At 48.3% G+C, this 123,572-nt stretch overlaps 6 protein-coding genes across 16 annotated transcripts; 1 reads left to right on the top strand and 5 right to left on the bottom strand.

The window, feature by feature from the left end:
• Positions 1–1,347: 1,347 nt before the first annotated feature.
• LOC101172396 (retinal-specific ATP-binding cassette transporter) lies at positions 1,348–39,331 on the bottom strand. 5 transcript variants are annotated; one of them, XM_023964846.1, is made up of 50 exons: positions 37,942–39,331; positions 34,222–34,369; positions 34,063–34,156; positions 33,817–33,958; positions 33,592–33,731; positions 33,228–33,355; positions 32,957–33,154; positions 30,962–31,051; positions 28,200–28,437; positions 24,322–24,461; positions 24,114–24,230; positions 22,882–23,079; positions 21,340–21,545; positions 19,689–19,865; positions 19,021–19,243; positions 18,027–18,248; positions 17,685–17,889; positions 17,515–17,607; positions 17,021–17,212; positions 13,643–13,820; positions 13,411–13,542; positions 10,395–10,534; positions 10,183–10,320; positions 9,893–10,074; positions 9,664–9,769; positions 9,101–9,306; positions 8,714–8,768; positions 8,508–8,567; positions 8,088–8,248; positions 7,821–7,945; positions 7,569–7,667; positions 7,190–7,471; positions 7,084–7,116; positions 6,908–7,013; positions 6,766–6,840; positions 6,526–6,695; positions 6,263–6,440; positions 6,060–6,175; positions 5,776–5,923; positions 5,193–5,316; positions 4,970–5,099; positions 4,766–4,883; positions 4,497–4,559; positions 4,280–4,386; positions 2,683–2,824; positions 2,473–2,607; positions 2,285–2,388; positions 2,125–2,217; positions 1,797–2,046; positions 1,348–1,725 (listed from the first exon to the last, which is right to left on the bottom strand). In XM_023964846.1, the coding sequence occupies exons 2-50, from the start codon at positions 34,285–34,287 to the stop codon at positions 1,615–1,617; spliced, it is 6,936 nt and encodes a 2,311-aa protein (XP_023820614.1). In that variant the 5' UTR covers positions 34,288–34,369; positions 37,942–39,331; the 3' UTR covers positions 1,348–1,614. The 5 variants fall into 5 exon arrangements, with proteins under 5 accessions (XP_023820614.1, XP_023820616.1, XP_023820613.1 ...); XM_023964848.1 differs by having other exon boundaries at positions 9,664–9,766; positions 34,222–34,390; XM_023964845.1 differs by having other exon boundaries at positions 34,222–34,390.
• A 1-nt stretch (position 39,332) lies between these two features.
• Positions 39,333–70,420, bottom strand: LOC101172644 (rho GTPase-activating protein 29). 3 transcript variants are annotated; one of them, XM_023964851.1, is made up of 22 exons: positions 70,164–70,420; positions 68,101–68,449; positions 54,459–54,602; positions 52,683–52,779; positions 52,506–52,578; positions 52,375–52,429; positions 52,046–52,195; positions 51,874–51,938; positions 51,687–51,797; positions 51,535–51,615; positions 51,017–51,184; positions 50,816–50,953; positions 50,043–50,224; positions 49,262–49,416; positions 49,044–49,190; positions 48,713–48,811; positions 47,847–48,004; positions 47,583–47,771; positions 47,377–47,514; positions 47,068–47,297; positions 40,696–40,987; positions 39,333–40,394 (listed from the first exon to the last, which is right to left on the bottom strand). In XM_023964851.1, exons 2-22 carry the CDS (start codon positions 68,360–68,362, stop codon positions 39,453–39,455), a joined length of 3,876 nt encoding a protein of 1,291 aa, XP_023820619.1. In that variant the 5' UTR covers positions 68,363–68,449; positions 70,164–70,420; the 3' UTR covers positions 39,333–39,452. The 3 variants fall into 3 exon arrangements, with proteins under 3 accessions (XP_023820619.1, XP_023820620.1, XP_023820621.1); XM_023964852.1 differs by lacking the exon at positions 68,101–68,449 and having other exon boundaries at positions 70,164–70,418; XM_023964853.1 differs by lacking the exons at positions 54,459–54,602; positions 68,101–68,449; positions 70,164–70,420 and adding an exon at positions 53,263–53,719.
• Positions 70,421–72,099: 1,679 nt separating this feature from the next.
• On the bottom strand, positions 72,100–89,827 carry LOC101171650 (activin receptor type-2B). 2 transcript variants are annotated; one of them, XM_023965018.1, is made up of 11 exons: positions 89,367–89,827; positions 83,762–83,969; positions 80,386–80,501; positions 79,889–80,040; positions 79,653–79,796; positions 79,407–79,550; positions 79,125–79,273; positions 77,061–77,175; positions 76,672–76,810; positions 74,878–75,008; positions 72,100–74,747 (listed from the first exon to the last, which is right to left on the bottom strand). In XM_023965018.1, exons 1-11 carry the CDS (start codon positions 89,416–89,418, stop codon positions 74,553–74,555), a joined length of 1,545 nt encoding a protein of 514 aa, XP_023820786.1. In that variant the 5' UTR covers positions 89,419–89,827; the 3' UTR covers positions 72,100–74,552. The 2 variants fall into 2 exon arrangements, with proteins under 2 accessions (XP_023820786.1, XP_011471683.2); XM_011473381.3 differs by lacking the exon at positions 89,367–89,827 and adding an exon at positions 87,640–88,276.
• Positions 89,828–93,727: 3,900 nt separating this feature from the next.
• On the bottom strand, positions 93,728–96,879 carry LOC101161605 (gamma-crystallin N-A). Its single transcript, XM_004085059.4, has 4 exons — positions 96,559–96,879; positions 96,236–96,484; positions 94,347–94,492; positions 93,728–93,915 (listed from the first exon to the last, which is right to left on the bottom strand). Exons 1-4 carry the CDS (start codon positions 96,577–96,579, stop codon positions 93,780–93,782), a joined length of 552 nt encoding a protein of 183 aa, XP_004085107.1. The 5' UTR covers positions 96,580–96,879; the 3' UTR covers positions 93,728–93,779.
• Positions 96,880–97,519: 640 nt separating this feature from the next.
• On the top strand, positions 97,520–98,307 carry LOC101162419 (CD59B glycoprotein). 3 transcript variants are annotated; one of them, XM_004085063.3, is made up of 4 exons: positions 97,520–97,655; positions 97,796–97,863; positions 97,932–98,054; positions 98,125–98,307. In XM_004085063.3, the coding sequence occupies exons 2-4, from the start codon at positions 97,815–97,817 to the stop codon at positions 98,229–98,231; spliced, it is 279 nt and encodes a 92-aa protein (XP_004085111.1). In that variant the 5' UTR covers positions 97,520–97,655; positions 97,796–97,814; the 3' UTR covers positions 98,232–98,307. The 3 variants fall into 3 exon arrangements, with proteins under 3 accessions (XP_004085111.1, XP_020556120.1, XP_011491747.1); XM_020700461.2 differs by having other exon boundaries at positions 97,581–97,664; XM_011493445.3 differs by having other exon boundaries at positions 97,585–97,714.
• LOC101161855 (Ras homolog, mTORC1 binding) lies at positions 98,308–114,907 on the bottom strand. Of its 2 annotated transcripts, XM_004085060.4 has the most exons (8): positions 114,624–114,905; positions 114,341–114,412; positions 107,042–107,109; positions 106,867–106,949; positions 106,737–106,793; positions 106,613–106,660; positions 106,372–106,453; positions 98,308–98,786 (listed from the first exon to the last, which is right to left on the bottom strand). In XM_004085060.4, exons 1-8 carry the CDS (start codon positions 114,673–114,675, stop codon positions 98,694–98,696), a joined length of 555 nt encoding a protein of 184 aa, XP_004085108.1. In that variant the 5' UTR covers positions 114,676–114,905; the 3' UTR covers positions 98,308–98,693. The 2 variants fall into 2 exon arrangements, with proteins under 2 accessions (XP_004085108.1, XP_004085109.1); XM_004085061.4 differs by lacking the exon at positions 114,341–114,412 and having other exon boundaries at positions 114,624–114,907.
• Between the last annotated feature and the right edge of the window lie 8,665 nt (positions 114,908–123,572).

Below are 123,572 nucleotides of genomic sequence, written 5' to 3' on the forward strand. Positions count from 1 at the left end.
TGTCTGCATCACAGGAACATGTGAGACATGAACTGGAAATGTTTCATGAGTGCTTATGAAGGATTTAGTTTAATAGTTCATTTCAAAAGACAAAGATTAATGACTGATGCCATCTTTTCAGCAGCTAAACAATTCGTTATAATGGAATGGTGCCGTTTTTATGTTTGTCTGTTTGCCCGCCTGTCTACATTCATCTTGATTGGACGTTGACCTTTTTCATCGCTCTGTCCTACACGCCTGACGACTTTTGCTCTGCAGAGACACGGTTGTTTTTGGAAATGACCTCACCTGTCTGAGGGACTTTTTTCTCTTCTTTGTTCTTTTTTCCAGGTGCTGGGAGAGCCGTTTTTGTCTGTTTCATTTATGGGCTATAGTTGGCCAAACAGCGTTCACGTTTAGGATAAGTTGGCGGTTGGATGAAGAGGAAAAATCGGATACGGAGAGTTGGGTCCAACATTGTTTTTTAAGAGACTTTTGGTGGGACAGTTGAGTTTTTAGAAGCTCATACGGGCTGGATGTTTTTGTTCATACGTGGGCTGTGACCAATGTTCTGTTAACGACTAGACTTTAGTGCTGAGTTTTTGAATGTGTTTCCTTGACTGTTTAGATGTGTCTTTGTGTAATGATGACTGGTCATTAAAGGTGTTTCTAAAACTCCTCTCTTTTCTCTGTCTGGGTTTCCTTTCTGTCCTGGTTTTCTGCTAAGGGCTGAATCTTTGAGTCCGGGATGTCTTACTGTGAACAGGCAGCAGCTGCTGAACTGCACAGCACCAGCAGTGACGCCAGCGGGCCACTAGATGGCACTAGAGTCAGAGGAAGGATTTCTGGAGTCGCTTCCCTCCTGCCTCTGAGGAAAACATGGAAGCTTTGTCAGGTAAGAACTCCTCACCAGGAGCTCTGCAGACACAAGGAGGAGCTGGAATATTTTAAATAAAGTTTTCATTGAAACATTTGGACTTCTACACATCAGACTGACCTAATCCATCTATTTTCTTACTCCACTTTATCCTTTCAGGGTCACGGGACGACCAGAGCCTAGCCGGCATGGCTGAAGGCAGGTACACTCTGGACAGGACCAGCGTGTCACACAATCGCACACTCCTACACACATGCACGGTCGGGACAATCTAGAAACCAATCCACCTATGAGGCCTGTTCTTGGACTGCGGGAGGAAGCCAGAGCGCCCGGAGAAAACCCTCAGTCACATGCATGTGGAGAACATGCAAACTGCACACAGACGGAACCCAGCTGGGATTTGAACCAGGGTCTGACCACTGCCCCACCGGAAACTATAGTCACTTTTCCTCTGTGAGGGAAAACGTCACCCTAAGACGAGACAAAACGTATGAAACGCAGCGTAAAACCTTTATTATGCATCAAGTAAATAACAGGAGCAAAAGCAGGAGTAAACATCTGACAGTCTGTCAGAACGGATCAAACTTATCAATAATCATGTAAATCAGTCAAACTGAGTTTCACTTTGACAAAAAATGTGCCTAAGAGTTTTTTCATTCATTCTTCATACATGATGTGGAAATGTAAGCGTCCGTGTGAGCAGAAACATGGAGTTAGGACCGATCCAGCTGCTGTAAAGACCGTAGCTGCTACAACCTTCATCTTTTCCTCTTTGCTGGGGAGATCTTGGTGTCTTTCCTGGCGTTCACCGTTCGTCTGAGGGCATCTTCATCCTCTGCCGTCTGCTGCTTGGCAAAGTTCACAAACACCTGGAGAGCAGACCACAATGTGAGAGACGGTCCCCAGCCCCCCCCCCCAGGCTGTGTTCGGCGGGGGCTACCTGGTCCAGGGTTGTCTGGGACACGGAGTAGTCCTCGATGCTGAGCCTGTCCTTGTTGACCACCACCAGCTGGAAGATCCGGGCCAGCGAGGACGAGGCGATCTGGTACTGCAGCGTGTTGTAGTGCTTCTCCCTCTGGACGCAGCCGGGGAAGGAGGTCTCCATGAAGGTCTCCACGGGCTCCAGCTCGGGGGGCCACCCTGCTTTGGCTGCCTTGATCTTCATGGTAACTACGTAGCCGTCCCCATACCTGCCCCCCACAGACGGACAGAGGGGCGTCAGACGCTTGTGCCGTTTGGAGGAAGCTCACTGCTGGACCAACACTCACTTGTACTTCAGATGCTGGATGGTTCCCAGACACTTGAAGGTCCCGTTGACCATGATGGCGAGCCGGGTGCACAGAGCTTCACACTCTTCCATGCTGGGGGGGCAGCACACGTTACTTTGAGAGAAAAGAGGGAATGTGTTTGTCTGGAGCGTGTGCAGACCTGTGTGACGTCAGCACCACGGCCCGTCCGTCCTGAATGACGCTCATGATGGCGTTCCACAGAAAGCGGCGGGAGTGGGGGTCCATCCCGGTGGTGGGTTCATCCTGAACACACAGAAAGACACCCGTCTGCAGCTGTGGACCCGTCACTGATCCGGTTCGGGAGCTCCTCCCCCTCTGCGGACTCACCAGCAGCACCAGAGCGGGACAGCCGATCATGGCGATGGCGGTGGAGAGCTTGCGCCTGTAGCCTCCGCTGTACGTTCCTGCACAGCGGCTGGCGTACTCTGTCAGGCCCAGCTTTCTGATGCCCCACTCTGCCACCTGCCGCACCAACACAGGACGGAGAACATTGAGGTTTGGTCAAAAGGCAGAGGGAAGCTCCAGAGCTGCACTCACCCTGGGGATCTCCGACTCTGGGACCCCCCGGAGCCGAGCATAAAGGTAGAGATGCTCCATCCCCGTCAGCAGCTCATCAATGGCGTCAAACTGAGGGCAGTAGCCCATGTTCTGGTGAACGTCCAGCATCTGTGTGAGGATGCTGCAGAAGCAAACGGTTTCCAGCCGTCATCTTCAAAATGAAACTAATCTTGAAGTAAATGTCTTAAAAACCTCGTTTGAAGCTTTTCTGAGCAGAATTGGAGCATTCGCTTCCATTGTGACCAGAAAGTTCTTCTATTGGTTTATTACAATAATAATGGATTGGATTTATCGGCACTTTTCCGGACGTTCAAGGCGCTTTCAATGTGTTCACATTGGGGGGCGTGGCCAACAGTCGGCCCCTCTGACCGTCACCGGGACATTCGTACACTAGTGGGGCCACACTGGAGGCAGGGAGGGGGAAGCGTCTCGCTCACGGACAACAACGGTTGGCTGGGGGGAGCGGGGATCGAACTGACAGTACGGGCCCTGGAGGCCCCTGAGCTCCTCTGATCAGGCCTCTTCCTAAAGTCTGAACCAAAATGCACGGCGGGGCCTGTCACCTGACCTGTGGCATGACCTCCCAGAATGCCTCAGGGCCGCAGACTGCTCCTGTTTTTAAGGGAGGTTCTGAAAAGATCTTTTTATTTTGGCTTTTAGCAGAAGTGTAGGATTTGTTTTTTTAACCAATTTTACTTGTTTGTACTATTTTATGATTATGTATCTTTGTGTCATGGTTTTGAGTTTGTTGTCTTGTTTTTCGTCTTAGTTCTTGTTCTGTCTTGTTTTCTGTTTCCTGTTTTATTTTGAAAGGTCCTGTCTTGTCTTGTTTCTTGAGTTTTACTTCCTTTGGTCCCCATCTGCCCTGATCGTGTCCACCTGTGTCTTGTCTGCCCTGTCTGTATTTAAGTCTTGTCTTTGCCTTCCTCCTGTGCTGGTTCATTACCTCTGTTATGGTGTTCATGTCCTGTCTCTTGCCTCGTCCACGTTTCAGGCCTCGCCAAGTAAGTTTTTGTTTTTGTTCTGTGAACCTGCTCTGCAGCGCTTTTTGTTTGTTTTCTTGTATTAAACCCACTAGTCCCTGATCCTCGTGCCTCCGCCTCTGCTTCTGGGTCCAATCGGCTCTCGAGCCACCCGCCATACATGACACTTTGTCTTTCCATGAAAGCGATTATTGTTTGATTTTATTATTTCTATCTTCTTCTACTTTATCTGTATTTCACTGGTTTTTGAAGTTTTCCCTCCACGCACTGACCAGCTGTTCTGGTGGGACGGGGTCGTCGCGGTGGGACACTGGCCGCTCGCTTTGATCAGGCGGTATCCCACGGCAACGACCTCTGTGATGAAGACGAGGTCGGTTTACCAAAATGTCCCCTCCTCACGTCAGCATCAAGCTAGATTTTTTTATTTCTGTTTTGAGTTTTCTTCATGTCAGTTCATGGGGGGGGGGGGGGGGGGGGGGGGGTTAATGATTGGATTTGTGGTCAAACTGTAAATCCCTTTTTGTTGCTGCAGCATGAAACGTGCTTTCATGCTGGAACGGACTTGGTCATGTGATCAAAGTGGGCGTGTCTACCTGTAGCCGGCCACAGAGGCGTCTCCAGAGGAAACGTCTGTGTCTCCCGTCAGCATCTTGAAGGTCGTCGTCTTTCCGGCTCCGTTGACTCCCAGAAGACCGAAACACTGACAGGACAAATGCAGGGATGACACTCATGACTGAAGTCCCCCCCCACCGAACCCGACTGAACACTCCACAGAAACGGAGCGTCCATTCTGACATGGGGGTGTCCTACCTCCCCTGCAGGAACCCCCACACAGATGCGGTCCACCGCTGGCCTCTTCCTGCCCACATACGTCTGTGCATGCAAACAGGACGAGAAGATGGAGAGATGTTACAGGAGCCGTGGAAGCTTTTCTCCTCCGACGGTTTGAGCAGATGAAGATTATTTAGTGGTTTTCTGTTCCATCTGCTGGATTCAGGAAAACCACCCGTCCTCCAGCCTCAAACCGGACCTAAGATGGAGACGTGGTGGGGAGGGAGGAGTTACGCAGCAGTCGTCACCTTGGAGAGGTCTCTGATCTGGAGGATGTCCATCTTGCCGCCTCCATCATAAATCCTCTTCCTCTCGGCCGCCACATCCTCATCCTCCTGAATGGGACACTGCTGATGATCTGACAACCTGAACAGACAAACATTTGCTTCTTAAACAGAGCCTTCTATCCAAAGGCTAGACATAAATGTGTTTTCCTGGTCTCCAACCCGCACCAGTGGTCAAAGAAGAACCTGTACTGGATCAGAAGATTCAGGAGGAAGTACACAAAGCCCTCAACTGCCATGAAAGTTAGGTTCTTCCCCAAAAAGTCCCACCGGAAAGGGTCCAACGAGAACTCCTCTCCTGAAACGACACGAGGAGCCATTTGAAGGGTTTGCCTTAAATCTGGTCCAGAAGCACAGGTTGAAGGAGTGAACTGAAGCATGCAGGACTCACCGAAGCGGGCATAAACGTCGGTAACAGCCTGATTCATGGCCATATCTATCAAGCCTCGGCCCAGACAGAAGTGAGGAAACACCAGGAGGCATTTCTTCAGCCACTCATTGAACATCAGCAAAGACTGCAGGCAGAAAACCGGATGTTTGATCAATCACATCTATGCAGTCTCATTCTGGATGTTCAAGCCTGAGACAACATTGTCCTGATGTTTAACTCCTGTTTGTCCTACAGTCAAGCTGTGGAAGCGCTGAGGTTCTGAAGCGTAACGGTTCAGTGAAGCATCCGGAACCATGTGGAAGAATGTTGTGCAACAGACTGTGATGGCATCTGTGTATGTGAGCCATATGGATAAGAAAAAGAATGACCTCAGTCTCCAGGCCACAAGAAATCCCTAATCATTGTTCTCCCACCGCTGTGCTTTACCATCTGTGAGTGACCTTTGTGCTGACCTTTCACAGGTTCAGCATCCCTGTGCTGCAACAGAACTATTGCAGAACATCTGATCTCCAGAAAAGGATTGAAACGTTTTTATTTCCTTTCATTGGTTTTTTTTTTTTTTTTATCATTGACATGAATTTACCCGATTGTTCTCAAAAAGTTCCAGAATGAAGGTGATGGCGCTGCTGTTGATGCCGACAAAGAGGTTGATGCAGGACAGAGACACGTATGCTGTGCTTGGGATGCTGAAAATGTAGGACATGGGGTACATCATGGGGGTCACTGACCACCTGGAGACGGCACAAAAGACAAATTCAGATCCGTCGTCAATACACCAGAGGGACTAAACCGTCAACGGCCTTTCTCTGATCTATGAATGCTGTGCTATCCGCTGGGTGCAGCTGAAGTATCCTTTGAAGGCCGTACCCGTACAGAAGAAGCAGAGCCGCCAGAGCAGGCAGGTTCTTCTGGGACGTGTAACACTTTTTGTCAAACGCCATGAAGATGCCGACCACCATGGCGGTGCTCACAGTGTAATTCATCTGCCAGAAGCAGAGTTCAGACTTAACCATCAGCAAGAACCGCATGTTTCTAAGAATCCTCAATCTCTTCAAATCATTCAGACTCACCATGTCCCAGAAGAAGTTGGCCACCCAGTAAACCAGAGGGCTGACGCCACTGACAAACTGCAGGTGCTTGGCTTTGGTCACTCGCTCCTGGATGAGGTAGAGGACAAAGCTGGCAGGGATGAAGGACATGGCGAAAATAACACAGATGGCCACCACAGCATCCACAGAAGTGGTCAACCTGGACAGGGAATGAATGGAGAAGTCCTCAAAACGGATTTTCCTCCTGAAGGGTCAGAACAAGATCAGACGGATGAAAGACGTACACCGTGACCTCGGAGAGCTGCTCCTTGGTGAGGTTCAGAGGATGGTTGATGGCGGTGATGCCAAACTCCTCGGATCTGTGGGCGGGAGGAAGGAAAGCCCGCAGGATGGCGTTGTTGGCCACGTTCATGTAGGCCACCATGGCGTGCCAGCCTTTGTTGTTGTACCAGACCTGAGGGGGCAAACGTCCAGGAATCTGACGCTTCTCACCAGCAGCTTTCAGAACAACCTGTGGAACTCACCTTGATATTGAACTCACTCTCCATGAATCGTAAGAAAGTCCCAACATCCCTCAGGGTTAGGACGCAGAAGTGACCCTGAGGAAGAAAGGCTGGTTAGAAGCTTCCAGTCCAGCGTGGGCTTTGCAGAGGACCTGCCAGCTACCCCGGTGATGTTGAGGATTTTCCCCAGCTGGTAGAAAACACTCCGGATGTCTTTGGGGTCCACGTCCAGGACGGGGAGCTGTCCTCCTACTGAGAGACCTCCGTATCTGATGAAAGGGGACATGAGAGGTGAGAATGCGACTCCAGAGAAGAATTGGTGAACATGCAGCATCTCACCGTTGCTCGTTCACCCAGTATTTGCTCTTCAGGCTGGGAAGGAAAACTCTGGTTTTTACCACAGACAGACAGACGTTCAGCTGTGAACTCGGAGCGACTCCCTTACCTGGTTCTGATCAGGCTGGGGTAGGTCTTGAGCAGGTAGTCGGAGATGTTCCGGTCTGTCAGGTCCAGAAGGGTGTCTCCTGTGGCCTCCAGTCGTTGGCGGGGTGGGGGCCCCCCAGCACCAGCAGGACAGATGGGCATCATGGTCAGCTTCTTGCTGGAGCTGCACTGGCAGGAGGGTGAGGGGTTCCTGGGGGACCACTCCTGACTGTGGAAGATCTTCATGACCTCAGGTGGAACAATAGGCTCCTCCCACTCCGATATGCTGTTATTGCAGGTCATCCTGGAGGAAGACGAGTAAATAAAGAGCCCTTGAAATGATTCCCCTCTGGATGAGAATCTGTTCGTTGAGGAACTTTGCTGCTGGTTCTGATACTTGCCCCAGAGGCTCCCCCTGCATGCACCGTGTCCCAAAACCGGGCCAGGCCAACAGCCGTTCTATGAAATGCTTCATTTTGGGGTCAAATGGTCGCTCATTGCTGAAAATAGTGGGGGAAAAGTAAAAGTCTGTGGATAATGAGAGGAACTGCTGATATACAGCTGAGGATCTGTCCCTACTTCCAGCAAATATCCCCACTAAACTTCAAAGTGATGATGTGTCAGGTGGGCGTGGTTCAAAGAGGCCCCCTAACCTGAAGAAGGTCATCTGCTGTCCGTACATCCACGGGCTCAGAGTCAGACTGGGATACTCTCCAAACGGAGGAACAATCAAGGTGAAGATCAGAGAGACGAGGACAAAGGTGGCAGGAAGAACGATCTGGAATCACATCAACACATTGATCTCCTGAGCAAACGGAAGACGATTGATCTGAAGCCAGCTTCCACCGTCCCTCAGTGCCATGGGATGACGTTAGTAACAAGTGCTCCATGTTTATTGGACGGCCCATCAGACCCAGTACCTGTGCCAGGAAGTCCTTCTGGCTTCTGGCGGCGTGGTGGAACCTCTTCACCAGCAGAGCGTAGAACTGCGTCAGAACCAGGGAGGCTCCCTTCACCTGCCTGGAGCCTCTTCCCTCGCTGCTGTCGGACGCAGGCGGGCTGCCGTTCACGCCGTTTTGATCTTCACAGGGAAACATCAGTCAGTGGACCAAACTCTGAGGTTCAGCAGCGAGCAGAGAGAACTGGATCTGCAGCTCAGATTCCACACAGCACCACCAAGGCCTGTCTGGGTCAGTGCAAGTGTCAGATGTATGCAAACCGCTCCAAGTCCACCGTTTGTACCAAAGTTAGAGCTCAGAAATGTTTCTGTAGAACCCAACAGGCGTCACATGACTGAGACTTGGAGCAGAACTGAGACGGAAATGACCTGTGACTCTGACCTTCTTCTGCTCCTGCAGCCACTCTGCTGCCGGCGTTCCTCCCCTGTAACATCCACTGTTCTACAGAGGAAACACACTGCAGGATCAGAACCACCAGAACCACAGGCTGCAGCTGCTCTAATGGCCTAGGGGGAGGGAGGGGGCACAGAAAAACAATCTACAGCACAAAGGAATAAAAAAAGCTGAATATCAGGGACGGTCTATACCTGCAGTGGTGGCTTTGCTGGCTGCTTCTCCATCTGCTGTGACCTTCAGGAATATCTGGAAGACAAGAGGATTTCCCCTCAAACCATCCTTTTCTTTGTCTTTCAGCTGCTTCCTTTATTTAGTCCCCTCCATCAAACCCTCTCCTCTGTATCCTCCTGACTCACACCAACCAGCCTCCCCTGCCCTCCTCCTCTAGACCTCCTTCCTGGTAGCTGATTTATAAACACATTCTGATTTTTACAGAAAACTATTAACCATGTGACAAAGTTCCGTCGTGTCCTTCATCCTGACGGTCTAAAGTCTTCCATCTTCACATCTTTAAGCCTTTCCACAGAAAATAATGGTCTCAGAAAAACCTAATTCTGTGAAGCGTAAGCTATCCAAACCTCCTCTAGTGACGTGTCGGAGACTCCGAAGCTGCTCAGGCCCATGTCAGCGAGCGTATCCTCCAGCTCCCTGAAGAGGCTGGCGTAGGCCCGATGCTTGAAGCCTTTGTTGGGAAGCAGATAGGTCAGCTCCTGTCCGATGCTCTCAATGAGCTTGGCTTCTGGGACATGGTGGTGGATCAGGCTGCTGATGCTCTCCACATCGCCTAGGAGGACGACAGCAGGAGCTCTAACCTCATTCACTTTGACTCAAACATAACAAAATGGTTTCAGCACTTAAAAAAAGGCAGAACATCTGCTTCAAACTGCCAAAAACATTCACTTGGAATACATCGTGAAAAGCCTGTAAAACTTTAGGATGGACAAAGCTGGCAGGGATGGTAAAAGGTGATTTTTCTTTCCTTTAACAATTTCTCAGTGATGTCAAATCCTAGAGGATTGTGGGATTTCCCGTAGTTTCACTTGATAAACAGAAAGAACTGCCAGCTGTAATCGTTTAAAAATGAAGCGGAAACAGGAGGGAGATGGAGAAAGCATCCTGGAGGAGACCCCCACCCACTCACCCTCCAGGACCCTGTCCAGCATGTGGGGCTGATGCTGGGACTGGTCTTTGTATCTGGTGCAGATGGAGCATGCGCAGGAGCAGTCAGAGGCGCAGTCGCATTCCTTCTGAAAACCACACAGATAACAGCTTAAACACACTCAACATCAGCCTCATCGATCCTCTGGGGGTCAGGGGGGGCTTTGGGTTCAGATCAAGCATCATCATTCCCTCCAAAAGCAGAGCCTCACCTCCAGCTTCCTCATGTCTTTTATGCGGCGAACCAGAGTGAGATAGAAACCCACGCCAAAGCAGTTTTTGAGGAAAAGCGGGGAGCCGCAGCAGTACAGCTGCCCCTTGGAGATGATGGCGATGCGGTCGCTCAGCAGGTCGGCCTCGTCCATGTGATGGGTGGACAGAAGGACGGTGCGGCCTGGACAAACGCCACGGTTATGAAGTGTCACAGCAGGAACTTGTTTTCCGTTCATCACAGCCTCATTCAAATGTCTGAGAGTTTTTCAGTGAGGCTGCAGCCCCGTACCAGCTCTGTACTTCAGCAGGAGGTCCCAAATGGATCTTCTGGAGTACGGGTCCACTCCAGATGTTGGCTCGTCCAGAATGACCACCTTTGACCCTCCAACAAAGGCCATGGCCACTGACAGCTTCCTCTGCATTCCGCCTGCAGAGGGAAATGAAACTTCCATTTCACAGGATGGAAACCACACTGAGCTCCTCCGTCAGACCTCCACCAACCTGAGAGGTTCTGAGCCTCCTCGTCTCTCTTGTTAGGCAGCCCGAGATCCACCAGCATGTCCTCCACCTCCAGCTTGGCTTCCTCCTCCGTCCGTCCTTTCAGCAGCGAATAAAAGAGGATGTGCTCCTCAACTGTGAGACTGAAGCACAAAGGAGCAGCAGGAGTGAAAAGCCTTGTTCTCCACAGGCCGACCATGTGCTGCTGGACATTGGTGACTACAAACCCCGCCCACCTCCCCAGTCATACATGTCTCCGCCCTGAACCAGCTTAAAGACTTCTGTGCTCAAAGCCACTCCTTCAACCGACCGCTCACCCATCAGACTCACCTCCACCTTCACACTGCGCTGATCCAGAACCTACGCAGCTGCTGGACCCCAGAGCACTCAGGACGGGTTCTTCCAGTACCTACTGAGCGGACTGGAGTCTTCACAGACACTTTAAGCACGTGTCTTGTCCAGGCAGCCGTGCCAACAGGCTTTGAATCCAACGTCACTGAGCCTGAGCTCCACATGCCTGAATGACTGTCATCCTGTAGGATTCCCTAACGACATCATGAAGAGCTTTGAGCGCTTGGTATGAAGGTAAAAATGCTCCAAAAAGCACGCACTTGGAGATTTGCTGTGAGAACTTGCACACCAAAAATCTGCATCTGTGTGTGAAAATCTTCTGCTGTGAACTGACAAATTTCCATTTGCATGTGTTCATTTAGAGTTCCAACTTCAAATCTGGGATTCCAACTGCTCACATGTGCTTCTGCGTGAAGCTGCTGGGCCAAATGGTGCGCTACAACTGCGCTCTGAATTCTGACACATTCCTTGCGAGAAACATTTGTCAAAACTGATCTGTGTCCGAAAATGGAACTGGGGGGGGAGAGAGGGTAAGAGGAGGCGGAGTCAGCAAATCAGAGTGCAGGACTCGGAGAACTCGGTAAAGTTAGAAAGGTCTTCACAGATTCGGACTTCCTGCTTCAATAACTCTTCTGATAAACGTTCAAATGTGACAGCAAGTCTCTCAATAATTTTGTATTAACACAGAGAGTGAACTAAAAATGCATTTCTAAAGAAAAAAACTCTGTTTTTTCCTACATTTTAATGAGAAATGATCTCTTCATGCTTTGAATCCAGACATGCAGCTAGACGGCTGCCAACGGACCGTCAGCAGGAAGATCATCTTTGTTGTAGCTGCACAACAGGGCCTGGGCTATTGAGCAGCTTTATTATAAATCATATGGATTAACTTCTTTTGAAATGCAACCTCCGTCTGACCGGCCAGGCCACATGAATCCGACCCGTACGTCATCGATACGCTACAAACGTCATCATTCTGCGTTGAAGTAGGCGGGAACGAGAACGTAAACATCAACCATGGCGGACGATGCTGCTGAGACAGTGGAAGGGAATCGAGGTCACCGATTGGATTCATGTTTGGGGTGACAGCTCTATTCAGGCCAAACTCCAGGGCTCTTATCCCAACCGGGCAATTTTTCAAAACATTTCCAGCTAAATGGCCGAGCGTGGTGTTGAAGCTTCCCAGCGATTACTTTTTTTTTCTCCCATTCCGACCGTGGTCAGAAGCCCGGGGACCCAAGGCGGATCCTCCTCCAGGGTTCACTTCCCCGTTCAGACCCTCAGATTCTTCAGAGCGGGTTAATAAAGTGTCAAAAGCATTTATTCTGGGGGAAACCTTCTTTTATCACCATTCTCCTTCCTCCGTAACACACAACATGAATGCACGCCCCCACTGCCCCCCCGCATTCTCTATCTCGCTGCACGCGCTCTCTCCCGTCTCTTACACACACACACACACACACACACACGCACACGGCTCCAGCACATCCACATCCCCATTCCACAACAGTGGGTCCAGACGATCCTGACTCCAATGCCTTCTTCAAATGAGAAGATTGTTATTGTTCTGCTCCTTTGTGAAAATAGATGTATTAATGCAAAAAGAGCTCAGCTGTTGACAACACTGTTGTTGACATCCATTGCTAACGTTAGCTACTTCCACAAACAAGTGACGTCGTTCACCGTTCAGAACTCTTGTGCGCATGCGGGTCACTTCTGGGTCATTTCACGGTCACAGATCACAAAAGTTTGGATTTAATTAGAAATGTGAACGGCCTTGCAAAAAAATCGGACTTTTTCAAAAAATCGGAATTGAGCATTAAGCCCTGCAGTGTGACCAATAACAATTAGCTGTTAATAGGCTGCTAGACGTTAGAAGGTGGGGAAAGTATGGTCCACTGGGGTTCTGTCCTCTATTCTTGATCACTTAGTTATCATTCTGTTCTCCATGCCTCTGGCTGGTGCAGTGGGATTCATGTGTTGTCCCTCGTTCCCACTCAGGATTATGTGTCATGGTGGAGCTGTGGTGCCATGGTAGATGTAGAGCCCCCTCCTCTACCATATCTGCATGCCTGGATCCAACTCCATCATTAGGTTTGCAGATGATACCACCAGTCTCATGACCAGTCTCATCAGCAACAACAATGACACCTCCAAGGAGGAGGTCCAGCATCTGGCCACTTGGTGCACAGACAATAACCTGCTCTTCAACACCAACAGGTCAAATGAGCTCACTGTGGATTTTAGGAATGAGACAAGAGGCCCACATGACCTCATCCAGGTTAGCGGGGTGGCCGTTAAGCCTGTGTCATCATACAAGTTCCTGGGTAGAGCCTGTCCCGTCTTAGAGGGCTCACCAGCCCCTTTTCTTCTTAAGAAGACTGAAAATATGTTACAGGGACTTCCACCCACTGATGACATTCAAGGTAACGCTGTCTGTATTCTTTAGGACTCCTCTGACCCCGCCCACAGACTGCTGTCTACCTTCTAACAGATGCTTCCAGTTTCTCAGAACAAGAACCAAATGAGGAACCTTTTCTTGTCTTGTACAAAGATTGGTCATGACAACAAAGTCGACTCTAATCTCATTTCATTTGAATTTGATGTTTGGATGAACATCTGTAACTAGACTGAGGATGTTTTCCCGTGTCGATGTGAGGTGACTTACTGACTGAAGAGGATGTTGTACTGAGGACACATTCCCAGAGAGGTCCGGATGACGTCCATGTCTGTTCTGATGTCTCTGCCGTTGATGAAGGCGGTTCCAGAGGTGGGGGGATACAGCCCGGTCAGGATCGACCTTTTAGACAAAAGTAAACACGGTGGTTGGTTCCGTTTCATTGAAGAACCTTTAAAGGTCCTCAGGAACTATAACCGCCCCCACCCCACCCCCCAGTTACATTGTTGTGGTCTTTCCTGCTCCGTTGTGCCCTAAGAAGGATGTGATCTGCCCCTCATAGAAGTTGATGCTCAGGCAGTTGACGGCTGGACGTGCACTTCCAGCAAACACCTTCACCAGGTCATCAATCTGCACACCCAAAACCAGGCCGGGGGGGTCAGGCTCAAAAAACAGTTGACCTGCAGTTAAAGAAAAAAAATCTAAATTACATCTAAAGTTTTGTGTTAGCACACAGCAGACAACCAATGACAAAGCAACGTCCAGTTTGACCAGCACCCCCCGACCCCCATCTTTGGTTTCTTCTAAACATCCTGATGCCTTCAGGTGTGGTCAGTGTCTGACAGGTGGTTTACAGTCAGACCTGATGTCTCTCTGTCATACCCGTTTGTTCAGCCTGAAATCACCAAAACCAAGAAAAAAAAGTTCTCTTCATTAACAAATTCACTTAGTGGCAGAGAATTCTGAAGCTCTTCAGTGCTTCATGACTCAGAAACCCAGAGCCTAAACCTGCAGTGGAGTCGTCTTCCTAAAGTTTGATTTCATTGGATCCGATCCTCTGACCTAAAGTGGATCCAAACTTCCAGCAGTGAGACTCAGACAGAAATTCCTGCTACTGAACAGTTTTCCAGATTCTCGGATTTCTTCCAGATCTTCAGGTGGAAATGAAATCTGTGTCCAAACAAACTAGTCTTCTTCTTTCTTTAGCAGTCCGTTGATGTCGACGATGACGCGGGGAGGAGCTTGTGCCTATGGCGTATGTGGGAGGACGTCCCAATTGCTGTCTTGAATGTCCTGTCGCAGGTGTCACACCTGTAGGTCCCTTCAGCGGGTGGAGGTGCTGGTTCTAGTCTACGCTGCCTTCTTTTTGACGATAGCTGAACATTTCGTTCCCTGATAGCAGCAGCAGCGCCGGTCACCACCCTCCTCCATGTCACACGGTCTTCAGCTTTTCCCTTCCAGTTGTCATATTCATTTATGTTCTTCAGGTGTCTCTTGAATACGTCTTTAAAGCGTTGTCACGGCGCTCCAACTTTTCTTGATCCTTCTTTCAATTCTCCAACGAAAACAGCTTTTGGTAGTCTGGTGTCTTCCATGCGTGTAACATGCCCCGCCCACCTTAGTTGACATGTGGTGAGCATTTCTTCAACACTCAGCATTTCTGCCCTATTCAGTACCTCAAGGTTTGACACATTATCTTTCCATGAGATGTTCATTAGTTGTCGGAGATGTCTCTGCTGTACTTTATCAAGACTCTTAATGTGGCGTTTGTAGATGGTCCAAGTTTCAGAGCTGTAGAAGTGTTGGCATTATGATTGCTCTGTAGACTTTCATCTTGGTTTTCAGGTGGATTCCTCTCTGGTCCCACAGACGACTTCTCAATTTTCCGAAGGCTGATGCTACAGATTGAATTCTTTTTGATATTTCTGTGTCTATACTTCCACTATTGGAGATAGTACTTCCCAGGTAAGAGAACTTGTCTACTTCAGCCAGTGGAGTACCATTCAGGAGCACTGTTCGTGGGTTCAGTAGAGCACTCGGCTCCCCTCATGGCTCTGGTGCTACGAAAATGGTCATCATCATCATCACACTTCCTTGTAATGATGTAATCCAGTAGAGTTGGGTGCTTGGATCTTGGATGATTCCAGGAGTGGTACCATTTGTCTGGTAAGTTAAAGAATGTATTTGTGATAGCCAGTTCGTGTTCAGAACACTTTGTCAGGAGCATTTTGCCATTTGAATTCATTTTCCCTCTTCCAAATTTTCCCAACGTTTGATGCCATGCTTCATGTTCCTTTCCTACTCTTGCATTAAAGTCTCCTAATAGTATGAGCTTGTCTGCAGCAGGAGTCTTAGAGAGCAAGATGTCTAATGAGCGATAAAAGAGCTCTTTAGCTTCATCGTTGTTGGTCATTGTTGGTGCATAAGCTGAAATCAGTGTGAGATATCTTCTTTGACCAATATGAATTCTTAATGAAATCAAACGGTCGTTCTTTCCAGTTGGTAGTGACTCAAGATCTTTTACAAGTCAATTTGAAATTGCAAAGCCAACCCCTGCTTCTCTTTTTTACCTGATGGTTTGCCAGACCAGTAGAACGTATGAAACTTTTCTCTGAGTTGGCCCTGATTAGAGAAGCGAGTTTCTTGTAATGCTACTATGTCAATCTTGTGGCGTTCCAGTTCACGTGAAATGAGAGCTGTTCTTCTTTCAGGTCAATCATGGTTGTCTAGTAGGGGTCCTGACATTCCATGATGCCAGCACAAGATTAGTGGTTTTTCTACCGCTGTAGTGGATTCCCGCTGACGGCGGTTTGCCAGCCAGGATTGTATGAACGAGCAATTTTTAGTCCACCTTTTCTAGGACCTTCCCTGGACTAGGGCAGGCAGTGCATCCCTAAAAGGGCTGCCTTGTCATTGGAGCAGCTACCTTGCAATGCTGTCGTTCATCAGCAAAAGCACGGCCATCACACTCCAACCGCCTGTGTGCAGAGATCATGCTGCGGCTTCCAGTTCATCAGACCTGCCGGTGTGCCTTCACTCCATGGCCACAGGGCTTTTCCACTCCTCTCCTAGCTTGGGCACAGCTGGGCACAGCTTTCCCAGTACTGCTAGTACCCTCTCTATTGGTAGCAAAAGTACAGAGGCAAGGACGAACCAAGACAGTCTGCACACATGCAGCCAACTGCATCCGATGGCTGAAGCAGGTTCTGCAACACCCTTGGTAGCCGCGTCGGCACTGCGGTGCTGGCTCATCCGCCGTCTAGCCGTTGGGATTCGCATCCTCTTCCGCCATTGTACACCGTTTGCCAGACTTTTGTTTCAGCTGTAACCCTAGGTAGGGGGGCAAGAGGGTGCTATCACTTGCCCAAAGTTAACCCTCAGACTAGTGGAGGGAAGGAGGTGTCTTACTTCTCCATTCTAGACTGGCTCCAAGCAAGATCCAGCCACTGCCCAGAACAAACAAGTCACCAAGAATGAATGTCAAATCCATTCACATGTCAGTTTTCTAAAGTTCACCACGGTTGTTTTTCCATCCAAAGAATCCAAAGGGAACATTCTTAGAACATTCTAGACACTGGATGGTCACATGTCACTTCTATTCATAAAAGTTTAGAAAACATTCTGCTATTAAAATCCTACTTTTTTTTTACTGTTTTTGTTCATCTGGTTTATTGTTTTATGTCAGAGTGAAACAGGATACACTGAAAGACCATAATGTTTGAATCATAAAGTTCATTTTTAGGAAGATTATACCAAAGTGATTTGGAGTTTTATTTATTTTTCTTTCAGAAAGAAAACTCCAGTTTCTGAAGTTAGACTCGTGTTTTCCTTATTTGTCCAGCAGGTGTCCCTGCAGCGTTTCCTGTTTTGGCGTCCTGACCTTCCTGTCCGGCGTCCTGAGCCGCCGCCTCCTCCTGCTGCTGCTGCTTGAGGACCTCCTTCTCCCTCTGCAGGCGCTCTCTCCTGCTTTGGTGTTTGCAGGTCTTCCTGCTGGCTGAGCCGTTGCAGGTCTCCGGAGTGTCTCTGCTCTCCACCTCCTTCTTCTGGTCGTCCAGCTCAGGCTCCTCTGGACCTTCATGACGGCAGAGGATCAACAGGAGACGGTTGGTGATGTTTGGGACATCATTCAGCATTCACTTTCAAAAACTGGATCATGTAGCTTACATTGGTATGACTAGCGTCCAGGAAAAGCAAATCTCTGAGTAATTTAAGGTTGGTCCCCCGATTTTGTTATCTGGGTGGTGAAAGTTGGTTTTGGTATAGAGTCACAGGGTTGACTCTTTACCACCAGGTCACCAATGTGGCGTAAAAGCCAAGTGATGCTCCGCTGTTCACAGGGTTAAGTGAACCCCCGCCGTCCTGTTCTACACTCACCTGCATGGGATGCTTGCATGGTTGTCGGTGCGGGACCCGTCCAGTAGGACGGCAGCAGAGGGAAGTAGAAAGGCCGGCTGATGCCATACTGTCCTGTAGAAGACAAAAACACGCGTCCCAGCTCAGAGTCCCAAACTCATTGAAATCACCATTTCTGCACGAGGACAAACCTGGGAAGACATTGTCCAGGTACCAGGCTAAGACAGCATAGAGGATGGCATCCAACGTCATCATGAAGATGGATGTGAAGAAGGAGTAGGTGTCTTTTTCCAAAGGACTCGTCTGGATGTTGTTCCACTGGAGACCCAGTCCCTGCTCCTCGTACCGGGACAGATACTCAGTACCAAAGCCAAAGGCCACCGGAGACAGCAAGCTCTGGATTATAAACGATAGTATGGGGGTTTGGTTAAAACACAAACCGCCGGTCCACAGTCCACGGTTTAGCTTTACTGTTTGAGCTTCATGTTTGGCCTGCAAATTCAGGCATTCAGAAGAGTGTGACGACAACGCACCGCGGCCAGTTTCATGTTTTTGGTGATCCGGTCCTGCCAGGCGAAGCAGAGGACGTGAGGCAGATAGAGGGTGAAGTAGATGATTCCACTGCAGGCGGCTGCCAGGTTGGCTTTGTTGAAGAAAACGCTCATTAAGAAGCATTGCATGATGGTTGCCACAGTGAACGTCAGCAAGAAGAAAAAGACCAGGACCGGGTCGCTGTAGTTCAGAACCTTCCCACCCTGTTGAAACAGAAAAGAGTGAAGACTTGGTTCCTTGAAGTATTTCCAAAAAGACCTAGTTCCCAGTTTCCCATGAAGGTTTGTAGAACATCCACAGGTCAACTACTAGACCGCTCCATGGGACCAAAGTGGGTGTTGGGATTTGTGCAAGAGCACCACAGTGATGTAATAAGGACGAAGTAAACACTGACGGGTATTTGACCCACCTGGTGGTACTAGGACTTGAACCAGCAACTCATTTTACCAACTATCCTGTTACACCCCTGTCTAGGGGTTTGTAAATGGGTGTAACATAAAGGTAAAAAGGAAAATTAAATTCACCAATGTCTCATAAACTCTCACGGGACCCAGACTGAAATTAAGCTGGAAATTTATTTACAATGAAAAACTCAAAGCTATACAAAAAAAAACAACCAAACCCAGATTACAAGGACCAAAGCCTCTAACAATGTGTGTCAAAATTGCTCTGCTGCTGGTTTTAAAGCTGCCGCTGGAAGTCCTCAGCCAATCAGGTGCTCCGGACACTGTGGCGTCCAATCTGCACACAACTATGGGAGTGAAAGAAAAAGGAAAGGCAGAACCTCCCACTGCAGCAGAAAACCAAAGAAAACAGGTACAGAAAAACTCCTAATATACAAATAAAACAGTATTACGGCCACAGCCGTAACAATCCCCCCACCACAGCCCACCATATTTAACCAAAAACACTGATGGCTGCCAGGAGACGAGTCTTCTCAGTCTCATCCACAGGGGGGCGCCATGTGACCCTCACCATGATGATGGTGGTGAGCAGTGCGGTGCTGACGGTCATCATGATAAAGCTGTCGATGAACCAGGTGTACCACATGACTCCGCTGTCCACCCCCATGGCCTTCAGGGTCTCCCGGAGGCGCAGCTCCTTCTCCAGAACGATGCTCTTCACGGTCATGGACACGGAGTAGATCCAGGCCAGAACCATGAACATGGGGAAGCAGCGGTTCAGCGTGATCATGAAGCTGCAGAGCAGGTCCCACACAGGAGGCGGAGGGTTAGCTTGATGTCAAACAGAACCAACTCAAACACAGACGGTTCCGTCTGGGTCTGCTTTCTGCCCAACAACAACTTCAGAATGAAGCACCAATCCCTACGTAGGACAGGGTCACAAGGTCATTGCTTTCTCTCTACTTCCTCCTCTTTTAGGTGACAAATCGGTTTATTGTTAGAGAACATTTTTAAATTGATTAATCCTGAATTTCAGGAACAAAGAGGCTGATGAGACCTGAACTTGGAAGACTCAAAGACCTCTTTCAATCCCTTTAACATCAGAACACCCCCAAAAATGTATTTTATGATGTGAGATCCTTCAGAAGAAAATCTCTCTTTCACTGAATTGAACTTTAACCGTTTGAACCCTTTTGTTCTGGATTTAGAAAAGACAAACTGGATTTTTCAGAAACTCACAGGTCATCCACGTAACACGGGTACGGCATCTGCTGGATGTAGACGCCGAGCGGCCAGTCGTTGCCCGTGTGGAGCTTGATGATCCCGTGTTCAATCATGTCCTGCAGGTAAGCGAACCCCCCCCATAAGTATCGCTGGTCCTCCACAGGGTCCGCTCTGGGCCCGGGATCCCAGTACCTGTGAGGAGACCATGGCAGGTGAAGGACAAAGGTGGCTGGCTCTTCTAGTGGAGGTAATGTGTTTGATGGGAATTTCAGCGAGTACAGCTTAGAGCCTTGGTCATTTGGACCCAAGCGGGGGGGGGCCCGTATGGGTTCTGTGGGTTTTTGGGTGGTGCGGTGTGTGGGGAGTCGTAGAGAGGAGCGGCTGCACCTTAAGGGACGCCATGAAAGTGGAACGTACCATTGTCGTGGGTGTGGTTAGTGCATGAAGTATTGGTAAGGATAATAGAAGTTCCACGCACTTATGACGTACAGGTGATGCTGTTGTACAGCGTCTGAACGCCACGCTTTAGTCGTTAAGGTGTGAGGACTGACTCCTTACTGACCACACAAATGCTGCACGCACGTGGTGTGCACGTGATCCGTAGGTCTCCATAGGACGCCATAGGACGTCCACACAAACTACACTCTGATTGGCTAATTTCCTCATTTCTCACAGTCAGGCAGCAGCGAGGAGCGTGCACGTTTCACGTGAACAGCTTCTACAGTCTGCAGGATTTGGGGGGTAAAAAGAAATAAAAAATCAGCACGACACGCCTGCGTCTCTCCTGCTGCCCTCTTACGTGTTGTATGCGTGTTCACTAGGACCTGTCGCTGCAGCAGAAGTGTAGAACAACAGCTTCACTGAGCGTCCGCCGCCGTGCTCAGCTTTGACCATTTTGCCCCCACAGACTGCCTGTATCGCCAGGAAGGACAGCCGGGACTCAGACAGGTTTTGCTTTGCTTTGTACAAAATGATTCCAATTCCAAAAGCTTTGTTCAATTTTGTAAAACATCCTGCAGACTAAATCTTTTAAGCCTCCTGGACTGCGTGAGCGGTAGTTCTCCTTAAGCGGATGAGCCTGAGTCAGAGCTCTCTTTATCATCTGATTATTCACTGGCTCAGAGGCAGGAGGCTCCCTTAAAGCCCGCTGGGGCAGAGCTGCTATGCAAGGCACTAACCTGTAACCCCAGGAACAGTGTGGGGGTGCATGTCTTGCCCAAGGGCAGGGAGGGTGGGAACCAAACCTGCCATCTTGTGGTCAGAGGTCTGACCGTTCCACCTCTGCACCACAGCTGGCCCATGTCTACATGTCAGCTTGGACAGAGAGGCGGAGCTCTGATCAAAGAGTAGCAGGTTCAGTTCCTGTCACCCCAACAGAAGTGGTCACGGTGGAAGGTTTGAGTGAAGACTGTCCTTCATCCAGGATGGTTCCAGAAGACGTGAAATGTCTTCAACTTATCCAGAAAATGCATTCTAAAACTGAGGAATGAGATAAATCTGGATGAATGACTTGATCAGAGCAGAACCAACATGGGAAAGGTCCACCAGGACTGGAAGAGCACCGAGGCCTGGTTTTGTCTTTGTGTACTTTGAAATCAGAGGATGTCGTTTCAAACGTGTAGCTGTTGAAAACTGTCCAAAAAAAAGACTGAGGGAGCGTCCGCACCTGTCCTTGATCTTGTTGGTCCGCTCCACGGCGTCCACATCCATGCGGATCTTGTATCGGACATGTGGGGGAACGCTGGAGGTCCAGGGTAACATGTCCATGAAGACCACTCCAGCCCAAAACTTGTTCTCCTCCAGGAGGTGCAGAGCCTGATGGGTCATTTGGGACTCATCTGTGTAGGCCACAAACTTATCCAGACTGACACACTGAAAAAGAGAGAGGGGGGGGGGGGGGGTAAAAATGGAGAGCCAGTTTGTCCTGAAGATGGGACAGATACTCTTCAGCTTCCTCCTCTTCATCAGAAAAACATTTCAGCTCTGATCCTACGCTGGTGACCGCTGCATCTTTCTTAAACATTATTTTTCTGTAACCCTTCTGCTATCCTAGGAACTTTAACGTTGGGAATGGGTCATCTAGACCCACTAGACCAGGGGTGGGCAATTCCAGGCCTCGAGGGCCGGTGTGTCTGCATGATTTCCAGATACTCTTGCCCTACTCATGGCTGATTACCTGGTTCAGGTGTGTCCAGCCAATCAGAACATGCCAGAGCATGGTATGCTGGAAAACATGCAGGAATGCGGCCCTCAGTGCCCACCTCTGCACTAGACAGAGCTCTGAACCTTTTTTCTTCAATGATTTGTGATCTTCACTGGTGTCCATGGATTACATGAAATCTTTCCACCTTTATCCACCTTTGTCATGGTAGGGAGAACACCTCAATGGAAGGGGGGGTCATTGGATAGCACAAAGGTTAAAGCACTTAAAAACTCAGCGTGACCCTGATCAGATTTGTATTTGCTTGTTTTGTTCCGTTTTGGTGAGATAAAGTCATCTAAATAGCTCCAGAGAAGAGCAAATGTCTGGCGTTCATGGAAGTTCTGGGATTTCCTTTACCTTCTGCTGTCTGCCAGTGGCGGTTTTTCCGATGGACAATGTGAAAACAAACCCTCGCTGACAGACAGCAGTGTGGCACATTACCCATGGGTAAGAAAAAAAATAGCCATTTCCCCCCCTGCAGGTTTTCTAGACTCAAACCGCTCATTTCCTCACAATCTTACTGAATTTTGCGCTTTGGCGGCCCGACATACAAACTAGATCTTAATTATGAATTCAACAATAAAAGTTTTTTACATTTCTGTGATTACTAGAATGAAGTAAATGACAGATTTGTTCTTGTCTGTATGTGGGCGGGGCTGGAAAGGGGGCGTCAAACTGTCCAGGACCTCTGCTGTCTGCAGTAGATACACAACGGATTTGGGGCTGAACACAATAATCTCCTGTAGAAAAACCTCTGGGTCACTTCAAGCAGGAAAATGTTGAAAAGGTGAAAAAGTCACAGAAAAGCGTCATTTCTGCCATCAGAAAAATCAGCTGAAAACGGAGTTTGTCTCCGTTAAGAGTTCAAATCCCGGTGACCATGTGCAGCTCCTCCCTCCCCCCTTCAGGCTGACCCTAATCAGTTCCTTCATGTTACCGCGGGGGGGCAGGACCGGGATCTGGGTGGTGTTTGCTCTCAGGCCTGCAGATCAGAGCAGAACTCACCTCTCCGTATTGGTTGAACATGTTAATGACCTGATCGAGCAGGTGGAAGACGCTTCTCCAGGTGAACCTGGCCGCTCCAGACTCTCCGTCTTCCTCCACTCTGTGGTTCAGAAAGCCAAGAATGTCCTTGGTGCTGAAGTCAGTTTGTGCCAGACGCGTGTCCAAGAAGTGCCTCACTGTGGGGTTAGCCAGAGTGTCCTGCAGGAACCCAAGCAACAGACCAGTGAGGATCCTGGTTCTGGACCTTCTGGACCCAACAGCTGAAAAATGCAGCTCAACATCTGGTCTGGACTCTTGTCTTATCATCGTCATAATTCATAAGAAAGTTTGGGATTTTTCAGGAAAGTCCTTTCAGTCCGACCGCTCATGCAGGAGAGAATGATTTCTTTTAGTTTGGCATGAAGCTTCTCCACAGAAAACCTCCCTAACGGAGCTGACAGGTGGAAGCCGGGGAGGAGGGTGGGGGGGCAAACGCAGCGTAGAGAGGCGGAGAGCGCACACCTGATTCTTAAGCAGGACGTGGAACAGGTGAGTTGATTGGCCTGAACCGCCCAAGGGGAGGAGTCAACAGGTAAGCGCACTGCTGAGCTTCCTTCTGGGGTTTGTTATGAAGTCAAACTTCTTTTCTTTCTCTTCTTTGAAAGTAGATTTTATAATGACTTTGCATGTTTTGAATCTTTGCACTGTTATGTTTTGTGATTTTAATGCATTTTCCTGTTTTGAATCACTTCCTGTGCGACACCTGCCTTCCCTAAAACGTGCTCAGGAAGTGGCTCCAACAGCATCACAGTGTTTGTTGCGGCAAAGCCAAAAGCTCCAGCCTCTTCTGTGCACGAGCATGCACGAGCGTGCACGTGACCCCAGGGGCCTAAAGTCGGTTCTGGTATTGATTAGAACTGATGCTGTTCTTTCCGATGCAAACACGACGATTCTGGATTTTCTGGGTTGTAAAAGCGGATTTCAGTCAGACGTCTTTTTCACTCGTGTTAACTAAATCTGAACAGATCAAAAACATTTTTCTAATATCTGAATCCTTCTTTGTGTGCAGAGACTGGAGCAGGACTGTTCTGGAGAACCGGTTCTTTGGTGTTTGGATGGAACCTCTCCCATCTATGCTGACAGAACCGAGCCACTTCCACTGGAGTCACTGGTGGGTTCTGCAGGGGAACCCCCCCTGACTGCTTTTAGAAGAACCACAGAGTGGGGGAGGGGGGCGTGTCCATGACTCATACCCTGATCATGTTCATCTGGACGCTGTGGTTGAAGAAGTCCTGGAGCTGAGGAGCGAGCTCCTGCCAGGCTTTGGCCATGTTCTGGAGCCTCTCCAGCTGCTCAAAGGTTGTGTTGGCCTGAAAACACAAACACACACCATCACACCGTTTTAGAGGGGCCGCACCACACGTGCAGGACCCCCAGACCCCTCTGAGCAGCAGCACTTACACTCTTTATGATCTTGCGGGCGGCTGGAGCGTCTGGAGTGAAGAGGATCTTCCCCATCAGGAGGGGCTTGACGGCGCTCCACATGATTTTGGTGACGGGGTTGGACTCCAGCGTCTGCATGAGAGCGTTGCAGAACGGAGCTTTGGGAAGCAGAGAGCGGAAAGAGAAGGTCAGACATCATATTAAGATCATGTGCTCCAGCCTGATATCACCGTCCTTCTCTGCTGTCTGTCATTCAAATTCAAACTTTATCTATAAAGCACTTCTCATGGAAAGTAAGAAGTTCAACTTTGTGGGGAAGCCTCCGTGGGAATAACAGGAGCTTCAGCACTCTGTTTCAGTCTGACGAGACAAAAATTCACCAACAAGCCCCGATTTCAGCATTTTACGCCAACACTTGGCCCATTCTGGAATAGGGCAGCATCATCGGGTCGGGTCTGGGGCCGCTGGTCGAACTCAAGGCACAGAAACCGTTTTGACTGTAGCTTTGTCTTCAGATAACCAAAAATGTTAACATTTTTCAATGTCCCAACACTAGAAACACCTTATACGAGGAACATGATGACCGGAGAGACCGACTGCTCATGTCTGTGAAGCTGCTGTGGTCTCCATGCTCACGGCGAACCACCAACCTCTGTGTCATCGCTCCATTGGCTCGGGTTTGAACGGTTTCATTTGGCACATTTGGCTCATTTGTATTTCAGCAAATGCTCGGTTCTCTTCCTGTCATTACTGCTGACTTTTAAATCTGGTCTGGTTTCTCAAAGGTTGTTGAAAATCTGAAAATATGACATTTATTTGGTATATTTATATGAAGATTTTAGATTTTTGTGCACGAATCCGCCTATAAATGGGCTTTAGCCTGTTGGCAAAAGTGTGTGACTAAAATCTCAGATTAGGTTATTGATGAAAACGATTTGTTTGTGGGCAGCGGACATTTCAAAAGGCAAAGCTGTCATTTGAAGATGCAGATGATTGTTCCTGTTTCTTCTCTATGTGGTGTGGAAGTGGTTATCTGACGGTGGGCTAGGGGCATCTTCCTGATTTCGGTGCGTCTGCTTGTGTTGTGAGACAGATGTGAGCGTAGCTGAGGCGTAGCTGAGGCGTGGCTGAGGCGTGGCTGAGGCGGAGCTGAGGCGTAGCTGAGGCGTGGCTGAGGCGTAGCTGAGGCGTGGCTGAGGCGTAGCTGAGGCGTGGCTGAGGCGTAGCTGAGGCGTGGCTGAAGCGTAGCTGAGGCGTAGCTGAAGCGTGGCTGAGGCGGAGCTGAGGCGTGGCTGAGGCGTGTCTGAAGCGTAGCTGAGGCGTGGCTGAGGCGTAGCTGAGGCGTGGCTGAGGCGTAGCTGAGGCGTGGCTGAGGCGTGGCTGAGGCGTAGCTGAGGCGTGGCTGAAGCGTAGCTGAGGCGTGGCTGAAGCGTAGCTGAGGCGTGGCTGAAGCGTAGCTGAGGCGTGGCTGAGGCGGAGCTGAGGCGTAGCTGAGGCTTGGCTGAGGCGTAGCTGAGGCTTGGCTGAGGCGGAGCTGAGGCGGAGCTGAGGCGTGGCTGAGGCATAGCTGAGGCGTGGCTGAAGCGTAGCTGAGGCGTGGCTGAGGCGTAGCTGAGGCGTAGCTGAGGCGTGGCTGAAGCGTAGCTGAGGCGTAGCTGAGGCGTAGCTGAGGTGTGGCTGAAGCGTAGCTGAGGTGTGGCTGAAGCGTAGCTGAGGCGTAGCTGAGGCGTAGCTGAGGCGTAGTTGAGGCGTAGTTGAGGCGTGGCTGAGGCGTAGCTGAGGCGTGGCTGAGGCGTAGCTGAGGCTTGGCTGAGGCGTAGCTGAGGCGTGGCTGAGGCGTAGCTGAGGCGTGGCTGAAGCGTAGCTGAGCCGTGGCTGAGGCGTAGCTGAGGCGTGGCTGAGGCGTAGCTGAGGCGTGGCTGAGGCTTGGCTGAGGCGTGGCTGAGGCGTGGCTGAGGCGGAGCTGAGGTGTGGCTGAAGCGTAGCTGAGGTGTGGCTGAAGCGTAGCTGAGGTGTGGCTGAAGCGTAGCTGAGGTGTGGCTGAAGCGTAGCTGAGGCGTAGCTGAGGCGTAGCTGAGGCGTAGTTGAGGCGTAGTTGAGGCGTGGCTGAAGCGTAGCTGAGCCGTGGCTGAGGCGTAGCTGAGGCGTGGCTGAGGCGTAGCTGAGCCGTGGCTGAAGCGTAGCTGAGGCGTAGCTGAGGTGTGGCTGAAGCGTAGCTGAGGTGTGGCTGAAGCGTAGCTGAGCCGTGGCTGAAGCGTAGCTGAGGCGTAGCTGAGGTGTGGCTGAAGCGGAGCTGAGGCGTGGCTGAGGCGTAGCTGAGGCGTAGCTGAGGCGTGGCTGAGGCGTAGCTGAGGCGTGGCTGAGGCGTAGCTGAGGCTTGGCTGAGGCGTAGCTGAGGCGTGGCTGAGGCGTAGCTGAGGCGTGGCTGAAGCGTAGCTGAGCCGTGGCTGAGGCGTAGCTGAGGTGTGGCTGAGGCGGAGCTGAGGCGTGGCTGAGGCGTGGCTGAGGCGTAGCTGAGGCGTGGCTGAAGCGTAGCTGAGGCGTAGCTGAGGTGTGGCTGAAGCGTGGCTGAGGCGTAGCTGAGGTGTGGCTGAAGCGTAGCTGAGGCGTAGCTGAGGCGTAGCTGAGGTGTGGCTGAAGCGTAGCTGAGGCGTAGCTGAGGCGTAGCTGAGGTGTGGCTGAAGCGTAGCTGAGGTGTGGCTGAAGCGTAGCTGAGGCGTGGCTGAGGCGTAGCTGAGGTGTGGCTGAAGCGTAGCTGAGGCGTAGCTGAGGCGTAGCTGAGGTGTGGCTGAGGCGTAGCTGAGGTGTGGCTGAAGCGTAGCTGAGGCGTAGCTGAGGCGTAGCTGAGGTGTGGCTGAAGCGTAGCTGAGGCGTAGCTGAGGTGTGGCTGAAGCGTAGCTGAGGCGTAGCTGAGGCGTAGCTGAGGCGTGGCTGAGGCGTAGCTGAGGCGTGGCTGAAGCGTAGCTGAGGCGTAGCTGAGGCGTAGCTGAGGTGTGGCTGAAGCGTAGCTGAGGCGTAGCTGAGGCGTAGCTGAGGCGTAGCTGAGGTGTGGCTGAAGCGTAGCTGAGGCGTAGCTGAGGCGTAGCTGAGGTGTGGCTGAAGCGTAGCTGAGGCGTAGCTGAGGCTCTGGCAGTGGTCAGGCACTTTACTGGAGCGGAGGGGGACACGTTCATGGGTGAAATGTCAGGTCCTCTTCGGTTTGGGTGGATTCCATCTGGTTTCCAAAGATCTGGTCTACTTTGAAAGATTGCAAAAGTGTCAACCTGATTAAAGTTGCCGTCTCGTTTGAGTGACATGTTGCAGACTTTACTGTCTGAAGCGGGCAGTTGGAAGCGGATGATGTGCTGTTTATTTTGCTGCTTGATGCTGTGGATGAGGGTCCTTCTTGAGGGTCTCTGATTCCGGGAACTTGAGGACAATTATTGTGGGAAAGGAGGGGTTGTGGTGAGCGAGCTGGCGGGCAGAGGTGCTGATGTCACGGATGAGTGCGCCTTGGCGACAGGAAGTCGGTAAAGCAGACATGGAAGGTCCCACGGTCCCCTTTTCTGATTTCAGGCAAACGGGCTGTTTTGTGGACAAATCTTCCTTTTATTGTTCGTGCTTTTGATGACAGCTGTCATTCAGTGTAGAACGTAAACATGGAACAGAAAACCCCTAGAAATGTGTCAGAGACCAGAGGACATGAAAAGGCTGTACGCTTATCCAGCAGCTCCTCACAAAGCTGCAGAGCTGAAGGTGGACATGGTAGAAAATGCTGTGAAAAGAACCTCTCAGCTCCTCTCAGACAGAGGAACGATATTTTACAGACAGAGGAACACTGGCTCCAGACAGGATTTCCAGACATGGTTCCTCAAAGCAGCAGCACAAACAGAGGAAAAGTTCTGCCCATCACTTACTGGCTGTGTGGTCGTAGACGTAGTCCTGCTTCTTGCTGCCGTTCACCCCCAAAAACACCTTATAGTTGTTGTCTTCGTACCAGTTGAAGGACAGGACACTGGAGCCCCCCCCTTCTGGGTATCCGCAGAGAAGGCTGGACACGCTAGACATCAGCTGGGTGAAGGATGAAGGACCTCCCGCTTGAAAGAACGGAGAGACGGCCTTCAGGAAGTCCTGAGAGCTGTCCCGCTGCATGAGCTGCAAGAAGACAGGAAGACATTTTTATTCTGCTACCATCTGATCCAAAAAAAGTTCTCTCTCCTCAGACACAGGAGGAACGTCTGTCAGAAGAAAGTTCTCTCTCCTCAGGCACAGGAGGAACGTCTGTTGGAAGAACGTTTTCTCTCTTCAGAGACAGAGGAACTTCTGTTAAAAGAAAGTTCTCTCTCCTTAGAAACAGGTAGAACATCTGTTAGAGGAACGTTTCCTCTCCTTAGAGACAGGAGGAACGTCTGTTAGAAGAACATTCAGACAGGAGGAACGTCTGTTAGGAGAACCTTTTCTATCTTCAGAGATAGGAACAACGTCTGTTAGAAAAATGTTCTCTGTCTTTAGGGACAGGAGGAAAGTCTGTTGGAAGAACATTTCGTCTCTCCTTAGAAACAGGAGGAAAGTCTGGGAGAAGAAGGTTTTCTCTCCTTAGAGACAGGAGGAACGTCTGTCAGAAGAATGTTCTCTCTCCTTAGAAACAGGAGGAACGTCTGTTATAAGAACGTTCAGACAGGAGGAACGTCTGTCAGAAGAAGGTTCTCTCTCCTTAGAAACAGGAGGAACGTCTGTCAGAAGAAGGTTCTCTCTCCTTAGAAACAGGAGGAACGTCTGTTAGAACATTCTCTCTCCTTAAAGAACGGAAGAACGTCTGTTAGAGGAACGTTTTCTCTCCTTAGAGACAGGAGGAACGTCTGTTAGAAGAAGGTTCTCTCTCCTTAGAGACAGGAGGAACGTCTGTCAGAAGAAGGTTCTCTCTCCTTAGAAACAGGAGGAACGTCTGTCAGAAGAACATTCTCTCCCCTTAGAGACAGGAGGAACGTCTGTCAGAAGAACGTTCTCTCCCCTTAGAGACAGGAGGAACGTCTGTTAGAAGAACGTTCAGACAGGAGGAACGTCTGTCAGAAGAAGGTTCTCTCTCCTTAGAAACAGGAGGAACGTCTGTCAGAAGAAGGTTCTCTCTCCTTAGAAACAGGAGGAACGTCTGTTAGAACATTCTCTCTCCTTAAAGAACGGAAGAACGTCTGTTAGAGGAACGTTTTCTCTCCTTAGAGGCAGGAGGAACGTCTGTTAGAAGAAGGTTCTCTCTCCTTAGAGACAGGAGGAACGTCTGTCAGAAGAAGGTTCAGACAGGAAGAACGTCTGTTAGGATAACCTTTTTTATCTTCAGAGATAGGAACAACGTCTGTTAGAAAAATGTTCTCTGTCTTTAGGGACAGGAGGAAAGTCTGTTGGAAGAACATTTCGTCTCTCCTTAGAAACAGGAGGAACGTCTGTTAGAACATTCTCTCTCCTTAAAGAACGGAAAAACGTCTGTTAGAGGAACGTTTTCTCTCCTTAGAGACAGGAGGAACGTCTGTCAGAAGAGCGTTCTCTCTCCTTAGAGACAGGAGGAACGTCTGTCAGAAGAAGGTTCTCTCTCCTTAGAGACAGGAGGAACGTCTGTCAGAAGAATGTTCTCTCCCCTTAGAGACAGAATGTTTAACAAACGTTATGAAACTGCAGAAATCCTCATGAAGGTGAAATAAAAACGTCTGACAGCAGCAGAATGAGGGAAAACTCAAGACGTTATCCATCCCATAATGAATACCCCCTTATTATCCAGAACAGACACATGCTGCTGGTCTCCATGGTTACAGGAATAGAGATAAGTCCTCTGACCGTGAACCTGAACCCCCCCTTTGTTTATTTCTTTGACGCCTACCTGGAAGGGGAAGCGGGGAGACATTCTGTCACCACGGCGACACAAACGTCCCACCTAAAGGAAGAGTCACCAAAAAGGAATTTGCTACCCCCCCCCCCCCCCCCCCCGGACCTTCTCCAACTCATTGTTCCACCCGTCAGCGACCGCGCTGGAACAACCGAAGGCCACGTCTGAGGCTTTCTGCTCTTGACCTGGAAAATTCTGCAACGGAAACATCTTCAGCCGAACCAGCTGCACGTCTGACAACGTCACGGGTCCATCGCTGAGCTGCTGGCTACTTCATCACCATGGTTACACATTTCCCCACCAACCTGAGGGCTTTGCTCCTGAAACCTGGAAAGGCTGCACACGCAGCAGCTTCTTTGACATGATGAGCTTTTTTGAATGAACGCAGATGCAGCTGAGTGGCTCCTGTGATGGACATCTATTGCTTTTGCTTAGATAAACTCATTTTGTAGCTGAAGCTGAACGTTGTTCTATATTTCATAGCCACTTGGACTGGATGGGGGGCAGAAAGTTGAACATGGGTAGTTGATAGAAACTCTGTTATTCTCAGTCTGTAAGTGAAACCACATCAGTTTTTTGCATTTCCTCCACTTTTCCTGTGACTAAAGTCCACCATATTCTAGTTTTTAAGAATCCATGACGTCAGCGTCTGCATTGTTGTTCAGCGGTGCGTCTGCAATCGTGACTTGGAGCACGCTCAGTAACCTCAAACCGGCAGCAACAGAAAAAAACACTTCCTGCACAACTACAAACATAAAATCAGGTCCTGCAGGACTCAGACTGTAGAGCTGCAGGAGTTCTTACTATCTGGATCTTGTCGGATGCCGTGCTGAGGACTTGGCCCCAGAAGTGCAGATCAATCCCCTGAGATCCTCTATGCAGAACCTGAGGCATCTGTTGAGAAAGAAGCACAGAAAAGTCAAACTGAAAAACAGAAGAAATGTAAAAACCGGTTCCTCTGTTCTCTCTTCAGATGTTGGAACATCAGCTGGAACTGTTTTGAAACTGTGTTCTCAAATGCAGGAGGCAAAAAACCATGAGTGCCAAACAAAGGTAGAAATATCCTTCCTTCCTTCTTTTTGCATTCAATGAAAATGGTGGGGGGGGCAGGAAAATGTAGAGTCATGGGTAGAAAAATGCTGGAATTCCACCGTCTACACAAGATGTAGTCCATCTGTGTGCTTCTGCCTCCACTCTTATAGGTCATCCTATGTTTCTCAAGAAACGTATTCACCAGAGCCATTTCTATATTTGTTACTGAACCAACCTCCATCTGTCCTTCTACATTCCTCTCCTGGATACCAAACCTCCTCATCACCTCCTCATCACCTCCTCATCACCTCTGTTTCCTGCACCAACATATCGATTGAAATCTGCTCCAATGACAACTCTCTCTCTTCTAGAGATGTTCATCACCAATTCATCAACGTCCAACCAGAACGTCTCCTCCAGCTCACATCCTCCCTGTGGGGCAAACCACTAACGACATCAACCATCACACCTTCCATTTCTATCTTCAGACTCATCACTCTGACACTCTTCTACCCCCAACAACACTCCTAGCAGACTCCTCCTTTAAGGTAACTCCTCCTCCATTTGTCCTCTCATCTCCATCACAACAGAACAACTAGAACCCTGCTCCTGAGCTTCTAGCCTTGCTACCTTTCCACCTGGTCTCCACCTGGTCTCCACCTGGTCTCCACCTGGTCTCCACCTGGTCTCCACCTGGTCTCCACCTGGTCTCCACCTGGTCTCCTGGACACAGTACGTCTACCTTCCTCCTCTGCATCATGTCCACTGACTCTCTACCTTTTCCTGTCATAGTTCCAACATTCAAACTCTCAGTCCAACACTCGTGGCTTTCCTCTTCTCTCTCCTCCTACCAACACATCTTCCTCCTCTCCTCCTTCAACCAACAGCCGTCCAATTTCCACCGGCACCCTGTTGGTGAACACCACTGATGGCGTTCTTCATGGCTATAATTGATCCCTCTCAGCATAAAATAGTTTAAAATAATATTATTCAATCATCCTGAGAGACACAGTGAAAATAAAATCAGGACGTCTTTATATTCTGTCCACCACCTCACTCATTTCACATTAGAGACACCTCAGCATGCCCCCCCAATAGAACAACTTATGAGCTTACGAGTGTGTGTGTGGAGGGAGGGGGGCACGCTTAAGCCCATTAAAGAAACAGGCCAAGACGGATAAAGCCGTCTGATTTTCTGTGAGTCAGTCAGCTGATTCACCCGGCCTCAACCTGAGCTCAGCATGGCTGTGGTGGCGGAGCGGCCCCGCCCACTCAGACACCTGCCCGCAGGGCAGCAGAGTGGCCTTTAGGGTGGGTGTCCCTAAGCCCCGCCCACTCAGACACCTGCCCGCAGGGCAGCAGAGTGGCCTTTAGGGTGGGTGTCCCTAAGCCCCGCCCACTCAGACACTTGCCCTCAGGACACCAGAGTGGCCTTTAGGGTGGGTGTCCCTAAGCCCCGCCCACTCAGACACCTGCCCGCAGGGCAGCAGAGTGGCCTTTAGGGTGGGTGTCCCTAAGCCCCGCCCACTCAGACACTTGCCCTCAGGACACCAGAGTGGCCTTTAGGGTGGGTGTCCCTAAGCCCCGCCCACTCAGACACCTGCCCGCAGGGCAGCAGAGCGGCCTTTAGGGTGGGTGTTCAGCCAATCAGAAAATACAGGGGTGGAGTTTGTTTGAAAACATGCAGAAATATGGCCCTCTGTGCCCCCCTCCCTCAACCCCAGCCATGACAGGCAGCTGCAGAAATCCCTCTCAGGATCTACTAACCAGCTTGAAGATCTTGAAGAAGTCCAGGTTGGCGTAGAGGACGTCTTCTATCCTCTGCAGCCGCTGCTGGCTCAGGGCGCACATGGCGTTGCGGACTCCGTGGAGTCCCATTCGACTCGGGAAAATGATGAAGCGCTCCAGCAACGCCTGGCTGCACGCTATGTCCTTGAGCTGAAGGTCCGGGACCCCGAATGCAAACTGAGAAGCAGTAGAGAACACCAGCGTGGGTTTAGTACGTGACTCCAGAGAACCAAGGAGAACTCAGTCTGACCTGTTCCAGGCGCAGCTTTGCATTGAGCAGCTGGTAAAGCAGCGACTCTGGAAGACCCACATCTCTGAGGAGGTAAGCTGTGAGAAGCTCGTCGTCTTTCAGCATGTCTTCTATTCTCAGCCCACGGCCTGCAATGAAGATCAGACTCGGTCAGAACCAGAACCATCCTGGTCTGAGACGACCAGCAGACATAAATACCCTACCATAGAGGAGAGTTCAGTTTACAGAATAAAACCACGAACATTGTGAACCTGAGGCACCAGACAAGACTTCTGGTTGACCTCTGAGCTGCTCACAGACCCCTTAGTTCTACTATTGCTTTTAGGGTCCGGCTTTGACCACCAGGGGCCCCAAACTGCTTCACCTGCCAAAGCAGAAGGGTTTCTGCGTAAAACGTCCATGAAGTCTGAGAAAGACGTCAGCTCTCGCCACAGTCTGCCATAATTCTGGATGTCTGTCTGGTTTAGCAGAAGCTCCTGGATGTCCACGTAGAACCGTGCCAACCTAGATCAGGCCAAAAACAAAAGCACAACAATTCCAGAGCAGCAGGCTTAGATGTGTGACTTTGATGGACCGCAGTGACGCTCACACTGAGCTGTTGTAGTTGGACACCACGCCTGGAGACTCTCCCCCTGTTGGATGTCTGAAGCAGGGGTTGTTGACGTTGCAGAAGATACCCTGGATCCAGGGCAGGATCCCAGCTGAGGGCATGGCCTTGTTGGGGAAGTGACCTGTTCACACGGGGATCACAGCAGAGGGCAAAGCGGGACTCAGAGTGAGACGATCCGCTCATCTAATGAGCAAAGTCCTTCAGGTTGGACTGAACGCTGCTCACATTCATGCTGCTGGTACAGCGGATTGGCCTTCCTCAGCCACACCAGACCAACGAACAGCAGAACCGGCCAGAAAATCTCCACCAGGAAGCGTTTCTGAAGAAAGAGACAAACTCAGACCAGGAGCTCAGACAGAGATCCCGCTCTTCATCCACATTCACCTTCTGTCTTTTACGAAGAGTCCAGTTCTTCCAGAGGAGCAAGCGGATCTGAGAGCTGGTGTCCATCGCACTGCAGCTCAGGTTGAGCCTCCGAACAGGTCATCAGACGGTGGGGGGGCAGAAACCATCAGTCAGCCCACGGCGACGTCTGGTGGTTCAAAGGTCAGTCCTGCAAAAAGGTCATTTCTGAGATCCAAAAGGTCTGTTTCCTAAAATACCAAACAGCCTTCCTCAAAAATCCAGCAGACTGAGGCCCCTCCCCCCAACTAACATTTGAATATTTATATTTTCAGATGTTTGCCTTTCAGCTCGTCCCTCACTGACACCCCATCACCTCCGCCGCTGCACCCTCCACCTGTCAGTCTCCAAGGCAAGTTTATTTGTGTAGCACAATTTATACACAGTCATTCAAAGTGCTTCACTATGACGGAGTATTAGGGCCACCAGAAAAAAAAGTAAAATTTTAGGAGAAAAAACTCGTAAATTTAGGAGATTAAAGTGGAGTTTAGAGCAGCAGGTGAACGCCGCGCAGCAGCAGAGCAGACCAACTAAACTTAGTTCAACAGGTGAGTTAAATGTTTATTGAGAACATTCCAGATGTCTGGAAGCTCATTTGGTTGATTTACAACTTGTTAAAGTTTTATTTATTGATGGTTGGTTTGCAGGATCTCTGCAGCCCCATCATGAAGCCGTCCCTGCAGGCAGCTGTCCACTTCAATCCTTTCTTCCTCCACCAAAGATCTCTGTGTTTGTGTGATGCTTCCGTCTGAGGAGGAGCAGCACTTTTGCCTTTTTCAACGTTGTAATGCTAATATAACAGACTATTTTCATTCCTCTTTATTGTTTTGTGTTGAAACGGGACGTTTCATCTGCAGGAGGGGCGTATGGAACACTGTTTACTTCAGCATTGGTGTTGGGATGACAGGTTCATGAGGTAATGTGACAGATGAACTTCAGGTTACGTGAATGAAAAGGAGAATAAAGGCTGCAGCGGTTCTCTGCACCCAAACGTGTCTCTGAGCTCCTTATTTTACAGATGAAAGTCCGCTTTACCGACACCGAACCCCGAAAAGACGGCTCCACTGAAAATAATCTGATTTTGAGTCGCCAAAAAGCTCAGAATCTCTTTGTTTTAAACCTAAATAAAGCTTCACAAAAGGCTCCACATATTTCATCTTCAAGATAGGCTCCGATAAACAGAAAACTTTGGTGTTTTCTCCTTGTTAGTCTACGACTTTTTTTCTCCTAAATTTACGAGATTTTAAGTGGTAAATTTAGGAGATAAAATCTCGTAATTTTAGTTGTTTTTTTTGTTGGTGGCCCTAAAATTCTGTCGTACTTCACAGGAAATTGCATTAATATCACAATACATAACAATTCAAAACATATATAATCATAATAAAATTGACTTTAAATGAAGTAAAGAGAAAAGAACATGAACAGAGGTGAGGATGAGGACCCTTCAGGTATACAGACGGCCAAACAGGAATGTTCTGAGTCTGGATTTGAACGTTAAAACAGTAGAGGTCTGTCTCACAGCCTCAGAGAGACTGTTCCAGCGTTTAGCTGCCTAAGACTGAAACGCTGATTCCCCTTGTTCAGTCCACAAATGTTGTTGTTGTTCAGGACACAAATGTAGGAATAAGTAGCTCCTGGTCTGGCTTTGACTCTATGGTTTTGATGTTGGCAATGTTTTTTAGATGGTAAAATGCTGCTTTTATGTTACTGTTTAAGTTCAGGTCAGAGTCCACGATGACCCCCAGGTTTCTGACTTGATTTGAAGCTTTTAGAGACAGAGAGTGAAGGGAACTGCTGACACTTTTTCTTTGTTTCTGTGGACCAAAGACGGTGACTTCGGTCTTGTTTGAGTTTAGCTGGAGAAAGTTGTTCTGCATCCACGCACTGATCTGTTGGAGGCAGTGGCTGAGTGAATCCACTGGCCCATATTCACCTGTTGTCAGTGACACATAGATCTGAGTATCATCTGCATAGTTGTGATAAGATATGTTATTACTGCGTATTAACTGCCCTAGTGGCAGCATGTAGAGGTTGAACAGAAGGGGTCCCAGGATCGATCCCTGGGGCACACCACAAGTCAAGGCCATGTAGTCTGAGACACAACTCCCAATTTCAACAAAATATTTCCTGTCTTCTAGATAAGACTTGAGCCAACTTAGGGTAGATCCAGAGATGCCAACCCAGTCTTGGAGTCTGTGCAAAAGGATCCCATGATCAACAGTATCAAAGGCAGCGCTCAGGTCTAGCAGGATTAAGACAGAGACTTTTCCATCATCAGTGTTCAGGCGGATGTCATTGGTTACCTTGATAAGAGCAGTTTCTGTGCTATGATGGGGTCTAAAACCTGACTGGAAAACATCAAATGAATTTGTTTAATAAGAGAAAGTCAGTGAGCTGTTGGTAGACAACTTTTTAAGGACTTTTGGGTCTGTAATTGTTCAATACTGTGACATCAGGATTGCTCTTCTTCAGGAGAGGTTTACTGACTGCAGTTTTTAAGGCCTCAGGAAATGTTTCAGATTGAAGAGACATGTCTGAGTAATTGGTGCTGACTAAATGTTCAGTACAGACTTTAGAAATCTAGCAGGTAACACATCAAGGCGGCATGTAGACAAACTAAGACAGGTGATGGTCTCTTGTTCTCTCCACCCCCAAAGACACCAACTCCCCCACTTAAGACAGGAGTTCTCCACCCACCCAAAGGAGGCAAACCACCCTTTCAGAAGAGAACCATGACCTCCAACCTGGAGGAGCGACTTCTTCTTCCAGCCGCTGCACACCCAACTGCAGGCCGTGAACCTGAAGGTCCTTGAAGTTTGATGAAAGCAGCAGAACATCATCATCTACAAAAAGCAGAGATGGACTCCGATGGTCCCCAGACCGGACTCCTCAGGCTACTGGGTCCTGACATCCACCTCCAGAAAGTCAAGGAGAAACCTACTTGTACAAGCAGGTAGTCAGAGCAGCACCTGCTGATGTGCCTTTGAGCAACATCTTCACATCCCTCTGAGTCTCAGGTGCTTCAACATGATGACACATGACTCAGAGTCCGAACTGATTCAGAAAGAAAAGTTTTCAAAAGTGAATCAAATAATCTCTCCTTCATAAACCAGATTAATCTGTGGATTTATGACCCTGAAGTAAAGTCTGGAAACCAGCTGCTTTAGGAACATGGCGTGATCAGGTGAGGCCAGAAGGTTTTCGGGTCTCCGTCTGACCTCAGGTTCCAGTCCGTCTAGGATGAGAGCGTTTTCTCTGAGCAGCTGAAGCGGTCGGCCAGTCAGCTGACCGCTGGGTTTCCATTCAGACTCGTTTCCCATGAAGCCAATGTACGACCAGAGTGAGGAACAAGCGGGTTTCAGTCCAGGTCGCCTTCCTGAAGTCATCATGCTGAAAATCTTTACGGCAAAAAGCGACGGAGCAATGATGCTTTGAGCTTGACCTGCAGGAACTGAAGCTGCCATCGGACTTCAGTAAAGCTTCTCCCTAAAGACCAATGATGTCGAACCTGAAGGTTGTCTTCATTAAGACCAGAACACTTTGGTTTTCCTGCTCTGTCCACCTGATTCTCATGAAGACTTCTTCAGAGAGCAGAGTGAGAAGAGGACCAGGATCTCTGCTGGACACCAGGGAACATGCAGAACGTGTTCCACAGAGAACCGCTGGACACGGAGCTTCAGACAGAAGACTAACTGTACTCACCGCTTCAGTTCCTCTGCAGCTGCTCACCGATGTTTGAAGAAGCCGCCTCAGCCTGTGAAGCAATCATCTGACCACCCAGTCCAGCAACCGGCAGAACCCAGTCCACCGAGCAGCAGAACCCAGTCCACCGAGCAGCAGAACCCAGTCCACCGAGCAGCAGAACCCAGTCCAGCAACCGGCAGAACCCAGTCCACCGAGCAGCAGGGTGGAAAACAGCTGAAGCAGCTCTCTGCTGCAGGTCAGCAGGGCTCCTAATCTCATTGCTCTAATCTCTCAGCTCAGCGCGGACAGAAAAAAGGCAGTCGTCCATTTTGAAGCACCTGCTGAAGGGAGGAAGACTATGGAGCTTCATGACTGCAGCCGCTGAGGTTTGAAACCTTCATGAGAAGAAACGCCTCCTCTGGTCCTCTCAGGAGGAGACCAGAAGACAGACGTCAGCTTCAGATCAGAAAACCGTTTTTAAAACCGTCACGTCTGAGAGAAAGACTTTCATTGATTTGAAATCCTCAGACCAACGTGGGCAGAAGAGCCTGGGGTCCTGCGTTTAACCCCCCAGGACTGTTTCTGATCACAAACGTCCAGTTTCTCCGTCCGTCACAACCCAACAAGCTGCAGAGAAACTTCAAGAAGAAAGTCTTTTGGTTCGGAGGAAATTCTAGAAACGGTTTAGAGACTGCCCCCCCCCCCCACCACCACCAGCTGAAGGTCTCACTATACCCCCCCATCTTTGAAGGAGGTATGTGTTCTGCCAGACACGTGTCTTCAACACCTTCCAAGTCATTGAAACAAGTCAAAAGGTTTTTTTTATGTCTTTGGGTTGCACTGTGGTGCAACGGTTAGCACCTTCCCCTCACAACAAGAAGGTTCTGGTTCGAACCCCAGCTGTGCCGTTAGCATGAGTGGGTTTTGTACAGACACAGTCTGTCCCACAGTCCACAGACACGCGTCATAGGTTGATCAGTTTCTCTAAAGTGGGACTGTGTCCCTGTGATAGACTGGCGACCAGTCCAGGATGTAACCCACCTCCCCCCAACAGTACCCAGGTTAGACTCTGGGCTCCAACATGACAGGAAACAGCAGCTTTGTGAGAACCTGGATCCCTGAACGTGACAAAACATCCCCATAGACCCATCAGGAACCTTAGAGAAGACAGAATTACAAACGAAAAGCTTTTTCCAGACAGACGCTTCATGTTTATTTAGACTTTATCAGCAGAGACGTTCCTGCATAAAAGTCTGGCAGGAGGAAGATGATTGTCCAAAAATGACGTTTGTGTTCATGACAGCAGGTGCAGAGGAGCTGGCTCCTGACTCCTCCTCCTGACTCCTCCTCCTCCTCCTCCTCCTCCTCCTCCTCCTCCTGGCTCCTGACTCTTCCTCCTCCTCCTCCTCCTCCTCCTCCTCCTCCTGACTCCTCCTCCTCCTCCTCCTGGCTCCTCCTCCTCCTGCTGCAGGATCATCCTCTGGACCGAGAAGAACTAAACTTTCTCAAACGTCGCCGTAAAGCTTCTGTCAAACAAAATGAGATTCTCTGTGTTCAAGTTCCTGCAGGCGCCGGGGGCGGAGTCTTTGCTGGACGGGCTTACAATCACTGGGGCTGCTGGGGGCTGGAGGAGGGGGGGAGGCGCCGTCAGAGGAGACATGCGTGGGGAGGGGGGCCTGCTTGGGGCTCACTGGGGCAGTTGCTGAGGTCAATGGTAGAGAGGGTTCGGGGTGGGGGGGTGACGTGGGTGGGGCTACAGGGGCACCCCCATTTAAAAGAGTACTGGAAGGTAGGGGCTTGTAAAACGTCCCTGGGGGGGGCTGCAGAGTCCTGGGCGCCCTGAGAGTCAGCATCGGACTGGGAGAGTCCCTCTTTGCAACAGAAAACGGGACCACCGGGCTGGGGGGGGTCTCAGAGGCAGCAGCCCCACCCCTGCCGGCGGACAGCGCTGTCGTAATGGGCTGGGTTCCGGAGTGGGGCGGGGGCAGGTTGGCGATGATCATGGCGGTGCGTGGCGTGACGTCATAGTGCTTGTACTTCCTGTCCCACGTCTTGCGGGGCATGGTCTGCGTGTCGATGAACGGCGATATGTAGTAGCTGCTCACCCTGGAGGAGGTGCACGGCCGGACCCGCTCCGGCTCGGGCTCCTCCTGGATGCTCACGGGGGGGGCGTCCCGCTCGCAGCCCTCCCCCGTGACGTTTCTGTGGTTCCTCGCCAAGGGCATGCTGATTGGTCGAGACGCCTGCCAGCCGCGCTGCGGCCGAAGCTGAATCTTTTGCTGCACAGCGGTGGAGGGGGGGCCTTGGAACATCAAAGCTGACCTTTGCACGTCCCCCCCAGGAGAAGTGGGCCCTTCGTTGGACTGGCCCGAAACCTCCGTTTGGTCTTTTCCAGGCTCCACTTCCTGAACCTCGTCCAGAATGTGTGTGGAGGGGATGACGGAGGAGAACCTCTTAAAGACTTTGGGGTTCTGATGAGACACAACAACAAACAGGTTACCATGGCAACTCATTCCCACTCACGTACACCTGGGGGGGGCATCCCCAACCGAGAAACAAGGTCAGACGTTGAGTGACACATGATAATGATGATGCTGATGAAGACTGACTCTTCATCAGGGAGGGGTCAAAGGTGTCAGGTCTGACTAGAAAGCCCACTTTCTGAACAATAAAGACGACCCCCGCCCCATACACAACACCTGGCTGGTTGACTGCAACCCCCAGCCATGGATGTGAACACGACTCATGGGGGAGGACTTGGTCCATCCTCACCTCCTTTATGTCTGTCAGCGAGGTGGAGTGCTTGCTGAGCTGCCGGACCTTCTGCTGGGGGGTCAGCCTGGGGGAGTTCCGAGCCGTTTCAGACCCCTGCAGAGGCGGATTGTCAAAGACGAGGTGGAAATGTCGCACCAGCAGCTCCACCATCAGGACCTGGTAGGGGTAGTCCACCAGGGACGACAGGGACACCTCGGCGTCCGTCTGCTGGGGCTTCACCAGCGTGGGCCCAAAGATGATGCCCAGGTTACTGACGGTCATCTTGTTCTCCTCTGCATGTTCTGCCACCCTAAGAGGAAGGAGGACACACCGTGAGGAGAAAGGAGACGCTTTCTCTGATTGGCCCTTCTAAGACGACGCTATAGCCGCTATAAGACGCTATAAAGACTCTGCTATAACATTGTAGAGCTACGGAACTACGGCCCACGGGTCTGTTTTTATTGGCAAATTTTGAAAATATAATTGAATATGGCCTGCACATGGCGCTGTTGCACTTCTCAGTTTCAACACTAGATGGAGTCGGTCGCAGAAAGGTGTGTTGCGGAGTGGGCGTCTGCTGAGCGGCCTGCGTGCCACGAGAGAGAGGGGGGGGGAGGAGGTGGAGATGGGTGTGTGTGTTCGGAGGATGGAGCATTTTAAGAAATAGCATTCTGAACTGTGAAAAAGTATTTTCCTTTATGTAAAACAGAACTTGTTTTGTTTTTGGAATTTATTTTGTTCATAGCTGCACATTTTGTCACAGAGTGTAATTGTAAAATGAAGCTTTTTAAATTGTGTGCGTTTAATGTTAAAATTGTCCTCGTTGGTCACCCATAAGCCCCTTTTTTTTTGGTCTACTTTTCTGAGAAAACAGGACTTCGACTCTTAGAAACTACAAAATCCTGCACTCTGCCAGTCAACCACACTAACGGCTACGTATGTACAGATCTGCTGGCTTCAGCTGCTCAATAAAGCCGTTCTGAACTGCCTGGTTGGAATGAGGTTTCATTGTCTGAGTGAATGTTTCATTTTGACGTGAGCTTGTTTTATGTGGCTCAGATCAGCATCACTGCTCCCACCGACAGCAATGTTCTTCACATTATAGGTCAGAAACACAGTAATCATGTGTCAATATGTCACCTCTTGTGTGCGGCCCAGACCTTTGCTCATTTTTCTGTATTTGGCCCTCACCAAAAAAACTTTGGACACCCCTGCTGTAGAGGTCAAAAGGGGGGGCTTACGGCGCCTCCTCTAAAACAAGAGGAGCTTACGGCGCCTCCTCTAAAACAAGAGGAGCTTACGGCGTCTCCTCTGGTACAAGAGGAGCTTACGGCGCCTCCTCTGGTACAAGAGGAGCTTACGGCGCCTCCCCTAAAACAAGAGGAGCTTACGGCGCCTCCTCTAAAACAAGAGGAGCTTACGGCGCCTCCTCTAAAACAAGAGGAGCTTACGGCGCCTCCTCTAAAACAAGAGGAGCTTACGGCGCCTCCTCTGGTACAAGAGGAGCTTACGGCGCCTCCTCTAAAACAAGAGGAGCTTACGGCACCTCCCCCTAAAACAAGAGGAGCTTACGGCGCCTCCCCTAAAACAAGAGGAGCTTACGGCGTCTCCTCTGGTACAAGAAGAGCTTACGGCGTCTCCTCTGGTACAAAAGGAGCTTACGGCGCCTCCTCTAAAACAAGAGGAGCTTACGGCGCCTCCCCCTAAAACAAGAGGAGCTTACGGCGCCTCCCCTAAAACAAGAGGAGCTTACGGCGTCTCCTCTGGTAAAAGAAGAGCTCACGGCGTCTCCTTTGGTACAAGAGGAGCTTACGGCGCCTCCCCTAAAACAAGAGGAGCTTACGGCGCCTCCTCTAAAACAAGAGGAGCTTACGGCGCCTCCTCTGGTACAAGAGGAGCTTACGGCGCCTCCTCTAAAACAAGAGGAGCTTATGGCGTCTCCTTTGGTACAAGAGGAGCTTACGGCGCCTCCCCTAAAACAAGAGGAGCTTACGGCGCCTCCTCTAAAACAAGAGGAGCTTACGGCGCCTCCTCTAAAACAAGAGAAGCTTACGGCGCCTCCTCTGGTACAAGAGGAGCTTACGGCGCCTCCTCTAAAACAAGAGGAGCTTACGGCGCCTCCTCTAAAACAAGAGGAGCTTACGGCGCCTCCTCTGGTACAAGAGGAGCTTACGGCGCCTCCTCTAAAACAAGAGGAGCTTACGGCGCCTCCCCCTAAAACAAGAGGAGCTTACGGCGCCTCCCCTAAAACAAGAGGAGCTTACGGCGTCTCCTCTGGTACAAGAAGAGCTTACGGCGTCTCCTCTGGTACAAGAGGAGCTTACGGCGCCTCCCCCTAAAACAAGAGGAGCTTACGGCGCCTCCTCCAAAACAAGAGGAGCTTACGGCACCTCCTCTAAAACAAGAGGAGCTTACGGCGCCTCCTCTGAAACAATAGGAGCTTACGGCGCCTCCCCTAAAACAAGAAGAGCTTACGGCGCCTCCTCTAAAACCATAGGAGCTTACGGCGCCTCCTCTAAAACAAGAGGAGCTTACGGCGCCTCCTCTAAAACAAGAGGAGCTTACGGCGCCTCCCCCTAAAACAAGAGGAGCTTACGGCGCCTCCCCTAAAACAAGAGGAGCTTACGGCGTCTCCTCTGGTACAAGAAGAGCTTACGGCGTCTCCTCTGGTACAAGAGGAGCTTACGGCGCCTCCCCCTAAAACAAGAGGAGCTTACGGCGCCTCCTCCAAAACAAGAGGAGCTTACGGCGCCTCCTCTAAAACAAGAGGAGCTTACGGCGCCTCCCCCTAAAACAAGAGGAGCTTATGGCGCCTCCCCTAAAACAAGAGGAGCTTACGGCGTCTCCTCTGGTACAAGAAGAGCTTACGGCGTCTCCTCTGGTACAAGAGGAGCTTACGGCGCCTCTTCTAAAACAAGAGGAGCTTACGGCGCCTCCTCTAAAACAAAAGGAGTTTACGGCGCCTCCCCTAAAACAAGAGGAGCTTACGGCGCCTCCCCTAAAACAAGAGGAGCTTACTGCGCCTCCTCTAAAACAAGAGGAGCTTACGGCGCCTCCTCTAAAACAAGAGGAGCTTACTGCGCCTCCTCTAACACAAGAGGAGCTTACGGCGCCTCCTCTAAAACAAGAGGAGCTTACGGCGCCTCCTCTAAAACAAGAGGAGCTTACTGCGCCTCCTCTAAAACAAGAGGAGCTTACGGCGCCTCCCCTAAAACAAGAGGAGCTTACGACGCCTCCCCTAAAACAAGAGGAGCTTACGGCGCCTCCCCCTAAAACAAGAGGAGCTTACTGCGCCTCCTCTAAAACAAGAGGAGCTTACGGCGCCTCCCCCTAAAACAAGAGGAGCTTACAGCGCCTCCTCTAAAACAAGAGTAGCTTATGCCGCCTCCCCTAAAACAAGAGGAGCTTACGCCGCCTCCCCTAAAACAAGAGGAGCTTACGGCGCCTCCTCCCCTAAAACAAGAGGAGCTTACGGTGCCTCCCCCTAAAACAAGAGGAGCTTACTGCGCCTCCTCTAAAACAAGAGGAGCTTACGGCGCCTCCCCCTAAAACAAGAGGAGCTTACAGCGCCTCCCCTAAAACAAGAGTAGCTTATGCCGCCTCCCCTAAAACAAGAGGAGCTTACGCCGCCTCCCCTAAAACAAGAGGAGCTTACGGCGCCTCCTCCCCTAAAACAAGAGGAGCTTACGGCGCCTCCCCTAAAACAAGAGGAGCTTACGGCGCCTCCCCTAAAACAAGAGGAGCTTACGGCGCCACCCCTAAAACAAGAGGAGCTTACGGCGCCTCCCCTAAAACAAGAGGAGCTTACGGCGCCTCCCCTAAAACAAGAGGAGCTTACGGCGCCTCCCCTAAAACAAGAGGAGCTTACGACGCCTCCCCTAAAACAAGAGGAGCTTACGGCGCCTCCCCTAAAACAAGAGGAGCTTACGGCGCCTCCCCTAAAACAAGAGGAGCTTACGGCGCCTCCCCTAAAACAAGAGGAGCTTACGGCGCCTCCCCTAAAACAAGAGGAGCTTACGACGCCTCCCCTAAAACAAGAGGAGCTTACGGCGCCTCTAAAACAAGAGGAGCTTACGGCGCCTCCTCTAAAACAAGAGGAGCTTACGGCGCCTCCCTTAAAACAAGAGGAGCTTACTGCGCCTCCCCTAAAATAAGAGGAGCTTACGGCGCCTCCCTTAAAACAAGAGGAGCTTACTGCGCCTCCCCTAAAACAAGAGGAGCTTATGGCGTCTCCCTTAAAACAAGAGGAGCTTACGACGCCTCCCCTAAAACAAGAGGAGCTTACGGCGCCTCCTCAAAAACAAGAGGAGCTTACGGCGCCTCCCCTAAAACAAGAGGAGCTTACGGCGCCTCCCCTAAAACAAGAGGAGCTTACGGCACCTCCCCTAAAACAAGAGGAGCTTACGGCGTCTACTCTGGTACAAGAGGAGCTTATGTCGCCTCCTCTAAAACCATAGGAGCTTACGGCGCCTCCTCTAAAACAAGAGGAGCTTACGGCGCCTCCTCTAAAACAAGAGGAGCTTACGGCGCCTCCTCTAAAACAAGAGGAGCCTACGGCGCCTCCTCTAAAACAAGAGGAGCCTACGGCGCCTCCTCTAAAACAAGAGGAGCTCACAGTGCCTCCCCTAAAATAAGAGGAGCTTACGGCGCCTCCTTTAAAACAAGAGGAGCTTACGGCGCCTCCTCTAAAACAAGAGGAGCCTACGGCGCCTCCTCTAAAACAAGAGGAGCCTACGGCGCCTCCTCTAAAACAAGAGGAGCTCACAGTGCCTCCCCTAAAATAAGAGGAGCTTACGGCGCCTCCTTTAAAACAAGAGGAGCTTACGGCGCCTCCTCTAAAACAATAGGAGCTTACGACGCCTCCCCTAAAACAAGAGGAGCTCACGGCGCCTCCCCTAAAACAAGAGGTGCTTACGTCGCCTCCCCTAAAACAAGAGGAGCTTACGGCGCCTCCTCTAAAACAAGAGGAGCTTACGACGCCTCCTCTAAAACAAGAGGAGCTTACGGCGCCTCCTCTAAAACAATAGGAGCTTACGACGCCTCCCCTAAAACAAGAGGAGCTCACGGCGCCTCCCCTAAAACAAGAGGTGCTTACGTCGCCTCCCCTAAAACAAGAGGAGCTTACGGCGCCTCCTCTAAAACAAGAGGAGCTTACGGCGCCTCCTCTAAAACAAGAGGAGCTTACGACGCCTCCTCTAAAACAAGAGGAGCCGTGTGCAGCAAATCCTTTCCACTGACAAACGAAGTGCGTGCATGCTAGCTAATCCTTTCTGTTTCTACATGTGCACTTTTCAATAAAGGTTATTCAAATAAATGTGTTGAACAACAGTACCTGGCGCGACCGCTAGAGGTCTCCAAAAACAGGTTAGAAATAATCAGCCCATTAAGTAAGGGTTAATGGCCTTCGAAGTGTGCGTTTATTGCTTTTTAACGCACGCCGTGGAAGCCTTCACACTTCGAAGGCCATTAAACCGCTTATACCATAGTCACTTGCAAAAGCAATACATATTAACCAGGTTTTAGTGCTTAATTCTTGTTTTTTTTCGATTTGGATCGCTTTTCTCAGAAAAAGCAGACTATATGTTACCTGATGCGCCGCATCAGGTAACATATAGTCTGCGTCGCGCTGCACCACCGCTGCAGTCAAGTTTTGGCGATATATCTATGCTGATGATCACGATGTGTTGAATAAGGCATCAGATCAGAGAAAAGGTTCTCCTCTTACCGCTTGTTTTTGTCCAGATGATAAAGCTAAAGGTTGTTGTAAAGAAACCGGCGCAGTGATACAAAACATTTAAGCTAGCTGACCGGAACTTCTTTTTTCACCATGCGGTTATCAGGTTTTAATGCACACCCAGCAGCCAATCAGAATCGAGTATTCACCCGGACGATGGTATACCAGAAGATTTCAAACACATTCATGAAACACTATAACTTTGACTCATATCTGAACAGACTAACATGAGCTGAAAAAAAACTTTTTCCATAGGACTGATATGATATTCTACATTTGTACAACAGTCTTTGTATTTTATATTCTTTAAGCAACAATTATCAAAACCAAAGAAAAAAAGAACCAATATATTTAAATCTGTGTAAAGATACTATTTATAAAAATATTAGTTTCAAGTTTTCCAGTTGATATTAAATTTATAGAAGAAATAAAGATGTAAGTACTGACATCTGAGTAGGTTTGGTTGCTGTTGAATCTTGGTATCCAAGGACAACCAAAAATTGGTGAGGACAACCATGTATTACTTTTTTTTCCTTATTTGTAACGCTGGTTACAGGAGGAGCTTCTGCTGCCGCCCCCACGACCCCCATAACTTGGTGTAGAGAAGATGGCGGAGCTCCGAAGGAGGAAGCTGGGCTTCCTGTGGAAGGACTCACCTGTTCAGGTGAGCCGTCAGGAAACACAGCGTCCTGAAGTTAGAAACAGGAAGCTGGTTCAGCAGTTCCCTGACCCGGGAGAAGACTTTCTTCATGTGGGGGCCCGGCCCCTTCCCTGCATGCTGGCCCTTCTGGTTTCTGCCGCCCCCCTCCTTGGATGCTCTCTGGGACTCCTTGGCCAATCCGATGAAGTCGTTGTAGAACCGGTGGAGGATCAGCGGCTCCGGTAACTGATGGAGTCAAACATGGATAAACGCTCAAAGCAAAGCCCCGCCATCATCAGACCAATCAGATGCGGCGGGGGCTCACCTGTCGCAGGTAGAGCTTCAGGACATTGCTGATGTCATGCGGTGAGTGTTCAGACAACTCCACTAAATCCTTTCCGTTTTCAAACGCCTGACAGAGTTTCTCCACTCTGGACTTGGCGCCGTTCACGCGGTAAATGCCCTGTGATGGCAGAACAGCTGATCAGAACCACAGCGTGGGGGGGTCCATGAGCTTTCAGGTAGACCTACCTTGACGTTCAGAGCTCGGCTCTCAATCTCAGACGCACACTTCCTGATGATGAAGGGAATCCCGTCAGGACAGTTCTTAGCCGCCAGCGCAAAGTCCACCCCGAACAGCTGCAGCTTCCCCGGCAGCTTCCTGTGGCCGCACTGGATGGCGAGCGTTTCCAGACACTTCTTATGGCACGCCAGCGAGCACTGAGAGGAGAACGCAGACCCGCCCATCAGCAGAGAGACGCTTTGCTGAAGGGCATCCATGACGGACATCTTTACCTCTTCACACTCGGCCCCGTGAAAAACCACCAGTCCGTCACATTCCCTGCACTTGGAGGGGGCCCGGAGTTTACGGAGCCGGTGGGTCTGAGCCGCTTTGGACATCTGAGCGTTCCGGAACGGACCCGGAGAACTGCTGGTCACCAGCTCAGCCGGACCTGGATTCAGAGGAGACACCAGACCCAAAACTGAAACCAGTGCAGGAAGCCTCTGATGCGGTCCTGCTCTGTCCTCAAAGCCCCTCCCTGGCTGCCCCCCAGCATCAAAGGTTAAACCTCCCAACGGTTCCAGCTGCCAGAGGGGAAGAGATGCTAAGACAGAACCAAAGTCAGAAGTATCCGTTTCAAACTAGACTTTTAAAAGAGTCAAACATTTTATAAGAAACTTATGTTTGTGAGAAATTCATTTCTGTAAAAAACACATTTCTAAAAAAACTATAAACCCTAAATCATTTAGTTTAAAAGGAACCAGCAAGGAAAATGGGAAACAAACTACACTACACATAAAAAAAAGAATCGTGGGAACATTAATGCGAACGTCCATGAGAATGTTAGTGAAAAAATCCGTGACAGTTACCGGGAACGTTAGTGAAGAACGTTGGTGGAACGTCAGTGGGAATGGAACATGACGCTCTGCAGTCACACCTGAAGTCTGACTGAAATAAATGAGTCGACATCCCTAACCCCGGCCCCAATGGAGGCGGGGCCAAACGCTGATCTTTTCTAACGCTAACCCGTCACTGAACCACACCTGCAGTAAACGGACCAGTTCTGACGCGCGTTGGTTCTAGTTCTACCGGACATCCTCAGGACCGCGGCTAATCCGCTGAGAAGCCAACAGAGTCAAGAACAGCGGACAAACCTCACCGTTGTCTAAGGGAGACAGTGGCTCCCTGTCGTCCAGATCATCCGCTGAAGACATGGTCCCAGTGGACGGCGTCCTGGGCAGCCGCCGCCTTAAGTCACCTTCAAGAACAGAAACAGCTTCAATGGCAAACGTGGCAGAAGGCCATTCAGGTGCGGCCATGAGCCGGATGTCAGGTGGGATGACGGGCGTCTCCAGCATGAAGACACAAAGTCCTAAAAACTGGACTCCGCCTGTGGTCCTCGTGCCTGGTTCCGACCTCTGAAGGGTTTTTTATGGTTTCCGGTTCTTGTCTGCATCGTCTACATCAGGGTTAACGGAGCAGCTTCAAACCTGGGCTTGCAGTGGGAGAGTCGATGGACCTGGATTCGCTGCTGCCCCCTGCGCTCTCAGAGTCGCTGCACACGCCCCCCTGGCTGACCTGGCTACCGGAGGCCCAGGCTTTCCGTTGGGCCTGGTTCCTGGAGGCCGCAGAAACATCTAAACGTGGCAGAGGTCGTCAGATCCCGACCTGCCGTCAGAGTTCATGCCTCACTGGTGGGAGGACTAACCTGGTAAGTCAGTGCTGCTGCTGGACCTTTCTCCTCCCATCTTTACAGGCTGGGGATGAAGAAGATCCCCTTCATCGCACACGGTGGTGGACGTTTGGGACAGGTTCCCTTGGGAGGAATGACTGCTGCTCAGGAATCGTTTGTTGAACCCAAACCTGCAGAGAAAGACGCCGCGTTTCTGCTCCTGTGGTGGTAAACGCCAACTCTCTGCTTTTGGTTTCACTTCTTTTTTATTTTGGTCTGCTTTTCCTCGGATTATGAGTTATGAGTTTTCATTTATGAGTACAGCTACAAATTTAGTCCATTTGTGAAGAATGGACAGAGAAACCTACAGAAATGGAACATTTATCATTTCATTCATCATGAACTGAGAGAGAGAGAGAGAGAGAGAGTACTTTATTAATCCCGAACTGGGCATTCATCTACGTCCTGTTGTTCTACATCCCCTTCATCTACGCATTGTCCTTCTACTCTGAACCAGAGCATTTCCTAAACGAGGAATCTGAAAGCCAAACTCATGATCCTTCCTGCTGCTTCCAGCAACATTTCCTGAGGAAGGGCTGAAAATGTCCTCCTCCCAGATTCCTCCTCTCACGCCGAGTGTCTGCAGGGTCGGCGGCGAGTGACTGTAGAGGAGGGGCAGCTTAAAGCCGCTGTCACTGTAAAAACTGATATCCACTCAAAGGCCCCAGTTCCACTCACTATAAGACTCCTCCCCCTGCAGACGAGCAGTTTCGGTTTTTGCAGAAAGCCACCAGCTTCCTGCTGAGACTGGCGTTACCTTGAACCCTCGCAGGAGACTGAGTGAAGATGCTCTTTGGGCAGGTTCCTGGGGAGGTTCCTCACAAACTCAGCGTAGCATTCTCCAGGTTCGTACAGTTTGGCGTTCTCGTTCAGGGCCTGGTAGTGAGTGGGGGCCACCACCGTCTGAGCCTGCTGGATCTGAAGCCAGTTCACCGTCACCTGAGAAGAACCAGCAGAAGGTTTGGCAGAGGAACATCAGCATGAAAGCAGCAGACACATTGCACTGCATGCAAACATCCATCAGTCTGTCAGTGCAGTGCATGATGGGACGGCTGCAGAACACCAACAGCGTGGCTCTAACTCCTTCTACAGATTTTTTTTTGTCTCGGTTATTCCCTGAAGTTACGTTCTTTTCAGAACAGTTTTCTACTGAAGGCCTGATGACACAGGAGACAGAAACCCAAAGTTTCAGTGACCAAGTCCCTCGAGACCCCAGCAAAGGGTTTAGGGTCAGGACAGACCCGCTAAAGGTTATCAGGATAGTTTAGCAGTGGGGTCAGGACAGACCCCTGGACGGTCTGATTGGCTGCTGACAGAAGAAAGGCACTGATTGGTGGATGAGTAGGAGTTTAGAACTAGAGTTTGTGTGTGTTTGTGCTATGGCTGAGAAAAACACATTTTAGGAGACGCAGAACATGTGTGGATATCATGTTCCAGCAGCAGAACCCTTCTAGAATGTGTCTGTCTAGGAGGTCGAATGGGGGGGGTCATAGTTCTAAACAGTGTTGATGGCTTAGTGCTGCTTCTTACAGCTTTAAGGGTCAGGTCACACTGGAAGATTGTCTCCCGGAGCTGTGTAAGAACCGTCCTCTTGGCGTTGGCCAGGTCCATCCTCCTGACACCGGCGTCAGCCCGGCAGCTCTGGTACTGGTCCTGTGCCTCTTCAGCCTGCCCAGAGCAGAGGCTAAGAATCTTAGAGTCCAATAGGTTTCCTGGCGGTTGGCTTCTCACCTTCTGCAGCGCCTCCTCCTCCAGCCGTCTCCTCCTGTCCAGCTGCTTGTTGCCGGGGTTACCCTGCTCCTCCTGAGAGCGGCTGCTGGATGAGAGCACCTTCTTGTACTCCTCCTGCCTCTGCTCTGCCAGAGTCTGGGCTTTTCTCAGCGCCGCATTGGCCTCGTGCTGCAACGACCCAGGACCAGCAGAGGAACATCAGCAAGCATCTGCAGACGGAGCATCTGCAGACGGAGCATCTGCAGACGGAGCATCTGCAGACGGAGGATCTGCAGACGGAGCATCTGCAGACGGAGGATCTGCAGACGGAGCATCTGCAGACGGAGCATCTGCAGACGGAGGATCTGCAGACGGAGCATCTGCAGACGGAGGATCTGCAGACGGAGCATCTGCAGACGGAGCATCTGCAGACGGAGCATCTGCAAACGGAGCATCTGCAGACGGAGCATCTGCAGACGGAGCATCTGCAGACGGAGCATCTGCAGACTGACGGTCACCAGTCTGACGAGGACACCTACCATCTTCCTCTGCTCCCGCTGCCACTGCTCCTTCAACTCCTTCCTCAGCTTGTCCAGTTCATTCTTCCGAGCCAGAAGAGGCTGCAGAAGGACGGTTCTCATTTAGTCCAGAAGTCTTCAAACAGGAAAAGAAGGTCACACCTGAGAGCTACCTGGATGAACTTATTTGATTGGAGGGCGAGCGCAGTCTGTAAGAGCAGCGTGTTGTGTTCAATGTCCTTCTTAAAGGTGGAGATGTAGATGTCACTGAACGGCATGAAGTCCTGAAAGACACGCACAGATCTGAGTCGGTCATCAGAAGGAGGAAGTCCAGGTGAGTCACGGAGACCTCGGTGGTACCTGCTGGCTGGCCAGCGCCTTTGCTGACTCTGCAATTTTGCTGTAGTTTTTAGCGTATTCGATATCTGCAAGACAGGAAGAGTTCATAGAAAGAGGTCTGTCAACCTGACGTGTGCAGCAGGTACAAGGTGGGACATTAGCCCCTCCCCAACCCCCCACTCTTAGCCCTCACCCATGGACACCCGCTTCTCCATCCACACCAGGAGGTCCTTGATGTGCTTGGACCAGGCCTTGGCGTAGAGAAGGGCCGACTCCACCCCGACCTCGTTCCTCAGCAGCGTCAGGTCCACTTCCTCCTCTCTCGAGAGCTGCAGGTCTGGGCCTGGGGGGTCAGGACACAAATGTCAGGAAATGTCAGGCCCCCCCATAAACACCAACAGAGCGTGTTAGCCCCCATGAGAACAACATGGACCTGCTTTTCAACAGACCCAAGTGGGGGGTGGGGTAAGGGCGGGGCGGGTCAACTTCAGGAATCAAACAACAGACACGCTGAACACTCACCCCCCCCATCCCGTTTGTGGTGTCGGTCAGGATCAGCAGAGAGGTCGTCAAAGGACTGAAAGACATTTGAGGATGAGCAGACGGGAAACGGTCCATTTGTCTGGTTCTCCTCTGAGGAACCGGGCCCTTACCCTGCTTCTCCTGGTCTGGGGGCCCCCCAACCCTGAGGCCCTGTCCACATCTCCCATCAGGAAGTCAGAAACTCTGCGGCGCACAAAGTGAATGGGTCACAGTTTAAGTCAGGGGAGTGAAAAGCCCCCCTGCGTGCCGGTGGTTCAGCGTCCACAGAACTGAAGTTCTGGACTCACACATTTCCAAAGGTGAAGGCCAACGTGTCGATGGCAGCGTGGATCTCCCGGAACACGGCGCTTTGGTCCTCAAAGGTCACCTCAGAGAACTTCACGCCTGTGCGTGAGAAACCTCAGTCAGAATGACATTCAAACAAGCACAACACCCTGGTTCTGGTCCAAACGGCTTCACATCTGCTCTGGTTTCTCCAGACCATCAACAGAAACCTGAACGCTTCCTCAGAGGTCTGCAGTTCTGGATGAACTCACAACATTTAGGCTTGTGCACAAACACTCTCGTGCATGCAAATGCACACACACACACACATCAGAATGTATACACACACACACACATCAGAATGTGTACACACACACACACACACACACACGCACACACACAACGGACTCTTGAGGTTTTCCAGTTCTGCTGTCCGATCCGAAGTTTCTGACCAGCAAACGGTTTGTTGAGAAGAAGAAGCTGAAACTCCAACACCGAGTTCTGAAATCTGCTCGGCGTAGAACTTCCTGTCTACCCACAACAGGAAACTGCCGCACTGCACCAGCGTGAGAGCGCACAGACCGCCATGGCGCCGGCACGTACTTCTGTCCCTGATAGACGACCTGTAGAGAGGAGACCCTCCTGGAGCCTCGGGTTCTGCTGGCGGTGGAGAATCGGATCCCAGCGGCTGCAGGAGGGAAGCCTGGGTGGAGTGGAGGTGGGCTGCAGGCCTGAGTCTCAGTTCCTCAGGACATCCTGTAGCTCTCCAACAATGACTGCAGGGCCCCTCCTCCCCCCACACTGAAGGCTGGGGACGGGGCCCTCAGGTTCCTCCCCCATGAGCATCAGTGGGTCTGAACGGAACCTCCTGAAGACACTGTTCCATCCAGACAGGAAAAACCAGGAACCAGAGCCGACGAGCAAAGACGACAAACCAGTTCAGGGAGGAACGTCATTGGAGGAAGTCAAGGTGGGAGGGGCATCCGTGTTCCAGAGCAGAGGGACGAAGGGTTCTCCTGCAGACGTTCCCATGCGCAACATGTCTGCCCTTCAGGGTAGGGGGTGTGTCTCTAAAACTATCTGTTATGGGGGTGGGGGAGGGTGGGGGGCAGAGATTCCCTCCAAGTCTGGCAGACTTCCAGATGCCTGAAAACTAACCCCACACAGTCCTCCACCCCAGTCCCCCCCCCCTTTGGTCAGACATGATCCTAAAACAATAAATAAAATAGAGGATCTGCAGATGGACGGCGCCCCTCAGTGGACAGACCGGACATTACAGCAGGGATGCAGCAGCCGAGACCTTTCTAGTGACAACAATGAGAAATCGTTACTCCCCTCAGCTGCGCCTCCACCCTTCATCTGCGACCCCCCCTCCTCAGCTGCGTCTCCACCCCCCTTAGCTGCGACCCCCCCCCCCTTAGGAGCAGGGTTCCGTTGAAGCTGCTCGTCGATGAAGCTGGTACGATGGCTGCTTTCCCTGTGGTTCTCCATCGTGGTTCCATCTCTCCATTGTCTGAACTTTCATGCTTTTCCAAAGAAAGCAGGTTCAGACTGAACTGCAGGCATGCAGCCTTTGCTCGTCTGCATTTCAAAGGACACCTTCCGTTTTTATCACATTTCTGGCAGATGAGTCTGCAGCTCCAGATTATTTTGGCCTGAGTTCATCTGAAGAAGCCTGAAGCGTTTCTGCTTCCGAGCTGCTTCTGAAACTATTCAGCCCAGACGACCTTCCTTTAGGAGATTTCTGCTCCTGCACGGCAGACGAGGTCCCTGCTGCTCGGTTGGGTTTTCTAGCTTACCTTTGACTTTAGCCATGACGGTGCCGGCTGCTCCGAGAACGTCTACGGAGTTTAGGGTCCGATGTTTGCCAATGACGGCCTTTAGAGCTCGGAAGAGTTCAGCCAAACGTTCCTGAACAAGCTCCTGTAGATCCTTCATGTTCTCTGAAACAAGAGATTCAGTCAGATTATGTCATGAAACATCTGTTAACTACAAATGTACCCCTGCCCGACCAATCCCAGATGTGCTGAGAGACTTCCAGACAGAAACATCGGGACCAACAATGGAGCGAATCTCCAGCTGTTCTCCGCCTTTGATTTTTAGGTTTTAAGTTCAAAGCAGACCCAGAATTTTAGAGACAACTCCAAACGTGGCAGCAGGAAAACACAGTGAGGTCACCTGCTTTCTGCAGGTAATGACAAGCTGTGTGATGGAGGAGGTGTGAACCGGTGGAGGAGCGTCTGCTCCAGTCACAGCGTTAACATGTGATTTTGTTATGACTAAAGTGCCTAATCTTTGAGCCATCATTCGACAGTTTCTGTTATCAGAGAATGAAAAACTAAGGTCAGCAGCTGAACATAGAGAGATAAATGCAAGAAAACCAAAGTAGCAGCGTCCATCTACATCAATGCAGGAGCGTCTGCTGTCTGCGTCCATCTGCATCAATGCAGCAGCGTCTGCGTCCATCTGCATCAACGCAGGCGTGTCTGCGTTCATCTGCATCAATGCAGGAGCATCTGCGTTCATCTGCATCAATGCAGGAGCATCTGCGTTCATCTGCATCAATGCAGGAGCATCTGCGTTCCTCTGCATCAATGCAGGAGCATCTGCGTACATCTGCATCAATGCAGGAGCGTCTGCGTCCATCTGCATCAATGCAGGAGCGTCTGCGTCCATCTGCATCAAAGCAGGCGTGTCTGCGTTCATCTGCATCAATGCAGGAGCGTCTGGGTTCCTCTGCATCAATGCAGGCGTGTCTGCGTCCATCTGCATCAATGCAGGAGCATCTGCGTTCATCTGCATCAATGCAGGAGCGTCTGCGTCCATCTGCATCAATGCAGGAGCATCTGCGTACATCAGCATCAATGCAGGAGCGTCTGCGTCCATCTGCATCAATGCAGGAGCGTCTGCGTCCATCTGCATCAACGCAGGCGTGTCTGCGTCCATCTGCATCAATGCAGGAGCGTCTGCATCCATATGCATTAACGCAGGAGTGTCTGTGTCCATCTGCATCAATGCAGGCGTGTCTGCGTCCATCTGCATCAATGCAGGAGCGTCTGCATCCATCCGCATCAATGCAGGAGCGTCTGCGTCCATCTGCATCAATGCAGGAGCATCTGCTTCCATCTGCATCAACACAGGCATGTCTGCGTCCATCTGCATCAATGCAGGAGCGTCTGCATCCATCTGCATCAACGCAGGAGCGTCTGCTTCCATCTGCATCAACGCAGGCGTGTCTGCGTTCATCTGCATCAATGCAGGAGCATCTGCTTCCATCTGCATCAACACAGGCATGTCTGCGTCCATCTGCATCAATGCAGGAGCGTCTGCATCCATCTGCATCAACGCAGGAGTGTCTGCCTTCATCTGCATCAATGCAGGAGCGTCTGCTTCCATCTGCATCAACGCAGGAGCGTCTGCGTCCATCTGCATCAATGCAGGAGCATCTGCGTCCATCTGCATCAATGCAGGAGCATCTGCTTCCATCTGCATCAACGCAGGCATGTCTGCGTTCATCTGCATCAATGCAGGAGCATCTGCTTCCAGCCACAGACATGCTTTGGAACCAGCCTCAGACATCGGTATTTGTTTTACTAAACATTTGTGTTTTTTATGAAGATAAAGAAACTTCATGACTAACAGGCCTGGTTTCTAACGATGTTTGTTTGAAGAGGTTTGTGCTGTTGTTGTGCCTCCCATTAGCCTGCTGAAGCCTGCAGAGCTACAAGAGAGTGTTTGTTCTGAAGGAATTCAGAGCATGCAGGGGTTGGGGGGGGGGCAGTTCCAGTCTGTGCAGATTAAATGCTGATCTGACAAAGCTGTTCTCTGCAGAGAAACACATAGAAAACATGAAAAACATCCTGGATTTTCAAGATAAATACACTAAACCATCAAGAACCCCCCCCCCCCACACACACACACACACTTTAATGTTAAATTGTGTGACTTAAATGTAGGGGTGTGGCTTGAATGAAGTGTGTAATTGTGTTCAATCGCAAGCTTTTTCACCTGTTCTCTTAGAAGAAATGACTTCTTGTCTTTAAGGGAGCTAGAACTGCAGTTTATTTAACTAATGGAAGTGTTAGAAGTACTGGTCCAAATATGCTGGTCTGACTAGATCTACTACAGAATATGGACAAAATATAATAAAATATTTAGACTACATGACATTTCGCTTGAAAAGTAGATTAAAGACGAGCATCTAGAATCCAAAACGTTCCTGTAAATTCCAAAGCTTCAAGTCTGCCACCTTCAGATGTCTTAACATGACACTTTATATTACAATATTATAATAATCATCATAAGCTATAATGTTTAAGCAGGGACATGAAAACAGGGATGTTCCTGATAGTTCTTCAGGTTGAACTCATTTGGTTTCTTGGTTTTATTCACTTTTATCTTTGGAATCTGACAAACGCTGAAACCTTCCTGCTTTAAAGTTTTGTTTAGTAATACGGTCAACTGAGCTGATGCAGTTTGATCATGTTGTTCCCAAACGTCTGCACTTTAGACAGATCTGATAGAAGAGATCATAAAGAGTCCTTCAATTCCAGCAGGTGGTCTTATTTGGGTCAAGTAATTGATTTTAAAAACTGTTTGTGTTTTTTTAATTCAAAGAAGAGATTTAAGTGAAAAGACCACAAAACCAAAGCCTTTGATTCTATTACTGTCTTCAAGACGCAACAGCACTTTATGCAGGCATAGATCCATCCCTGAACGCACCGTTGTAGCTCTACATTACAGATCTACATTACAGCTCTATATTGCAGCGCTGCATTACAGCTCTCTACATTGCAGATCTACATTAAAGTTCCCTACATTGCAGCTCTACATTGCAGCTCTACATTACAGATCTACATTGCAGATCTACAGATCTACATTACAGCTCTACATTGCAGATCTACATTGCAGCTTCCTGCTTGAACGGCTGCAGTTGTGCTGTCCCACCTATGTCAGGCTAGCTTTTGGAGTGTCGCTGGCTGCTCCAGACACCAGAAAGCTTCAGTCCTGTCTGGGGCTGTGCTCTAGATCAGTGTTTTTCAACCTTTTTTGAGCCACGGCACACTTTAACCTCGACAAAAATCCCGCGGCACACCAGCATCCAAAAAATAAAAAACGGAGAAACTCTATAGTCTGTATTGATCTGCAGTCCCTCCATGATCTCATGTGCATTTTTGTGATAATTGTGGCAGAAAAAGCTGGAAGCTGCAGCTGTTTTATTCTAAAAGATGGAATAAAAGTTAAGTTAGAAAATTTAAAAACTGTTATTGTGTTCGTTGTGGTTTCAAGACGTCAAAGGAAGACTCATTTTACGCTGAGACGCTGTCACTTTAACCCAATGCATCATGGGAGATGTAGTGATGGCAGACAGACTCTCTTCTCTGGGCTTCATTGTTTTGTTCTCTTGTTCCACGGTCTGACACCGGATTCTGTGGAAAGCTACACCGCTAAAGAGGAGCTTTAGCTGGTATTTCTGTTGGAACTGAGAGACTTTATGAGCAGAATCAGAACAAGGAAGTGAAGACTTTAACCACTTCTGATTGGTCAGACTGATGACATGTGATTAAGCCTTCAAGAATGATTGGCAGAGACAGTTAAAGGGGCGGGACTTTTCCTAAAACAGCTGAAGCTACGGCTAAATCACAGTACCGTCATTCTGATCAAAATGTCTTTAATAGAATCAAATAAACAAAGAAAAAAGTATTTTACGATCTTTCATATTCCTAACTCCTCAGTGTTTTATCAGGGCCTGTTTGGATGAACACAGAGCTGATATCCTGGAGATGGAAAATGTTTTTAGATCAGTTAATGAGGACAATTTCCCACGGCACACTGGTTGGGAAACACTGGTCTAGGGTCTCGTGACCTTTGCGGAGAAACCAGCGTTACTTTTCCTTGTCTGTGAAGCTGAAAGTCCTGAAAAGACGTCCAGAATGAGCCAGAGCAGCTGGAGAACGTGAACACAAACACCACACGCCGGAATGTGCATGTAAAGCTTTGGGCATGAGCACAGCGGTTGAGTCCGGTTTGGAGTCAGCGGTGAAGCCCTCTGGTGGGTTTGCAAATGCTTTTCTGTGTGGACTTAAAGCAGAGGGAGCAGGTTGGACTGGGATCCTTCAGAGTATGAGGAAGTGAAGAGCTCAGTGACACACATCCGTCTGCAAAACCACATTCCTTCAGATGAAAACTATCGCTGAACAATAGCTGCAGATCTGTCCAAAAGAGAGCAGATTCATGAAGCTTTACTCACTGTGACGCTACATCAAACTGTTCAACCAAACTAAAACTCGCCTGTCTGGAACTGCCCAGCTTAGAAAAGAAACGTGGAAGTTCAGTTTTTGAGTCAAAAGGTCTTCAATCTTCTGATCTAATGGAGATCCTAGCCGTTAGTTTGTCCACTTTCTGATCAGAACTGTCATCTTTGCAGAGCTTTGAGGTCTGGGCTGTTTCTACCGGTTTGAAAGGTCTAATCTGTATTTGGATCCAAAGGAAAACTGGAAGTCAGGTCCGTCCGTGAGAGCCACGCCCATCCTAAAGAACGATGCGTCTTTCTGCCGTCGACTGTCACTCACTGACATTCTGGATTTCAAACATTCCAATCTACTGATTTCTGAAGAAGTTCAACATTTACTGCCCCCCCCCCCCCCATGGGAATACCTGAAAGGTTTCGTGGGGGAAAACCGTGCACGTTTTTGTGGAGCCTCCAGCAACAGCGTGCTCACTGCAAGCCAGGGCGCTCGCAGGGACCGCCTCCTCCAGCCAGAGGAATGCCGAACTACTCGCCCCCACAGACGGGCGGCCTTCAGGCTTCAGCAGGAGTGGACCCCTCCCATTTAAAGATAAACATCTAATAAAGATGCTGACTCCATGAAGGAGGCCAGCTTGTTTGAATTCCAGCCCCCCCCCCGATGATTGTTCTGATGGTCAGAGATGGGATTCAGAAAGAACCGGAGAGCTGTTCTAGGAGAAGCTGTTCTAGGAGGAGCTGTTCTAGGGGGAGCTGTTCTAGGGGGAGCTGTTCTACGGAGAGCTGTTCTAGGAGGATCTGTTCTACGGGGAGCTGTTCTAGGAGGATCTGTTCTAGGGGGAGCTGTTCTAGGGGGAGCTGTTCTACGGAGAGCTGTTCTAGGAGGATCTGTTCTACGGGGAGCTGTTCTAGGAGGATCTGTTCTAGGGGGAGCTGTTCTAGGGGGAGCTGTTCTACGGAGAGCTGCTCTAGGGGGAGGTGCTCTAAGAGGAGCTGTTTTAGGGGGAACTTTTCTACGGGGAGCTGTTCTAGGAGGAGCTTTTCTAGGGAGAGCTGTTCTAGGAGGAGCTGTTCTAGGGGGAGCTATTCTACGGGGAGCTGTTCTACGGGGAGCTGTTCTAGGAGGAGCTGTTCTACGGGGAGCTGTTCTAGGGGGAGCTGTTCTACGGGGAGCTGTTCTAGGAGGAGCTGTTCTAGGGGGAGCTGTTCTAGGGGGAGTTGTTCAAGGAGAAGCTGCTTTAGGAGGAGATGTTCTAGGGGGAGCTGTTCTAGGGGGAGCTGTTCCACGGGGAGCTGTTCTAGGAGGAGCTGTTCTAGGAGGAGTTGTTCAAGGAGAAGCTGCTTTAGGAGGAGATGTTCTAGGGGGAGCTGTTCTAGGGGGAACTGTTCTAGGAGGAGCTGTTCTAGGAGGAGCTGTTCTAGGAGGAGTTGTTCAAGGAGAAGCTGCTTTAGGAGGAGATGTTCTAGGGGGAGCTGTTCTTGGAGGAGTCGTTCTAGGGGGAGCTGTTCTAGGGGGAGCTGTTCTAGGAGGAGCTGTTCTAGGGGGAGCTGTTTTAGGAGGAGTCGTTCTAGGAGGAGCTGTTCTAGGAGGGGCTGCTCTAGGGGGAGCTGTTCTTGGAGAAGTCGTTCTAGGAGGAGCTGTTCCACAGGGAGCTGTTCTAGGGGGAGCTGTTCTAGGAGGAGTTGTTCAAGGAGGAGCTGCTTTAGGAGGAGATGTTCTAGGGGGAGCTGTTCTAGGAGGAGCTGTTCCACGGGGAGCTGTTCTAGGAAAAGCAGTTATAGGAGGAGCTGTTCTAGGAGGAGCTGTTCTAGGGGGAGTTGTTCTAGGAGGAGTCGTTCTAGGAGGAGCTGTTATAGGAGGAGTCGTTCTAGGAGGAGCTGTTATAGGAGGAGCTGTTCAAGGAGGAGCTGTTCTAGGAGGAGTCGTTCTAGGAGGAGCTGTTCTAGGGGGAGCTGTTCTAGGGGGAGCTGTTTTAGGAGGAGTTGTTCAAGGGGGAGCTGTTCTTGGAGGAGTCGTTCTAGGGGGAGCTGTTCTAGGAGGAGTCGTTCTAGGAGGAGCTGTTCTAGGAGGGGCTGCTCTAGGGGGAGCTGTTCTTGGAGAAGTCGTTCTAGGAGGAGCTGTTCCACAGGGAGCTGTTCTAGGGGGAGCTGTTCTAGGAGGAGTTGTTCAAGGAGGAGCTGCTTTAGGAGGAGATGTTCTAGGGGGAGCTGTTCTAGGAGGAGCTGTTCCACGGGGAGCTGTTCTAGGAAAAGCAGTTATAGGAGGAGCTGTTCTAGGAGGAGCTGTTCTAGGGGGAGTTGTTCTAGGAGGAGTCGTTCTAGGAGGAGCTGTTATAGGAGGAGTCGTTCTAGGAGGAGCTGTTATAGGAGGAGCTGTTCAAGGAGGAGCTGTTCTAGGAGGAGTCGTTCTAGGAGGAGCTGTTCTAGGGGGAGCTGTTCTAGGGGGAGCTGTTTTAGGAGGAGTTGTTCAAGGGGGAGCTGTTCTAGGGGGAGTAGTTCTAGGGGGAGCTGTTCTAGGGGGAGTAGTTCTAGGGGGAGCTGTTCTAGGGGGAGCTGTTCTAGGAGGAGCAGTCCGGAGCTGTTCTAGGAGGAGCTGCTCTAGGGGGAGCTGTTCTTGGAAGAGTCGTACTAGGGGGAGCTGTTCTAGGAGGAGCTGTTCTAGGAGGAGCTCTTCAAGAAGGAGCTGCTTTAGGAGGAGCTGTTCTAGGGGGAGCTGTTCTAGGAGGAGCAGTTCTAGGGGGAGCTGTTCTAGGAGAAGCTGTTCTAGGAGGAGTTGTTCAAGGAGGAGCTGTACTAGGAGGAGTCGTTCTAGGAGGAGCTGTTCTAGGAGGAGCTGTTCTAGGAGGAGTTGTTCAAGGAGAAGCTGCTTTAGGAGGAGATGTTCTAGGGGGAGCTGTTCTAGGAGGAGCTGTACTAGGAGGAGTGGTTCTAGGAGGAGCTCATCTAGGAGGGGCTGCTCTAGGGGGAGCTGTTCTTGGAGGAGTCGTTCTAGGGGGAGCTGTTCTAGAGGGAGCTGTTTTTAGGAGGAGCTGTTCTAGGGGGAGCTGTTTTAGGAGGAGTCGTTCTAGGAGGAGCTGTTCTAGGAGGGGCTGCTCTAGGGGGAGCTGTTCTTGGAGAAGTCGTTCTAGGAGGAGCTGTTCCACAGGGAGCTGTTCTAGGGGGAGCTGTTCTAGGAGGAGTTGTTCAAGGAGGAGCTGCTTTAGGAGGAGATGTTCTAGGGGGAGCTGTTCTAGGAGGAGCTGTTCCACGGGGAGCTGTTCTAGGAAAAGCAGTTATAGGAGGAGCTGTTCTAGGAGGAGCTGTTCTAGGGGGAGTTGTTCTAGGAGGAGTCGTTCTAGGAGGAGCTGTTATAGGAGGAGTCGTTCTAGGAGGAGCTGTTATAGGAGGAGCTGTTCAAGGAGGAGCTGTTCTAGGAGGAGTCGTTCTAGGAGGAGCTGTTCTAGGGGGAGCTGTTCTAGGGGGAGCTGTTTTAGGAGGAGTTGTTCAAGGGGGAGCTGTTCTTGGAGGAGTCGTTCTAGGGGGAGCTGTTCTAGGAGGAGTCGTTCTAGGAGGAGCTGTTCTAGGAGGGGCTGCTCTAGGGGGAGCTGTTCTTGGAGAAGTCGTTCTAGGAGGAGCTGTTCCACAGGGAGCTGTTCTAGGGGGAGCTGTTCTAGGAGGAGTTGTTCAAGGAGGAGCTGCTTTAGGAGGAGATGTTCTAGGGGGAGCTGTTCTAGGAGGAGCTGTTCCACGGGGAGCTGTTCTAGGAAAAGCAGTTATAGGAGGAGCTGTTCTAGGAGGAGCTGTTCTAGGGGGAGTTGTTCTAGGAGGAGTCGTTCTAGGAGGAGCTGTTATAGGAGGAGTCGTTCTAGGAGGAGCTGTTATAGGAGGAGCTGTTCAAGGAGGAGCTGTTCTAGGAGGAGTCGTTCTAGGAGGAGCTGTTCTAGGGGGAGCTGTTCTAGGGGGAGCTGTTTTAGGAGGAGTTGTTCAAGGGGGAGCTGTTCTAGGGGGAGTAGTTCTAGGGGGAGCTTTTCTAGGGGGAGTAGTTCTAGGGGGAGCTGTTCTAGGGGGAGCTGTTCTAGGAGGAGCAGTCCGGAGCTGTTCTAGGAGGAGCTGCTCTAGGGGGAGCTGTTCTTGGAAGAGTCGTACTAGGGGGAGCTGTTCTAGGAGGAGCTGTTCTAGGAGGAGCTCTTCAAGAAGGAGCTGCTTTAGGAGGAGCTGTTCTAGGGGGAGCTGTTCTAGGAGGAGCAGTTCTAGGGGGAGCTGTTCTAGGAGAAGCTGTTCTAGGAGGAGTTGTTCAAGGAGGAGCTGTACTAGGAGGAGTCGTTCTAGGAGGAGCTGTTCTAGGAGGAGCTGTTCTAGGAGGAGTTGTTCAAGGAGAAGCTGCTTTAGGAGGAGATGTTCTAGGGGGAGCTGTTCTAGGAGGAGCTGTACTAGGAGGAGTGGTTCTAGGAGGAGCTCATCTAGGAGGGGCTGCTCTAGGGGGAGCTGTTCTTGGAGGAGTCGTTCTAGGGGGAGCTGTTCTAGAGGGAGCTGTTTTTAGGAGGAGCTGTTCTAGGGGGAGCTGTTTTAGGAGGAGTTGTTCTAGGAGGAGTCGTTCTAGGAGGAGCTGTTATAGGAGGAGTCGTTCTAGGAGGAGCTGTTATAGGAGGAGCTGTTCAAGGAGGAGCTGTTCTAGGAGGAGTCGTTCTAGGAGGAGCTGTTCTAGGGGGAGCTGTTCTAGGGGGAGCTGTTTTAGGAGGAGTTGTTCAAGGGGGAGCTGTTCTAGGGGGAGTAGTTCTAGGGGGAGCTGTTCTAGGGGGAGTAGTTCTAGGGGGAGCTGTTCTAGGGGGAGCTGTTCTAGGAGGAGCTGTTTTAGGAGGAGCTGTACTAGGAGGAGTCGTTCTAGGAGGAGTTGTTATAGGAGGAGTAGTTCTAGGGGGAGCTGTTCTAGGGGGAGCTGTTCTAGGAGGAGCAGTCCGGAGCTGTTCTAGGAGGAGCTGCTCTAGGGGGAGCTGTTCTTGGAAGAGTCGTACTAGGGGGAGCTGTTCTAGGAGGAGCTGTTCTAGGAGGAGCTCTTCAAGAAGGAGCTGCTTTAGGAGGAGCTGTTCTAGGGGGAGCTGTTCTAGGAGGAGCAGTTCTAGGGGGAGCTGTTCTAGGAGAAGCTGTTCTAGGAGGAGTTGTTCAAGGAGGAGCTGTACTAGGAGGAGTCGTTCTAGGAGGAGCTGTTCTAGGAGGAGCTGTTCTAGGAGGAGTTGTTCAAGGAGAAGCTGCTTTAGGAGGAGATGTTCTAGGGGGAGCTGTTCTAGGAGGAGCTGTACTAGGAGGAGTGGTTCTAGGAGGAGCTCATCTAGGAGGGGCTGCTCTAGGGGGAGCTGTTCTTGGAGGAGTCGTTCTAGGGGGAGCTGTTCTAGAGGGAGCTGTTTTTAGGAGGAGCTGTTCTAGGGGGAGCTGTTTTAGGAGGAGCTGTACTAGGAGGAGTCGTTCTAGGAGGAGCTGTTCTAGGAGGGGCTGCTCTAGGGGGAGCTGTTCTTGGAGAAGTCGTTCTAGGAGGAGCTGTTCCACAGGGAGCTGTTCTAGGGGGAGCTGTTCTAGGAGGAGTTGTTCAAGGAGGAGCTGCTTTAGGAGGAGATGTTCTAGGGGGAGCTGTTCCACGGGGAGCTGTTCTAGGAAAAGCAGTTATAGGAGGAGCTGTTCTAGGAGGAGCTGTTCTAGGGGGAGTTGTTCTAGGAGGAGTCGTTCTAGGAGGAGCTGTTATAGGAGGAGTCGTTCTAGGAGGAGCTGTTATAGGAGGAGCTGTTCAAGGAGGAACTGTTCTAGGAGGAGTCGTTCTAGGAGGAGCTGTTCTAGGGGGAGCTGTTCTAGGGGGAGCTGTTCTAGGGGGAGCTGTTCTAGGAGGCGCTGTTCTAGGAGGCGCTGTTCTAGGAGGAGCTGTTTTAGGAGGAGCTGTTCTAGGAGGAGCTGTTCTAGGAGGAGCTGTTCTAGGGGGAGTTGTTCTAGGAGGAGTCGTTCTAGGAGGAGCTGTTATAGGAGGAGCTGTTATAGGAGGAGCTGTTCAAGGAGGAGCTGTTCTAGGAGGAGTCGTTCTAGGAGGCGCTGTTCTAGGAGGAGCTGTTTTAGGAAGAGCTGTTCTAGGAGGAGCTGTTCTAGGGGGAGTTGTTCTAGGAGGAGTCGTTCTAGGAGGAGCTGTTATAGGAGGAGCTGTTCAAGGAGAAGCTGTTCTAGGAGGAGCTGTTCTAGGAGGAGCTGTTCTAGGAGGAGTTGTTCAAGGAGGAGCTGTTCTAGGGGGAGCTGTTCTTGGAGGAGCTGTTCTAGGAGGAGCTGTTCCACAGGGAGCTGTTTTAGGAGGAGCAGTTATAGGAGGAGCTGTTCTAAGAGGAGCTGTTCTAGGAGGCGCTGTTCTAGGAGGCGCTGTTCTAGGAGGAGCTGTTCTAGGAGGAGCTGTTCTAGGGGGAGCTGTTCTAGGAGGAGTCGTTCTAGGAGGAGCTGTTATAGGAGGAGCTGTTCAAGGAGGAGCTGTTCTAGGAGGAGCTGTTCTAGGAGGTGTTGTTCTAGGAGGAGCAGTTCTAGGGGGAGCTGTTCTACGAGGAGCTGTTCTAGGAGGTGTCGTTCTAGGAGGAGCTGTTCTAGGGGGAGCTGTTCTAGGAGGAGCTGCTCTAGGGGGAGCTTTTCTTGGAGGAGCTGTTCTAGGGGGAGCTGCTTTAGGGGGAGCTGTTCTAGGGGGAGCTGTTCTAGGAGGAGCAGTACTAGGGGGAGCTGTTCTAGGAGGAGCTGCTCTAGGGGGAGCTTTTCTTGGAGGAGCTGTTCTAGGGGGAGCTGCTTTAGGGGTAGCTGTTCTAGGGGGAGCTGTTCTTGGAGGAGCTGTTCTAGGAGGAGCTGTTCCACGGGGAGCTGTTTTAGGAGGAGCAGTTATAGGAGGAGCTGTTCTAAGAGGAGCTGTTCTAGGAGGCGCTGTTCTAGGAGGCGCTGTTCTAGGAGGAGCTGTTCTAGGAGGAGCTGTTCTAGGGGGAGCTGTTCTAGGAGGAGTCGTTCTAGGAGGAGCTGTTATAGGAGGAGCTGTTCAAGGAGGAGCTGTTCTAGGAGGAGCTGTTCTAGGAGGTGTTGTTCTAGGAGGAGCAGTTCTAGGGGGAGCTGTTCTACGAGGAGCTGTTCTAGGAGGTGTCGTTCTAGGAGGAGCTGTTCTAGGGGGAGCTGTTCTAGGAGGAGCTGCTCTAGGGGGAGCTTTTCTTGGAGGAGCTGTTCTAGGGGGAGCTGCTTTAGGGGGAGCTGTTCTAGGGGGAGCTGTTCTAGGAGGAGCAGTACTAGGGGGAGCTGTTCTAGGAGGAGCTGCTCTAGGGGGAGCTTTTCTTGGAGGAGCAGTTCTAGGAGGAGCTGCTCTACGGGGAGCTGTTAAAGGAGGAGCTGTACCAGGAGGAGTCGTTCTAGGAGGAGCTGTTCTAGGAGGAGCTGTTCTAGGAGGAGCTGTTCTAGGAGGAGCAGTCCTAGGGGGAGCTGTTCTAGGAGGAGCTGCTCTAGGGGGAGCTGTTCTTGGAGGAGTCGTTCTAGGGGGAGCTGTTCTAGGGGGAGCTGCTTTATGGGGAGCTGTTCTAGGAGGAGTTGTTCAAGGGGGAGCTGTTCTAGGGGGAGTAGTTCTAGGGGGAGCTGTTCTAGGGGGAGTAGTTCTAGGGGGAGCTGTTCTAGGGGGAGCTGTTCTAGGAGGAGCAGTCCTAGGGGGAGCTGTTCTAGGAGGAGCTGCTCTAGGGGGAGCTGTTCTAGGAGGAGTTGTTCAAGGGGGAGCTGCTTTAGGAGGAGATGTTCTAGGGGGAGCTGTTCTAGTGGGAGCTGTTCTAGGAGGAGCAGTTCTAGGGGGAGCTGTTCTAGGAGGAGTTGTTAAAGGAGGAGCTGTACCAGGAGGAGTCGTTCTAGGAGGAGCTGTTCTAGGAGGAGCTGTTCTAGGAGGAGCTCTTCAAGGAGGAGCTGCTTTAGGAGGAGCTGTTCTAGGGGGAGATGTTCTAGGAGGAGCAGTTCTAGGGGGAGCTGTTCTAGGAGGAGCTGTTCTAGGAGGAGTTGTTCAAGGAGGAGCTGTACTAGGAGGAGTCGTTCTAGGAGGAGCTGTTCTAGGAGGAGTTGTTAAAGGAGGAGCTGTACCAGGAAGAGCTGTTCCACGGGGAGCTGTTCTAGGAGGAGCTGTTCTAGGAGGACTTGTTCAAGGAGAAGCTGCTTTAGGAGGAGATGTTCTAGGGGGAGCTGTTCTAGGAGGAGCAGTTCTAGGGGGAGCTGTTCTTGGAGGAGCTGCTCTAGGGGGAGCTGTTCTTGGAGGAGTCGTTCTAGGGGGAGCTGCTTTAGGAGGAGATGTTCTAGGGGGAGCTGTTCTAGTGGGAGCTTTTCTAGGAGGAGCAGTTCTAGGGGGAGCTGTTCTAGGAGGAGCTGTTCTAGGAGGAGTTGTTAAAGGAGGAGCTGTACTAGGAGGAGTCGTTCTAGGAGGAGCTGTTCCACGGGGAGCTGTTCTAGGAGGAGCTGTTCTAGGAGGGGCTGCTCTAGGGGGAGCTGTTATTGGAGGAGTCGTTCTAGGAGGAGCTGTTCCACAGGGAGCTGTTCTAGGGGGAGCTGTTCTAGGAGGAGCTGTTCTAGGGGGAGCTGTTCTAGGGGGAGTCGTTCTAGGGGGAGCTGTTCTAGGAGGAGCTGTTCTAGGAGGAGCTGTTCTACGGGGAGCTGTTCTAGGGGGAGCTGTTCTAGGAGGAGCAGTTCTAGGGGGAGCTGTTCTAGGGGGAGCTGTTCTAGGAGGGGCTGCTCTAGGGGGAGCTGTTCTTGGAGGAGTCGTTCTAGGGGGAGCTGTTCTAGGGGGAGCTGTTCTAGGAGGAGCTGTTCTAGGGGGAGCTGTTTTAGGAGGAGCTGTTCTAGGGGGAGCTGTTCTAGGAGGAGTCGTTCTAGGGGGAGCTGTTCTAGGGGGAGCTGTTCTAGGAGGAGCTGTTCCACAGGGAGCTGTTCTAGGAGGAGCTGTTCTAGGAGGGGCTGCTCTAGGGGGAGCTGTTCTTGGAGGAGCTGTTCCACAGGGAGATGTTCTAGGGGGAGCTGTTCTAGGAGGAGCTGTTGCTTTAAGAAGCTCTGCAGCTGAAGATCAACATGAACGCCAAACATTCCAGACCCAAACCTCAAACATCTGCTTTTAATCTGATGCTGGAGGAGACGTTTTTCTTTTCGCCGCACCCCCGCCTCCACCCAACAGAACCCAAACCTCACATGCCCCCCCCCGTACTTACCCTCATGCTGGAAAGCGCCCTTCAGACTGACCAGTATTCCAGCAAAGCCCCGCACATCACTGACCAGCTGCATGACGTAGTCTGGATCCAGCCCTGGAGCCCCCGTCAGGAGGGACGAAGCCCCCATGCTGTAATGGGGATTGGGGTTCCTCCCCCCGCCCCCTGCCGCCCAGGTCCTGGTGGATCCCACAGACCGAGCCTCAGAGGCAGCACTGCCCGGTGACCCCCCAGCACTGCTGGCGCTCCTGCTCCTCGAGATCATCCTAGACGCTGGGAGAGCTGCCGCCTTTACAGGGGTCCCGAGGATCCTGTTAAAGCCCAAAGTCCAGCTGCCCCCCTCCAGGAAAGACTGAAAAACACAAGAGGGGTACATTTACTTCAGATTGCTGCCACCTCCACATCTGCAACATGAATGCTCCCACCACAGTCTTCTGCACCTGAAATCCTAAGAGCCCCCCCCCCCCCCCCCCCCCCTGTTGTCTGCTCCCTAGAACCTCCTCCTGTGTTCCTTCCTCCCTACACACTCAGATACTCTGCTGCTGATGCTCCTCCACCTGTCCAAATGTTCCTCCACCTGTCCAGATGCTCCTCCACCTGTCCAGGTGTTCCTCCACCTGTCCAGATGCTCCTCCACCTGTCCAGATGCTCCTCCACCTGTCCAGATGTTCCTCCACCTGTCCAGGTGTTCCTCCACCTGTCCAGATGTTCCTCCACCTGTCCAGATGCTCCTCCATCTGTCCAGATGTTCCTCCACCTGTCCAGATGCTCCTCCACCTGTCCAGATGTTCCTCCACCTGTCCAGATGCTCCTCCACCTGTCCAGATGTTCCTCCACCTGTCCAGATGCTCCTCCACCTGTCCAAATGTTCCTCCACCTGTCCAGATGCTCCTCCACCTGTCCAGATGTTCCTCCACCTGTCCAAATGTTCCTCCAACTGTCCAGATGCTCCTACACCTGTCCAAATGCTCCTCCACCTGTCCAGATGTTCCTCCACCTGTCCAGATGCTCCTCCACCTGTCCAGATGCTCCTCCACCTGTCCAGATGTTCCTCCACCTGTCCAAATGCTCCTCCACCTGTCCAGATGCTCCTCCACCTGTCCAGATGCTCCTCCACCTGTCCAGATGCTCCTCCACCTGTCCAGATGCTCCTCCACCTGTCCAGATGTTCCTCCACCTGTCCAGATGCTCCTCCACCTGTCCAGATGTTCCTCCACCTGTCCAAATGCTCCTCCACCTGTCCAGATGTTCCTCCACCTGTCCAAATGCTCCTCCACCTGTCCAGATGCTCTTCCACCTGTCCAGATGCTCCTCCACCTGTTCCCTCCTCTCACTAAAGATCAGTGTCATCTGCAAACATCATGATCCTTTGAAATTCCTGTCTGACCTCAACTGTCAGTCTGTCCATCACCATGGAAACCAGGAGAGGCGTAGTCCCACCTCCACCTTGGACCGTCACATCTACAGAACATCTCACCACTATCTATCAGCTGTCCTCCTTGTCCAGCGTTCTCCTCTGCTGCTCCAGACTTCCTCATACAAACAGCAGCTCCTCCCTGGATCCAGTCTAGACTCCAGACCTGCAGCTCCTTCGGACCTCCAGAAGCATCTCCAAACCGAAGGTCTGTGGTTGTCTGCAGTAAACCTCCCTCAACTTCTTAACCGCTTCCTCCAAACAAACTCCTGAACTTCTTCATTCCACCACCAGATCCGCTTTCCTCATTCCAGAGGAGACACCCACACCTGCATCCTCTGCTGTCTAGCTCCACCTCCTCATCCTCATCTTTAGTCTCCGATCTTCTTCTGAAAGTTCTTCCTCGTCTCGTCTGCTTCTTCTGGTCCCGGTGGTTGCTGACCCGGATCAGACGTCCGTTCATCTCACATGTTTTTCCTTTCGTTTTTAAACCTCACTAAACAACAATGACACAGCGGTTCAGATGAATGGGAAGTGCTGCACGCGCGCGCAGAGGTAGCCCGCTGGTAACACCCCCCACCCCCCCCGAGAGACCGGGTCGGGCTCTGATGGTGATCCGACCGGACCCGCAGCTTTACGGAGTCAAACTCACCAGCCATGGCGGAGCAGCGCAGGAAGACCCGGACAGACCTCACCAGGACCCAGATCCGGAACCAGACCAGGAACCTCTCCTGGAGAACCGGACCAAGGACCGACTCTGCGCGACCAGAAATGACTTCCAGCTACTGTAGTCAGTCCTGATTTACTGAACTGGCTGTCACGTGACAGACTCTCTGCCACGTCATTGGTCAGAGAGTTGACGTTATTTTTGAGAGCTTTGCGGTCCCATGTTAGTTTCGCCGCTGCCGCTTCTAACGACGGTAACGTCCAAACAAACATCTGTGGGTTCTGTCCGCGTGACCTGATACCGTCAGACAGCCCGTAGACACCTAACAAGTCGGAGTTCAGTCACCGTGTCACGTGTCAACATGTCTGAAGCTGAGAAAAACGATCGAACCTTAAACGCACCACCCACAAACGAACCTTCCTTTATAAAGTGAGTTACTAGTTATATCGCTCAAAAAGTAATCGAGTTACTAACTCAGTAACTGCATCTTAAAGGTAATTAGTTACTCCGCACAGTAACCACTCCAGTTACTTTGCCAGTTAAACTACCGGCATAAATGTCATATTTTCCTCAGCTGCTACAGACATAAAGCATTTAAATGATTCCATTAGATTACTGTTACTTCACATGTAACGCCGTTACACAGTTCTAGTTACTCCCTACACTGTTGATGGGTCTGTTTCTACTAAAGGCATCTGTGACATTCATAGAAACACACCCACCCACCCACCCATCATCCATCCACCTACCCATCCACCCACCCACCTACCCATCATCCACCCACCTACCCATCCACCCACCCACCCATCATCCATCCACCTACCCATCATCCACCCACCTACCCATCATCCATCCACCTACCCATCCATCCACCCACCTACCCATCATCCACCCACCCACCCATCATCCATCCACCTACCCATCCACCCACCCACCTACCCATCATCCACCCACCTACCCATCCACCCACCTACCCATCATCCATCCACCTACCCATCCATCCACCCACCTACCCATCATCTACCCACCTACCCATCATCCACCCACCTACCCATCATCCATCCACCTACCCATCATCCACCCACCTACCCATCATCCATCCACCTACCCATCATCCACCCACCTACCCATCATCCATCCACCTACCCATCCATCCATCCACCTACCCATCATCCACCCACCCACCCATCATCCATCCACCTACCCATCATCCACCCACCTACCCATCATCCATCCACCTACCCATCCATCCACCCACCTACCCATCATCCACCCACCTACCCATCATCCATCCACCTACCCATCCATCCATCCACCTACCCATCATCTACCCACCTACCCATCATCCACCCACCTACCCATCATCTACCCACCTACCCATCATCCACCCACCTACCCATCCATCCACTCACCTACCCATCATCTACCCACCTACCCATCATCCATCCACCTACCCATCATCCATCCACCTACCCATCATCCACCCACCTACCCATCATTCACCCACCTACCCATCATTTACCCACCTACCCATCATCTACCCACCTACCCATCATCCACCCACCTACCCATCATCCATCCACCTACCCATCATCCACTCACCTACCCATCATCTACCCACCTACCCATCATCCATCCACCTACCCATCATCCACCCACCTACCCATCATCCACCCACCTACCCATCCATCCATCCATCCACCCACAGCACTCAGTACCCTCATGTTTACCGCCATCTAGTGTCCACCTTAAGCACAGCAGCAGACTGCCTCCTGTTTTGGGGCGGAGTCATCACAGATCAGGGAATGGCGTCACACAAACCTAGCTTTGGCACCTCCTACTTTACTGGACACACCTGAGCCAGGTGATCACCCCCCACCCGTCCACCCCATAAGACGATGAAACAGAAAACAGTGTTTACACACTTAATCAGAATTGGTTTTTATTTTCATAAACAAAATGATGAATGTATATTTCTCTACTTTATATTTCCTAAGCATTTATCCGCAGTCACACTGGGTTACAGTCACACGGGTCACGTAAACAGGAAAGGGCACACACTCCCACATGGAAACCAAATGCTGAGCAGAGAAACCGCTTCCACGTGTCAGACGGAGGAAACCTTTACATTTATTGGGTAAATATGTACACAAAAATGCAACGTTCTTGTTGGAGATGAAACCGACTCCATGTTGGTGGTAGGAGGTACTGCATGAGGTAACAGGGTTTTCGGTTCAGAAGAGCTGGGTGTAAGACAGCATTTTGAGGCAACAACCGATCGCAGGACCGTTGTTTCTGTGGCACAATTTGTGAAAGCACCTGGGCCACGCCGGGCGTGCACGTCCGCCCCACTGCGTTTGTCCATGGAGCCTGATCCGGGTGTGATGAGCTGCCCTGTGCTGATCTGCACAGGAGACGGCGACGTCCCGGCTGGGCTCTGAAAGAACTATTGCTGTCTGGTTACTATTGCTGGAGCCCGGGACCGTTGATGGGACCTTGATGGTGCTGCATCGATCAGTGGTTACAAACAAACACAAACAGCGTCCGGCACACATAGGATTATCAAAACTGCACATCAGCAAAGAGCTAGTACTGGTAAATCACCACGGTCAAAGCACAGATGTGTGTTGTCCCACGTGACTAAACTACTACGACACGGATCAGAACGTCACATCAGCAGGTGAATACTCAGCCGATGCGGTTCAGACGGCCCATCCGAGACGCCGCCCGGACCAAACCATGATGAGGACCTCTGGTTTGCTCGTAATATTTCACAGTCTGTCCCCCAGGAGCCCTCCCCACTGTTGGACACATTTCATCAAAAGGCAGAGGGCCACATGTCCAAATAAACACGCAGACGCAGATCTAGGAAACCCTTTCCAGAACTGTAACTTAGGAACAGCAATGCCCTGATTCTGTATTGAAGGAAAAGTATCAACGCAGTTTAGCATCTGAGTGAACACCAACACTTCCAGCAATCTGCCCGTCTTCTCTTAGCTCTGCAGAGCTTCAACAGCCGGAAAACCGGTCCAGCTCTGCTCCACAATGAAAGACAATCTCCACAGTCTGAGGCCCAACCAACAATAAAATATCAAATACTAAAACACAATCAAATATTTAACACAACTTGATATATATTTAGAAAAAGCCTGAGGTACTTGTCAGAACATCTGAGGTCAGTCTGGTGGAGTAAGCAGCTGAAGGCTTACGAGTCCAAAAATAAAAAATAAAAACAGGAAATCAGCCTGATCACGTCACAGAGAAGTTCTTCGATGTTAGTGTTCTACGAACAAAGAACGCAGGAACATCTACGAATCCTTGAGGAACCTGGAATAGTCACAGCAGCAGAACAAACATTCATGTATGGTTCTTGTTATGGTACGACTATGGCATTGCATTGGAGACAAAGGCAACCCGTCCAGCTCTCCGTGCCTGACATGCAGCGACTGAGGTATCCGGGTCCAACCGGGTCCACCCGGGTCCACCCAGCACCGGAGAGCACGCCTCTGCCCCGGTACGGCCCGGTCAGGAATCAGACCAACACACTGTGTTTGGACATCATCCCACTCATTCACACGGGGGGTTAACAACAAAGTATACACACACAAACACACTTAGACTCATACACATGCACACACACGTGTAAACACACACTTAGACTCATACACGTGTGCACAAACTCACACACACGTGTAAACACACACACACAGACTGAGACTTGAGAATGTAACATTGCGACTCCAGTCGGCGTCTCTGGAACAGGAGTAACTAAAGAAAGACGTCCAGGAAAATTGTCCTTAGTAGCTGAATTGTCTCCGTTTAGAGAAGCCTGCTGGATACCTGAGAGGTAGTTCCAAGGACAAGACACTTGTCCCAAATCTTTGAGAAGTCCGAAGCGTCCACTAAAACCTTCCATCAGAAGCTGGGTGCTGGTTCTCCGCCGGAGGAACGCAGCGTTCTACCGAGAGCAGACTTTAAGAAGAGAAGCGTTGACCCCTGAGGAAGATGAATACATTTTGTTAACAGTCTCACACCGGGTCCTCCGAGATTGCAGCACGTCGTCTGAGGGGAGGAGCAAAGGTTCATGTCATTTGGCCGCAGACGATCACGTGACCACGATGGGAAAAGCAACAACAAACACCTGATGAGGTAATAAAAAGTGAGGGATGAGGTGATGACGGAGGTTTGACACGTGGATGTGGTGGGATGTGCCGATGGGATAGCTTATTCCAACTTTGCCTACAGCAGACGGATGTGTTAGGAAGGTCTGACTCCAAATGTTCCTTAACGTGAAGTCCTGGGTAAAATAGCAGCTGCATTTCGGTTTCTGGATTGGAAAACTGACAGTTGGGAGCTGGGGGGGGAGTCACCCGTTCAGGAGCTGGACTCTTTGGGAGGGAGGTCCTCGTTGATGAGAGACGTTACTATGGAGACGGGGTTGTCTGAGGTAGTGCTGCTGGTTGTCCTGGCGATCTGACCGATGCGCTCCTCCACACAGCCGGCTGACAGTCGTGCCTCTGCGTCGTGGTCCCAGCATTCCTCCATGGTCTCGCAGATCTGGCTCAGACCCTGCAGGAACCACACACTCATGCATCAGTCTGCCTGAGCTCCCTTCAAGTCCTTTGTCTACTTCCACCTGAGTTCAGAAATCAAACGGACGTGAAGGTCCTGCAGACAGCCGCCTCCCACAACTACTTACCGGATGTTTGAGCCAGCAATCCTTAATGACGGGACGCATCTTCTTGTGCACAACAACATCCTGCAGATCCTCCAGGGAAGGATGCTGACCTATTTCATCTTCAAACGGCAGCATGTACTCGCCAACTGTACCTGTGGACGGTGGGCAGGTTTATACCTACAGAACCATCCAAAGCAGCTCAAAGGGCTTCATGAAACAAAAAAAAACCAATAACAGCACAAAGACAACAGATACATTTCTAACCGTCAAACCCTACATTCATAAACTCTCTTTAAAGCAAGAATATAGAAGTGTAGAAACAAGACTTTCAGACGTCACGCACTAATCAAACAAGAATCATTTTCATTCTAAAGGCCCGTTCACACCGGGATGAATTTCGTGCGTGATATACGGCGACTTTTAACGCTTCGTGACTAAACAAAGGGCACCAATGTGAGTGTGCACACCGACGCGAAAAAACGCCACGCGTCAAAGCGTCACTTTTTAAAAAACGCCTCGGGTTCGTTTTTTTGGTTTGACGCGCCGCGTCAAAAACTATACGACCAATGAGAACGGCGCTTTTGCACACGTGTCTGGAGCTTCTGAAGTTACAGTAAAACACAACTTGGGGGCGCTCAAACACAAAACTGCCTTGCTGAGCACACATACCAGCGAAGAAGATAGACGCCAAGTAGCGTCTACACTGCCGCGAAGAAATAAGACGAAGAAGATGCACTCACTGACGGACATTCTAAAATATCCCCAAACACGCTCCTGATACATTTTCAGCTCTTGTACCAGTCGATAGAACTCCCCATGTTCTTCTCTTCTCGTAACTATGGGATGTACCCAAAATCGACGTCTTTTCTGGCGTCTTTCATCATCAACAGAACAATAATTTCTTCATCGCTGGAGCTGGAGCTACTGGTGCTTGAAATATTCATGTTTTCTTTGTATTATTCTAACAAGCGCGTAAATACTCGCTCTCTTCTTCTGAGTGAAAAGCGACTTTAAGAAGCGTAAAGTTGCGCAGCGCCACCTTGTGTACAGGAGTATGTCTGTTTTACATTAAGCGTCAGGGAATGAAACTGCATGTTCGCTCGGCTCATCGTCAGCAAAAATCGCCTAGGGGGTGAACACAAAAAACGTGGCGAAAAACGCTGGCGAATATTCGTCCTGGTGTGTACGTCCCTTAAACCTGAAGATTGTTTGAAGATTATTTAACATCATCGGGAAGAATGTTCCAGATTTTAGATCCATGGAACTGGAACGGATCCTGGTTTGGTTCTGACTCTGGCACCAGCAGAAGGCTCATGAGGGTCCAGCGGGTCACTGATGAACCACTTCAACACAAGCAGCGCAGAGTTCTAGAGTCTGATCTCTGAGGACCGGAGGACAGGGCCCATCCGGTTGGATTTGGTGGTTTTAGTCTAGGTCCAAGCAGCAGGGTTCTGGATGAGAAGCAGCTGCTTCCAGAACCATAACTAAGTCCAGAGAGCAGACGGTTACTAGCCTGATAACCTCTATACTCCAGTTGTTTGTTGGTCGTTTCACCAGCATCTGTAAACCTCATGTCTCCTCTCAGAGTCTTGTAGGTGTCATTGAGCTGCTGATAACTTTGGATTCAGATGTGTAACCTCTAGTCAACCCTTTTCCTGTTCATGTGACTGTTACCGTCATTCTGTGTCCAGAATTTTACAGCTGGATTTCCAGCTTTAGAGAAAGACACTGAAAGGAGTTTAACACATTTTCTTTATCGGGACTGTTTCTTTTGACTCATTATTCACTGAAACGAAGGTAAGCACTGAGGCTTACCGTCCCTCTCCGTGCAGCGGGACACCAGCTCCCACAGCACCAGGCCCATGGCATACATGTCGATCCTCAGGAAGGAGTCTCGCTGAAAGTTAATGGCTCCCTCCAGCACCTCTGGAGCCATGTAGCGCCTGGTACCAACCTGCAAACAGTTGGGTTCCCATAAAAACGCTAACCAGAGAACACGCCTTCAAAGCCATATAGACGTATACGTTTTCAAACAGGAGCCCAGAGCCAGAGAGCTTAGTCCAGCCTGAAAGGTCAGTTCAGCTTTTGTCTGCAATCTCAGCTTGGCCTAAATGTAGTCTCTGAATGTCAGCAAAAGGCCTGAATGTGGACTTCCAACATGACTTTAATGCATCACAAATTTTTTGATCAAGGGAAACGTCTACCTGTCCGTGTGTGTCTCCAGGAGGTTTTCCAGGTTCAAAGCACACTGCCAGTCCAAAGTCTCCGATGACAGCACTCAGATCATCTCGTAGCATCACGTTCTTGCTCTTGAAATCCCTGAGGAGTTCATTCAAAACGTCAGATCTTCTCATAGAGGGATTTAGTCACAGCAGAGGACCTTCAGGCTGAGCCCAACAAGAGCAAGTCTGGAACAAAGGAATCGTTAGAGGCCCTCTGGGGCATCATGGAAAAGCAAACCTGGATTGCCATAACAACCGTGACAGAGCAAGCCAGGACTGTCACGAGACACCCGGGGTGCCGTGAGAAAGAGCACATGTTAGTGAGCAGCTAGTCAGAACAGCGCCATACAGACAGGAGCCATCATCTTTGCAGTGTGGGGGACTTGGGTTGGGTTGGATCTCAAATCATCAAAGTCATTTGGTAGTAAGTAGGACTTCTGGGTATGGAGTGAAAGCAGTAACACGCGTGCTCAACCTGCTCCACATAGCAATTTCTAACTTGGACCTTATTACCTAAACACCTTCCTGATCCCACATCTAGTGACTGTGAACTAGTTTTCCTGACAAATCTGTGTTAGAATGTCGAAGCTGAAGACTAGACTGACTGACAGCGAAGGGCCCAACACTGGCTTAGCCTCTGCTAGCGCTAACTCCGCCTTGGAAGACATCACGTCTCTGCCGGAGCGACTAAAAGAGGGCCTCTCCACTGAGTTTAAGTCCTCCTTTGAAACTTTTGAAGCTTCTATTGTTGTCCACGGTCACCGTATCATGTCATTGGAGGACAACGCTGGAGCAGTTGAACAACGTCTTACAGACGTGGAGAAGCTGTGACAATGATTTCCTCCCATCAAAGATGGTGGATCTGGAGGGGCGCAGCGGGCGCTCCAACATTCGCCTCATCTGCATTCCTGCAAACATCTCACAGCTCCTCAGGGAAGCGTTTGGTCCGGACATTCTTCCCACACCTCCATTGACGAGCTCATCAAGCACCTGTGGCCAAGCCGCCGCGGGGAGCCAAACCGCATCCTGTGATTCTCTGTTTACAGCGTTTTTAAGTGAAGGATTTAATTATCCGTGAGGCCCGTAAGAGGAAAAATGTATCCTACAAGGACCACGCAATCCGCGATGACTACAGCCCGGACGTGTTAACGAGTACCGCGCTGCCATGGCTGAGCTGTATATAGGATACCGGCCATCCTCCAGCCAAACTACGCATCACCACGTCGCGCTGTGGCGCCGAGGAGAAACACATGTCTTCACGTGAGATTCTCTGGGAGCAGGGCAGTTTCCAGTTATTGACGATTTGTTTTTGCCCGCCCATGTGTCGAAGTGTCCTTGGGGCAAGACACTGAACCCCACCTTGCCTCTGGTGGAAGATTGGTGGCAGTGTTCGGTAGCGGAGCCGCCACCAGTGTGTGAATGTGCTTGTGACTGTAAAGCGCTTTGGGCCTTTGAGGAAGGTAGAAAGCACTTAACAAGTGTACACTATTTACCATTAAGTTTTTAAACCAACATTGTTAAGTATTTTCTGAGCACTGGCAGCTACGTGCTAACATAGCTTACCGGCGACTTTCATTCATGACGTCATCAAGTGGTAGTAATGTCTGGATTTGAAGACACCATATCTCTCTGCTTGGGGGGATAAATGTAGGGGCAGAGAATAAATTCAGATTTCGTCTTTACCTTCAAGCGCCTCTTGTGCCCTTCTGTCTTCACTTCATCAAGCATCATCTGCAGATCTTTGGACTCTGCGATGCTACGTCAGTGTACCAAACGTTTCTCTACTGACCATTGACATTGATGTCAATCTCTTTTTAATGCAAGGCTTTTATCAGAGATAACTTAGACATTATGGAGGAGGGTGAGGCAGAGAACTCCACACGCCGTTTGTCCGGTTGTCATGTCGACCCAAATGACGACATGACAAACAGAAGAAGCCAAAGATTAAAAAATCCTCTTTTGGAGAAGTACGATGGCCCGACAGCAACTCAAACGCCAAGATCTCTCCAACTCTAAGGGTTAGCCTTAAAGCTCTGGCTTTTTTACCTGTGTGCTATGGTGGGTTTGGGACCCTCCCCTTTGAAGCTGGAAATGTCTTCGTGGAGGTAGGCCAAGCCACGGGACATGGTCTCTGCTATGTGGCACAGCTCGGCCCAGGTCACAGTGTTACCCTTCAGGTGATCGGTCAGTGAGCCCTGCAGACGCACGAGGGAGAATGAGGATTGACATGGATTCTGCTCTCTGGCTCCAAATCCATCCGAGCAGCGCCGCGGTTGGTAAAGGGGATCACCTTTGGGTGGCAGTGGTGTAAAGAAGCAAGTGCCTTACCCTCTCGTGAAACTCCGTGATGAGCCAAAGTTCTGTCTCCAGGCTGGCTCCATGTTTTTCTGCTGCGATGTAGTGTAAAATGTTTTCATGCCTCATTCCTGGAGTCAAATAAATGTCCCGCTCGTTTTGCCACGACTGCTTATCCTGTAATCACAGCAGAGACCCGGGTCAGTAAGATCTCAGAGCAAAATCTTTAGAAGCAGTTCTTAGACAGCAGCTTTTCAGGCGTAAAACAGCAGCCAATACCTGAACGGGGAAAATCTTGACAGCAACAAATTCATTCTTTAGGTGGGCTTTCCAAACACAACCAAAGCGCCCCCTGGCTTTGATTTCCAGCAGCTTCAGGGGCTTCAGACCAGCCAAAGGGGACGAGGGAACAGGTCCAGGATCCTGCGTATGCAGGAAAAAAAGAATAACACTTTTAGGATTCTACCTGCATTCTAGACTGCTTCCATGCCCTCAGAGGAAAAACTGAAAGTCACCTCGCTTAGGTCCACATGGCCGTAGGGGGGCTTGCGGTGTCGGTACATCCATAAGGCCAGAACCAGGCCCAGCGAGAGCACGCACAACGGCAGCAGAGAGTACACCAGCACACTGAGCACCGACGGCACACGGGGAGGGGGCCGAATCTTCACTGTTACAGAAGAATGTTCACATTTAGGACTTCCACCTTCAAAATTGGAGCTCAAGTGGAGGAAGCACATCTACAGGTGAAGACATTCCATCAGGTCCTGTAGCCTTAATCCTCCACAGACAAGATGAAGACTGTAACAGGCACGAAAACACCTGAAGAGAGTCTGTCGCCAGCCCTGCTAGGCGGTGCACACAAAGAGGCCGAGGGTCCCATAAACCCCCAAACTTAGTTACAGATTCAGCAAAGACGGCAGAAAGCTGCCAACAAAAGGAATCATCAAACACGTCCAAGATGAACCCTAACCTAGCCATCATCCTGGAGGGTGGGGGCAGGTTTGCTGCTCACCTCGATTCCCGTTGCCCACCATGTCAGGGAGGTGGGTGAATCTCTCGTTGCAGTAGTTTCCCTCGCAGCAGCAGAAAAACACCTGAGGGTTTTCCTCCATGGACACACACTCCTGCCTGAAATGACACACGCTTACAAGTTTCACTCCACATTTTGAATTTGTGATGTCTAAAATAAAAACTGACGCCTGAAGCTTCTGAAGACAGAGATCTACATTTAGACCCTGAACGCTGAGACGGGATGGTTCCACAATCAAACTGTGGATTTACACACAGAAATCTGTCAGAACTCCTGCTAGTTCCTCCGTGGAGCTTCAGCTGAAGCAGGTGAAGCAGCAGAACGCGGGAGGATTTGGACCAGGATCCACAAAGAACCGGAGGATAAACCTGCTGGACTCACAGCAGCAACGGAACGTCGGCTGTTTTGGTTCTGATTTCATGTCAAAATGGATCAACTGGAGGCAGAATCTGGAGAAAAGAGCTTTTTCTGTCCGTCTGCTCCCCTTCAGCAGCTTTGAATCTTTGGTTCAGACTGCAGGTGATGGACTGATGGGACGTTTTTCAGCAGGAAAACACAAACCACTCATTTGGGAATGAAAATCAAACATTTCATCGACGGCGAAAAAACGGCGAAACCAGAGAGCAACGATGGATTAGAAATCAAAACAGGAGTTCCTTAGAAAAAACTGTTTGTTGTGGTGATGATGTGACTTCCTCTCAGTTTGCATTTAACATAATATCAGTTTTAAACAACACCTACAGTTTTTCTTTTTAAAATAATGGAATCATTTGGTCAGTAGATTTTTTTTTATCTACCATCTTGTCTGGTGAGTCAAAAGTGAGATTTTGGTTTCTGGTTGTGATTTCAAACTTGGAGCATCAAACCAAACGCAGCCAAATCCGTTTCAAGGCTGTTTCTACCAAAAATGATCTGCCGCGTCGTTCTCGTGTTTCTCCTTATCGTTCAAGCTAGCAGTAGCTCCCCAAACCTCTGCTTCTTTGTTCTGCACACATTTATGCAGCTTGTGTTTAGTTGAACTTTCTGTTAGAGACTATTTCCAAAGGAGATGATCAATTAAAATCAAAATTGGAATGACATTTTATGTTATGGCCATATCGCCCAGCTGTACTATTCTGTAAATGTGGGTCCAGATTTGTAGCAGAAGTCCCAAAGAGTAACAACAACAACGTATAAAACATCCCAACCCTCATTTAACAGGAAAGATCTAACTGATTGTCATGCATGACTGCGGTCAAAAAGGTCATGTATGACATCTCTAAGCCACTAACATACATCTGTCATTTAAACACCTCTTTACAAACTATAGAGCGGTTTCTTTTCTTCCACAATTTTCACAGATGTAAGAAAAAATAGGACGTAAATTTCCTAACTAAGACATAACCGTCAAAACGGTATAGAGGAAACCAAATCAACCTCATTGGCCATCATTCATGTTGTGGAGGAAATCACAAATATTCTGGAAAAAAAGAAACATGCAGCTGGAATTTTCATTGTCCTAAACGAAGCACTCGACCCTCAAACACAGCATTCGACTTAAACTGGAAGAGTATTGGATCAGAGGAGTAGCTGTGAGTTGGGTCAACAGCTTTTTAACGGGAGGAAACAATTAGTCAAGGTCGAAGTTAAACCAGATCCTAAGGAGATTATTTGTGGTGTCCCCCAAGGATCAGTTGTGGGCCCGCTGCTGTTCAATATTTACATAAATGATGTATTCAATGTTTCAAACCGTTAAAACTCAGCTGATGATACAAATATGTTCTCTTCTACAGAGAATTATATAAGGAATCTATCAATGTGGTGAATGCAGAGCCAACTAAAATAAAAACATGAATGGATTAAAACACTATCTTCAAACGTAAGCAAAATAAAAGTCCTGTTTATTGGTAATTCTAAAGTCCATGCAGAGATGTTGGGCGCTGCTAACTGGAGAGGATTTCAACACCCTCTGCTGCTGCTGAAATCAAGGTTATAATAGTTTCAAATTTTTTATTAGTTTTAGTTTTTATTTCGTTTTTAATTGTTGTTTTTAAATTTATTTAGTTTTAATTAGTTTTTAGAGGCAGCTTTACTAGTTTTTATTAGTTTTTATTTTTTGAAATTGCTTCATTTTAGTTTAGTTTTTATTAGTTTTAGTTTTTTCTTTTCTTTTTTTTGTAAATTAGGATATTTGTCAGGTGCATGATTCAAAATCACCAGAATAAGTATTGTATAATAAAAACTCAATCAAAGATCCATTTTGAAACACTTATTATTCAGAGGACACAAGGACAACCATCCTTAAATTAAAATACAACAGCCGATAACAGCATTACGTTATCTGCTCTGGCTTCTTTTTCGGGGGAGGGCGGGCGACAGGCTAGCTTGTCTAGGTACTGTTGATTTGCGTTTTTGTGTGCGCTTTTTAAATGTACTTTTAGATTCGTAGGGTTTTTCCCTTTGAGGAGCGTTCCACAAATGTTGTCTCCTGCTTCGACTACAAGGCACTTACTTTAGTTTTCGATGCTGTTATATTCAAAAAAGTCCCAAATAGGACTCTCCCGCTTCCTCCCAACTTTTAATGCAGCCATCACGCTCATGTAAATGTCTATGACCACGCTAGCCGGCAGTGTCTGACAGACATCATGTGACGTCACAGACAACGTGATGCCGTAGGGGTCAGATACACAGTAAAACTAGCAGCGTGAAGTAAATAGATTTTATTTCAACCCAAAAGACTTATGTTTTAACAAAGACGAAAACCAAGGATTTTTTGGGGTTAATATTATTTAGTTTCAGTTCGTTTTATTCACACAACAAACAGTTTTAGTTAGTTTTCGTTTTTTTTAAAAACTCTCGTTTTTATTTTTATTTCAGTTAACGAAAATGTTTTTTCAGTTCTAGCTTTAGTTTTTTCGTTCGTTTTCGTTAACTATAATAACCTTGGCTGAAATTCACCTGGAGGCCTCAGATAAATACTAGCTGGTTATATCATTTCTATAACTCCACCATTTTAATCAAGAAAACTGTTTGACACATCCGTAGATCTAAAGGACTCTCCTGATGAAACCTCTGAAAGGACAGTCAGATCAGAAATGTGCATTTTTGTTCCAACGTCCTACACATAGATCAAAACGGCCTCCAGACAAAAGCAGGTAAACCTCCTGAAATCGACCGTATCAGCGGCAGCTTTGGTCTGAAAATGTTCAGATGAGTGAACTCATGCTGTCTGCAGAAGTAAATGAAGACATCCTCACTGATGTGAAGGGTTTTTCTTTTGGTTTGACCATACCATGGAATCAAACCCGTGATCTCCACGTATAAGGTCAGACTACGACCACTGCACCCCGCTGGTAAGCCCATAAGGCCGTAGACCAACCTGTCATAGCAGTTGAAGTCGTCCAGCCAGCAGCCCTTCTTCACCAGCTTGATGGTCCCTGAGGAGTTCAGCCAGGAGGCGTAGCAGTGCAGCCGCTTGTCCTTCTCGCCTTCGCATCGCTCAAAGCCGCTCTGGTTGGTCCTCTCCGTACGCCAGTTGTCATTGTAGTACACGCACTCCCGCGTTTCCACTTCCCCCAGACTGGACCCTGATAAGGACACAAAGTCTCAGATGATGACGAGATTTCAATCTGCTCTTCGCCACAGGACCCCAGCGTCCGCCGCCGGCTCTGGGCTTCCTGCAGACTAACCTTCCTGATGCACTTTCCTGTTTTTGTATACCAGCCCCTTATAAAACAGGAAAATGATTCTTTGTCAAATAAAAAAAATACAACGAAACGAAAACACAACGTAATGTTCTTTTTAACTTGACTCCTGGAAATCCCCACTCAAAGTAAAACCCCAAAAATATGGCGCCCAACATGAGGCTGACTATTAACGGATGTTTGTAGTTCATCCTGTTTTCATTTGATGATACAGAAAAAAACTGGGAGAATGCTGCATTCAAAGTCCCCGGGGAATTCCTCAACCAGCACACCAAGTCGGGTTTATGAAGTTCCCTTTTGGCAACAAATCCCCAGAAAACTACAGAGGGATTTCTGTGCCATTATTCCAGGCGCAACACTGACTGTTTGGAGCGTCAACCAAACACTTATTTAGCACTTTAAAACAGAAAAATACGTGCAGTTAAAACAATTTTCACTGAAGAAAATTCTCTCTCCGCTGCACTCGAAATGGAGCAGGGCAGCGCATCCCAAAAGTGCCTCAAAAGCAGCCAATCACAGACAGGGACATGACGGTTGATGCTGATTGGTCAGAAATTATTCTAAGCCTTCACAAACCTGATCCAGTTACAAGCTGATTTGTTTTGATTGTATTTTGGGGTTTCAAGTCGAAAGAATTTTAAATCAACACAAAATGTTTAAGTTTTATGCTTAAAAAAGTGAGTTTTGCGCTTGGAAAAATGACCCAAAAATCCCTCCATAGAAAAAAACGCTGGGATGATGTCAGAGTCAAGAATCTCTTCTGGCTCCATGTGACCAAATGGTCCAGTACCAGGTGGTTCCTTCAGCTGGGACCGTACCATGTGACTAAATGGTCCAGTACCAGTTGGTTCCTTCAGCTGGGACCGTACCATGTGACCAAATGGTCCAGTACCAGTTGGTTCCTTCAGCTGGGACCGTTCTATGTGACCAAATGGTCCAGTACCAGTTGGTTCCTTCAGCTGGGACCGTACCATGTGACCAAATGGTCCAGTGCCGGTTGGTTCCATCAGCTGGGACCGTACCATGTGACCAAATGGTCCAGTGCCGGTTGGTTCCTTCAACTGGGACCGTACCATGTGACCAAATGGTCCAGTGCCGGTTGGTCACATGGGACCGTAAACTGTGACCAAATGGTCCAGTGCCGGTTGGTTCCTTCAGCTGGGACCTCACTATTTGACCAAATGGTCCAGTGCCGGTTGGTTCCTTCAGCTGGGACCGTACCATGTGACCAAATGGTCCAGTTTCGGTTGGTTCCTTCAGCTGGGACCGTTCTATGTGACCAAATGGTCCAGTGCCGGTTGGTTCCTTCAGCTGGGACCGTACCATGTGACCAAATGGTCCAGTGCCGGTTGGTTCCTTCAGCTGGGACCTCACTATTTGACCAAATGGTCCAGTACCAGTTGGTTCCTTCAGCTGGGACCGTACCATGTGACCAAATGGTCCAGTGCCGGTTGGTTCCTTCAGCTGGGACCGTACCATGTGACCAAATGGTCCAGTGCCGGTTGGTTCCTTCAGCTGGGACCGTACCATGTGACCAAATGGTCCAGTGCCGGTTGGTTCCTTCAACTGGGACCGTACCATGTGACCAAATGGTCCAGTACCAGTTGGTTCCTTCAGCTGGGACCGTACCATGTGACTAAATGGTCCAGTGCCGGTTGGTTCCTTCAGCTGGGACCGTACCATGTGACCAAATGGTCCAGTACCAGTTGGTTCCTTCAGCTGGGACCGTACCATGTGACTAAATGGTCCAGTGCCGGTTGGTTTTCTTCAGTTGGGACCGTACCATGTGACCAAATGGTCCAGTACCAGTTGGTTCCTTCAGCTGGGACCGTACCATGTGACTAAATGGTCCAGTGCCGGTTGGTTCCTTCAGCTGGGACCGTACCATGTGACCAAATGGTCCAGTGCCGGTTGGTTCCTTCAGCTGGGACCGTACCATGTCACCAAATGGTCCAGTACCGGTTGGTTCCTTCAGCTGGGACCGTACCATGTGACCAAATGGTCCAGTGCCGGTTGGTTCCTTCAGCTGGGACCGTACCATGTGACCAAATGGTCCAGTGCCGGTTGGTTCCTTCAGCTGGGACCTCACTATTTGACCAAATGGTCCAGTACCAGTTGGTTCCTTCAGCTGGGACCGTACCATGTGACCAAATGGTCCAGTGCCGGTTGGTTCCTTCAGCTGGGACCGTACCATGTGACCAAATGGTCCAGTGCCGGTTGGTTCCTTCAGCTGGGACCGTACCATGTGACCAAATGGTCCAGTGCCGGTTGGTTCCTTCAGCTGGGACCGTACCATGTGACTAAAGGGTACTAAATGGATCTGACCCTTGATGCTGTCTCTTGCCCTGGGATGTTGCTAACCTCCACCCCCAGGTGTTTGTCCACCAGTTTTTTTCACAGACGGACCTGCCGGTTTGAATATTTGATACCTAAAGATGAACTCTTTTAAAAATGAACAAAGACTTTCACAGAGAAAATGAAGTTTGTTGTGAAAGACCTACAGCTTCTGGATCTGAGGTTCTGTCAAGTCAGAAACTTTTAGAGAAACAACAAAAGGTTTTAAATGAACAAACTATGAGGTTGATCCTTACAAATATTAGGAACGTAGAAAAGGGCATTTTCTAAAGCATCTGTGACAAAAATAAATAACTGCAGAAGAGTTGGATGTTTGACCTTTCATCACCACCAGGGTTACACTACTAAGTATACAGGTAACTTCTGTTCCTGACCAAATACTTCATTTCTGCACTAATATACAGACAAATTATTGAAAAAATACATACAATGTGATTCATGAATGTGTTTTTTAGATTCTGTCACATTGTTGAAGTGTTCATATAATGTAATTACAGACCAACCGTTTAGGAGGAGAAACCTGCAGAATCTGATCAGTACTTTGTGTTCTAGAGAATTCTAGAGCTGTGATCTGCCGGCTGAGCTAAAGAACATGGAACCAGCAACATCATCGTATGAGCCAATGCCTGGAAAATAAAACGAAATGTTCCCTTTGCAAAGCCTTTAAAAGAGGACAAAAATGGTCCTGTCAACAGACAGGAATGGTCCTAACGAACGGCCATCGTGGACATGGCCCACAGGGAGGCGTGAATGACGGCTCCACGCCTGATCTTTGTTCAGACAAAAATAGTGTCTGTCTCTTTAAATCTGTGCTTATGGAGTTCTGCCCATCCCCCGCCGTCACACAAGATCACACATTCAACAGCAAACGCACACAATGGCCTTCACTCCCACAAAGACGTGTGGCGTGAAGCGAACCGATTGAAACCGCAAAAAATCCTCCACACTGCGACTGTGACATCTGCTCCCACGGCGACCCCAAGGACTTTTACCACTAGACCGGTCTCTGGACCTGAAATCTGTCCAAACATTTGGGGGCATATCAGGTCATTCTTCATTTACAAGATCTTTATTTATCAGCTGGATCTCTTTAGTCACTCAAATGGGTGGGGGTGGGGGGATATTTAAATGACAACAAATCCTAAAACTAGAAAATGCAATGACAGCATTCCACAGAATAAAACGTGATACCACCTACCAAACATGGAGATGGAAGTGTCATGGTTTGGGGCCCGTTCAGCTCACTATTCTAGAGTCCATCATGAAGTCTGCTGTGGTTTATCTAAGGGTCCTTCAGAAAAATCAGGCAAAATGTTGAAGCTGGAGCAGAACTGGACCAACTGCAGACATAATCAACCAAGGAATGGAGAGTTCTGGAAAACCCAAAGCAAAGTCCAATGTGACGACCTGAAACATCCAGGAAAAAGTCTCCAAGATGAAAGTACTCCACATTTAGGAGATTCAACTTTCTAACCAACTTCAGAGAAACATCTGATAGGAGATGTCTCACTGCAGGAATTTAAGGAGGTGAGGGTGTTCATGGGTAGGGGTGTTCATGGGTAGGGGTGTTTCTCGGTAGGGGTGTTTCTCGGTAGGGGTGTTTCTCGGTAGGGGTGTTTCTCGGTAGGGGTGTTCCTCGGTAGAAGTGTTTCTCGGTAGGGGTGTTTCTCGGTAGGGGTGTTCCTCGGTAGGGGTGTTCCTCGGTAGGGGTGTTTCTCGGTAGGGGTGGGCAGTTTTCTACACTTACATTCTCAGAAGTTCTTTAACTTATTTCTCTAGATTTTAATGTTGAATTATTACAAATGTCTTTATATAGATAACATTAAAAGTAAATACACACATCCAAGCATTTACAATAAACACAGGCTTCAGTGTGTACTAAATGTTTCACTGCAGACACTGAGAACTTCACACGTGATGTCACTGGGGGGGGTTCGCTGATTAGAGCAGAGTCTGGCTAACTCCACAACATTAAGCTTAAACTAAGATGCTACTGACTATAGAGCAGAAGGTCTGCTGCTGAGCTGCTGTACATGTTAGGGGTGGAGCCATGAATCCATCGACTAATCAATGATCCAACCATCCATCCATCTGTCAATCATCCATCCATCCGTCTGCAGACATCCCTTTGGATTCTTTGGATGTGGAAAAACAACAGTGGTGAACTTTAGGAAACTAACATGTGAATGGATTTGACATTCATTCTAGTTTACTTGTTGGTTTGGACACAGATTTCATTTAACTTGATGATCTGGAAGAAATCCAAGAATCTGGAAAACTGTTCAGTAGCAGGAATTTCTGTCTGGATGAAGATGATCTGGATCCACTTTAGGACAGAGGATCTGGATCCACTTTAGGTCAGAGGATCTGGATCCACTTTAGGACAGAGGATCTGGATCCACTTTAGGACAGAGGATCTGGATCCACTTTAGGTCAGAGGATCTGGATCCACTTTAGAACAGAGGATCGGATCCACTTTAGGTCAGAGGATCTGGATCCACTTTAGGACAGAGGATCTGGATCCACTTTAGGACAGAGGATCTGGATCCACTTTAGGACAGAGGATCTGATCCAGTCGGATCATGATCGACCTCAGATGATCTGAACCGAACCGCTGTTTCCTGTTTAACGCGTGTTAAGCTGTGGTGGTTTTTCTCTCCGTGGATCTTTCAGCTACAATCACGGAGGTGACGTCACGACCGTATTTATAGCAATGACGCGACCCCCCCCCCCCCCCCCCCCCCCCACACACACACACACATGTCCGTGGGGACTTCGGGAGCAAAGCTGGGGGGTCACCGAGTCAAAGCCCCGGACATCAATGTAGGGAGAGTAAAAGGGGGCAGCGGGGGGGCTTTTACCGACCCCCCAGTTCAACCACAACAAACACGAACCGCGGGCTGGACACGCGCACGCGCCGCTCACCTGCGCACAGAGTCCCCAGCAGCAGCGAACAGGTCAGCCACGAAGAAGACATGTTCCGTTCGACGCCCCCCCCCCTCCGTCCGCGGGCATTAAACCAGGTCCGGACCGAACATCAGTCCGGGATCCAGACGGGCCTCCGGTCCCTCCAGCAGCCTAGCCCCCACCGCAGCGCGTCCGCGGCAGCGCGGCGATGCTGGGCATGGATCGCCCAGGACCGCCAAGGGTTCCGGGGGGGTTCCGGATGGAGACTGGGGCAGAAGCAGACACGAGCCGGGGCAGAACCGAGCGCTGGGTCCGCGGTTCACCGGGATGGAAGCGGCGGGGGGGTCACTGATCTGCGTCCAAAATGGCTCCGAAATGGGGAAGGGGCTGCAGACCCGGATGTGTAAACAGGGGGGTGGGGGGTGACCTCACCGCGGATACGCGCACGCCGGGACGCGCGCCTCTGAGTCCGTTTCAAGCATCGGGGTGTAGCTGACCCCCCCACCCCCCCAAGAAAAGCAGACATGTAGGCGGAGTCGTTATTTCCGTTTGGCGCCGGTAAAAAAAGACCGTTTTTGTGCCGCTGCCGTTTCTGAGACATTAAATTACATTAAAGGTCATTCACAGGTCACCCCCCCCCCCCGGTCTACCTGCTACTTTTACCGTTAAAATGAGCGTTTACGGTTGCTAAGATATCAAACGTTTTATTTTCCGACGATGACGTCATCATCCCCCGGTTGATCACTACTCGTTGATCATGGGTTGCCTGGAGTCGATGGTTGTTCACTTTTCTACGACTAGGCGGCAGCTCACCGACAGTATATGATTTACAGAAACTCCACATAGAAAAGTAGCTCCTGAAGAACATGTATGACGTGGGGCCTCATTTCTAAAGGTTGTGTACGCACAAAAGAAGGCGTACGCCACTCTCTACGCAATAGTTGAGATTTTTAAAAAGCAAACTTGACGGGAAAATGTGCGGTCCTCCACGCTCTGACCCAGGCGTACGCACAAAAACGGGTGAAATGAGAAACGGCGACACCGTCGGCAGATAGAAAAAAACACGTGAAAGTGAAAATGACAATACTGCCTCTCAGAAATAACATGAAGACTTCACAAAGCAAGTCTGACAATTAACAGCTACACCAACACCCGTTTGATCGATCAGCAGTGAAACAAACAAAAAAATCAAACGAAAATTACAACAGAAATTCAAATGAACACTTATTTGCAGAAAGAAAAGTGAAATATGTTCTGCAATATTGGCATGTTGTGCAATTCATCCTCATAAATAATGTAGTTAACAGAACGAAATAATGTACAAAACTGATATTCTCGTCAGTGTGTCCGTCTGGAGGAGCAGATATAGATAGATAGATAGATAGATAGATAGATAGATAGATAGATAGATAGATAGATAGATAGATAGATAGACAGACAGATGGATAGATAGAGATGCATTAATTGTCCACTTGGGAAAGTTGTTTTCATAGTAAAACATTTCTTCATAAGCTACAGAATTATGGTATTCATGCATATGCCTTTAGTTTGTTTTATTTTTGATAAAACAATGTATGGCGTATGTCTCAACCATTCAGAAAGCAACAAGAAATTACATTTGCTGATCAATTTCCCATTTCCACGTGGATTATTCCCGACATCTGTAGCTTGTCAGATGTAATTAAATGGATGGAAATAAAATGCCCCATCACAATGCGTAATGACGCACAATGGCTGATCTGGCGCTCTTAGAAGATGTGGCAAATGGAAGAATTCGGAGTGAACGCATCTTTAGACTGCAAGAAGACTTGCTGGCAAACGAGGACGAGTGGCTTATGAGCCGGTTCCGACTTCCTCCAGCCGTCCTGTTGGACCTCTGCGGGCTTTTGGGGGGGTGTCACCCCGTGCATCTGGCGCGTCGTGTCCCCCTGCGCCTCAGTCACCACTCCACTTAAGGGATTCCCCAGTTATTGCCGCCAGTCTCTCATCAAGAGGGGTCAGCTCCGGTGCTGGTCAAAGCCACGCCCACCATGAAGGTGTTGATAACGTAAATAAAGGTTGTGTTCAAATCCCCTCCCACTCACTATCTAGAGCGTTCTCCGTGTGCTAGTGCCTCCGAATCCACACTTCTAAATTCCAGAGCCCTAGAGATTTCCCAGAAGTCTCTGTGAAAAACCAGTGTGCATCCATGCTCACTAGATCAGAGAATATAGACCACAATGCATTGCGTCGGAACCATTTTTGCCAAAAAAATGTCATTTTTTAATACATAAATCATCAAGGTTTTTATCTTTAGAAGACAGTGGACTCATAAGTAATTGTCGCAAAACTCGATTAGATTTTAACTTTGTGAAATCGATGACGTCATATTTGCTGTTAAAACTAAAAGTGGTGATCATGGAGTCCGAATTGCTTCTAAAACTCCACATAGTCTGCACTATCTAGGATTTTAGTGGTACAGTCGTTTTAACTTCACCAAGATGTTTCAATCACAAACCGGACCTGACGCGCTCGGGAGGGTCTCTGCCTCTTAGCCCCGCCCACTACTGCTTTTTAGTCATATCATAGAAAACACGTGACACTCAAGCACCGTGAGGCCTGTGCATGCATGACATGAAAACATGGACAGTCAGAGGATCACGTCCCTTCAGTTCCTGCATTTTTCTGATCAAAACGATCTTTTCTGCAGGACCCAGAAAAACGGCCCACAGTGCTGTGTCATCCATAAACTCTGGCAATTATGGGATGTCATTGTCAGGTAAAGAAAATATGCTGATGTATTCTGCAGACAGGAAGTAGAGCAGCCACATTTACACTTTGTGTTGTCTCCATATGGTGGAACTGATACGAACAGCACTGACCATCTCTGTCCTATTCTGGAGTTAAGGGGCACCGTGCTGTAGTGTAGTGGTTTCTGTCATGACAGAACAAATCAACAGCCTACCTGATACCTGGACACGCATCACATGATCATCAGAATAGTTTCAGACAGAGAATGTTCAGAAGTCTTTTCTTTTGAAGGTTCGGTCCGCTAACAGGCAGGTCAGAAGTCTGATGGAACTAACCTGGACACTGTCTGCACATGAACTGTTACTGAAGGCATCCGACTGGTTACAGCTCCCAGTATGCACGGCTCTGTTAGCCAGAGAAGACGGACAGAATGTGAGGAAGACCGAGCAGAAGAGGCCACGCCTCTTTGCCCTCAGTCAAAACACTGAGGTCGACTGTAATGACCGTGAACTCTGTGGATGTCTTAGTGAGATTCTTAGAGACCACGGCAGGTGGGAGTCAATGTCTTTACCCAAAGCACCTGAAAACGTTTTACGCCCCAGGTGGTGGTTCCAGACATGAAGAGACTGACAGAATCTGAGGCCATCATTCAAAAATACTTTTTCCAGACATGAGATCTTCCTCAGCAAAGGTTTTCAGCTTCAAGCAGAAGCTTTTGGATTCAGTTGGACAACCAGCCGTCCTGCGCAGTACAAATAAACATCCATGACCACGTTTGCCCACAGCCAGCAGCTTCCACTAAGGTTTCTCCTGCAGGTTCCCCAGCTTCCTTCTTTACTCTGTCCCAACTTACCAAACAAAAACCCTTTGATTGTCTTTTAATTTACTGGTTTACATTTTCACCAACAGGTCAAAGCCCGTTTAAGGGCCAATTCACACTAAAATCACTGACATTTAGATTTTTTGTTTTTCCTACGTTGTTTCGTTTCTGACAAACTGTCCAAAAACACACAATAATGTTGACTTCTGTCTCTGAATTCAGAGTTCAGGCTCTTCATCTAACAATGATTGTTGGTGTTTTTCGTCTGTTTGTATTGAGACTTTCAGAGCAGCTGCAGGAAGTATCATGGTGAGGGACACCAATGAAGCAGTGATCCACAAAGACGTCGATGGGCAGCGCTTTGCAGAGAAGTCCAAATGAAAAAACAACTTTTGTCTTTCGTCATTTCTGAAAAGTACAGCAAACATTTCATGAATGCAGAAGTTTGGGATGAAGACACCAGGGGGCAGCAGAGCTCCAGAGCAAATGTGGGTAAGCCGATCTCTGGTGAACAGAACTGAAACTCACCGGTTTTGGATTTTTTATTGATCATTTTCTATTGTGTCCTATTTCACTGCCAGAACCTGAATAGATGGACGCCATTGTGAACGGCGTCTTTGATGATGTGGTGATGGCTCCATGTGAAGGACGTGGATGACAGGTTTCTGCTTCTAAGCCCTGCAGCACAGACCTGCAGCTTTTCTACCTACTAATATGAGGTTTAGCAGGAGTTTTACACTCACAACTGATGAAAATATTCACAGAAAAGGACTGTAGGTGTTTTCTACGTACACTACCTTATTGTCAGTACAGAGTTAGCCGAACACCGTCAACATTTGTTTGTCTTTATTGTCAGCTGCACGCGGCAGAAGGAGCTAGCTTCAGAAGTAGTTAGCCACCCTGCGCACAGACTGGATGTTGGGGTTCTCTGCCTGCCAGTCCAGAGGCACGCAGAAGTCTCCTCGCTCGACGATGTACATCCGACCGCGGTAGTTTGGCTCCTCATACAGCACCCACCTGAAAGGTAAACATCAAGAAGGTCCTGCTGAATCCCAAGAGAGTAAAAATCCTTTCAGACGGCGTCAGCTCGGACAGCCTGAGACTTTCAACACGGATGCATTCATGAAGGGTTCATTTCAAAGATCAAGTTTCGGCATTACCTTATAGGCAGTGGTTGTTTAATCTTGAAGTGACAAATGAAAGTCCATAAAATACAAAAAAAGAAACCTTCAATAATCTTCACATTGCTTGAAAACAACTCTTTGCGTGCTAAATGTAGGACTCTGTCCTACAATGTAATATTCCCTTTATTCAGCAAAATGTTAACTTAAAGAAAAAGAGCTGGAAGGTGGTCTTCATTTGACTTGTCTCTGCTTTCCTGAATGTCTGTTTGTACATGAAGCTCAGCCCTGATCGGGAAGGGGGCTCCATGCTCTCAGCCTACTTACGCTCCGTCTCCATAAACCCGGATGGAGTTGATGGAGTCTTTGATCAGACCTCGTGCCTGCAGAAACGGGCAGTCGTCGCACAGCTCCACACACTGACCACCAAACTTCTCGCCTTCGTACAGCTCCAGCCTGTAGTGCTGTCCGTGCTGGGGAGGAAAGCAGCACGCATGCTATGTGTGAGGCTGTCTGCTTATGTGCTTATGAAGCATGTGTACGTGTGCATGTGCACGTGTGCATGTGAGTCTGCATGTGTATGTGTACACGTGTATGTGTACGTGTCCATGTATACATGTGCATGTATACGTGTGCATGTGTAGATGTGCATGGTTACGTGTGCATGTATACGTGTGCATGTTTAGATGTGCATGCGTACGTGTACATGCGTGCGCATCCATGTGTAGATTTGCAAGTGTAAGTGTGCACGTGTAGATGTGCATGTGTACGTGTACATGTGCATGTATACGTGTGCATATGTAGAGGTGCATGCGTACGTGTACATACGTGCGTGTGCATGTGTACTTGTACATGTGTACGTGTGCATGTGTACGTGTGCATGCGTAGATGTGCATGTGTACGTGTGCATGCGTAGATGTGTACGTGTGCATGTGTACGTGTACACGCGTATGCGTGCATGCGTACGTGTGTATGTGTACGTGTGCATGCGTATGTGTGCATGTGTAGATGTGTACGTGTGCATGCGTACGTGTGTATGTGTACGTGTGCATGTGTACGTGTGCATGCGTACGTGTGCATGCGTAGATGTGCATGCGTACGTGTGCATGCGTACGTGTGCATGTGTTGATGTGCATGTGTACGTGTGCATGTGTAGATGTGTACGTGTGCATGTGTACGTGTGCATGCGTGTGTGTGCATGTGTAGATGTGTACGTGTGCATGCGTACGTGTGCATGCGTACGTGTGCATGCGTAGATGTGCATGTGTACGTGTGCATGCGTACATGTGCATGTGTAGATGTGTACGTGTGCATGTGTTGATGTGTATGTGTACGTGTGCATGCGTACGTGTGCATGTGTAGATGTGTTGATGTGCATGTGTACGTATGCATGTGTGTGTGTGCATGTGTAGATGTGTACGTGTGCATGTGTACGTGTGCATGCGTACGTGTGCATGCGTAGATGTGTACGTGTGCATGTGTACGTGTACACGCGTATGCGTGCATGCATTTGTGTGCATGCGTACGTGTGTATGTGTACGTGTGCATGCTTACGTGTGTATGTTTACGTGTGCATGCATACGTTTACATGTGTACGTGTGCATGTGTACGTGTACACGCGTATGCGTGCATGCGTTTGTGTGCATGCGTACGTGTGTATGTGTACGTGTGCATGCTTACGTGTGTATGTTTACGTGTGCATGCATACGTTTACATGTGTACGTGTGCATGTGTACGTGTACACGCGTATGCGTTTGTGTGCATGTGTATGTGTGCATGTGTACGTGTGCATGTGTACGTATGCATGTGTAGATGTGCATGCATACGTGTGTATATGTACGTGTGCATGTGTACGTGTGCATGTTTAGATGTGTACGTGTGCATGTGTACGTGTACACGCGTATGCGTGCATGCGTTTTTTGTGCATGCGTGTGTGTGCATGCATACATGTGCACGCGTTTGTGTGCATGTGTACGTGTGCATGCGTACATGTGCACGCGTTTGTGTACGTGTGCATGCGTACGTTTGCAAGCATAGATGTGTACGTGTTACCGTGTTGTATCTGGGCTCTGAATGCACACACGGAGGAGGATTTTTTGTCTCTGTTGCAGCAAATGCTTTGCGCATCTTTTTAGAAATGTCCAATTTTAATTTCTGTGAGGGTGAATCAAACATTTTCTGTCGTGTCCCTCGTGTACCCCCCCTCTGACTCCTACCATCCTGATTGGCCGGCAGGAGCCCATGTGATCACTGTGGGCATTCCAGCGCTGGAATTCGGGGTACTCTCCGTGCTCCAGGATGAACTGCTGGCCCTTGAAGTCCGGATGGTCAAAGCAGACAAAGGCGCCGCTCTCCACGCGGGCGGAGTTCACGCGGTTCATGAACCCTCGGTCCTGAAAGTTGTCGCATTGGCTGCAGATCTCCAGTTTCCTCCCCGTGAAACATTTTCCCTCGTAGAGCACGATCTGTTTTCAGCGCAGCAGAGGAAGCAGTCAGTCTTCTGCAGGTTCTGCGCAGACGGAGTCCTGCTGCCACTCACCTTTCCTGAGTACTGAGACATTTTCCAGCCGCCACTCCTCCAAAGTCCTCACATCTAAGAGGGAAACTTGGACGGGCAGATATATACAGACAGAGCTGCAGTGGTGAGGCGGGAATAACAAAAGCGCCACAATGAGGGGGTTAGACGTTTTGCCGCATGGGCAGATTCCCCTGGATGTGCCGGTGCTGATACTGGAGTTTGTCTCTGAGCCAAACAAAGCAATGGAAGAGATTCGGCTTTGATTGAGCGCTCACGTGGATGGCGCACGCTACTGCAGAGGAAGTCCAGGGGAGGAAAACAAACAGCCGAGGTCAGAGGTCAGGAAGGGCCAATTCAGAAGCAGCAGCAGCAGCCGCAGCAACAAAGCAGGAAGCTGCTTTTCCTCCCAGCTTTGATCCAACATGTTGGAGCTATGATGAATTTTAAAGATTACTTCAAAAATGTCCGCTTTCTTCTCTCGAGCTCATTTACGGAAACTAACACCCGCCTGAAGAGCAGCAAACACCAATAAAAGCCCCGACAAGGATAACAGGCTCCTTTCACTGCTCTGCAGGACAGAGCGCTTGAAGAATTCATTTGTCCCCCCAGCTATCAGGCTGTTTAACAACTCGGCCTGATATGAACTGCTATTTTATTGTGTGTGTTAGGGTTAGTGTGTCATTAATCTCCCTTGGAAGAAGCCGGCAGCAGTCTGAGAAGCTCTGAGGAACCGTCACAAGGCTCCAGAGATGTTTTCTCACAGAGTACATGAGCTGACCTTTGACCTTCACAAAGCTGCGCCTCATCTTTTGGGGGGGGGGGGGGTGTCCTGGAACTTTTCTGACCCAATCAAAGGTGTAGCTTCTTCACTGCAGTCGCTGCTTCCACAGGTGAAACGCGATCCTGTGAGTCCGGTCAGAATCCAGAGCAAACATGTGGACAAACAGAAACCATCTGCTATCAGCCTGGGGGGGCGGCTGCTGAGCATGATGGGAAGGGAAACTTTGACCTCTGAAACCAGGCAGAGTCCAAAGTCAACAAGACGCCATCTCCGCTGGTTAATTCTGCATCTGCTGGTCTTCCGTCGGAGCGTTCCACCGTCTGATTCTACGTCAAACGTAAATATGGTTCGAACCCCTCCAAGCTTGATTTGACTCGTTCTGATGGAACTTCGATGGTTTGTCTCTTCATGACTTTCCTTCATGTCGGAGGCCTTTATCTGCTTCTCCTGTACACGTCGTTTTATTTGTACTGACAGAATCAGAGGGCCTGAAAGGATGAAGCTGCTGCTCGTCGTTCTAGCCGTCGCCCTGCTGTGTGCAGCCGGTGAGTCCCTGCAGAGCTGCTTTCATTCCTCACCAAGCATGTGACTCTTTCTGGGGGGGCGGGAACAGGCAAGGCTCTGAACTGCCACCGCTGCACCCCCCTGAAGGCCGGGGAAGGCTGTCGCCTGTCCGTGGAGACGTGTAAGGCTGGGAAGGACGCCTGCGCCGCTGCCTCCTTCCTCAGGGCGCCATGTGAGTTTTACAGGTCAGACAAGGTCACGCTGAAAGGTGATGTTTCTAAACCCGCACCCCCCCCCCACAGACGGCCGGTACCAGAAGTGCATGGCTCTGTCGGACTGCCGCATGCTGCAGATGAACGCCTACATCCAGATGACCTGCTGCAGCAAAGACTTGTGTAACGTGCTGTGATCGTCTGCCGGCTTAATAAAAGGCTTCTGGGTGGGGGGGCTGAGTCTCCTTCACTCATCAGAATAACACCCCCCTACAGAATCACTTCTTACTTTAATGATTACAATCCAAAACAGTTTGTACAACATTTGAAACATTAGAAAATGGATCTTTAGGCTGACAGTGGTGGGGTTAGAAAAAGAGCTGCTGAAGGTTTGGATGGATGAGATCAGAAGAAACGGAGCTCATTTCTGATGCATCTGCATCAGCTCTGACATGAGGGATTGTGGGTAATATGAGCCACATCCTCAGCTTCACCAAACAAACGGAGAAAATGACTAAAGTGAGCACTGAGGACCAACAGTGGGATAGGAGACACATTTGGGGCCCTGTGGGTGGAGTCAACTGAGGTGGAGGGCTGGCGGCTCGCCTTCAAGTAACGGGATTTCCCAGTGCAGCGTCCTGTATGCTGATTGGACGGCTCTACATTACAGCGCAGGAGGTTTTTCCCGGCTGCACGCTGCCATCCATCTTTTCTGCCTCCAGGATCATCCTTCGGAAAACTTCCACCGCCGTCTGAGAACAGAAGAACAGAAGTCACGCTCACGATGCTTTGAAGGTTTGTCCCTTAAAGGAAAAATGTCTGGGGGGGCACGACTGAAAGATGCAGTCTGTTCATTCAAATCCATTGTTTCCCTTTTTATGCTGACACAAACGTCCAGGACTCCAAACCCTACTGAAAAAGCTCAGCGCCTCTACATCAGAGCCCTGATCAAATCCTAATAATGTTTTCATTGATATCTGATCTACTAAACATTAGTAGAGTTATCACTGGATTTCTATTGTAATCATGTTTAATCCCTGAGAGGTTCTGTCTAAAGAGCTCTAAGGATGCTGGGATCAAGCTTGTGAAATGGGCTGGCATGGGTTAGCATAGGCTACCATGGGTTAGTATGGCTTAGCATGGGCTAGCATTGATGAGAATTGATGAGTAAGATTTAGCATAGGCTGGCATTGATGAGCATGGGCTAGTATGGGTTAGTAAGATTTAGTATGGGCTACGCTAGCATGAGCTAATATGGGTTAGCATGGGGTAGTGTGGATTAGCTTGGGCTAGTATTTATTAGCATGGGCTGGTATTGATTAGCATGGGCTATTATGGATTAGCGTGGCTAGTATTTATTGGCATGGGGTAGTATGGATTAGCATGGGCTTGTATGGATTAACATGGCTAGTATTTATTAGCATGGGCCAATATGAATTAGTATGGGCTGATATTTATTAGCATGAGCTACTATGGATTAGCATGGGCTGGTATGGATTAGCATGGCTGGTATTTATAAGCATGGGCTGGAATTTATTAGCATGGGGTAGTATTTATTAGCATGGGCTGGTATTTATTAGCATGGGCCATGATGGATTAGCATGGGCTAGTTTTTATTAGCATGGACCATTATGGATTAGCATGGCTAGTATTTATTAGCATGAGCCAATATGGATTAGCATGGGCTGGTATTTAATAGCATGGGCCATTATGGATTAGCATGGCTAGTATTTATTAGCATGAGCCATTATGGATTAACATGGCTAGTATTTATTAGCATGGACCAATATGGATTAGTATGGGCTGATATTTATAAGCATGAGCAACTATGGATTAGCATGGGCTGGTATGGATTAGCATGGCTAGTATTTATTAGCATGTGCTGGTATTTATTACCATGAGCTGGTTTTTATTAGCATGGGACATTATGGATTACCATGGCTAGTATTTATTGGCATGGGGTAGTATGGATTAGCATGGGCTGGTATGGATTAGCATGGCTAGTATTTATTAGCATGTGCTGGTATTTATTACCATGAGCTGGTTTTTATTAGCATGGGACATTATGGATTACCATGGCTAGTATTTATTAGCATGGGCTGGTATTTATAAGCATGAGCTGGTATTTATTAACATGGGCCATTATGAATTTGCATGGGCTGGTATTTATTAGCATGGGCTAGGATTTATTAGAATGGGCTGGTATTTATAAGCATGAGCTGGTATTTATTAACATGGGCCGTTATGAATTTGCATGGGCTGGTATTTATTAGCATGGGCTAATATTTATTAGAATGGGCTGGTATTTATTAGCATGGGCTAGGATTTATTAGCATGGGCTGGTATTTATTAGCATGAGCTACTATGGATTAGCATGGGTTGGTATGGATTAGCATGGCTAGTATTTACTAGCATGGGCTAGTATTTATAAGCATGAGCTGGTATTTATTAACATGGACCATTATAAAATTGCATCGGCTGGTATTTATTAGCATGGGCTAGGATTTATTAGCATGGGCCATTATGGATAAGCATGGCTAATATTTATTAGCATGAGCTACTATGGATTAGCATGGGCTGGTATGGATTATCATGGCTAGTATTTATTAGCATGTGCTGGTATTTATTACCATGAGCTGGTTTTTATTAGCATGGGACATTATGGATTACCATGGCTAGTATTTATTGGCATGGGGTAGTATGGATTAGCATGGGCTGGTATGGATTAGCATGGCTAGTATTTATTAGCATGGGCTAGTATTTATTACCATGGGCCATTATAGATTAGCATAGCTAATATTTATTAGCATGGGCTAGTATTTATTACCATGGGCCATTATGGATTAGCATGGCTAGTATTTATTAGCATGGGCTGATATTTATTAGGATGAACTAGTATGGATTAGCATGGTCTGATATTTATTAGCATGGGCTAGTATGGATTAGCATGGGCTGATATGTATTAGCATGGGCTAGTATGGATTAGCATGGGCTGGTATTTATTAGCATGGGCCTATATGGATTAGCATGGGCTGATATTTATTAGCATGAACTAGTATGGATTAGCATTGGCTGACATTTATTAGCATGGGCTAGTATGGATTAGCATGGGCTGATATTTATTAGCATGGGCTAGTATGGATTAGCATTGCCTGGTATTTATCAGCATGGGCCTATATGGATTAGCATTGCCTGGTATTTATCAGCATGGGCCTATATGGATTAGCATGGGCTGATATTTATTAGCATGAACTAGTATGGATTAGCATGGGCTGATATTTATTAGCATAGGCTAGTATGGATTAGCATGGGCTGATATTTATTAGCATAGGCTGGTATGGATTAGCATGGGCTGGTATTTATTAGCATGGGCTGATATTTATTAGCATGGGCTGATATTTATTAGCATAGGCTAGTATGGATTAGCATGGGCTGTTATTTATTAGCATGGGCTGATATTTATTAGCATGGGCTATTATGGATTAGCATGGCTAGTATTTATTAGCATGGGCTAGGATTTATTAGCACGGGCTGGTATTTATTAGCATGGGCCATTATGGATTAGCGTGGCTAGTGTTTATTAGCATGGGCTAGTATTTATTAGCATGGGCCATTATGGATAAGCATGGCTAGTATTTATTAGCTTGGGCCAATATGGATTAGCATGGGCTGATATTTATTAGCATGGGCTAGTATGGATTAGCATGGGCTGGTATTTATTAGCTTGGGCTGATATTTATTAGCATGAGCTAGTATGGATTAGCATGGGCTGGTATTTATTAGCATGGGCTAGTATTTATTACTATGGGCCAATATGGATTAGCATGGCTAGTATTTATTAGCATGGGCTAGTATTTATTACCATGGGCCATTATGGATTAGCATGGCTAGTATTTATTAGCATGAGCTAGTATTTATTAACATGGGCCATTATGGATTAGCATGGCTAGTATTTATTAGCATGAGCCTATATGGATTAGTATGGGCTGATATTTATTAGCATGAACTAGTATGGATTAGCATGGGCTGGTATTGATTAGCATGGGCCATTATGGATTAGCATGTCTAGTATTTATTGGCATGGGGTAGTATGGATTAGCATGGGCTGGTATGGATTAACATGGCAAGTATTTATTAGCATGGGCCAATATGAATTAGTATGGGCTGATATTTATTAGCATGAGCTACTATGGATTAGCATGGGCTGGTATGGATTAGCATGGGGTAGTATTTATTAGCATGGGGTAGTATTTATTAGCATGGGCTGGTATTTATTAGCATGGGCCATGATGGATTAGCATGGGCTAGTTTTTATTAGCATGGACCATTATGGATTAGCATGGCTAGTATTTATTAGCATGAGCCAATATGGATTAGCATGGGCTGGTATTTATTAGCATGGGCTAATATTTATTAGAATGGGCTGGTATTTATTAGCATGGGCTAGGATTTATTAGCATGGGCTGGTATTTATTAGCATGAGCTACTATGGATTAGCATCGGTTGGTATGGATTAGCATGGCTAGTATTTACTAGCATGGGCTAGTATTTATAAGCATGAGCTGGTATTTATTAACATGGACCATTATGAATTTGCATCGGCTGGTATTTATTAGCATGGGCTAGGATTTATTAGCATGGGCCATTATGGATAAGCATGGCTAATATTTATTAGCATGAGCTACTATGGATTAGCATGGGCTGGTATGGATTATCATGGCTAGTATTTATTAGCATGTGCTGGTATTTATTACCATGAGCTGGTTTTTATTAGCATGGGACATTATGGATTACCATGGTTAGTATTTATTGGCATGGGGTAGTATGGATTAGCATGGGCTGGTATGGATTAGCATGGCTAGTATTTATTAGCATGGGCTAGTATTTATTACCATGGGCCATTATGGATTAGCATGGCTAATATTTATTAGCATGGGCTAGTATTTATTACCATGGGCCATTATGGATTAGCATGGCTAGTATTTATTAGCATGGGCTGATATTTATTAGGATGAACTAGTATGGATTAGCATGGTCTGATATTTATTAGCATGGGCTAGTATGGATTAGCATGGGCTGATATGTATTAGCATGGGCTAGTATGGATTAGCATGGGCTGGTATTTATTAGCATGGGCCTATATGGATTAGCATGGGCTGATATTTATTAGCATGAACTAGTATGGATTAGCATGGGCTGACATTTATTAGCATGGGCTAGTATGGATTAGCATGGGCTAGTATGGATTAGCATTGCCTGGTATTTATCAGCATGGGCCTATATGGATTAGCATTGCCTGGTATTTATCAGCATGGGCCTATATGGATTAGCATGGGCTGATATTTATTAGCATAGGCTAGTATGGATTAGCATGGGCTGATATTTATTAGCATAGGCTGGTATGGATTAGCATGGGCTGGTATTTATTAGCATGGGCTGATATTTATTAGCATGGGCTGATATTTATTAGCATAGGCTAGTATGGATTAGCATGGGCTGTTATTTATTAGCATGGGCTGATATTTATTAGCATGGGCTATTTTGGATTAGCATGGCTAGTATTTATTAGCATGGGCTAGGATTTATTAGCACGGGCTGGTATTTATTAGCATGGGCCATTATGGATTAGCGTGGCTAGTGTTTATTAGCATGGGCTAGTATTTATTAGCATGGGCCATTATGGATAAGCATGGCTAGTATTTATTAGCTTGGGCCAATATGGATTAGCATGGGCTGATATTTATTAGCATGGGCTAGTATGGATTAGCATGGGCTGGTATTTATTAGCTTGGGCTGATATTTATTAGCATGGGCCATTATGGATAAGCATGGCTAGTATTTATTAGCTTGGGCCAATATGGATTAACATGGGCTGATATTTATTAGCATGGGCTAGTATGGATTAGCATGGGCCTATATGGATTAGTATGGGCTGATATTTATTAGCATGAACTAGTATGGATTAGCATGGGCTGGGATACCAGCGAGGAGGAAGATGCTGGCTCACAGAAAGCTTTACAGAGAAATCGCCCTCATCTTCCTGTCCAGAGTAGGTCATGGCGTTTTAGATTCAGCTGAAGCAAAGTTTGCCACCAACTAGCTTGGACCAGCCTGGACTGGTCTGGACTGGTCTGAAGGAAAAAACTTTGCATCAGTGCTGGAGCAGGCGGCTCGACTTTTTATCAATTCTTTCAAAAGTGTGACTGGTGGCGTATCGAGCGCTCGCTCCAGATTGCGTTTGATCAAGTGACTTTTTAAATGAAGCTTCATCTCATCTCTCGCGTAGTCCAGAGCATTCGCCACTTTTGAATTCAGAGTGGCGTTATCAACATGTCTGTTCTTATAGAGATGTCACTCATCCCGTGTTTGTGGCGTTAAGACAGTCGTGACGAGTCAGTCCAGATATTTCTCTCTCTATAAGCTGCACGCTTGCTTCACTCGCAGCAGCCGCTCATGAACCGACCCCGAAGAATAGTGACCGACAGACAGACAGAAAATTGTATGTGACACCAGGAGGAGAGTCTGCAAGGAAAGAATTTCCTCTAGAACCGCCTCCTAATCTGACCTGTACCTGAGAGAATCTGAAAACCTGAGCGGATCATGACTGACTGGAGAAACCGGATCAGCTCCTCAAAGCTCAAACTTTGGTTTTAAAATAACTTTTACCAGGATCAACTCAAATCTTTTTGTTTTGCACATTTTAATTTATATTTGTGTTGTGGTTGCAGTGTTTTGTGCTGTTTCTCTGCATTTGTTTAAAAGGAAACAGATGCGTGCTTTTGTCTCCACCCCAACGTGCACATGCACGTGCACACTGCTCTCCGTCTGCTGTATCCCTCCTCCTAACCCACAGTGTACTGATGGACAGATATCTTATCTTAGTGTCAGATTTCACTCTTGGATGTAACATTTGTCTTTCTGCAGATCTAGTATAAATGTTATGAACCTTAAAATCAGAACCTACTCAAATCACTAGCTTGGCCCTTACTCTCTCCACCTCTCTCTTTTTTTTCTTCTACCCCCCATCACATTTCCCTCCTCTCTCTTCCCTCCTTAAAAAAGAAAAGAAAGAATATATATATTTAAAACATAAAAAATATTAAAAAAACAAAAGGGTTTTATACAAATGTACTCCCTGGCTTTCCGAAGATACAGAACCGTATTGTAACAGTTACCTGCCCAACACAGAAGGCCTTCAGCTTTAACTGTTTGGTCCACACATCAGCTTCTTCCATCTGACGCTGCAGTCACACTGGACACGTGCTGCACCTTCAAGAACGCTACACGCTGATCCATGACCATTCAGCCTGTGGTGGTCACACCAGGCAAGCAGGGAGGGGCTTCTTCTTCTCTTCTTTCTCTACTCTATAGCGCTTGTTGGAAGAGGCTTGGTGTGAAATGTCAAAGCGGTGCAAATCTGGTGAATCTCGCTCCAGACTTTTTTTTACCACAGCTCTATTCCGATCTATGAAGGATTTGGTTTCAGAATTCCAGCCGGACACTAACCACCATTATTCCTTTTTCCTCCATCATCACTTTTCAAACGGTTGGTATGAAAAAAAGACGCCGTCCTTTATGGTAAAATATATTATTTTGTTATTTCTGAAACTCAGAATAATATATTATATCAAAACACCATATTTCTTTAATCCCTGTAACCCTTGTGCTATCCTATTTACCATTGGGAGTGGGGTCATCTAGACCCACTAGACAGTGCTCTGAACCTTTTTTCTTCAATGATTTGTGATCTTCACTGGTGTCCATGGATTACATGAAATCTTTCCACCTTTATCCACCTTTGTCATGGTAGGGAGAACACCTCAATGGAAGGGGGGGTCATCTGGACCCCATAGGATAGCACAAGGGTTAAAGATTCACCCGTTCATTCCACTAACAGAAGGTCTCTAACAACTAGTGATATTTGGGAATCTTTGCCCATATTGATCTAACTAATGACCTCCTGGTTGTTAGTGGGGCTTTCTTTTATGGTAATGACCTTCCACCAATCAACATGTTTCAACAGTAGCCCCGCCCTAACCGGTCCATTTTTTTTTTCAATGGACCTACAACCAACGGGGGCCCAACAATGGACTGGACTGTACCGCTCAGTGGAAACGTGGCTCAGGTCTACCGAAGTCTCCACGTCCTCCACTTTGAAGGAAAACAGCAGAACTTCTGCACAAAATCCCACTTTTTTCAGGACACAACCATCGCTTGGTCAACCGCTCGGTTCTGGTTCTGAGCTGAAACGTTTGGAGCGGACTGAATAGTTCTGATGAGCATCCTCTCATCAAGGCCTGTCTCAGGAGGCACCTTTAGGATGTGAGTCTGCATCACCTGGTTCTCTTTAGCCGAAGACTCCATGAAGGCGGCGTTCCACGACTCAGCAAGGGCTTTTCCGTCCTCACAGCTGATGACTCTGAGGAAAAGAAAATGTTACGTTTGTTTTTTGGTTATATTTTGATTCCATAGAAAATTCCAACCTTTGCCAAACTTAATATGAACAATGACTGAAGCCCCTGCAGGCACCGTCTACAGCAAACCCTTCAAACCTCCTGTGGTGCCAATTGGGACGTACCGTTCCATGTGCAAGTCGTTCTTATTACCAACGAGCATGATGGGAACTCTGCAGGGAGGGGAAAGTCAGATGAAAGGCAATGTTTTTTAAAAATAATCAACAATGAAAAAACAATGATACTTACTTAACTTTTCCCACCATGTCCAACAGTTTTTCATGGATAACTTGAACAACTTCAAAGCTAAAAGAAGCAGAAAAACCATGCTGATTATTCTGCAAGACTTACTGGTAAAAGAGGCCAGGAGAGCATGTACCTTTTATTAGACGTAACAGAATAGACCAGAATGTAACCATTGATATCTATGGAGTAAGTCTGTGGGAAGATGGAGTACTCATCCTGAAAACAATTTGAAGAAAACACAAATATAATAAACTACAACACACTGAGTAGATGACAGAAGCAGCAGCAGGAGCAGCAGCAGCACGTACCTGACCTGCCGTGTCTACGAGCTGGAGGTGGTACTCCTGTCCGTTTATCGTGATCATTTTGGTAAATGCTGTAAAGTCGCAGAAAACAAAGAATCACTGCAAGAAAACGCAGATTCATTTCCTCTAACTGAGCCCTTTGGTATAAAGTTCTCTTTTCAGTTTTGTCCACTTCCTGCAAACATTTAGCTTCATTCAGCGCCAAATTCACGGCCTGCAGATCCCACTAAACATAATTATACAAGTGAACACGGGCCTACAGGTGAGCATTGACCTCAGACCTTGAAGGTGTTTGACATCATCTGTGTGCAGGTTGAGGAACTTATCGTGTCCTACGATAAGTTCCTTCGAGCTACTTTCCTCTAACCGCACACTTGACTCCGCCCACATAAGACAGGAGGTTTCTGACAATGTCCACAGTAGAACCACCGAAAATGTCTTTGTATTCCAACCCCACCTTTACCCAAAAGTGTCTGGGATAGGCTCCAGTGATCCCTGACCCTGACCAGAAAAACCAACGGATCAATGGATGTTTACATAATCTTAAGTGTGTTACAGGTAGTTGAAAGAATCTTTTTTTTTAGTTTTGAATAGTATGTTTTAAGGACCTCCAATGCGGAGTGTCCCTTCATTGTCATTGCGTCCATTTCTGCGTTTCTCATGAAGCTCAGAAGATTCAGCATCAGAAATGACATGCTAGTGTTCTAGTTTTAGTGTAGTTTTAGGTCCGGTCATTTCTGTTCTTTTTGAAAAACAAACCTGTTTTTGTGGTTCAGACTCTTCTGTCACACCGTTAATCTGTAGTTTTTTGAAAAGCATTTTTGGTCCTATTGCCAGCTTTAAAACTGTTGTTCCTTCAGTGATGATTAGTCTTGAAGTTGAGTCATGGCATCGGGACTTCTTCTTCTTCTTCCTCTTTCGGCTTCTCCCATCAGGGGTCGCCACAGCGAACATTCGCATGGTACACCATCGGGACTTAAAGGCTTAAAACATTTCACCACTTATCCAAGTGGTTTCACCGGTGCTGATTTGTTTTTTGGTTAATCCAGATGTGGAACCCAAGTTATGATGTTTTCATTAAAGGAAGAAAAAAAGGTTATATGCTGATCATTGGTATCAGCCAACACAATGGAAAAGATCTGTACATCGATTGTCAGCAAAACTCAACATGAAGTACAAACTTGAAGCATTGCCACATAAAATATAGGATTGTTATTTTACTGTTGGAAAAAATACAGTAAACACATTCCAAATTAGCCATCAGTATTATTAATGGTCCAGTATTAGGGTCACTTTCTTTATCGTGTGAGCACACTATGGTTTGATTTTTATGTATTTGTGTTTAGATTGTTTGTGTTGTAAATCAGTATTTTAGGGGACTACAAATATGGCGGACAAGAAACTTCCTGCCGGTGACTTCCTGTCTCTCAGGTATGTGGCTGATTACAGCTAATTACAGCACAAGGAGGGGAATGGAAGCTGAGAGGAGGAAGGAGAAACAAACTGGCTGGGGTGACATTTGAAGTACCACTTGAAGGATGGATTAAAGCAAAGGATGGTTCTCTGGATTAAAAAGGTGAGGAAAAACTGGAAGTTTCTGCCACCCTTCCTAAGGTCTTCCTTTACCAGAAAGTCGTATGATTTCGGACACAGCTGATCCGGTAAGAAGTCGTTGACCATTAGAACGCAGACGGAGCGTCACAGGCCCCTCTATCTTTGAGACTGCTTTGTCCAGGGGGACAAAAGACGCCAAAGAAACTTTAAAGTACTGTGTAAATAGTATAAAGACTGGGTGTAGTTGGGTGGTGGTGGTGTTGTTGTTGTAAATATATGTGTATATTTCAATATATCAAATTTAACTGGGAAACCTCATTGTGTTGGAGTTGTTTTGTATAGAGAAAAAGAAACAAGAAACAAACTGAACCTTCTTCTTAACCCCATCATTTCTGATCACTTTCTGATTACCTTCCAGTTTACATTTGAACATCCTTCTGCCCCAGTGAGTAAGAAACAGCCTAGAAGAATCTTAACTGACCGTTCTGTGTCTGAGTTTGAACACACAGTTCAGCCAGTACTTAGAGTATTTTCTCAGAGTGTTACTGAGTCCAGGGGGGTATTCCAGAAAGCAGGTTCTGTAGCTCCCACGGTAAGTTTGAGGCTAAGGAAGTGGATAACCTCAGCTTTCGGTCCCTAAAACAGAGGTATGTTTCAGGGTAGGTCAAGTTGCCATAGCAACTTCTGCTCTGAACATAACCTGGTCAGGAGCAGGTTTAGTTGAAGGTTAGTTTGTTTTTCAGAGATGTGAAGCAGCATGACGTGTCCATTTGAAGATGATCTAGTGGATGAAGAAGCTCAGATAATACTTTTTCCACCATGAGAGGGTGATAAGACCACATATGGATGTTGGAAAGAGAAACTTTATACTTTGATCTAACTTAGTTATTTACTTCAGTTAAGATAAATCATTTTCTTTTTAGTTAAGTCAGCTTAAAAATAACATAGTTTTCAAACATTTATTTTACTTTCATTCAAATTAATTCAATTAAGTAGGTGTAACTTTGGTGCTGCTGTTGGATCGGCACCACAAGGGATTGTGGGATACGATTCTCTTTGCCTGTCTGGACGGATTTGGGTTTAAGTTTGGGTTTTTGACCAAATGTGTTTAGTTGTTTAGCTGTTTTACTGTTTTTTGCCCAGTTATTTGTACCGTCATATCTAATTCTTTCTGCACCATGAGTGAGAGGGAAGAAGAGGATGAGTTTATATAGCACCCCTACTGTCTAGTGGTGTAATGATTAATTCAGAGATGTGGTATATGGTTGCATGATTCAAAGCTGTTTTGTTTCATTCATTTTATTATAATAAAAATGAGAATATCTGCAGCCTCAAATTTAGACATATGAGAGTTCAAGAATTACAATAAATTAAGATGGAAAAACTTTAATTGAATTGGAGTAATATTACATTTAGTTAGATAAATATGTAAATTTGAGCTGTAAAAAAATATTGAGTTAGATAGATATAAGAAATTAGGTTGAATAATTTTAACTCAATTACTTTTTACCAATTTAAGTAATTAAAGTTGGATAAGTTATATATATGTAAATATGCGTCACAATGAAAATAAGATCAGAAACTCGTTTACTTTGTCCGTTCTTTTTCTCCAAGCCGCCGATGATGATGCCGTGTTACTTTTTTGATGGACGTATAATAATCTTCGTACGCGTCATTAAAATCTCCGACACCATCTCACTGAAGTACAGCGGTCTCTTTTTCTCTCCATGCGTTACTATGGTGACTCCGTAAATCAGCGATCCATTGAGAATGTCTTTATGTACTTGCTGTGCACGTGCATTAACCCAGGGTTACCAAGTTCAGGCGGATTTCAGCCAGAGTTCAGGGTTAAAGTCAGGGGACTTTTAACGGGCCTTCTGGAATACCTCCCAGCTCCCAAAGCATCAGTCCTAGTATAAATGACCACTTTGTTAATGATGCCTTACAAGCCCTCAGGAGTACACTCCATGTTGTTGCCCCCCTGAAACCTAAGTTCGTCAGACAAAACCGAGTAGCACCGTGGTTTAACGCTGAAACACGTTCTCTTAAACAAGAAACCCGTAAGTTGGAAAGAGAATGGCGCCGCTCCGGTTCAGAGCAGTCTCTGGATATCTGGAAACATAGCCTATTAAATTATAAAAAAGCTCTGCGTAGAGCTAGAAGCCAGTACTATTCAACCTTAATATCAGAGAATGGAAACAATCCAAGATTTCTTTTTAGTACTATTGCTAGATTAACTCGCAGTCAGAGCTCAGTAGAACCACATGTTCCTGTTTCTCTCAGCTCTGATGATTTTCTTACATTTTAGACATTAGACCCAATTCCCACTAGACTTTTTAAAGAAACGTTTCCCCTAATTAATGATTCCATATTAACAATGATAAATGCCTCTCTGGAAACGGGTTACGTGCCACAGTCTTTTAAATATGCAGTTGTTAAACCTCTTCTGAAAAAGCCCAGTTTGGATCCTTGCATCTTGGCCAACTATAGACAGATATCAAACCTGCCCTTTATTTCTAAAATCCTAGAAAGAGTTGTAGTTAAGCAGCTTTACTGCCACCTACAGGACAACAGCCACTTTGAAGACTTTCAGTCGGGGTTTAGACCTCACCACAGTACGGAAACTGCACTAGTTAGAGTCTCTAATGACTTGTTATTGGCCTCAGAAAAGGGACTACTTTCTATTCTGGTCCTGTTGGACCTCAGTGCAGCCTTTGACACTATCGACCACGGTATTTTACTCCATAGATTAGAGCAGGACATAGGGATCAGAGGATCTGCTCTCCAGTGGTTTAAATCCTATCTGTCCCATAGGTATCAGTTCGTTAATGTAAATGGCCATTCCTCTCAGTGCACTCGAGTCAACTATGAAGTCCCACAGGGTTCAGTTCTAGGACCCATCCTGTTTATGATTTACATGCTGCCCTAAGGAAACATAATCAGGAAACACAGCATTAATGTTCATTGTTATGCAGATGATACGCAGTTGTATTTTCATTAGCTGATCTAAAAACATTTTCCATCTCCAGGATATCAGCTCTGTGTTCATCCAAACAGGCCCTGATAGAAAACTGAGTAGTTAGAAATATGAAAGATCATAAAATACTTTTTTATTTGTTTATTTGATTCTATTAAAGACATTTTGATAAAAATGACGGTACCGCGATTTAGCCGTAGCTTGAGTTGTTTTAGGAAAAGTCCCGCCCCTTTAACTGTCTCCACCAATCATTCTTGGAGGCTTAATCACATGTCATCAGTCTGACCAATCAGAAGTGGTTAAATTCTTCACTTCCTTGTTCTGATTCTGCTCATAAAGTCTCTCAGTTCCAACAGAAACACCAGCTAAAGCTCGTCTTTAGCGGTGTAGCTTTCCACAGAATCCGGTGTCAGACCGTGGAACAAGTGAACAAAACCATGAAGCTCAGAGACGCTAGTCTGTCTGCGGTCGGCGGAATGTTGGCACTACATTTCCCATGATCCATCGGCTTAACGTGACAGCGTCTCAGCGCACAATGAGTCGTCCTTGTTAAACATCTTGAAACCACAACGAACACACATCAGTTTTCAAATCGTCTAACTTAACTTTTATTCCATCTTTTAGATAAAACAGCTGCAGCTTCCAGCTTTTTCTGCCACAATTATCACAAAAATGCACATGAGATCATGGAGGGACTGCAGATCAATACAGACTATAGAGTTTCTCCTTTTTTATTGATTTTTTTGATGCTGGTGTGCCGTGGGACTTTTTTCAAAGTTAAGGTGTGCCGTGGCTCAAAAAAGGTTAAAAAACACTGAACTAGAACTACAGAAACTGAATGCCTGCATCAGAGACATCAAGACCTGGATGACAATTAATTACCTCCTCTTGAACCCAGAAAAAACTGAGGTCATTATACTTGGTCCTAAAAACCTGAGAGATGCTCTGTCTGCTCAGATAGTCTCCCTGGATGGTATAAGTATAGCCCCCAATTCCACAGTTAGAAACCTAGGCGTTTGTCCCTGAATTAAATTGAACCTGTGAGGGAACACAAGGTCAGGAAAAGGGGGGGGGTTCCAGTCTTCCTGTTTTACCCCCGACATAAAAATCACACATAGGTGTTCAGTAAGCACCTGCTGGTTCTTGATGCAAACCAAATGAATTGGAGCGCTTTAGGAAGACCAAAGAGCTTTCAAAGGAGTATAAATGCCACATGGGGAGACCCAGTGAATAACCTGCAGAGGGCTGTAAGTAGCAAATCTGCCATCAGGAAGACGCTACACCACCAAGGACTCGAACAATGCAGGCTTGCCCCCCAGCTTAGGCCATAACGTGTCCAGACCCGTCTGAAGTGTGCTAGAGAACACCTGGAAGATCCAGGAGAGGATTAGGAGAAGCGGGACAACTCTGGCCCGCACAAGCGCTTGTTGAAGCCTGGGCCGGCCCGTGTTCGGCCCGTGTGCCGCCTTGATTGGACCCAACCGTCCAGCATCTGCGCCAGCTGGGTCCACTCATGTTGAGGTATACCTGATATCAAAATTCCAGGCCTCTGTCATCTCACTGTGATGGGGGGTCTATGGGCAGAGATGCCAGTTTAGCTTAGTCAGTTTGTTAGTTCCATTTAGTATTTTCCTATTGAATTCTATGGAGTCATGATCCTTTTGATTATCTGTTTTACTTTTTCAATTACCGATACGAAGCCCATCGACACGACTGTTGTTGTGAATTTGGGCTAAACAAATAAAATTGAATAGAATCTTTTAAAGAGGGAGCACTCGCACAATTGCACACCCCCAAGCTGGGGGAGTGGCTACAGCTAACCTGAACCCTCAGACCTCTCAGTCCAGAAAGGCACAGGAACCGCTACCATACTGCAGGACCCTAAAGATCCCAGGCCTCTGGTAGAGGACCTGAGCTTGGAGGAGGAACCCCCCCTGGAAGGTGAGAGGGGTCTGCATTCTTTTTTAGGTAGATCTCTTGGAGCTTGTCGTCTCAAAAGTAGCTCACATGCCAAAAATGTTTGGGCACACCAGCCTTAGTCTGTGGAGGCAGCTGAAAGTTGGTGTTGCCTAGCAACAGCCCCAAAACATCATAGCTGAGGAGGAGATCCACATGGAAGAATGGACCAAATAACAGGTACAGTGGAGACTCCCTCTGTCATTGCCCACATGGCTTTAGAACAAAGTACTGAGCTGAACTTTAGTTATTAACCAAATACTTGTTTTCCACCACAATTTACAAATATATTCTTAAAAATCAGACCATGTGATTTTCTGGATTCTTTTTTCTTATTCTCCAAGTTGAAGTGTTTCTATGAAGTAATTTACAGATTCAACTATTTGAGAGGGGGGGTCTTTCACGAATGGTGGCTGATTGAATATTAATAATAATAATAAAAGCCTGGCAGACGTCATAGATTAACATGAATAATGATTCATTGATTGAAGACAAATCAGTTTATGTTCATCAACGATCCTAAAGGTCCAGCCTCATCATCTCAACCTCTACCATGGACAGTGTATCCACTACCCCCCCCCCCCCCCCTCAGTGGTACCCTGGCCCATATGGGGTGGGGGGTGTTGATGACAGTTGTGTGTTCAGCAGAACAAAATGTACCTGAAGGACAGGAGACCTGCATGAACCTTCTGGACATCATGGAGCTGCATTCATGCATTTCTATGTGCCCCCCCCCCCCCCCCCAACAGAACAAACTGTTGCATGAAGCAGAAGTTCTGCAGGTCCGAACCCTGAAGGTCCACAAAAACACTCACTGTTCTCTATGGTGGGATCATAAGAGTCCACGAACTGACCTTCCACGAACTGGATGGTCAAAGAAGACTTTCCTGTGGACAGACACATGACAGCATCACCTCAACATCCCATAATGAGCGGCCGCGTGCGCCAAAGGCCTCCCCGGATGCTGATGGCGCCAGAACACCCACAGGCCCGCTCTGGATCACCGGGACTGGACCGGGTCATGCTGAGACCGAGGCGGACTCGGACCGCATCCACGCGCCGGGGACACCCTCCAACCCGTGAGGGCTGACCACTCACCCACGGATCGGTACCCGAGGACTGCGATCTTTCGGGACTTGGGCTGCGGCATGTCGGCTGGTGGTCCTCGGGGTTTTCCGCAGCCTCCAACCGGAACGGCATCTACGTCAGAGGGCGCAGAAATCCGTCCTTCAGCCCCCCTCCTCCCCTCTTTGCTCGGGAATCGAACCCACGACGCTTCAGAAACGTGAGCTCAGCTCTGAGGCTCCAGTAGTCTCGGAGGATCTAGATCCACACGAACTGCGTCAGCAGCAGCCTTTGTCATGTAATGAATTAGTGATTACTGCTCCCCCCTGATTGGCTGACAGCAAGAAGGCGGTTCCTGTTCTAAGGCTCTGATTGGGCCAAGCATCTGCTCGTCTCCCGATGCCGCATGGTGATTGGCTGCGATGCCTTCTCTGCAGACTGTCCCAGATCTTCATCCGAAGGAGAAATGTGGCGCCGTCTGTGAAGCTGCAGTCAAAAACAGGCCTCAAAGTTTCACCTTTTCATTCATGTCTTTAGAAATTTGACATTTGCTTATCAGAAAACAAAATAAAATGTTGGAAAACGAAAAATAAGAAGAAACTGGAAAAGGTAGGTAGGTGCTTCAGGACCATGGCCGTGTCCCATTATGGAGGGCTGCGTTCGTTTAGTTGGGTTCAGTCTGCATGCCGGGTGTTTGATGCCCCCCCCCCATCCCATTACTCAGCGGCTTTCAATCTCCTGCTGAGGCTCCAGCATAGAATCCCTGCACCTTGTGGGCGGCCATGGTGCAGCAGTAGGGCGGTCGACCCATGATCGTAATATTGCAGGTCTGATTCCCGCCTTGCACACCCATTTGTCGAAGTGTCCTTGGGCAAGACACTGAACCCCACCTTGTCTCTGGCGGGAGGTTGGCGCCAGTGTTCGGCAGCGGAGCCGCCACCAGTGTGTGCACGTGTGTGTGACTGGGTCTGTGTCTGTAAAGCGCTTTGGGCCTTGTAGGTAGAAAAGCGCTCTATAAGTATACGTCATTTACCTTCATCCACTTGCTGCCTGAGCGTCTGCACCTATGCTCAGGTGGATCCGTCTCCAGCCGTCCCTCTGGACTCTCACACCAGTAATAAACTCATCTCCGTTATCTTTGCCTGTTCTGCTACATTTATCCTCCTGCCTCGCCCTGCGCCTCAACAGAAGGCTGCTATGGTCACGGCGCCGCCACAAATGCAGTCCAAATTCAACAACTCCTTCAAATGATTGATCTGGTGTATCCTTCAATGCTCTCCATATCCCAACCTGGCTGAGATTTTCTTTTACAGTTTCGTTTGTTTTCAGAAAAACATTTGTACAATTTCAACGTAAAAGTCAGTACGAGCAAAAAGGTACCCCCCCCCCCCTCAACTTTATACAGCCATCCAAAAAAAAGGTATGCAGGCAATCAAAACCAGAACGTAGACTTTCTTCTCCTTCCTTCCCTTTTCCTTTTCTTTGAAAAAAGCCAAAAATTAAAATAAAATAATCCCCAGGTGTTTCAGCCCACTGACCATTTTGTTAATGAGCAAGGCATTAAAGAAGATTGCTTTCGATGAATGTTTTGTCCCTTTAAAAGTACACCCTTTAGGGCGGCAGTAGTTGGTTTCAACTTGGTTTAACCCTTGTGCTATCTTAGATGACCCCCCCCCCCTTCCATTGAGGTGTTCTCCCTACCATGACAAAGGTGGATAAAGGTGGAAAGATTTCATGTAATCCATGGACACCAGTAAAGATCACAAATCATTGAAGAAAAAAGGTTCAGAGCTCTGTCTAGTTCAGTGTTTTTTAACCTTTTTTGAGAAACGGCACACTTTAACCTTGACAAAAATCCCGCGGCACACCAGCATCCAAAAAATAAAAAAAGGAGAAGCTCTATAGTCTGTATTGATCTGCAGTCCCTCCATGATCTCATGTGCATTTTTGTGATAATTGTGGCAGAAAAAGCTGGAAGCTGCAGCTGTTTTATTCTAAAAGATGGAATAAAAGTTGAGTTAAAATATTTGAAAACTGTTTTTGTGTTCGTTGTGGTTTCAAGATGTTTAACAAGGATGACTCATTGTGCGCTGAGACGCTGTCACTTTAACCCAATGCATCATGGGAGATGTAGTGATGGCAGACAGACTCTCTTCTCTGAGCTTCATTGTTTTGTTCTCTTGTTCCACGGTCTGACACCGGATTCTGTGGAAAGCTACACCGCTAAAGACGAGCTTTAGCTGGTATTTCTGTTGGAACTGAGAGACTTTATGAGCAGAATCTGAACAAGGAAGTGAAGACTTTAACCACTTCTGATTGGTCAGACTGATGACATGTGATTAAGCCTCCAAGAATGATTGGTGGAGACAGTTAAAGGGGCGGGACTTTTCGTAAAACAGCTCAAGCTACGGCTAAATCGTGGTACCGTCATTCTTATCAAAATGTCTTTAATAGAATCAAATAAACGAAGAAAAAAGTATTTTACTAAGCCAGCTTAGTGTAAAGGTCTGACGGGTGATGAACCATATAGTTACACAAGAAATAGAGTATAAAACGGATGTCAAATGTTGATTAAAATCCAATGAAATAATCTGTCCCCACTTTAATCCCACTGCAATGAAAATGATATTTTATGTGTTTTAACATGTTCTTGTAGAATTTTTCTCATGTTGACGACATGTGTAAAAGAATTTAAACATAAAACTGCATTTCAAAGTGTTTCTTTATTTAATCAGGACCCGACAGAAAAATGGTGTTTGAAAAAGCTCTCAGCCTGGGGTCTGGGTGGGGGGATTCTCAGAACTCCTGGGTGGTGTTGGGTTACTTGTCTGGCAGGGGGTGTTCTCTGGGGGGCGGGGCCCCCGGCGCGGTGGGGGGGCTGCTCTCCTGGTTGGGCTGGAGCTTGCACTCTCTGTCCCCCTGTGCCTCCCTGCTGTCTGGCGTGGGGGGCCCCTGTGGCCGTCCTGCTGGCCCTGGCCTGGGGGGCGGGTGTGATTGCCCGGTGGGCGGTTGTTCTCTATCTGCTGCCGTGAGGGTGTTGGGGGGTCCTGGCTGCCACTGCTGCTATGGCGGGGGTCTTGGTGTGGGGATGGCTGGGCACTCTCCCTCCTTCTTTTTCCATCCCGTCATCCACCTCAGAAGAACAGAGACACTCACTCCAGCACAGGTGCTGTCTCACCTTTGAACTGGTGGTTTGTGTGACTGAATGAAATGTTTCACATGTTGGTCTGAAGGCATAAGTATGTGTGTGTGAACATGAGTTGTATTGAAAACATGTTGACATGTCTGTTTGTGGACATTTTTGGAGCCAACAGGTATGTTTATAACGTTTGAGTGTGTGTGTGGACAGGCCCCGCCCCTTCTTGATTTGTATTACTTATCGACCTGACTGTAATGATTATAAACATCGAACAACTTGTTGCTTTATGTTGCCTAAAGGTTCTACACCCCTCGTCTCTTCTTGCCTCCTTTTCTTTTCCGTCCGGTCCAACAAAAATTAGCTACAAATTAGTGGTGTGTATTGGCAAGAGTCTGGTGATACAAATTCCGATATTGTACCAAAACACATTTTCTTTGTCTTATTTTTTATATATATGTCTTAGAAAAAAAACTCTACCTGAATTTAAATTAGTCTTCCATTTTAATGAAATTGTCAAAATCAGTTTAATTAATGATCACAATATTAAGCACTGCAACTGTATCTCATACACAAGTTGTAGAGACAAGGGGCGACAGTGGCTCAGGTGGTTGAGCGGGTCGTCCAATGATCGAAGGGTTGGCGGTTCGATCCCCGCTCCCACCAGCCAAAATGTCGTTGTGTCCTTGGGCAAGACACTTCACCCTCCTTGTCTCCAGTGTTGCTCCACTGGTGTGTGAATCTGCATGAATGATCCCGGTGATGGTCAGAGGGGCCGTAGGCGCGAACTGGCAGCCACGCCTCTGTCAGTCTGCCCCAGGGCAGCTGTGGCTACAACCATAGCTACCATCACCAAGTATGAATGAGGAGTGAATGAATAATGGACATAATGTAAACGCTTTGAGTGACTTGAAAAGCGCAGATAAATCCAATCCATTATTATTATTATTATTACAAGTTGTTTTTCCCCAGGCAAATTCATAGTGCTTTTATTTTGGTAACTTAAAATATAGAAAGGTAAAAGTCTGCGTTTGATTTCGGCAACAAAATATATTTCAGTATAAGAAAAAAAAAATGAATTAATGTGGTTCATAAGTATGATTGAGGAAATAAAGTGCTGTTTATTTTCAATATTGCCAACTGTAGCTTCTCCAGAACTTTTTAATAGAGCGTGAAACAGGAGCCTGAATGATGCTTCAAAAATAAAGGGGGAAAAAACACATTCTTTGCAGAAACAATAAAGTGATGATGATGAGGAAGCAGCAGCATGACAGGATGAAGAAGACGCTTTATAGTGGCTAAGATGTTTTGTTTACATGACGGTCTGCTCTGCAGCCGCAGCCACGCTCTCTCACACACTGAAGTAAACTAGTAACGCTGATCGCCACATTGTTCGCCTTTTTCCAGAGCGTTGTACACATCGCTCTGATCCATCAGGTCGCTAAACTAGAATCCATTGCTAGGAGGTTCTGCAGAACTTTGGCCCGCTTGCTGACAGCATTTTGGCCGATCCTAAGTGCATTAGCCGCCGTGCAGCTGCAGTGCTTCACTCGTTCTTATCTGAGACCTCTAAAAAAGCACAGCAATCTGCGTTTTTATATGATACTGGCAGCAACATGGAACAGAGTTTCAGTTGGGTTCCCATCCTAAGTAAAAACTAAGTAGTTCATGTCTCATTACAAGCAGAAAGAAATGGTTCTGAGTGTAAACACTAGAAAATCCTCCACCAACAAAAAAGCTGTTGGAACAGTTGAAACATGGTCTCTTTAGAAGCTTTAACAGATTCCTTTGCCTTTATTATTATTATTATTATTATTATTATTATATGCTTAACCTGTTTTACATGGTTATTGGTTTTTTTTGTTCCATTTCCTGGCAAACGTGAAAATTGTCTTTTGCACACAGTGTGGAGTTTTGTATTTGGTATTTTGTATGTGCGATATTTGTTAATAAAGTTTAAAAAAGTCTCATAACAAAAATAGCTGCCTCTAACTTTTTTTTCTCCAGACTTTATTGACAAACAACAATGTGAATGTCTGCACTGAAATGTGCACATATTGGAGAAAAATATCAAAATAAAACAAAAAATTCGATATATGGACATACATATACAACATAAGAGAAAAGGAAACAATTCAAAAACCTTTGGGGTTTAATAAATTTTACATTTGTCAAAAAATCAAATTAGTTCGGTGAATATGGAATTTTGCTAATAATAAAAACAATTGTGTAATGAAGATACAATCTTTGTCTACTTTGTCATTAAGGTAACCCAGAATAATTTCTTTATCAAAAATTTTACAGTTTGTTTAGTTAAATTTCCAATATAGTTTCCGACTTCAATCAAAAAATATTTGTATTGTAATCTTTGTGGGGGTCCCACCAGGGCAGGTGTAAAACCTGTGTCAGGCCGCAAGAACCACACGAGATTTCGCGTTACAAAATATACTCTTTAATGATTACGATACCAACAATCCAACTCAAAACTCCTCCAAATACAACCTAAAATGTCCGAGGTGTAAATAGGACTTAGCTCGTGCAGTCGATGAGACCCCCCCTAGGGTCTGAGCTCCAGCGCCGTCCGACTCCCCGGGGTATGGCTGCGCCGGGCGGCGGTGAATGAATTACATGTGCAGAAGATTGCAGCGTCTAAAGGCAGTACCTTGAGTGGAGCAGCGGCAACCGGCTCACTCCTAGTCCCCGCCCTATTCTTCCTCCAGTAGGCACTTAGCCCCCCTTCCTCGCGTACACACACTCCTCCCTCGCTGTCTGTCTTCACCGCCGGCATCCTTCACTTTAGCTTGCAATTTCTGCACCCCTAAGTGACCTCCAGTGGAAACATTATGAAGCAGTCTCAAAACCTGAGGCACCATGGTCTTGGGCAGAACAACCTGAACGCAAGCAGCAGCATCAGAATTATCGGGGGGTATTCTCACCAACCTAGACTTCTGCACTTGCAGCTGGTGCCACACGGGGCATACTTCTGCAACTCTGGAACATCCGGCAACAACCCTGCAGCTTCTGTTTTACAGTTAATTAACTGTGACAATTCTACATCTGCCTTCTGGGCTTCTCCAATCTTGTCCATTGCCGTCACATCCTCAGGCTCAGGGGATTGATTTTCACGCCTTCATACACATTCACACACCAGTGGAGCCACACTGGAGGCAAGGAGGGTGAAGTGTCTTGCCCAAAGACACAACGACTGTTGGCTGGTGGGAGCGGGGATCGAACCGCCGAAAAGGGATGGGTACCGAGCCCCGGTACTGAACGAACCCCGGGGCCACATTCTTCAAGACCGCAGTATCGTTAAGATCTGACCTCAACGGTTCTGCTATCGGTACTGGAGAGGTCGCTTTTTTTGTATCCCATAAGATATAAACTTTATCTGCCACATGTAACAAGTCAGTCAATTTTCCTTTAATTAATGATCATATTAATTTCGCTATTCTCAGTGAAGAGGAGAGGTCTGTCTGGCTATTTATGTGCACAGGGGGCGGGGCTGTTGTTCAGACAGTATGCGGCGCGCGCACAGAGGAACGCCACCAAAGATATACGATGGTGGAAAGAGCTTAACGGTCCAAAATGCTGCAGCTCTCTGTGTTTCTGTAAAATAACCATCATGTTCTCAGATTGTCATGGTGTCTTTAACACCGTCAGAGCAGACAGGAGGAAGAGAGCAGCGTGAGCACGCGGAGGGGGCGTGTCTGCAGCTGTGACCGCCAACCAGAGTGTCATGGGATGGAATGTTTTTCTGGAAAGACGGTCAGTGGCGATCTCGTAGGAGACACATGAGCACCCAAGAAAGAAAAAAATATAATTTTATCCCCCTAGACAAAAACCACCCATTTCCGCGTAAAATGAATTAAATTTTCGTCAGGGCGCCCCCACTATCCTAGGCGGGGGCGGGGCTTAGACACACCGCTTATGATTCCAGACCCGCAACAAACTAACAGCTGCTTCCTAATAAAAAATATTTGTCATCCATGAAATTAATACAATTTATTGGGTTTACTGGATTTAAAGAAAATAAATAAATAGAAAGTCTGCATCAAAGTGAATCTGTTTCCATCATCTCATTCATCTTAACTCTGAGTGTTTGACCGACAGAAAAGTATTCAAGGTTGTGGAAAATGGACAAAAGATCAAAGGAAACATCACGCTCATAAATAATACAAATAACTACAATAAATAATTAAATAAATATCCTGACAGTATTTTTAATTAAATGAACTATTGCTATATATTGGTAAAAACCTTTTTTCTAACACACCATAGTGTTGCGGCTCCCTGTGCTTTCATCTCAGTGGGAAACTGATCCAAATGGTTCTTTGAGAGGTTCAGGTTACTGACCCCTGGTCTAGCACATCCACGTGCAGTCCAGGTTTGTACTGTAACATCATCATGTATGAAGTAAAAAGGTTTTGTTGAAAAAACAATGGTGTTGCATAATGAAGAAATAAAAAACTTTGTTCTTAATTTGTTATTTATTTATTCATTTTTTGTCCTTAAAGTATCGATGAGAGTATCGTTAATACACCGGACCGATTAGCAGCATCAATAAGAGTAGTAGTACCGTTAAAACCTTAACGATACCCATCCCTACCGCCGACGCTTCGATCATTGGACAACCTGTTCAACCGCCTGAGCCACTGCCGTTCCTGGTTGAATTAACACAAATATCCACACTGTCAAAAAAATTGTCTGGGTCCTTATGTTACCAATCCCTGTAACCCTTGTTCTATCCTAGGTACAATAACGTTGGGGTTGGGTCATCTAGACCCACTAGACAGTGCTCTGAACCTTTTTTCTTCAATGATTTGTGATCTTCACTGGTGTCCATGGATTACATGAAATCTTTCCACCTTTATCCACCTTTGTCATGGTAGGGAGAACACCTCAATGGAAGGGGGGGTCATCTAGGATAGCACAAGGGTTAAACGAGTTTCCAGGCCAGCAGGGCTTGTTTGTATAAGTTTGAAAGTTTTGTGGGTAATTTTTCAGAGTGTTTCAGTTTTTTTATTTCAAACACTATAACAAATGAAAAGTCAACACACAAAAGACATAAAACAATACAGTGTGCTCGAAAAGGAGTGGGTTGAAGAGAAATCTTGTCTGCTCCCAGTCCTTTTTCCAAAACCTGATGTGTGTATTTAATAAACGTATTGTTATTTACAGATAGGTATAAAACATTCACGGTACAATTCTGCATGGCAACTGTGCTAAAGTGACATTTTTTGTTTAATTAATCGTTTCTGGCCTCATACAGATCTATTAGTGACTTCTTGTAGGTTTTTTTGAATATATGTAAACTTTGGGTTTGTTTCAAACCATCCATTCCATAAATCCACACCACAATTAGACACATTTTCTTTATTGTGGAGGGAATGCACTGCTTTTTGAAATTCAGTTGTTTTCTTAGACTGTTATTCCCGTCTCTGTCTTTGAACATTTGCTGTAAGTTTATTGGAAGTAAGTTGTATCTGGCTTCATCCATGACGAGAGCTGTTTTCAGTTTCACCAGATCCCATAGTTTCAATAAACCCGACTTTCATAATAGAGTGTTTGTATGTGACCCATAGTCCACTCCATGAACATTTCAAACAGCTTTTTTTGTAAGATATATAAACACTGTAGGTTTGTTTTATAAGTATTTCCCCAAACTTCTGCACTGTACTGTAAATATGGTAGTATTATGGATGAATATATTAGTAAGCGTGCTTTGTGAGTGAGAGTATGGCGCGTTTTTCCCAACACTGCTATGCTTTTAGCAAACATGGTCCACTCTGGCTCAGTGTCCCCATCCTCCCTTGGTACCTGTTTGAAGTTCTCCCGGATGTGGGAGT

The sequence above is a fragment of the Oryzias latipes genome, chromosome 17 (genome assembly GCF_002234675.1).
Source record: "Oryzias latipes chromosome 17, ASM223467v1".
In the NCBI taxonomy this organism is placed as follows: Eukaryota; Metazoa; Chordata; class Actinopteri; order Beloniformes; family Adrianichthyidae; genus Oryzias; species Oryzias latipes.

Excerpts from the sequence above, each read along its gene's own strand:
- LOC101172396 (XM_023964846.1), bottom strand. The coding sequence starts at position 34,287 with ATGGACACCAGCTCTCAGATCCGCTTGCTCCTCTGGAAGAACTGGACT. Across the intron at positions 13,821-17,020 it reads TCAGGACGCCGGACAGGAAG|GTCAACTGTTTTTTGAGCCT; the intron begins GTCAGGACGCCA and ends CTTTAACTGCAG. Across the intron at positions 10,075-10,182 it reads CCTGCTGAAGTACAGAGCTG|GCCGCACCGTCCTTCTGTCC; the intron begins GTACGGGGCTGC and ends GCGTTTGTCCAG.
- LOC101172644 (XM_023964851.1), bottom strand. The coding sequence starts at position 68,362 with ATGATCTCGAGGAGCAGGAGCGCCAGCAGTGCTGGGGGGTCACCGGGC. Across the intron at positions 51,939-52,045 it reads GGAGAAGCGGGTGTCCATGG|ATATCGAATACGCTAAAAAC; the intron begins GTGAGGGCTAAG and ends CCTGTCTTGCAG. Across the intron at positions 49,417-50,042 it reads GTCTCCTGCGAGGGTTCAAG|GTTTGGGTTCAACAAACGAT; the intron begins GTAACGCCAGTC and ends CTTTCTCTGCAG.
- LOC101171650 (XM_023965018.1), bottom strand. The coding sequence starts at position 89,418 with ATGTCTTCTTCGTGGCTGACCTGTTCGCTGCTGCTGGGGACTCTGTGC. Across the intron at positions 83,970-89,366 it reads GCTGGGGACTCTGTGCGCAG|GGTCCAGTCTGGGGGAAGTG; the intron begins GTGAGCGGCGCG and ends TGTCCTTATCAG. Across the intron at positions 79,797-79,888 it reads GCCATGTGGACCTAAGCGAG|GATCCTGGACCTGTTCCCTC; the intron begins GTGACTTTCAGT and ends CTGCATACGCAG.
- LOC101161605 (XM_004085059.4), bottom strand. The coding sequence starts at position 96,579 with ATGTCTCAGTACTCAGGAAAG. Across the intron at positions 96,485-96,558 it reads TGTCTCAGTACTCAGGAAAG|ATCGTGCTCTACGAGGGAAA; the intron begins GTGAGTGGCAGC and ends CGCTGAAAACAG. Across the intron at positions 94,493-96,235 it reads CCTGCCGGCCAATCAGGATG|CACGGACAGCACTACAGGCT; the intron begins GTAGGAGTCAGA and ends TTTCCTCCCCAG.
- LOC101162419 (XM_004085063.3), top strand. The coding sequence starts at position 97,815 with ATGAAGCTGCTGCTCGTCGTTCTAGCCGTCGCCCTGCTGTGTGCAGCC. Across the intron at positions 97,864-97,931 it reads CGCCCTGCTGTGTGCAGCCG|GCAAGGCTCTGAACTGCCAC; the intron begins GTGAGTCCCTGC and ends GGGCGGGAACAG. Across the intron at positions 98,055-98,124 it reads CTCCTTCCTCAGGGCGCCAT|ACGGCCGGTACCAGAAGTGC; the intron begins GTGAGTTTTACA and ends CCCCCCCCACAG.
- LOC101161855 (XM_004085060.4), bottom strand. The coding sequence starts at position 114,675 with ATGCCGCAGCCCAAGTCCCGAAAGATCGCAGTCCTCGGGTACCGATCC. Across the intron at positions 107,110-114,340 it reads TGATCCCACCATAGAGAACA|CATTTACCAAAATGATCACG; the intron begins GTGAGTGTTTTT and ends GCGACTTTACAG. Across the intron at positions 106,794-106,866 it reads TCTGTTACGTCTAATAAAAG|CTTTGAAGTTGTTCAAGTTA; the intron begins GTACATGCTCTC and ends TGCTTCTTTTAG.